We start from the raw sequence: 144,179 nt of genomic DNA, 5'->3' as shown, positions 1-144,179 counted from the left end.
TGTCACATAAGACTCTACTCTCCCTCTCTGTGTGTTGTGGGTACCTGATTGGTTTATCTGAGAATGTTCCACTCAGTAAAGCTGGCATTGTGGAAAGACACAAATGCGTCCAAGTGTTACCTTGGTAGCCACTTTTCTTGCTCACAACAGAGATAATTGCCATAATCTTCATTTGGCAGCTTCTAATAATAACTAACATTTTTGAGCACTTCCTCTATGCTAGGTACTATTTTAATTTTTAAATTCATTCATCGATTTCTGCAATAATTTTTTGAATTATTTATCTCATTTTATAGATCCCTGGAGCACAAAGAGGTAAAAAAAATTTCCACCAGGATTTTGCCACAAAGACATGGTAGAGTGGGTATATGAACCCAGGCAGTCTGTAACAAATCCCATTCAAGTGTTCAAACACTATAATTACCTACAGTGAAGTAAACAGGGCTTCTGGGTACCATAAATTGACTGTATCTCCCCGTGAATTTTATATGTTGAACCCAATGTCCAAGGTGATGGTATTAGCTGGAGGAGCCTTTGAGAGTTATGAGAGTGGAACCTCCATGAATGGAATCAGTGATGTTATAAAATAAAAGAGACCCCATATTGCTCCCTAGCTCCTTCTGCCATGTGAAGTTACAACAAAGAGACAGCCATCTAGGAAGTGGATCTTCACCAGACACCAAATCTGCCTGCACCTTGATCCTGGACTTTCCAGCCTCTAGAATTTTATGAAATAAGTTTCTGCTCTTCATAAACCTCCCAGTTTGTGGTATTTTGTTATAGCAGCTCTAACAGACTAAGACATTGGGTATTATTAGGATCTAAAAACCCTAATAAAGGACAAAGACTAGATTTAAAATATAGCCTCTTGGATTTGCATGCTTTCCTTCACGCTTCCCCTCCCTGATTTAAAGGAGTCACACACACCCACTGCCCCAAATGAACATTCAGCTTTGCCCCTATATGTCTTATGTGAGACTTCTATTTCTGTATCTTAGGCATTGCAAGAACTTATTGGTCATCTTCTCCCTGTACCTGTACAAGTCTAAGATGCTAGTAGAACTTAATGAAAACCGCTACTGTCCTTAGTTTTAAATATAAGAGAAGGCTTGTTAGTGTTCTGGAAAGGGATACCTGGAAGCAAAATTTTATTCCCACTTTTAGTCAGCACTACCTGGCAGACTTTTAGAGTTTAAACTTTGATATTTTCTGCTGATTAGTAGTTATTTGTACTGATTGCCATGTTAGTTCGACTTGGTTGTTAGACACACAGTGTTCCCAGTATTTCCTCATTATGTTATTGGCCCAATTTTTCTTCAAAGCTCAGCTCAAGTCTTATGTCCTCTGTGAAGAGTTAGTGATTTCTCCTTCCCTGAATTTCTTAATGGCATTGTCTGTACCTCTTAGCTGGTGTCTTGTGTAAGCTACATCTAATCAGGCATTATCTATTGTTTTATATTCACGGCCTGTATTAACAAGATTGAGATTAAAGACCTTATTTTATTCTTCATATCTCCTAAAGCCCCTGTACTCTCAGTAGTGGGACTAGTCAAGGAGTGAAATCTAGAACCAGGTAGAGCGGCATCATGGAACTTAGCTACATAGCAGTGTCCAAGAAATAGCCAAGACCCTCTCTCTTCTCAATGCCCACAGGGAAGAGCTGATATTCAAAATATTTAAGCAGAATTGATACTGGCTGCTAAAACTTATCAGTGTCTAATGGCTAAATATTCTCCCTGCCTAAAGGGATATGAGTCATGGCATACTACTTAGGGATATGAACTCTGGAATTAGATGACCTGAATTGAATCATGCCGCTATTTAACCTGAGGGAAATTTTCTTGGCTTCTCTGTACTCAATCTCCTCATCTTTAAAAATAGCATAATAATAGTACTTCCTTCATAAGGTTGTTATGAAGATTAAATATGCTAGGATAAACAACACATTTAAAATTATGCCAAGCACATAAATGATCAGTAATTATTGGTTATTATTGTTCATTTCTCTGGGCTATGGGATCCAGTCTGCATGTAGTTGCAGGACAGATAACTTTTCCCTTTTTCCCTTCTAGTTTCTTTGTCTAGACTAATAATTAAATTGACATAAGACAGATTAAGAAGAGAAAAATAAATTTCATATGTGCAGGAGTCCCAAAAACATGAAACCCAAAGACAGTCAGGCAATTGAGGCTTATATGCCATCCTGAGATAAGAAGAGGGTAACAGCCCAGTGTTACAAAGGGGAGGAAGAGAATTCACAGGAAAATGAGGAGAGCAAACGTTTGGGAAATAAATGTTTGCCATGCCATGCAGATAGGTCTTTCTGATAATATTTTATCTTTGATATCAGTTCTCTCCTGGTACAGACCCTCTATCTAAATTATTTTAGGCAGTGGAGGGGAAGATAAACTACTCTTCCTGAGTCTGTAGGACCTTGATTGTCTTCAGCTCAAAATAATCCACATGCCAAAGTGGTGTATTTTGGAGTCACATATTCTGCCCCCCTCATAATACAGGAAGAGGCACCAGGCAGAGGTGAAACTTGCAATCAGATTGTCTATTACTTGGCCACTATTGAAGCAAAACCCCTTCCAGACAGTAAAAGAGGGACATATTCCCAGGCACAGGAATGAGGCTAAGAGATCTAAGCATAGAATCATCTCACTCTGAGGTTTCATCCAGATACAGTGGATGCTGGGCTTACAGTCACAAAATTTACTGGCGAATCCCCCCACGGTGAGGATGCAACATATGGCAAAGTAACACAGCTAAGGTAGGGGAAAAGATGCTGATCTACAACATGATGGTCACTGGTGTCTACAGCTAAGCAGAGCTGGAGAAAAAAGGATCTTCCTGAGTTCCCTAAAAAATCTGAGTGCTCAAGAGGATAGTGTTGTTAATGATAATGATATGGAAAGAATCATTTAGCTACTTGTCTCATTAAAACATTTTCTTGAAGGATTACTACGACCTAGGCACTGTGCCTATACGATGGGAATTTAATAGAGAACAAGACAAACACGGTCTAGCAGGTCCAAGTAAATTCTGTACTTTATCCCAAATTTATCATCCTTAAAAATTGACAACCTGGAAAAGTAAATGTTCTTTACTTTGATAGGGAGCTGCTAGCTTCCACAAATTTCTTTGGCTTGTAGCCTATAAATCAGGGTGAAAAATATTTAGATTATAAATTTCACAATCTTACCCCAAAACTCTCAACCCTCAGGCAGCATCTAACATTTAACACTTCTAAATTCAAAGTATAAAGAAGCTTTAAAAAAAAAAAATTATAAAAAAACCCTCTTACTCCTTGCTCCTGCAGAGTGGTACTAATGTAGGGCAGATGTGATGAGAAAGTTTGAATAGAAATATTCATCTTAGCACATTTTATTTTTTCCCTTAGAACGCTAACTGCATACTGAGTCCTTTCTTTTCTCTAGAGTGAGTGCTAAAAGGTTTTAGAAAATAAACATGCTGTGCCCAGGAGAGGAAAGCTTTGTTCTTCTCTTTGGCTTCTCTTTGTCATTTTTTGGTGAGAAATCATGCTTTTTAATAATGTGGTCGAGGAGGGAGCCTATATTCTGCCTCTGCAGACTGTAGTTTTACAAATGGAGCCAGAGGGGTCAGAGACAAAGCAGAGGAAGGACTCCAGAGCTTCAGGCTAGCAGTGCCGTCAAGAGCCAGCACAACACCCACCATTTCAATTTCATGAAATTGAATTTGCCCACAGTGATAGATGCTCTGGAAATAGAGAAGCCCAGATCAACACTGCTACACACACACACACACACACACACACACACACACACACACACACACACACTTTGTTCTTAACCCTTTAACTGGTCAGAGGGTGAAAGACATACACCTAATTGAAAATTGTTTTTCTTCCTCTGGCCTCCTAATGAGCTGATCATCTCTCTCACTTGAAAGAGTAAATGTCATCATTTTCACAGCATCAGGTAACAAAGGGCATCCCAGCAGGTGTGTGGTAGCTCAGCATGAAACACAGTTGGTATTAGGTTCAAGAAGATGAAACTAAGAAAAAGAGTTTCATCTCCAGCTTTAATCAGTGGCTCTCTGTAGCACCCAGGTCAGCAGGCAGTCTGCATTCTATACTTGCTTTTTCTCCCATGTGAAGGCAAAAGGAAAGTGGTAATGAGAGAACCAAGGCAGCCTGCAGGTTGTCAGTGACCCAGCCGTTCTGAGACTGTTGCTTCCCTTTATTGCCTGCCCAACACGAAAGTGCTTTGCTTTTTCTAATCCTAACTCTATATGAGCTTCCCTAGAGTTGAGCCCTGACAACGGATGTGCTGACATTTTTAAAACCCAATCGAAGCCCTGAGCAAAACAGTTGCTCCAGAAATGTTAACTCATAATCATAAGAATGGAGAATGGAAACATGAGAAAACCCAAGCTCACAATATCCCAATTGTATTTATACATTCATTCAAACAAACCTTTGAACGTTAAATATCTACTGAGGGATTACTATGGGACAGACATTGGTAGTCTTCACAAAAGTGAGTGGAAAACAGACATAGTTCCTGCCCCATGGAGCTTATATTTGAACAGGGGAGACAAAATAAATCAGATGAGGGTAATCTTGCAATAGCAATCAGTGCTAATGAGGAGAAAGTTTAAGGTGCCATAAGGAGGAATTTTAGAAGAACTTGATCTAGACAGTTGACTGAGATCTTAAGGGTAAAGAGGAATTACAAGGAGTGGAAGATGGAAGGAAGTCAAAAGTGCATTTCCAACAGAGAAAATGGCATAGACAAATTCCCGAGGTGGGAAGCAATACCTTAAGAACTGACGGCAGACCTGAGTGGTTGGACTGCTGAGAGCCATAGGGACATGGTATGAGATGAGGCTGAAAGGGCTTTGTATTCCATGTTAAGGATGTGAGACTCAATCCAGGAAACAATGGAAAACCACTGAAGATTGTTTCATGAGAGTGAAGGGGAAAATGTTTTGCATTTCAGGGGGCTCTCTCTTGCTGCGGTGAGACTAGATTGTAGGCATCCAAGTTTTTGAAGTTGTCGTTGATGTAAGAAACATCCAAACATGGATAATTTTTGTAAGAATTTATCTGAGCTAAACTGATGACACATGCTGGGGAGCAAGATCTCAAATGTTCAGAACATAGTTTAACATGTTTTTTAAAGCATTTGAAATTAAGGAGGAGACTAAAGAAGATAACACGAGGGGGAGAGAAAGCAAAAGGGATTGTATTACAAGATTAAGTGCTGAAGTGTGGTTATGCCTTGAGGGGTATTGTTTTGCATCTCAAAGGTGTGTTAGCCTAGTTGCACAAAAACAATGGACAGGGCTGGCTTAAAAACTCTTCACTAAAGAGGTTACATGCCTGGGGAGTGATTATCCACTATGATTATTGCAAGATTACCCTCATCTGATTTATTTTGTCTCCCTGTTCAAATGTAAGCTCCATGGGGCAGGAACTATGTCTGTTTTCCACTCACTTTTGTGAAGACTACCAGTGTCTGTCCCATAGTAATCCCTCAATAGATATTTAACTTTCAAAGATTTGTTTGAATGCCTTGTTAGAAATTTATAATCAGGTCACCCTGTGAGGTTACTTTCCATAGAACCCCTTTTTTGTCCACAGAGTCTAGGCAAAATGGATAGTGGCTTGGGCTAGTGCTAATAGTAGAGGTGGAAAAAAGTAATAGAGCCTCGCTGTATTTAAGAAATAATTGGTATATTATTTGGGTTATTCACAACTTGAATCAGATCATCATTTTTCACTCATTTATTCATTAATTTGTTAAATATTTCTTAAATTCCTGCTATGTGCTAGACTATGGAAGAATAAGTACAATGAATAAAAATGTAGTTCTAATTGGAAACTATTGCAAGGGTCCATTTAGCAAAGCAGCCAAGAGCATGGGCTTTGGAATCAAATGGACTGGTTTGAAATCTGACCATGCTTCTTACCAGTTATGTCACCTTGGGCAAGTCAAAGACTCTGAGCCACTTTTATAAATGAACATAAATGCTACCTACCTCACAGAATTGTCTTGAGGATGAAACGAGATGACACATGTTAAATTAATAAGATAATTACATTTAGAAAGTTTTCAATAATGGCAGCTATTTTCCTAGTTCATCGAACGATTGAAATATCAAAGATACATTAAACTTGGTTTGTTTGCAAATGCAGTGCTTATTATAGGATTCACGGTTATAAGATGGATACTTGGAAACATTCAATCAGAACAACAAGAAAAAAGAATCCAAAAAGATGAGGCTAGTTTAAGGGGCCTCTGGGATAATATCAAGCATACCAACATTCACATCATAAGGGTACAAAAAGAAGAAGAGAAAAAGCAAAAAATTGAAAATGTATTTGAAGAAATAATGATAGAAAACTTCCTTAAGTATTTCCTGGTGAAGGAAGTAAACATACAAGCCCAGGAAGTGCAGAGAGTCCCAAATAAGATGAACCCAAAGAGGCCTACACCAAGACACATAATTAAAAGGCTACAGGTTAAAGACAAAGAGAGAATCTTAAAAGCAGCAAGAGAAAAGCAATTCATTACCTACAAGGGGGCAGTCCGCTGATTTCTCAACGGAAACTTTGCAAGCCAGAAGGGATTGGCACAAAATATCAAAGTGATAAAAAGCAAGGAACTACAACCAAGATTACTCTACCCAGCAAGGCTGTCTTTTAGAACTGAAGGACAAATTAAGAGCTTCCCAGACAAGAAAAAGCGAAGAGTTCATCAACACCAAACCAGTATTACAAGAAATGTTAGAGGGACTTCTTTAAGAAGAAAAAGGGGAAAAAAGATCAAAAATATGAATAATAAATGGCAATAACTACATATCTACCAATGATTACCTTAAATGTAAATGGATTAAATGCTCCAATCAAAAGATAGAGTGGCTGAATGGATAAGAAAACAAGACCCTTACATATGCTGCCTAAGATCTGAAGACTTACTTCAGATCCAAAGAAACACAGACTGAAAATAAAGAGATGGAAAAAAGTATTTCATGAAAATGGAAACAAACAAACAAAAGCTGGAGTAGCAATACTTATACCAGATGAAATAAACTTTAAAACAAAAGCTATAACAAGAGACAAAGAAGGACCCAGCGATCCCACTTCTGGGTATTTATCTGAAGAAACCCAAATGCTACTTCGAAGGGACATTGCATCCATATGTTCATTGCAGCATTATTACAATAGCCAAGATATGGAGGCAACCTGGGTGTCCATCAATGTATGAATAGATAAAGAGGTTGTACACATATACAATGGAATATTACTCCACCATAAAAAAAAAAAATGAATGGGTCTTGCCATCTGCAGCAACATGGATGGTCCTGTGCTGAATGAAATAGGACAGAAAAAAAAGATACCATATGATTTCACTTACATGTGGAATCTAAAGAACAAAATAAACAAACAGAAACAAACTTATAGATACAGAGAACATTTTGGTGATATGCCCATACCATCAAAGGAAAATGAGTAAACAGTCTTTAAACTGTAATTCATAGAAACAAAGAATGAATTATAAAATGAATTCCCTGAACACTCATTGCTTTTTTGTTTTTGCTTTTTCTGTCTTGGTCATTTTCTCTGTCCTTCTCTAATAAACATTCTTTTTGACTCAAACCTTGGCTTGCGCTTGAATTCTTTCCTGTGCTCAGTCAAGGTATCACACAGGGCCACTCGGGGGAATTTGCCCTGTCCTGCATCATTTCCATTTGGTAAACTAATTTGCATCACCCCCAGTTTATTCCAATTAGTGACTACAATACCATCTGCCTTATTCCTGTTCGATTCTCACTTCCATTGGAAGTGTGCATATGAGAGTAAATTTCCACCTTTGCTATCATGTAAGTCTTGGAACTAAAACAGTTTGGTTTTTTCAATAAAGAGTGCTTTTGCAGCCCAAGGTATATATTTAGTGAAGACCATTTTAGAGGCTGGAGGTACAAGGAAGATTTAATATTTGTTAAGAATCTACTATTGGCCAGCCATTTACCTACATATATCATTTAATCCCTCAATTAATGTCTACATAGTTGTTTTTACAATTATCGCTATTTTTTAAAAGATGAAATTGGAACTCAAAAAGATTAAGTGACTAAAGTGATCCCACTGCAAATAACTGACAGAACAGAGCTTACCTCCACACTCTGCTGGAGTCCAAAGCCCATCCTCTTTCCACTGTCTCCAGGAAATAGAAGTACCCTCAAATGTAAATTCCACACAAGCCCATTCTAGCAGATACTTCAGAGAGCTTCACTCTTTCTCATTGTTCCTTGAGATAAGGAGGCAGCCTGAACTGTCTTGACCTGTAAAACACTTGAATTTAAATACAAAGGGTTGAGGGGTTTGGTGCTTTGGGAAAGGCCAGATGTCAGAAGCAACAAGGAACTTAACACAGACTGAGTGCTTAGTTACAATTTATTTGTTAAATAAGACATGAAATGGTATAGATGCCGCTTTGTTCTTTTCTTTCTCCTCATTCCCACCAGGTAGCCCCTCATTGGGATGAAGAATGAACCCAGAATATCACTTCTGGATGGGAGTCTGGGGTTCGGGTCCTGGTTTCCTGGCTCACACTTAGAGCCCCGTGCAGAGCTTCAGATCAATTCTAGCCAAGACAATTTGCTTACATGCAAAACCCAGAGCTGCATGAACTTCTATGATTGTGTGTGTGTGTGTGTATGTGGTAGGGGGTGAGGTGGATCATAATTAAGATTAGGAGGTATCGTTAAAGTGGAAATTCTCCAGTTTCAAGGAAGAGGTATCTCCAGGCGCCATCTCCTAGGGAGAGCAGTAACTCAATTACAGGGAGGTAATATCCCCGGGCGCCAGCCCCAGGGAGAAGCGCAACATTCTAAGGAAAAGATGATAAAACTGTCTATTAGGCCCTGTTTGCTGGGAGTTCCCCTGAATACATTTATCTGTGTACAAAGAGTTAACGACTAACTTCTGCTTCTTGTAATCTGTTCATGCAAAGATGTAGTAAAAAACCTTATAAGCAGCCTGCTCAGGAAGCTCGGAGCTGATCTCTTCTAACCCTGCATGGTAGAGAGTCAGTCGCCGGCCAGCTAATAAAGGCTCATAATTAATCTTAATTGGCTCCGTGGGTCTCAGAATCATTCGCACCACAATAGTATGAGAAAGGGACTTCCTTCATGACTCTGCTTTTGGCAGAATGAGGAGCCTTCTGCTTTAGATTGTCTCCATTGGCTAAACAGCTGAGTTGAACTGACCTTAAAAACAGGACCTCAACGTCCTTGAGAAGGAAATAGGAGCCCAGAAGACATGTTCACCCTTCTCGGTTTAATTCAAGGTCTTTGTACTTCCAGCTAGAATTAAGTGGGTTATAGGAGGGGTTTCAGAGGTAAGAAGCCACCTTCCTAAGGTTGGGAAGGCTATAAAGGTGGATCTGAATTTCTGAGTGAGCTGAGGTTAAAGGCTCAAGGTAGAGAAGCCTGAGCTTCTCCTCAGTGACATTTGTCCCATCTTTTCAGCAGGCAATCCTTCAAAAGGACAGTCAGAAGATCTAAACTTACCAGCCCAATCCCTCCTTCCTAATAAAATAGTCTGTGTGCCTTGTCTTTTCTGACTTTGAGCACAGATTAAGGTTGAAGTCTGGAGGGTTAAACTTTGCACAAGTAATTTAAAAATCCTTGGGCCTGGGGTCAAATGCAAGTCATTTTTTATCTTCATTATGTGCACATAATGAGACAATAAAATTCATTGAAAAGATGGGGTAAGGGAGCTAAAGATGAAGACTCTAATTGAGAAATGACATAACAAGAGACAAAACTTTAGCAAACATGCAAACAAGACAGTGATAGATATTTTCTGGGTACTAAACGCCTTTAGGAACTAGACCCTTAAGATTATTATTGGAAGCAGCCAGTTGTAAAATAATTGGATGTGTGCAATATATGGCATCAGGAGTATATGTTCTCAATATTTAAATGAAAAAAAGAAAACGAGTAGATATACTTTTTCTCTAAATTTTTCACTGATAAACTCAAGGGAAGGGGAGGGTGTCATCCCTTGTATACTTTTGTACATATTCAGCAAACATATTTTAGACCAGTAAAATAAGACAAATTATTTATCCAATGGTTTAGATTAGAAAGAAAACTACAGCAGGAGAAACTGAGAAAGTTATATAGTTATAGAATTGAACATCTGACATTTTTTCCCCCCATTTGGCAAGTACCTAAGTAATAAATGAGCAAAGTGATAGGAAATTCAGCATGGCAACATTTTCAACATTTACATTCCATTAAAATTACTTTGGCTGTTTTTTAACCTAATAATGATGGAATTTTTCAAACATTTACAAAAACGGAGAGAATACTATCATGAAATTTGAAGTATCTAATAGTTTCCACAAATCTCAACCTTTTGCCATTATTATTTGATTAATACTTAAACTCCAACAACACACGTACATACATACACACAAATTATTTTTTTCTTTTGCTGGACTATATTAAAGCAAATCCCAGATACTGCATTATTTCTCTTTAAATATCCCACTGTATATGGCTGGTAGATGAGGCCTTTTACTTTCACATAACCACATTACCATTATCGCACCCAATAAAATTTTTTTCAATTCCTTAGTATCATGCAATTTCAACCTATGTTTGATTTTCTGATAATCTAAAAAAAAAAAAAAAAAAAATTGAATGAATTGAAAAAAATAAATAACTTTTAATTGAAGTTTCATACATTGAATTTTATTTAGGCTTCTTAGGTCTCTTAATATATGGCAGTTCTTCCTCCTTCTTTGTTTTCATATTATATATATGTTGAAGGAAAAAAGTCATTAGTTTTGTGGAATTTCCCACATTTTGTATTTGGTTGAGTGTATCTTCATGGAATCATTTGATATCTTCCTCTATGCCCTGTAATTCTTGCTTATTTGAGGTTAAATCTAGAGCAGATGTCAAAAGATTGTGTAGCCTATGGGCCAGCTGCCTGTTTTTGTAAATAACTTTTTTTGAAACACAGCTATGCTCATTTATTTATGTATTTCCTATGACTGCTACAACAGTAGAGTTGAAGAGTTATGACAAAGAGATCATATTGACAGTAAGAATGAAAATATTTACTATTTGGCTCATCAAGAAAAAAATACCAACTCCCAACCTAGAGGCTTGAATAAATTCAATGAATTCTCTGAATTCCAAACATATTCTTTCATGCCCCGTATTACTAGTAAGTACCACACTATAAACAGGTTCTACTATGTCAACCAATAGAGTAACTCCTTTATTTTCTGGATGGTTATGTGCATGAGGAGCTCAAAGTGGCCAGGTGGCAGTCACAGCATCCAGTTCAGGAAGCGATGCAGAGGGACACCCTGAAAGAGGCAGTCCCAGCCTATGGGAATCAGGACCTCTAACACAGTAGAACTTAAGATTGTGAGCACAGAAAGCACAGACACCCTGAGTCACTGGGAGCAATATGGTCAAAACTAATTCCATCTTTGCTTCCTGGATCAATCTACCGAAGCTATTGAGGGCAGAGCACCATATTAGCCATTGACTTTTTAGCACATCCTGGATGACAATGCACCACTCCTGACTGGTACTGTCCCAGGGATAATGCTTTAGTTAAGCCTTCAAAAGCCCATGCCATTACTGTTAGGACATCTGCTTCTTAGTGCTAGAGTAAATAGTACAATAGTTGAAATGTGGTCGTGTACCCATTGTTGCACTTTCTTTTCAGTGATTTGGTCCCTTAGTCTGAAGCAATATTGTATCAGATATTACATCAGATCTCATATTGAATGGTCATGATTTCCACAAGCCTTCAGATGGTAGTGCTGACAGAGACACTGCAGACGATGAAGCCATATCCATAATTGAAGCACATATCAATAGTTGTAAGAACAAATTGCTTCCCCTTCCATGTTTGAAGGTGTCTGATGTAAATACTTCACCAGGTAGACAGCTGGTGAGGACCAGGGCAGTCATGCAGAGCTCTGGGCTCAGAAGGGCCCTCATTGGTTTGATGTTCTGCTGTGCTATCTTGAAATTCTCAATATTTCCTGAACTTGAAGCCCCGCATTTTTTATTTTGCACTGAGCCTCGCAAATTATGTAGCCAGATCTATGGTTGGTTTTGGAGAGAAGTCTATGCAGTCGGTCCCAAAAATATTGCCTATTTCTATAAAAATGGCTCAAATGTTCATGATCTCATTGTATAAACACTGACATGGCTGAGGACAGAAGCTGGCTTGACATCCACAAGCTAAATCATTCCATCCTCCTGTTAGTTTCAGGACTCTTCTGGTAGTTATTGACACCTGGATGGAACCAGTTATGTCTCCATGTCTGTATAAGGTCCTCTAGTATCCAAACTCACCTTTATCCCATGGTGACCTTTGCTGCCAAGGGATACCAGTAGCGACCACATCAATTCATCAGAGTTTCTAATAACTTTGAAACTCAACAAGGAAGAAGTCAAGGTATGTTCCCTTTGTTTCTGGGAAATTCAATGAACCCCTACTGATCTCCTCCCTGGAGAATGGGCATGTGCCTTTTGAAGGGCAGCTATTACTAAGTTTCAATAACTCCTGTTATGCCTCCCCCAAGGCAAAGGGTACCAGCTTTCCTAATATTTACATAAGCAAGAGAGACTACCCAATCACCCAAGTGACTCTTCCCAAAGCAATATATGCTCCTAAGGATGTCTTTCATCTATATCCCTAGACACATTAGAACTGGAAGCCTTAAAATGGCAATTTTCCTTGCTGGGGGTAAAAAAAAAAAAAAAAAAAAGCTCTCACCTGGAAGCAGTCCACTACAAGATGATAAAGGATATAATAAGACATGTTAGGCTATTTGTCCTTTATTCTAAAGGTAGAATTGGAACTTAGGGATTTTAATTAGAAGAAAGACTCTGATTATGTTCTTATTTGGAGGAAATATTATTCTAAGTGTTATGTGGGAATTGAACTTTAAAATAGCATAATTGGAAACTGAGATACCTGTAAAGAGATTGTTGAAAGTAATAGTAGGACAGACTAGTGACAGAAATGGTAGAAATAAGTAAAGTGAGTGAAGGTAGTTAATCTATAGGACTTATTTGTATATGGAACAAGAAGAAGAAGCAGGGGTCAAAATAGACACCCAGATTTTTTACTTGGACAACTACACAAACTGCAGAGTAGCTACTCACACTGAACTCCAGAGTTAGCTACTCCAGAGTTATCTATTCACACTGAAGAGGAATTTGCACTTACAAAGTTAATCTCCTCTTTGTTCTGCTTCTGTGGATGTGCTTACTACATAGCCAAAGGCCAGAGTGATCTCGAGATCAACTGAAGACACACTCTCTCCTATGATTGTTTTGTCTCGATAACAGACCTATTACCTAAATTCCTAAATCACGTACTCTGTAACTGCCCATAGCCCATGCTAACTGTAATAGTGCAGATATAAAAGCAAAATTGTCCCTGAGCTCGAGGCCCAGATCTTCAGAGCGCTAGCTCTTCTGGGACCACCAGCGTAATAAACCTGAGTTCTCCAACTCTCTGAGTGGCACTTGGTTTCTCACTAGTCTTGTTTTGCAACATTTCTGCAACATTTCTGGAGTCCCCAGCGAGATTCCAACCACGCCGGCAATTTGAGCTGCCAGACCCGTGGCTCAGCCAGGCCGGAGAGAAGGGGCTCTGAGACGAACGAGGAGGGGCATCACCTGATGGTATTCCAGGTTCTCTTTCGGACCGGCACCCCAACTCCCAAGACAGCTGAGCTCCCGATCAGACTCATAGGAGGGATGGACCAACTCACAAGGTATGGCTACAGGATAAGGTAAGGCCCCCGGTCTCAGCCCCCTCGTCAGGTCCCGTCTCCAGACAGAAAAGGAGCTTGATCACCTCCTAGTCTTCAGTTAGAAGATACAAGTTAGGGTCTTCCCAGCAGGAGAAGACATCAGGGTCTTCCCAGTGGGGGAAGACATAGGTCAAGGCCTTCCAAAAGAGGGGAGGCAATGTTTTAACCTGGTGTGTGAATGAGTGAGTGAATGGGCGGCCTGGCCCACTTGACTCGGTCAAGTACGAATTTGTGGCTCCACGGCTGGGCACCCTTAATGTCCTCTAAAGGCTACGGAGTCCAAGTGGGCTCATCTGCAGCACTGTAGTGTACAGCATACAGACTAGGGCAGCATTGGATTAGTGTCCGAAAGTAAGTTACAAAGTTGAGTCTGCTACAGCCAAGTGTCACCTAAGCTCCTTTGGGACACAGCCAGATGAGCACCTGAGTCGTCTCCTCTCTGGAGGAGGCACCCACACTTGTTTGTCTTTGCATCACTGACACAGGGTGGAATACATGGGTGAGGGGGGGATTAATTACTGATTCGGCTTAAGAATTGTCTATCTCAAAACAGCCTGTTTGACATAGGAGCCCTCTCTCCAATTATTTTCTTGAAATTTTAATGTCTATTTTCCCCCTCCATTAGAAAGCTCCCTAAGGCAAATATGGGGGCGGGGGGGAGGTTCCTCTAAGCCAACTGTCTCAAATTGTATGTTGAAAAAAAAATTTTTTTTAAAGCTTCTCAGGGGATTACGGAGTCAGTTGACCTCAGGAAAACTTCATACTCTTTGTGAGCTTGAGTGATCTGACCAACATGGGAAAGAACAAGGAAGAGCCAGCAAAAGACATCCAATTTATTTTAGCCACCTGCTGTACAATCATTGAAAAGGACCGCAATCTAACAGCGGCCCATCAGGAGGCAGATGAGGCCTTTGCCAGGAACCCCTAAGGCCATGCCCCTGGAATAGAGGTAGTACCTTTAGCTGATCCTGATTGGAATTATAATACCCAAGAGGCATGGCTAAATGCACCAAATTCTAGAGGCCTTTGGGGTGGCGGGGGGGGGGGGTGGGGGTAGGGGTGGGGTGGCGGGGTTAGAGATGGGGAGAAGGAATACAAAAGTTGTGAACTATGAGAAGCTTAGAACCATTACTCAAGAAAAAGATGAGACCCCGGCCAGCTTTTTAGCCAGCTGGAAGAATCCTTTAGGATGTATACTAATGTAGACCGCATTTCCCTTGCAGGGTTAGCTTTGTTAGGCCAGCATACTATATATGGCCTTCATGCTCTATAACACTTGAGATCTTGACAAGAGAAAAAGAGAACAGAATAAGAAAAAAAAAGACAAGACAAGCCAGGATTATGGCTGTCACAATTGGCCAGGCCCTTGGTTCCTGACAAGTGTTCCTTAAGAGACCGAGGAATAAGGAGACATTGAGTTCTTGCTTCAAATGCAAGAAAGTAGGACTCTGGGCAAAGGGCTGTACCTAAAAGCCCCTGAACCCCTGCCACACATGCAAAGAAACTGGTACTAATCCCTGGCATTGGAGAGTTGACTGTCCATACTCCCAGAGAGGAGGGCAGCCAGCCAAAACACCCTAGTAGCCCAGGACTAGGAACTATGTGACTGAAGAGGCCCCTGTCCAGGAATGTGGTCACCACTACCGAGGAACCTCAAGTAACTCTGGATGCAATGTGTAAGCAAATTCAGTTTCTTTTAGATACAGGGGCAACCTATTCTGTTCTTCCTGAATTTGCAGGAAAAACCTCACAAACTATAATTATCATAGGAGTAGAAGAGGAAGGCAAGGTCAATCATTTTACTCCACCACTGACCTGACAATGTGAAGATCAGATATTTCAGCAGGAGTTTTTAATAGTTCCAAGCTGCCCCACACCCTTGTTAGGACAGGAGATTTTAACTAAATTAAGAGCCATATTACAACTCAGGTGTAGACCCCCACCCCCCACCCCCCGCTCCCGACTTCAAGAATCAGCTAATATACCAGAAAACATTAACCAACAAGTTAATTCAGTTGTTTGGTATAATGGCAAGCCCAGGCAAGCCAGGACTGCTGTGCCAGTAAAAGTTCAGCTTCTCTGCTCCTTCACCAAGACCTAGACTTATTAGCTTGCCCAATGATAGGAGTGCCTTCCCAGAGATCTCAATAATCAGGAATTTTCTCCCCCTCACCCTTGGACTCTGAGGGGGAAACGAGTTCTCTAGGGACCCCATATATTTCATTGCTCTCTGAGGAAACTAGAAATGCACCCTCAGGGAAGTTACAAATACTGATGATGGGGAAATATGAGTATATGCATGACCTCTGATCTACATTTGTCTGTGTTATATGTAATACGGTGGTTCAGATAAAATTCTAATTCTGATTGAAAGGAAAATGTTTTTGGTAACAGAAAGTGTCAAGTATGGAGATTTATTTTGAAGATAATTGAAGGAAAGATGTTTGTCTTAAAGTCGGTTATTTCTGAATGAATGGGAAGAGGCAAACTGAAGGAATGAGAAAAGTGGTAGAAGGTTTGTGAAGAAAAATCCCGAGAGAAATTTTATGTGATTAAGCTAAACAAGATTGGAAATTTAAATGCCAAAAGTAAGCTAATGCAAAATTAGAATTGCATTTTAATATTTCTTAGACTATTAGGCTGCTACTGATGTTATAGAAAAGTTTTCTGAGTAGAAAACAAGGATTCCGCACTTCATCAAAATAATTTCTATGTTTTATGTTGCCTTGACCAGTTTTTTGAGACTTTTAGAGAATATACTAACATTGGCCCAAAGTCTGAGGGCCAGACACTCCTGGCTATACATTTAAAAACTTGATCTGTGCCCAACATTCAAAGGAAGCTCCAAAAGTTGGGGCCTAGATCCAAACCCCACAGGCTGCCTTGGTGCCCAGAGGTCTTTAAGGTGTCCAATAACTGGGACAGGGCAGAGAAGGAAGCAGAGTACAAAAAGGTGCAAATTTTAGCTGTAAGTAGAGTACCTAATGAAACCTTGCAGGCCTCAATCTCAGTTGGCCATGATTGGCATCATCAGGCCTGGGGCATCTTGCAAGCTCCAGTCCTAGAGAAATACAACATGATCACAACAGTGGAGGCTCAGGTCACCCTTAACATGGCTGGAAGAAAAAAACTGAATTTTTACTAGATACTAGAGTTACCTACTCTGTCCTGACCCATCCAGTGGGCCTCTCTCCAATGCTAATTATACAGTGACAGGAATAGTCAGCCTAATATAATTTACTCTTCCCATTGTGAGACCAGGACTAGCAATGAAGTTCTCTACCACATATCGGGACCAGGGGCCAGTGCGGAAAGCACTTCATCTGGAAAACTGAGTCACAGCCAAAAAGGGGGGCAGTCCTTTGCCCACCACACAAAGCGCATTTGTGGGGAACCTAAGGCTAAACCATTCATAGGCAACCCACCTCTATGTCAGGGTTTCCTACTAGCAGAGCAACTACCTCCCCTCAATCTGTTGAAAGTCAGCCCTTGACGCAAACAGAAAGGGCCCCACCCAAAACTCAAGAAGGATAAAGCTATGTTTTCTTCAAAAGTTTCTACTATAACACCAGCAGAAAAATGTGTAACATTTACTAAGGGCACTAACTATGTTTTAACATCTTAAATAATATGACCTTGAACTGCAGTTCCACTATTTCTGTAAGGTATGAAAATGTGCGCATGTTAAATTACTCGCTGGATGGTCTCTTATTAATAGAAGATAGTACTAGGGGACCTTGTTCCTTGGGAAGACTAACTGTATTTGTGCCTCAAAAGTCTCCAATTAGGCACTGCAGGCAACTCATCCTTGACCCCAGCTGTAATAGTGACCTACACTTATTTAGTCCAGCCGAAGATACTGCTTTTTTTTTATTTATTGTACCAGCTATGACTATTGCCCTAAATATAGAAGGCAATAGAATAGCCTGCTCCATGGCTTAAATGCAACTTCTCAGGCCATCCATGCCATGAGAGAAGAATTAGGACAGGTCAGGGAAGCTATCCTTGAAAACAGGACCGCTATAGACAACCTATTACTCAGATATAACCATGGATGTGAAGAAATTAAAGGACTATGTTGTTTTAACCTCTCTGACAACTCATTGAAGAAAAAGTGAAACAAATTCATGAAGTTGTGTCCCATATTGAACAGAGGACAGGAATTTTCGGTCTTGATCACTCCCCCTCACTTTCTGGTTGCCCAGTCTCTCTGCAGTAAGAGAAGCATTTCTTATTTTCATTTTGTTTATCTTTGTAGGAATTATCTCTTGTTGCTGCATCCAATGCACTCCTGCCTCTAGGTTCATTGCCAGTTGGATACCTAGATCAAAACCGAAACCGAAGGGAAGAATTTTCTTACATAGCAAAGCAATCAATTTTATCTTAAGCTGGTCTCATATGAGACTGATCAAAAGAAGGAGGACATAACACAGGACATTGCCTGTAAAATTCTTAATCTTTTAGCAGGAAATGATATGGGTTATCTCTTGCAGAGTTCTTGATTTTTTAGTAAACCTAGTTAAGTTTTCTTCTCTCCTTTCTTTGGGAAAAAGACTCTCTCCCCCAAATCCAGATAATGACCCTGAAACTAGTAACTCAGGTCCTCCAGCTTTTGATAAAGAACATCAGACCATCATGTGGGAATGGCCCTAAGCCAGGCAGGGTCCTTAGAGTCTGAGAGGGGAAGGAACTTTAGGTCAAAGGTTTTGTATTCTTTAAGAAGTATATTAACCAACCCTGGTTTCTTTTACTCGCTTAAGAGGCAGATCAATAATAGAAATTAATGGATATATGATTTAAATAACCAGTTCGTATCTTCTTTTCCTTGTCTAGGGACCAAGGCAGCACTTCAGCAAGAAACCCAAGACTCCACCCTGATTAAGGCAGAAAGGGAAAGAGCTCCATGAAACCCCAGTTGGCAGGGACTACGACCCTTCTCAGCAGGAAGCAGATACGGAAAAAGAGACCTCCTATCCCTCAACATCCATACTAATAATAAGGGGTTCCTGGCTCTTAGAAAGAGTTAGGCAGGAAAATTAGAGGGTTTCTGGGTCTGCCTGCAAAGACACTTTAGTCATTATATCCTAGAAGGGGTACACTCTAACAATTAAATGGGTCATGGGGGTCCTGGTCCAGAGTATGGAGTTGGGGATCCTGGCTTCTCCCACTTACCGATCCTCTCCTCATGCTCTTCATAGCTCTCTTATTTGGTCCCTGTATCTTGAACTGTCTCCTTATGCCTAGAATCCATGAAGTTACAGATGGTTGTGACATCCTGACCACCTTTATACCAACCTCTAGGCCAGGAAAATCAAGAGGTTGATGCCTTAGAAGACTTTAAAGGGCATCAAAAGGGGGAAATGAAGAGGAATTTGCACTCAAAAAGCTAATCCCCTCTTTGTTCTGCTTCTGTGGATGTGCTTACTGCATAGCCAAAGGCCAGAGTGATCTCGAGATCAACTGAAGACACACTCTCTCCTACAATTGTTTTGTCTCGATAACAGACCTATTACCTAAATTCCTAAATCACGTGCTCTGTAACTGCCCATAGCCCATGCTAACTGTAACAGCGCAGATATAAAAGCCAAATTGTCCCTGAGCTCAGGGCCCAGATCCTCAGAGCGATAACTCTCTGGGACCGCCAACATAATAAACCTGAGTTCTCCAACTCTCCAAGTGGTGCTTGGTTTCTCACCAGTCTTGTTTCACATCATTTCTGCAACAACACTAGGAACACACAGAGGAAGAAAGACTGGTGGTAGAAATGGACAATCATCTCAGTTTTAAATGGCTGTGTTTAATGCAGATCAAGAGAGCCTTCTAACCACACTCTAGATTGAAACAAGGTCTCCTTCCATCACAATACAAGCTGTCTAGTGTTAATTAGAGTTGCATTCAAATGGAAGGCCCAGAGAGCAGTTGGATAAATGGATCTGCAAACTAAAGAGAAATGTCTGGGCTGAAAACAGGAATCTTTGCCTGATGAAGACATGAATCTTCATCAGAAGACAGATAACTGAAGCTATGGGAATGGATTTGCTATTCCAGCAAAAGCTATAGATTGAAGAAACAAAAGGACCACCATCAGGGCCTTAAGTAACATCAGAAGAGGCTGGGAAAAAGTGACCAGAGAGGTGGGTGCTGTGGGGAGACCATGAGAGTATAACGTTACAGAAGCCCAGGTGACATAATGTTTAAAGGAAGGAAAAGTTGTCAACTGAGTCAAATGATGCCAAATGCTGCAAAAAGGAGTCCGTCTTCTGCACAAGTGCTTTCAAAGACTCATCTTTCCCTACAGAGATATAGATATTCAATAGCATGATGCAACAGTTAGGGTCTGCTCAGGGAGAATACACATTAATTTTTTTAGAGAGGATATTTTATGCCAGGAATTGGTTATGCAAGTGTTGGAAGTTTGAAAGAGCAAAGGGAAGCCTAGCAATAATCCAGAGACTAAGAACTGCAGGAGGCAAACCACGGCTCCTAGAAATGAGGAACCTAAAGGGAAAAGGTGGTGTTTCTAGAGCCGAAGAGCTTAGAGGAGAAGTTCTGAAGGCCTGGAATTCAGACTTCTGGGAAGAAACTTTGAAAGCTGTTACTCAAAGCACTGTAGAAGGAGAATAATCCAGCAAAGGCTTAATTGATTATCAAGTGATTTTAAGGCCCACCTGGTGAAGGACCATGGCATGGCTGATTCATTGACTGCCAAAGGAGTTGCCACCCAGCTGCTGCTGGCAACCAAGGAGTCCGGAAAGGCTGGAGCCAGCTATCTATGACTCCTGGGAAACGTGGACAGGAACAGGATGACAGGAAGGAAGTCAACCTTCTTCCTCTCTCACTCCAGCCTCTTTCCAGTGCCTCCCAATGGAAACTCTAACGGGACAACAACTGACGGGAAAAAAAAAAATACTGAGAAATGCAATCACAGATTGCATCACAGCTCACGTATGAAAGAGTTGGTTTGTTGCTGAGCGATAACAGGTTTTTAAAAACCAGCCCTCACAACACGTAAGATCTTGTACAATCTGCATCCACAAAAACAATATGGCCTGAGCTGCGAAATCCCGCTTTACTATTTGCCAGCTATGCAAACATCTGCAAGTTCCATGCCTCTAAGCCTCTATTTCCTCTTTTATAAAATGAGAATTTGAAAGTACGTGTCTCCTATTGCACTGCATATACGAACCTGAAAAAAATATCATGTTCTACAAAAGCATACACTAAAAAGAAAAGAACCAAAGGGAAAAATAAAATTCAGCAAATCTCTCGAAAGCTGTGAAGCTTTGCAAACAGAGCACTAATAAAAACAATAGTTATAATCTCAGGAGATAACTCCAGACCATCCACGCAGGCTATTCAGCATAGTTGAAGACTGCTTCAGGGGATATTTTCAAAACATAAAATTATAGAGTGGAGACGTTATGTGTAGGAGCCAAGAAAATGCAGATAGAAGTGAAGCTCTGAGCCAGGAGCTATAGCAAGTGTAGACGGAGAGAGGGACGTGTACCTGCCATGAGCCACAGCCCATGCAAGGGTGGGCTTGCTCTCATTTTTAATTTTCTTAAAATAGAACATGTTTAATTTTCTTAAAAATAGAACAGCCTAAAACATAGTTGGGCTGAGGGCTTTCTCATTTCCTGTTGAAAGTTCTAATTTTACTCCTGTTCTTCTAATTCTTCTTGCGTAGGAAAAAACTGTGTTTGAATCAACCAACTTCATCTTACAGAAATCCTTCCCCTATTTTCCAATCATGTATGAGTTAACTGATGTTATAAAGACACATATTGTAGCAGAACAAACTATACCAATATCATAGCGTTTTGTAAAAGGTAAATAGGAAAGCCCATGAAAAGTGTTGAACAGGATACCATGCCTGTAGGAAGTTATCAACGTTTGTGCTGCTGTTCTTATGCCCCCAGCATCACTTGCAAGGCCTTTCTCTCATGCAACCTAAGCTCCAGTGGTTCTAAACTACTCGTAGTGGTATTTGCCATGTATTCTTGCAATTCCGTGCATCTGCATGGCTGTTACCTCTGTCTGAAATGTTCACCAACCCCCTAGCCCCCATCTCCACTCATTACTAATCTGCCATTAGCCTGATACTCTCTGGTTTAGACTCCTGGAGAGCTCTGGGCATCCCTCTAGAGCATTTATTACGCTGTTGGCTATCTCTCCAACAAGACCTGCAGCTGCCGGAGGGCAAGCACTGTCTCACTAGTCTGTACAGCCTAAGTGTCAGTGATAGTGCCTGAAACGTAACAGTCAAATTTGGCAGCTGACTCGGTTACAAAGAGGGGAGTAGTAGACCATACACCTGGGGTTGGATTATGTAGAGGCTCATATGCCCCACTATGGAATTCAGATTTTATTTGTTCAATGCTGGGTAACTTGTCAATGTTTTTTGGCAGAATAGTCAAAACTGGCCCTCAGATGGATGAAAGCAGCATCTCTAAGTCAGATGGGCTGAACAAGGGCAGACTGGGAGCAGGAAGCCTTGGGAAGCTAGAAGCAATGGGATGAAACAAGGAAACTTCAGTGGAAAGAAGGCAGAGACATCCTGGAGACAGAACTGTCAGGATTGGGCAACTATCTAAATAGTGGGAAGAGTAAAAAGTAACTCCCAGATTTTATGCTTAGGTTTCTGGAAAGATAATGGTCCTGTTTTCAAAAAGAGGAGGAGGAAAATAAAGAGTTTATGGGAGCAGGAGAAGTTGATTTCACTCATGTGGTATTTCATTTGCTAAAGGAGGGGAAGAGAAACCTACAGTTTAGCTCCACTAGCTCAAGTTAAACTGTATAGGTTAATAAGTCTTAAACTTTTACATTCACAAACCTCTCCAGGGACCAAAAAAAAAAAAAAGTCCTCTGGTCCTCTCCTTCTCTCCCTTGACTTAATACTGAACAAATAATGTCTCTTTCTAGCCACTTACTTGCAATCATTTCATGTGGCAATGGAAAGAGAGGTTGCAACAATTATGGTGAGCAGGGTGGGCTAGGGACAGAAGTGGTGGCAGGAGATCATGCGTGAAGCAGAAATGAAAACATGGGAACTCGAGGCCAATGCTAGATCTCTGGACTCCAGCATCAGCAGCATGTCATCCAGCAAAGCTAGTGATGGCGTTAGAGAAACCAAATAACTCTGACTTCTGTCTTCAAAGTGCCAATGTGAGTGAGCTGCAATAATGAAATACACCTGCCATTTTCTGCTTTCACGTCTCCTGCCTGAGAGACCCACATCCATCCCACCCACAACAAAAAAAGTCACGGGTACCCAGGGACTTTTTAATTAAGAAATATTTTTTAATTCAAAAAATATTATATCAGTGATAAATGTTCACTGTAGGAAAAAAAAAACTAGAAAATGCGATAAGGGAAAACAATGATCTCATCACCCTCAGATGATGTACTATTGATATTTGGCCTTTAAGAAAAAATTTAAATTCTTTGTATATGTGCGAAAAATGCAATTCCATGTTACTTCTTAATACTTTCCCCAGAGTTTGAGTAGAAAAAATAATGGGCAGTCTTCTAAAGTGCTTAGTGGGTGGTTTCCAGTCCACTGCACAATTTGGAGTCTGAGTTCCCTGCTGACCTCAACAACCCACCTAGCTATCTAGAGCCTTAGCATAACCAGGTCAGCTGCCTGCAGACCCCCTAATGGCACACAAAACCCAAATAAAGGGGCTTTCTCTTGCGTAAGTCCATGAGCTGATTTTTTTCCGCCCCGGGAGACCTAAAGGCTAGCGAGGAAAACGCAAATCCTTGGGACTATTTCAGACTCTAAGTGTACTCCAACTGGGAGGACTGCAAAGGCCAACCAGTTCCTGGGTTGGGCGTACGGATAGCTCTGGTGAACGGAGAAGAAGGAAGAATTCCTATTTGTAAAACGCGACTACCCCAGTAGGTACTGCTTGGGCCCTCCAGAAGAACCATCTATTTCCTTAATACCAAAGTTTCGGAGGACCCAGGGGAAAGGCTTCTGCCTGCATCCTGTTCGAAAGTTGGAACTTCAGACTTTGAGGCAAAGGTCGTTCACTCAAAACACACGAAAAAATGGAAGCAAGCCAAGAGGCTCGAAACAAGCTCCTTGAGAACAACTGTAGGTGACGCTATAGTCACTCTGCAGAGCTGAGCTGGGGAAGTCGGCGGAGCTCAGATTATGTGAAGCTTCCTTCTGCATTCCCAAGGATGACCAGCAGGTGGCAGAAGAGCACAATGTAAATTAGGAATACTGTTGGCAGAATCTGGGAAGGAAGTTGAAACCATCAAACGTTTTGGGGGTTGTTGTTTTGATACTTTTTTTTATTTCACTTTATAGATAACGTAATGAGTCTTACCCCAGTCGACTAGCTCATGATTATTTCTTAACGCTTTCGAAATTTGGAATCTAGGAATACTGTGTCCTCACTCACTGCCATTCCATTTTTATACTCCAAGCTAGATCTTTCCTATGAGAAGCACTCTATTTGACAAGCTGGTTTTGATGTTTATAGGCCTTTAGGCCTGTACTCTTTTCTTTACTCGGCCTCTACTACTTCTGAGTTGCTGGAAAAGTGGATAAGCCCCCGTTTTCTCACTAGAGGTACTAACCATTATCAGGATTAAAATGAAAACATTGAGTTAAATCACCAGCACAACACTGACCACATAGGAAGTCCTCAATAAATGGCAATTATCTTGCCCCATCCAAAACAACATAAAGGTGAAGTGAGTAAAGAGATAATCTATTATAGCAAGGGGTGTCGTTTCAAATAGTTTAAAAGAGCTAGAGAAAATTATTTTCAAACCAGAATTTTCCTCGTTAACTTATTTGTAAGTATCCTATGCAGCACAAGTAATATCAACACTTCTTGTCTTTAACATTTCAAAGTGATTTTGTTCAATGGCGTTCAATAAAAATTTACCAAAGCCCTACTAGGTACCCGGTACTATCACAGACACTAGAGGTACAAATATGAGTAAGACATTTAATTTGTTAATGTTTCCTTGAAGATTTTGTGTCTGTATGTCTGTGGTTTTCTTTCTTGTAATGTCTCTGTCTGGTTTTGGTACTGGGGCATTTTTAGACTTGTAAAATGGATTAGGAAATATTTTATCCTCCTTTTTTTTTTTTAATTCTGGAAGAGGTTGTGCAAAATTGGCATTCTTTCTTTCTTTAAAGCTTTGTAAAATTCACCACTGAAAGTATCTGAGCTTATCACTTTCTTTGTCGGAAGATTTTTAGCAAATTCAATTTCTTTAATAGATATAGAACTAGTCAGGTTAACTATTTCTTTTTGGCTAGGCTTTAGTAGTTTGTTTCTTTCAAGGACTTGGTGAAATTTATGTGAGTTGAAGTCTCCAAATTTTGATTGAGTTGTGCCACTCTAAGCTATTGAACAGAGAGCATGATGGGCAGAAAATAACACCTAGGGAAAGACTGATTTTGGAAAGCACCTGGCTTAAGATATGGTGAGGAGCTCAATGCACTGAGATGCACCTGGCTTAAGAGGAGCTCAATGCACTGAGATTATGATTAGGCTTCTGGCATTTCACTATGTATTTATTTAGGGAAAAAAATGGATTTGCTTTGTTTCAGGTATCGTTCTAGGCACAAGGTATAAAACTGAAAAAAACAATTTCATAGTCTCTTGAAGCTTATATTTCAGAAATATACAGACAATAAAAAAGTAAGCAAAATAAATATTAATGTAACTTTTGTTAGAAAATGATTTTATTTCAAAAAGGAAGACTTGAAAAAAGGCACGATTTGAGATATTTTGGTTTGGGATGGTCTCTCTGAGATGATGAAGTCAACTTGAGCTGAGAACTGTGTGAAAAGAGGCAGCGACTCATGCAAAAATGGAGAACAGCATTTCAAGTTGACAGATACTAAGTGAGAACCAGGCTGTCACATTCTGATAGTCAGATTCTAATATGTTCTTATCCAGCTTAATTTATTTGACCTCTTCACAAGGATTTTGGTGGGTCTCCCTTATTTATGGGTTTCTTTATCTTCCTTCTCTTTTTAGGAGGAGCAAGAAAATAGTAACACAGCCCGTTTTAACATTTATATATTACTGCAGTGCCATGTTGGAAGAAATGTAACGTTTTTATTGCTACAAAACACTAAACTTACTTGTGAATCTCCACTTCTTTTCTGATGAGAGGAGACCAAGAATTCTCTTTGCCTTTCTTTGTCCATCCTCCCCTCTTTTACATGCTTCTCTTTGCTTCTGAAGACTAACCTGTATGTACTGCATCGACAGAGTTCCAGGCCCTCTTTGTCTGTTGGGTTTGAATAATTGAAGCTTTGGGAGGAAACTAAAGGAAGGGGAGGGAAGTAACATTGAGGTAGTTATGTACTAGGCTTTCTCCCTGTCAGGACCTGAAAGGTCTCCAGCTTTCTACATCCCGCAACTGAAGCTTACTGCTCCTCTCAAAGTGGCTGACTCTTTCTTTCATTATGTTCTCTAGTGGGAGCTCTGTCCCTCATATTTTGGGGCCTACAGGTGGTATAGTTTGGCTGTTACTTTCCTGACCTCATTTTGAAAAAGGAATCCAAAGTCTTAGAGAAATAGGTAAGTTGGAATGGGTCTATTATGTGCAACCTGCTCAGCCATCTCTTGTCAGACACCTTCCTTAGAGGACCAGAGGATACTCTCTTCACCAATTAAGAAATGTCTTCATGAAGGGGCATGTGCATTATTGAAGGGCTCTGTGGTGACCATCCTCTGAGACTGGAAATGACCATGCAGTATGATACAAACAGAATTGGGTTTCTAACTTCAATGGGAAAAATAAGATAGTGGCATGGTAGAGGCCAGGTGATGGCACTTAAGAATCATCAGTAAGTTGGCACAAATATCATTGTAAGCCACCAGAAGTTCATTGGAATGTTTAAAGTAAGCTTAAACCAACAAAAAAAAAAAAAAAAAGGGAAGAAGATAGCTAGGAAAATTGAGAACAAATGAATGAAGATTAAAGCATGACAATCTTGGTCTTGTCCATCGAATTTGGGGAAAAAAACTATATTTCATGCAGTCATCTATTTGGTTTAGGTAGAAGCTGTCACCTTCTGGGAGACCACCAATTTCTAGAAGATCCCTAAGAATCTTCAGCTTGAAATCTGGTAGGAGCACCATGATTATAGCTCTCAGGATTTTAATGGTGACAGTTAGCTCTACAACCGTCCTGAGCGGTGTTGCAGCTCCACGGGCTTCCAGTTGGCCTTTCTCACCATAATAGCTCTCACTCTTTGGGTCAGAGAACAAATGTGGTGATTCTGACAGTTACAAAGAAAGTTTATTCCCCCAATATAATCTGGGACTAAGAAAAGAAACTCAAGATAAATCTGAGGCTCAGGCCAAGACTCCATCTATCACCTGTGGAATAGTGGTGTTTCTGATCTATAAGAATCAGTGTAAATTCAGAGCCAGCATCTAATAACCCGTGGAAGAGCTATATATTTCCTGGTCCTCAGTGTGAATTGACTGGATAAATGGCTGCAGTTGCTCTCAACTGAGGGTCTTTAGTTCCGCAAACTGAATTAAGTTCTAGGAACTTGCTAAAAAGCTCTGAATCTCTATTATGTGTCCTCATGTCTTCTCAGCAAACCTCAAATTTCTCTTCCGATATATGTCAAGCAACACCTTACTAGGCTGCCCATCTATTCCATTTCAAGAGACTCTGTGATCAATTAGTCAATAGCCATCACCTCAGATCCCTGTGGGTAAACTAATCTGGCATTTCTGTGTTCCTATCAAGTTAGAAGGTCTGATATCACAGAAGAGATAAGAATGTTCCTTGATGAAAGATCTGAGAGTGAGCCCAGTCATGGGCTGGAGCATGAGAAATATATGAGTATTATTAGAGAGAACCACCATTTGAGTTTGTTGGTTTCAAGGGAGAGGTTGTGAATTTGTGGTAAGGTTTAAGGATACATTGCAGTTGCCTATATCAACCAAAAATTTGCAAGGTTATCCTTTGATATAGAAATTTCTCCTTGTGAGTTGGTCAACATTTTTATTATCATTTAATACACTCAGTTTACTCACATACTTTCTTATTTATCTGCTGAAGAATAAATCTTGTATCTCACTCTGTTGTTCTGGGTTTCATTTATTTCTTATCAATAACACTTAGGGGTTCTTTTAGCAAAGGTCCATCAGTGGTAAACTCTAAGTGCACTGTTATTTTCTCTCATGACTTTACAGATATTATTCTATCCTGATTTTCACTCTTGCTTTTGAGAAGTCTTGAGTTTGATCTTAATTGTAGATTGTTATTTTTTTTTCTGGTTTCTGTTAATATCTTTTTTCTTTGCATTCATAGTTTGGAAGTTTCATCATATGTCTGTGTATAGATTTAGTTTTATTCACAATTTGAGCTTATGATTCCTGAATCTTAACATACATGTTTTTCATTAATTTTGGGTTAACATTTCATGTCTGTAAGGAATTTTTATTTTAGAAAAATAATTTCCTCAAATGTAATGTTTTAGAGTCATATATTTTTCTGACTTTAGGTACATAAGTTTCTGGTGACGGTAGGGTACTATGGCTGATCTGCATCTCTTATACCACCAGATACTCAGCATAAATCTCTTCCTTCCTTCCAAGCCTGATTTTTCTCTCTAAATATTTTCCCTCTTTTCTGCTATGCTATACTCCCCACAGTCATAACATCTCTATTAATTTTCTTATTCTTCAGCACTCTTGGCCTCCACATCTGCTGAGCTATTGAATCCAGCTATAAATCTCAGCTGGAGTGGTTTCTCTGCCCAGTCTTCATGACCCAAGCATGCAGGAGAGAGAGCCTTGTACCAAACAAGGCTAGGCACATATTGCCAAAGTTGGTGAAAGGGGATTTGAAGGAATTCAAATCAATTTGCAACAAGAACTCTAATGGGGCTGTTGCCCTGGAAAAAATAATGAACATTTCTCACTTCAAGTGCCCTCTGCTGAAGGTCAAACACCTCTCAGCTCCGAAAAAATACCACCTCCTGTGTACCTTTTATCCACTCCACCAAGATTTCATTTCCTTTCAGCATTTTCCCCTTTAAATGGTCTCATTTGTTAGATATGAATCAACCCTTCCTCTGATGTGTTGGCAATAACTTTATGAAGTGTAAGCGATAAATGGACCTGGGTCAATTGTATCCATGGGGAAAGTATAAAGAGATTACAGTAGGTAGCAGACTAAGATGGTTTGCAATGATTCCTGCCCCCTGGCCTCCATGCCTTTGTAAATTCTCCTCCCCTGAATGTTGGTAGGGCCTGTACTTTGCTTTTAATCAACATAATATGGCAAAAGCAAAGGAATTTTTAAGATGTAATTAAAGTCTCCAATCAGTTGACTTTAAATTAATCAAAAGACAGATTTTCCTGGATGGGTCTCACCTAATCAAGAGAGCTCTTTACAGCAGAATCTGGTCGTGAACAACCCAAAGTAGTAGAATATCCCTCTCTCCCTACTGGCTTTGAAGAAACAAGCTGCCATGAATTCTATAGCTGAGAGGAAATAAATTCTGTAAACAGTCATATGAGCTTGGAAGAAGACCTCGAAACTCAGAAAAAACAGCAGCCAAATTACTGCCTTGCTTGCAGCTTTGTGAAACCCTGAGTGGAAGACTCAGCAAAGCCATTCCTGCTGACCTAGGAAAACTACGAAATAATAAAATATGTTGTTTTAAGCTACTAAATTTGTGATGATTGTTACACAGCAATAAAAATTAATACACAGGCCCTTAGTTCATACCATATAAAAAACTAAAATAAAACAAAAGACTAATTCTATATGTATTGTAAAAATAAATAAAAGAATATATTTATAATCCTGGGGTAGGTTAAAAATTTTTTAACAGGACTCAAAAAACTTCTAACCATAAAGAAAAATAAGAATTATGCATTTCTGCTCATCAAAAGATTTCATTAAGAGAATAGAAAAGCAAGCTACAGAGTGTAAAATATGTTTGCAATTTGTATGTCTGACAAAGCACTCATATCTAGAATAAAGAATTTTTACAAGTCAATTGAAAACAAAAGCAAACAACAAAGTAGAAAAAAATAGGCAAAAGATTTAATCAAGTACATTTTTTAAATGGCTATCTGAATGACAGAAACATATGTGAAAAACTACTTAATTTCATTTCTCATCAGAGAAATGCAAAACAATGGTCTTCCATGCTAATACACATTCACTCAGATATCTGAAATAAACAGACAATTGCCATCATCTAGTGAGATATCACAGAGGCCTGGACTAGAATGGTGATACAGGGGGCTGAAAACTGTGGATAGGTTTAGGAGACGCTCAGGAGATGGAAGTAGTAAGATGCAGTGATGTATCGGATGTGATAAGTAAGCAAGATGGTGGAGTCAAACTCCCTGGCCAAGGGCCATACCTTTGCTGCCAAGAGTTTAAAGATCCTGCAGTAGAAAGCTGCTCATCTGGCCTCCATGGGGATTTAAGAGGAGTCTGGTGCAGTTGCTCGGATACTGTCATCTATTGTTGCAGCTGACTCTCACTAATGAGGCCTGCATCCTCATTTAAGTGATTTTGTTAATGACTGTATATTTCTTAGAGCTTTGAGATCACCTGGATCTAGGTTGAAGGTGAATTTCCCAAAAGACCATTTGCATTTGCTTCTGTGATGTACCTTAAAGGATCAACCAATTTTGGACTCTTAAAACTAACTATTCCACTTACATTTTTCTGAACCACACAAGTAGTATGAATTCTGGCCCAAAATCCATGCAGATGAAAATCTTAGGATACAAATCTGAGTAGATGCGAAACTGAGGGTAGAAATTCTCAAAGAATGACCTTCTTCATTTTATTTTTTTAACTCAGGACAGAGCAATGGCTGAGATAAGGACATAAGCCCTGCCATTTTCCTCTGCTGGGCACAATTTTATTGTGCTCACTTCTGAGGGCCTCGACTTACCGTAAGGTCTCCCCATTCCTTTTCTCCCTATGTATTGCCCTCTCAAAACTAGGCTGTAGGTCATGGACATAAGATGACTCCAATGTTAGCATACTTCTCTGGAATTTCCTTATTGTCCCTTCAATGCAGCAATGCATTAAATTTTTTTTTTTTTTAATTTAGCATTGTTTTGAAATATGCTGTATTGGGAGAGATTTCTCTGGATATCTGGTTTACTACGTTGCTGGATAAAGAAAGCTTTTATGTTATTTTTGAGGAAATACATATATAAAAATAATAATTATTTGCTACTAGGGAGTTATTTTCAAGTGATAAAATAGAATTAAAGCAATAGCTTGGTGTTTTTTAAAGTACACCATGACTTCCAGATGTTTTATACCTGAACAAATTTGGAAGTGACTGGTACATTAAAGGGATAAAAGTGACAGTGACAATTATTACTAGGAGGGCTAGTCCTTTATAACATGACCATACATTTTATTGTCAAAACTGGAACACTTATAAGAGTGAAAGAGGTCATTATATATACATAAAGGAAGACTTGGCCAGATACAGTCAGGTAAATAATCACCCTATTTATAATCCTATATCTAAAGATAAAGTTTAGAGTACCTACCAAATTTCTATTCACTAGAATCAAAGGTGGATTCTGGGAAGAATTTAATATTACAAATATATATGAATTATTTGTCTTTATTATTTAGAAGACACAAGTAATATTTTCCTTGCCAAATTTTTAAATCGATGGATAATCTTGAGCAACTAAATACTATAATGATGACATTTTTCATTACTTTTATCTTAACTCTAATGAAAATGCCAGCAGAATTTTTTTTTACAAAAACTTAATTAAGCTAACATTGCAAACATTGGAAAGAATAATGATGAGGTGCAATGAGCAGGGTTAAGAAATCTAGCTCTCCAGATATTAAAACATTTTGAGTAGCTGGTGGTAATTAATAAACTTAGTACTGGAAGAAAACAGATTGAATGATGAAAAAAAAAAAAAAAAAGAACAGAGAGCCCAGATATAAACACAAATATACTTGAACATTAGTGATAAATGTGACATTTTATGTGAATGGGGAAAAAATTGTTTTCCCAGAATCAACTTGTGTTGGGGTACCTTATTGGCCACTTGAAAAAAATAAAAGCTAGATCATTATTTCATTCCTTTTGCCAAAATTAATTCTGAATAAATTAAAATGTTAACTCCAAAATAACAGCATAAAATACCAGAAAAAATAGTTATCAATAAAGTATTCGAATTTGCTATATTTTTCTAAACATGATGCAAAACCAAGAGGGAATGAAGGAAAAGTTAAAAATTTTAGGAATGTAAGATTTAGGAATGTAAAATGTATAAATGGCAATAATACTACAAAGTCAAATTTTAAGTCAAAACAGCAACAAATGTTTAAATATATTAGAGAAAAGGAATTGATTTTTAATATAAAAAGAATTCTTGTATACTTCCAGTCTTAGTCATGACAGAAACGTTTTTATCAGATTTATTCTTTTATAAACAACTATAAAATTGGACAAAACCTATAACACAACTGCTTTCTGGCATTAGAACAGAAGTTAGCACAGGGAGATAAAAGAAGGACACACATGAAGTGAGCCCCATATTTACCATGGTTTTCTCCCTGGAGTTATTCTCTAAGCATAAGGAAGTGAGGCCCAAGAAGAGAGAGGCAATGTCCCTGGGAGTGTCAGGGTTTGAGTGATAACACAGTTGGTATTTAAAGGGCAAAAGTTTCAAAAGAAGTGTGCTCTTGAAAAGAATTTCCAAAAATCCACACAAGGTTTTCCTTGGGTCCTTGGCCAAATGTTAAGCTGCATATCCACTGGGTAAAACTCTAGTATCCATAGTAGAAAAAAAACTGCTTGAGAATTAAGAGCTAATTAATGTTAAGAGCACAATACTGAGAAAAGTTTAAAGTTCTAGCCAGAATGGAAAAATATTGGACACCTCCCAGGAGATTTAGTCGTAACCCAGAAAGGTCATGGCTAGGTGTAATAGTAAAGACTATACCCAAGGACTGAGAAAAAACTAAAATATACCTTCCTCAAGTAGCCTAAAACACATCTGGATGCATTTAGTGAATACAGCAGTTAAAGATATCATTGTGCCACCAATCAATTTATCATTCTAGACTTTATCTTATACTTAGTTACAAATACTATGTTTTGATTTGGGCCTTTTCTTTCCTATAATATATCTAAAACATTCTTTCCTGAGAAATCATGAGAGATTTAATTTTTGTTAGAGAAATAGACCTATTGATGGTTTGTGAGAACATAAATTCATGCAAGAAAGACAAGGATGAGTAAAAAAAAAAAAAAAAAAGCAGCCTGGAACAAAGCTTGAATAGGATCAAAGTGATCCAACAGTAATTTAAAATCCTGCTCTGTAAAGTCAGCCCCTGCACAACAGCTCTGCCACTGTAGTCACAGACAGTCCTCACAACCAATGAGCCTCTACAACACATTATTCATAATATCCAGCATATAAACAAAAATTACTAGATATGTGAGAAAAAAACAAACAGGAAATCAAGAGCTAAATTAATTAATACAAGCAGACACAGACATAATTCATATATTGAAATTAAGGAACAAGCATGTTAAAATAATTATAATTAACATGTTAAAGGAAATATAAGAAAGTGTGGATGAAGTAGAGGAAAAGTATAGCATTTCAAGAAACAATTAAAAGCTATTTTAAAAAATGAAAAGGACAAGAACTCATTGGATAGTTTTAACCATAGACTGTTCATAGCAATGACATAATTGGTGACCTCAAAAAAAGATCAAGAAAAAATAACTATAACTAAGCATAGAGACAAAAAATATTGAGAAAAATAGACATGTGGATCTAGGCCCAAATAACTAATGTGTGAATTCAAGAGTCTAAGAAGGGGAAGATAAATAAAATGGGACAAAACTGAAATGTAAAGAAATAATGGCTAAGAATTTTTTTAACTCTAATGAAACCTATCACTCACTGATAGAAGAAGCTCAATGAGACCAATCTGGATAAGTAAAAAGAAAATCACACTTAGACATATAATAGTCACACTGCTAAAAAGGAAAGGTAAAGAGAAAAATTTCAAAAGCAAACAAATAAAAATGGACAAAATACCTAAAGGGAAACAACAATTAAAATTATGGCTAACTTCTCAACTGTAACTATGGAAGCCAAAAGAAAATAAAGTGACAATTTGAAATAAATAAAAACTGCCAAATTTGAATTCTATAGTCAGCAAAAATAGCTATCAAATTTGAAAGTAAAATGAAACAAAGCCTGAGAGAATTTGTCACAGTCGATCCATATCTAAAGTAAGTTCTTGAGGATGAAGGGAAACTATCCCAGATGGAAGCACTAAGATGCAAGAAAGAATAAACAGCATTACAAAAGGCAAACTTGAAAGACTATTTACTATTTAAAGTGACAATGTAACAATGCTTTATATATTTAAGAAATACACAGACATAAGATACATAGCAAAAATAACAAGAATGGCAGGAGAGAGATTGTCACCTAAAATCATTACATACTATAGAAAGGCAAACAAAAACCACAAGAAACCATTATATAACCATTAGAATGGCTAAAATTCAAAAGGCTGACAATATCAATGTTGATTAGGATATGGCACATGAAGCAACAGAATTATTCTGAGTTACTAATGACATATAAATTAGTTCAATCATTACTCAGCAGTATCTATTAAAGCTAAACCAGAACCCATCCAATGATTCAGCAATTTTACTCTTAGGTAGGTATTCAGAGAGAAATGTGTGAAAATTCATTAAGCTATACACTGATAGCTTGTATACTTTACGGTACATAGTTATGTCTCAATTAAGAAAACTAAGATTACATATATAAAAAAATAATTATAAGAAATCAATAAAATTAGTTTCCAGTCAAGATGGCAGAGTAGAAAACTCTGTGCTTGCATCCTCTCATGACCACATCAAAATTATAACTAAACTACAGAACAACCATCATTGAGAATTGCCTGAAGTCTAGCTGAACAGAAGTCCTACAACTAAGGACATACAGAAAAAGCCACCTAGAGACTGGTAGGAGGGGTAGAGACAGAATAGCCTGGTCCTACGTTCACCTGTGCCAGTTAAAAATTGGGAGGAATATCTCAGCTGCAGAGGTCCCTGCCAAGAAGTGAGGGGTCTCATTCCAATACCAGGCTCCCCAGCCCAGGGATCCAGTGCTAGGAAGAAAAGTCCCCACAACTTCTGGCTGTGGAAACCAGCTGAAATTGTGGCTGAATGAAATGGAGGGCAGCTGGAGTTCCAGGCATTCCTCTTAAAGAGCTCATGCATAGACTTACCTGCTGAGAGACTCACTTGATCTGAGCTCCAGCACTGGGGCAGCAGCACAAAAGGCATCGGGAACCAACAGGGAGGAAGTGAATTGTCTGGCTTCAGGGCAAGGACTGGAAGAGCAACTTTCACCCAGACAGAAGTGCTGGCAGAAGCCTTTGTTGAGCCCTCCCCTGACCCAGCATGCAGACACAACCTGGCTAATACCATTGGCCTCACCTTGGTAACATCCTGAGGCCCTGCCTCACTCAATTGTTAGACCCACCCACTCCACTTCTAGTGGCTTTCCAAACAAATGGCCTGTCTTGGCTCATGTTGTGAACTTTCCTAAAAATCTCTGAAAGGTTCAAAAACCCCAAACAAGCAGTATCTGGCCTTGAAATGCCCTGTACCTCTTGCTAAGCAGCCCCAAGCACAGCACTAGCAGCGGCCAGCCTCAGTTCCCAGCTCAGCCTCTCCCAGTTACCTCAAAGCCCAACACAGGTGAAAAACATCTACAGATTACTTTGTGTTTCATGCCAAGTAGCCCCAGACAGAGCACAGATGGCAGCTGAACTTGGCCTGCAGTGTGACCCCCTCACAGGAGGCCCTGGGGAGAACACACCTGGCAGCTGGTTTCTGACTATGCCGAAGAATCACCCAGCCGCCTCCACAGATAACACACCCAAAGGGCAGACTCGACATGCACCAGAGCCCTGCTAAAGTGAATCCTGTTCTATAGGGCCAGCCCCTGCACAATAGTTCCTCCACCATAGTCACAGCCAGTCCTCATAACAAATGAGACTAAGGATCAATTCCTCCCATTGAGTGCAACCAAGGCTCAACTACAACGAGAAGGCACACACAACCCACACAAGAGACATACTTTCAGCACCCGTGTCAAGTGACCCTAGAGACCATCACTGGGCCCCACAGGACACCTAGTACAGAAGACCGCTCTACGAAGACTAGGAGACATAGAAGCTTTACCTAATACACAGAAACAAACGTGAGGAGGCAGCCAAAATGGGGAAGACAAGGAAACATGTCTAAAATGAAAAAAACAGAACAAAGCTCCAGTAAAAGAACTAAACAAAATGGAGACAATCTACTAGATGCAGAGTTTACAACAATGAGATGCTCAACGATCTCAGTGAGAAGTTCAAAAAAGAGATGGAAAACATAAAAATATAGATAGGAAACAAAGAAATAGTCATACATGAAGAACACAATAACTGAAATGAAGACTACCTTACAGGGAATTAAAAGTAGATTAGATGAAGTAGAGGATCGAATGAATGATTTGGAAGATGAAGTAGCAGAAAACACCCAATCAGAACAGCAACGAGAAAAAAAGAATCCAAAAAATGAGGATATTTTAAGAGGTCTCTGGGATAACATTAAGTATGCAAACATTCGCATCATTGGGGTGCCAGAAGGAGAAGAGGGAGAGCAAAGGATTGAAAACCTATTTGAAGAAATTATGATGGAAAACTTCTCCAACCTGGTGAAGGATATAGACATACAAGCCCGAGAAAAGCAGAGTGCAAAACGAGATGAATCCAAAGAGGCCTACACCAAGATACATTATAATTAAAAATGCCAAAGGTAAAAAGTAAAAGTCCAGGACCAGATGGCTTCACCAGTGAATTCTACCAACATTCAAAGATTTAATACCTATTCTCCTCAAACTCTTCCAAAAAATTGAAGAGGAGGCAATACTTCCCGACACATTCTATGAGACCAATATTACTCTGATACCAAAACCTGGTAAAGATAACAAAAAAAGAAAACTACAGACCAATATCTCTCATGAACAGAGATGCAAAAATCCTAAATAAGATACTAGCAAACCAAATACAGAAACATATTAAAAAGATAATACACCACGATCAAGTGGGCTTCATCCTGGGGCACAGGGATGGTTCAACATATGCAAATCGATTAATGTGATACATCACATAAACAAATCAAAAAATAAGAATCATATGATCATATCAATAGATGCTGAACAAGCTTTCGGCAAGATACAGCATCCATTTATGATCAAAACACTTCACAAAATCAGTATAGAAGGAAAGTACCTTAACATAATAAAGGCCATCTATGACAAACCCTCAGCCAACATTATACTTAATGGTGAAAAACTAAAAGCCTTCCCTCTAAGATCAGGAAAAAGGCAAAGCTGTCCATGATCGCCACTGCTATTCAATATAACATTGGAGGTCCTAGCAAGTCCAATTAGGCAAGAGAAAGATATAAAAGGAATCCAAATAGAAACAAAAAAGTCAAACTGTCACTATTTGCAGATGACATGATTCTCTATGTAGAAAACCTTAAAGATTCCACAAAAACACTCCTAGAAACAATAAGCAAACACAGTAAAGTCTCTGGATACAAAATCAATGTTCAGAAATCCATATGCTAATAATGAAGCATCAGAAAAAGAAGTGAAAAAAATAATTCCTTTTGCAATTGCAACAAAAAGAATAAAATACCTAGGAATAAATTTAACGAAACATGTGAAGGACCTATGTAATGAAAACTACAAGACCTTATTAAAAGAAATTGAAGATAGAAAGAAATGGAAAGATATTCCATGTTTTTGGATTGGAAGAATCAACATAGTTAAAATGACCATATTACCTAAAGGAAGGCCACCTGCAAAAGAATGAAACTAGACTGTAGTCTATTACGACACACCAAAATTAACTCAGAATGGATTAAGATCCTAAATAAGACCTGAAACAATAAAATGCATAGAAGAAAACATAGGAACTAAACTGAAGGACCTTGGTCTTAAAGAGGATTTTATGAATTTGACCTCAAAGGCAAGGGAAGTAAAAGTAAAATAAATAAATGGGACTACATCGAACAAAAAAAGCTTCTGCTCAGCAAAAGAAATCATCGACAAGGTAAAGAGACAGCCATCTCAATGGGAAAATATATTTGCAAGCAATGCCTCCGATAAGGGCTTAATATCTAAAATATACAAAGAACTCATTTGCCTCAAAAACAACAAAAAAACAAACTATTCAATAAAAATATGGGCAAAGGACCTGAACAGACACTTCTTAAAGACATACGAATGGCCTACAAACATATGAAAAGATGCTCAACCTCACTAGCTATTAGGGAAATGAAAATCAAAACCACAATGAGATACCATCTCATACCTGTTAGAATAGCTACAATCAACAGAACAAGTAATAACAAATGTTGGAGAGGATGAGGAGAAAAAGGAACCCTCATACAATGCTGGTGAGACTGCAAATTGGTACAACCACTATGGAAAACAATATGCAGTTTCCTCAAAAAACTAAGAATTGATTTATCTTATGATCCAGCAATCTCACTACTGGGTATTTACCCCAAAGACTTGAAAACCCATATCCAAAAAGATATTTGCACACTGATGTTCATAGCAGCATTATTCATAGTGGCCAGGACATGGAAGCAACTGTAGTGTCCTACGATAGATGATTGGCTAAAGAAGTTGTGGCACATATATACAGTGGAATATTACTCAGCCATAAGAAGAGATTAAATACTGCCATTTGCGACAACATGGATGAACCTCAAGATAATCATGCTAAGTGAAATAAGCCAGACTGAAAAAGTTGAAAATCACATGATATCACTTATATGTGGGACATAACCTAAAATCAACAAATGAACAGAGACAAACAGAGACTTAGGGACATGGACAATGGACTAGTGGTTACCAGAGGGTAGGGGGTGGGGAGAAAGGGAGAGGTAGACGGGGTAAAGGGGATCAATATAGAAGGGTAGGGGGAGAGTGAAGTGGGTAAAGGGGATCAAATATATGATAGCTGAAGGAAACTGGACTTTGGGTGGTAATCACACAATAGAATATATAGATGTCAAACTATAATGTACCTGAAAATTACATAATTGTATTAACCAATGTTACCCTAATAAACTTAAAAAAAATTTTTTTAATGCCAAAAGTTAAAGACAAAGAGAGAGAATCTTAAAAGCCACAAGAGAAAAGCAATTTGTTACCTACAAGGGAGCTCTCAACTGATTTCTCAACGGAAACTTTGCAAGCCTGAAGGGATTGGCACAAAATATTCAAAGTGATGAAAAGCAAGGACCTACAACCAATATTACTCTACCCCGCAAGGTAGAATTGAAGGACAAATAAAGAGCTTCCTAGACAAGAAAAAGCTAAAGGAGTTCAACAACACCTAACTAATATTACAAGAAATGTTAGAGAGACTTCTTTAAGAAGAAAAAGGGGTGAAAAAGATAAAAAATATGAAGAATAAATGGCAATAATATCTACCAAAGATTACCTTCACAGAGATTAAATGCTCCAATCAAAAGACATAGAGTAGCTGAATGGCTAAGAAAATGAGACTCTTACATATGCTGCCTACAAGAAACTCACTACAGATTGAAAGACACACAGACTGAAAGTAAAGGATGGAAAAAGGTATTTCATGAAAAAAAGAAACAAACAAACAAAATCAGGAGTAGCAATACTTATACCAGATGAAATAAACTTTAAAACAAAGGCTATAATAAGAGACGAAGAGGGACCTAGTAATACCACTTCTGGGTATTTATCCGAAAAAAAACAACAACAAAACGTTACTTTGAACATCACATCCATATGTTCATTGCAGCATTATTTATAATAGACAAGATACGGAGGCAACCTGGTTGTCTGTCAATAGATAAATGAATAAAGAGGTGGTACATATATGCAATGGAATATTATTTAGCCATAACAAAGAATGAAATCTTGCTGTGTGCAAGCCAATGGGTAGACTTAGAGGCTATTGTGCTGAGTGGAGGAAGTCAGACAGAGAAAGACAAATATCATATGATTTCACTTACATGTGGAATCTAAAGAACAAAATAAACAAACAAACATAACAGAAACAAACTCATAGATACAGAGAACATTTCGATGGTTGCCAGATAGGAGAGGGTTGAGGGAAAGGTGAAAATGTGAAGGGATTAAGAAGGACAAATTGGTAATTACAAAATAGTCATGGGGATGTAAAGTATGGCAAAAGGAATATAGTCAATAATATTGTAATAACTACTTATGGTGTCAGATGTGGACTAGATTTATTGGAGTGATCATTTCATAAGTTATATAAATGTCTAATTACTATGTTGTACATCTGAAATATAATATTGTATGTTAAATTTAATTGAAAAATAAAAAATATTAAACATGAAAACTATAAATCAATAAAATTATAATAACTCAGTAGAAAATTAAGCAAGGAATATGAAGGTAGAGACAAAAAATTGGCTTATAAGCATGAAACTATGCTCAAATTTATTCATTAAGTTAAAATTAAAATAGCAAAAAGATATTTCAGACAATTAGAGTTAGTTTCTTACACTTGCAACCAAGAGTCCTGATAAGTATATTTGCAAAAGTAAGCCAAGACATAATTATCTATGAGCATGTTCACTTCAGTATTGCCCATAATAGTGAAAGATTGAAACAACTTAAATATTCACCAATTGTGAACTGTTTACATAAATCATTGTATTTTAATACAATGCAACCTTTAAAAATAATGAGTTTATATGGAAGTATCACCAAGATACATCGAGGGAAAGGAGTAATTTTATAACAGCACGTGGAATATGATCCCAACTACATTTTTAAAAAGATATGTGGTATATTAATACCAAAGGTTATTTTGGGGAATAAGAACTAAGGATTGGGAATGGAGGGAGAGTTACACTTTTTATTTTATATTTCTCTGTACCATTTGAAATCTTTCTAGTGTGTATTTATTTACATTTTAAAATTAAAGAAGCAAGAAAGAGAACAGTTTTGAATAGTCGCCCAAGTAGTGTTTAAAAACTCAAATTGCTAGAAACCCAAGTGACAAAACAAACGTTCACAAATCACTGTAAATCAAGATTTCTTAAGAAACTAAAGAATCAAACTAAAAAGCTCTTGATGTGCAAAATGAGCAATTTTTCACCACAAGTAGCTATAATCCAGCAAGAATTTGTGTGGAGTGATGTGTTGAGTAGAGTACCAGAGAGTAAGAATGAAGGGAGATACTTGGATCTAAAATGCTTTCAAATCCCTTCCAAAGGCAAAGTACTATGTTTGTAAAAATTTTGAAGACACAAAGGCTAACAATGGATAAAACTTTCATATTAACTATTTACATGAACTACAAGGATTACCTCTTTATATGTTCAAATCTTTGCTGAAAGTAGTAATCATACAGTAGATAAAATAATCCTAAAATAACTTAAATTCCTAATAATTTTATTTGGAGTTTCCATATCTCAAAATTCCGACATGGCTATGACTCATAACTATAAAAATGAAAATATTAACAATCATAATTATACTTTGACTTTAGGGAAATAAAAGAAAATTAGAATGATTAAATTTTATAGAACAATTAGTGATGCATATTTTAGCACTTAACATTTGTAATGTTTATTAACATACCAATTGTGACTACAGAGAAAGTTTTAACTGCATGCCAAATACATAATGACAAGTTTTAAAAGTACAACACCTACCATATAGGTATTTTGCTATAAAATTAAATATCTTCCAAGTTCTTTCTCAACTCTAGGTTTTTTGAATATTTTATTTAAAAATATCCTGTCAATGATCCTCACAAAACTGAATTCAATGCCATACATCTTAAGCATAATTCATCTTGAAAAATAGACATTTCAGCAGCTTTTCAAAATAAAAATTGATTGATAAACTTTGTATAAAAATAACTTCTCTATAAAAACCCATGAAAACCATTTTCTGATGTTCATACAAATACATGTAACACTATCACAGTTCCAGTACAGACCTTTGTATTCTAAGTTGCTCTTCCAATATTATGAACAGGTACAGGAGTGCTTTACTGTTTTAAACTAGTTGTTCAAGAAAAAGTAAAACTACTGACTTATCTAGTTTCCTTTTATCAATAGTTCTTCACATTTTTTGTTGGTAACTAATGTTTAATTATTTTGTCAAATGCAGCTTCTTTTAATCATAGTAGAGTGGACAATTTTAATTTTGTGTTTTAAAAATTGTGAATGTGTTTTCTCAATGGAAACTTTGAAGAGTTTATAACTAGCAAGATGACGCTTGAAAGAGGAAAAGTGAAACAAATTTCTTTTTAAAAACAACAAGAAATAATTTGGAGAGAGGTCTTTTTTTCATCCACGTCTAGGTGACATATGGTTGCAGTATGTCATGTTGCATTTAGCACAAATGAGCACCATAGACACTACTCTTACAGCATAATGTGTATATTGTGCCAGCCAAAGTAGCGTTGGAATCTGGTATCCATTTGTGGAGGAAATTTATCTTCCCTTAGCTTTGAGCAGTTAAGATGGATATTCCTAAGGGAATGTGAACATATGTTTGGTATTTGAAAGAAGAAACTTGTTTCATTGGAAAGGGATAAGAGGAGATAGAGGAGCGTCATGGTTAGGGTCAGAAAACCTTATTCTAGGTCCAGGATCACACACTGGTTTGGGAATTTCATCCATGTCTTTTTATTACTTGAGAATAGGTTTAAAAATAACATCTGTTCCTATTCCTCTTGTCAGTATGTAGCTCATCTCTAAATGAGAATATAGTTGAACAGGAGACCCCTACTTTTCTTGCTAAGTGTACTTCGATTTTTTTCATCTTTGTTCTTGCGGGTTTTAACCTAGGAAATCTATAATCTCATTAACCCTTAAAAATGATTTGTCTTCAAATTAAGTTTAAAACCATAGTTCAAATTATTAATTTCTGAATTTCTTTTTCATGAAGTTCACATTTATAGAAACTGATTAGAATTGCAACTTAAGGCCTTTAAATTCAAAATTCCTGATTTATCCCTAAGTTTAAAAGTCTAAACCCATACATAGTTCAGTTCCTTTTCCTTAGATTTTTTTTTACAGAATCTCTAGGAAGAAATGGAGAATATCCAACCACCCTGAAGTATAAAATATTCTAAATTTTACCTAAATTTTTATGAAAATCCACTATTTAATGGCACATAATTTTCATAAAGACCCAATAATACACATTAATATATCAGTGAAATGAACTTTCAAAAGGGAAAATCAGAGCCCTAGAACACAGACAATAAATATAATCTAAATCTATATATACCAGTAAGTCAAACTCTACCACTTCAGCTCTCTCCATGAAAGAAAGTCTTTTAGAATTTCAGTATTTCTTAATTGTTTTTGTTTTGGAACTGAAGTTGCACCGGGATGGTACTAATAATCTCAGGTTAATGTGCTGTCACTAAATCCTTTAACTCAGACCTGCATCACCCCAGTGGTCCTGGGTCTCCTGAATGCACCATAGTGTACACATAGCGTGGCGAAACCTTGGGCTGACTGGAACATCTATTGGTTTCTCTACCATGTTGTTCTGGGGCCCAGGCCACAGGCAAAAGCTGTATCTCAGTGTACATGCTCAGTATTTAGTCGCTAATTACATGCAGAGTGGGACAAAATGTAATTTTCTATCTCTTCTATAATGTACCTTCAATTAAATGTTGATGAGCAATATTAAAAATGGTTAACGTTTCCAAAACTTCCATATATGTTATTTCTTTCTGCTTCTTAATCTGTAAACCACTTAAAAATCAGTGAAAAAATTATTTTCTTAATTTTGTTTGTGTAGAACTAAGGCTTTCATACCACACTAATTATTCTGTGAGTTGATATGGGCCCTCAGTCTTTCTGTTGTAAGAGTTTAATCAACAGAATCCTCTCTCAGTCTAAGTATGAAACTGGTGATCTTTAGCAACCCATAGGAATATTTTTTGAGAACCAAAGTATTTCTTTTGATGATGTTGATAATATTCAAATTCTTACTTATTGCCATTAAACATCTATCCATGCAGGTTTCTTAATTTACTTTGTTGCCCAATATGCTGTCATTCTGTTTTCTTGCTATATCAAAAGCTGAAATAAACAAAAAACTTTCAAGTCTTTAAAGACAAAAACAACTGTGTAATTCTCACTTAATTTTCATCCAGCATTATATTTCCACTTAACAAATTTTATTTGATTGCACATCAGTTTTTGTGTTTTTGTTTAACAAATGGCAATGTAAGGAAGGTATAGGTTAAAAACATGACTACCACTGAAAATATCTGGGTTTAAATTCCAGTTCCATCCTCCACTAATCCTGCAACTTTGGGCAAATTACTTAATCTCCTAATCTTTAAAGGGAGTGTAATAGTAGTACTTGTCTCATACAATTATTTTAATAATTGAATTAAAGTATGGAAAATATTAAAACAGTAGCTGGTTTACATAGAGAGAGAATGCTAAATGAGAAAAAAAATAGTGTACCTGCAAGTGGGAATGGGGAAAGACAATGATTCCAGAGTGGCATACAGTAACATTTAGCAACCAACTATATCAGAAAGTGTCTATGTCGACATCTTTTATAGAGAAGAGTTAAGAGACAGACATTGCTCGTGTTGTCATCAAAATACTGGTTGTAGGTATTGCCATTCTAATAAGTGGTGTCATTCTATGGTACATATCTTAGATTTGACACAGAAAGATTGGTTTACTTGTCAATCTTCACGACTATATCCCCTAGACCAAGGCTAGATCCTCTATCTGCGACATTTAGTGGCGTACCTTACACAGTAAGTGCTCAAGGCAAGTTTGTTAAATTGAAAAATCTTCAAATCACAGTCTGGCAGCACAAAATACAAGTGCATCACATACTTTTAAAATGCACAAGGATGCCTATTAGGTAGAAATATATGCATTGTATGTGTGTGTAATTTAGTGCAAAACAAAGACAACTCATAGCCTTGAAACAACAGTAATAATTCACAAGTGTCGGTTTGAAATCTTTCAGATATAGGTGTAATTCAGAAGATTAGGTCTTTCTGCACAGGTGTAATGTTCACAAAAGATATTTGTTAAGCTTATTTCTAACTAGAAACAAGTCACTGGAGACCTTTCCACTGTCGCTAGTTAATAGAATCATTGGAAGAGTCAGTCTACATTGCTAGGCTCATGACGGCTTTCTCACATTTTTTGTGTGTATATTACTGAGTGAAGACAAACAGATAACCATTAATTTTAGAATTTAAAATTTCAAATTTGACTCAGACCATTTTCTTTTCTCTCTCTTATCCACATCTATAATGGAACATATTACACTTTTTATGACTCATTATAACATAATCTGAGATGTTTCTTGATTAAAATTAGACTGTTAGATCACACATCTTATTTTCCATTATCTTCTGAGTTTGAGTGGAACAAGTCTGAAACTGAGGCATGTAAGATATAAAAGTCTTTTGACCAGAGGTTCCTACATTGAAGTTATTTTCTATAAGGTGTGAGCAACTGTCCTGGAGGATTCTGAGGTCAGTAAATAAACAGTGGGTGGGAAATGGGCATAACACCCTTGATTCATCAGTCAAAAACACAGCACTTTCTCTTTTTTTGATTGAGGTGACCCCTAAATAATAGACAGTTTTTTCATCATTATTTTCTTCAAGAAAATTTCCCTCAAGTTTCAAAAGTTTATCCAATCCTTCTGAGAATGTAAGGTGTGGTGAAATTATATTGGAATGCTGATCTGATAACATAAAAAGTGCCTGTGTTTCTAACTCCCATGAGCTATTTGAGAAAGAATCCTTTGATAGAAAATTTTTGTCAGAGAAGCATTTGCTCACTGAGCTATTTATAAGCCCTTGCTCTTCATCAGTTTCACCTGATTTAGAGTTGCTGAGCAGGGTGGCATATTTAACAGAGGGCTGTCTCCTGCTTTCATTCTCACAGGTTACCTTGGTGCTCTCAGCCTCAGAGAAGTTAGCACTATTGCATTCGTCATTAATACAAATAGAACTTTTTTCAAGATCTGGAGTTGTGAAAAGTAGAGAGACCATAGCTGTTGGCACCTTCTCATCTTTATTTTTCCATGATGTATCAACACTGATATCTTCTGAAATGGTTTCAGGCTCCAAAAGAAGAGGGCCAAATGTCACTGATTCTGTATGCTTGATAAAAAGATGCTCAAATGTTTCTGGCTAAAAGAAAAGATACATTTTAATGGTCAATTGTATTAATTTTTTTTTTTTTTTTTTTTTTTTTTTTGGTTCACTGTGACATGCTTGAAGAGATGGAAGTGTGAAAGGTTAATGGTAAAGGACATAGGTCAACCACAAATTAACTATTTTGGACTGAAACAGATATTTCAAAAATCATAAAGGAGAAGCACTATAAGCAATATAAGTCAGACAGAAAAAGTTGAGAACCATATGATTTCACTCATATATGGGATATAAGACTGAAAGCAAAAAACAAACAAGACAAACAAAAACTCATAGACACAACAGTTTAGTGGTTACCAGAGGGAAAGGGGGAGGGCAGGAGGTAAATTAGGGGTAAGGGGGTCAAATATATGGTGACAGAAGATTTGATTTTGGGCGATGAAAACACAATGCAGTATACAGATGATGTATTATTGAATTGTGCACTTGAAACCTATATAATTTTATAAACCAATGTCACTTCAATAAATATAATAAAAGAAAATATCACACATACAAAAAGGGGATGAGACTGATTTAGGTTTGAGTCCTTCTACTTCTATGGCCATGGGCAAGTACATTAATCTCTCCATCTTTTAGTTTCTTCATTTGTAAAAATGTGTTAAATACTTACTTCATGGAATTGTGATGAGGGATTAATTAAATAGTGTCTGAAAGTGCTTAGTTCTCAACAAAGATTGACTATTATAATTAGAAAATGCTATTTGCTGAAGAATTCCTAATATTTTATAGCAAATTAGATCTCCACAAACTAAAACTTTAAACCTCAAATAAAAGAACTAAATTGACACAAATTAAATGAGCAAAACCTGTCCAAAGATAGTTAAAATAATGATATAAGATATGATGCAAAGGTAAAATATTTGTGACCGACTATTAAAAACTTATACTGAGAATCTGTTGAAGACTATAGGAAAACAAGAACTAAGAATGCCTACTGTTGAAAACAATGAAAGTGAAAGAGATGATCACAGACTTTTAAATTACCATTCCTTATAAATAACTTCATATAAAAATACATACTATGGGACACGTGGAATGAAGACAAAGACACAAAATAAATGCACATTATATTTTTTATAAGAATAGTGGTTACAGTGCAACAAAAAATCCTGCCAAGCAGCTGCAAATCAAGAATCTATGCAAAACGCTCAACTCGTATAATGTAAACATACTGAAAAAATAAATGCAAAGTAAAGAATACTGTGGACACATCACGTTGAAAAATTAACAATTAAATGAAGCACTATAGAAAAATGTGTTCAATTTGTGTATCATACATATAATTGAACTTTTAAAAATTATTATTTTTAAACTAATAAAGTGAATTCAGATTTATTGCCTGAAATAACAATATTCTCAGTTATTCTTCCTAATGCAAATAAATTCCATATAAAAACATAATTCATTTAGCATAGTTTTGAACTCTTAAATGAAATATGGTGATTATAATATTAAAGGAATAAATATACCAAACACTAAATATAATAATGGAAGAATTATACAGATGATAAAATACTGCATGATGACAATACCATGTTAACATAACCTTTTCTGTCATTCTATAAACATAATATATGAAAATAAATCTGTTCCTATGCCTAGTTTCTTTCTGACAGAAGTCGATAGCATGCAAACTCACCTATGTTTTTCAAATGATGTATTTGGCATATTTCATGCCCTCTAAAACTTCATAAGTGGTAACTAATTATTGACACCAAAAAATTTACATGTCTTCAAATGCATTCAGATGGAAGATTTTATAATAATTACTAGAAATCACATACCCATATATTATTGAAGTATATTTTATAAATGAGTCACAAACCTTTATTAAAAGTATGCTCACTAAAAAATCACTTCAATTACTATATGTGTCTAATTTTTTCAGATTTTAGAACAGTCTGAGAACACATTAAATATGTACTTAACTAGTAGGAATTAAAGAACGTCTTCCTAAATTCACACTTTAAAGAATGTCTTCCTAAATTCACACTTAGATTTTACATTCCAGTGACATCTATTAAAAGTTAACAAAGGAGGAAAAGAATACATTTCTCCTGATTTTTAGTGTTATTTTTAAAAATTCAAATAAAACTGTGAGTGAACTCTAAATGCAAATGATCCATATAAAGCCTAAATTTGAATGTTATTTGGGTTCATCAAGCAGAAGCTTTGGCTTTGAATGTGAGTAATGGTTTTGAATGAGAGACAGCATGCTAAGTTCATAGAAACAGCAGGTAATCTTTTTCAGGGAGAAAAGTCTTGTCCTCAGCATGAAATATTTGTAAAAGCTCCAAGGAATCTCCCTTTTTGCATCACTGCCTACTTCCTTGTTTGCCAGAAGCTTTTGGAGGTTCAGTGTAAATAAATTAAATTTAGGCAAGAATTTCACAAGGAAGCTGAATGGGAGGCTAATGTGTTTTCTGACCTGGTCAATCTGACCTAGATATGTCAGGTCATCCAGATATGAACTGTAACTTCCACTAGCCTGTGACCAGCACAAACTATAACTCCTAGCTTTTTCTGAAATGAAATAGAAGTCAGCACTTGAGCCAATTTTGAGGCACTGAAAATGGAAATTTCCAGATTGACCAAAGTTAGCATACATAAAAGCTACAAGAGATTTAAAAGAATGCCCATTTGGGTCAGTTTATAGACAGAAATGTTTATAAGAGAAAATAAAATGAAAAATTTTGGACATAATAAATATTAAACTAAATAGTTTACTGAATTCTGCAATTAGAGTCATCGTATTTGCAAAGCTATGTGTCAGAAGTTGTAGTTTTCACCTAGTTACAGCATTGTTTACTATATATTTGATGATATCTAATAGATATGTGGTAAAAACAAGTCATAATTTTTAATTTTTTATGACCAAATGATAAATCAAAAGCCAGATATCATGAATATTACTTTTTAAACTTTAGAAGACCTGAAAAGTAATCATACATCCAAACTGAATTGCACTCAGACCCATATCTTGACCCCAAATTTACCCATCTCTTTTTAGTTATAAATCAACATAATCCATCATATTATAGTTCTCAAAAGTTCAACTAAAGTTTTTTTTTAAATTTTCTCCCCTTCTTCAAAATGTAAAAATCTTCTAATACACTATGGAATGTTGGGACGTTGGTACACTGGGTTCATCATGATTAGACTTCAAAGAATTCCGTTCTCTGTTTAGATAAAATAAAACAAAATAAGAAAGCAAAATAAAAAATTTCTCAGAAAACAAAAGATAAAAGATTTCAAAACATTGTGTCATATATGGAGTTCTAGACTATAAATTCTTGTTATATTATAATAATGCATCTTTTTAAGAAAGGGTAAAATTTTGAACTAAGTTGGCCTCTTCTACTTTCTTAATGCATGTCTTAATATTATACTCTAAAGACAGTCTTAATTACCCCAGGAAAGGAAAAACTATAGAGAAATAACAGAATAAGTAAAAGGAGACAAAAATAAAGAGCTGGAAAAATAAAAAAAGAGTGTGGGAGAACAGTAATATTAGATGGTTTGGAACAAGAAAAAGTAAAAGATCTAACCAATATACTGTAAACTTGAAACTAATAATAAAATAAATTTTTTTAAAAAAAGTAAAAGAGTAGAGCTGTGAAAACAAAAAATTTAATAAACTGAAAAAAGAGCTAAAATAGTAAAGAAGAATAGAATCACAGAATGATTCTCATTGTTTTTAATCTAGAAAAAGAGATCTAAGAAATCATCTGCTATAACTATTCAACTACATACACAGCTCTATGCAACTATTCAACTATATATACAGCTATATACATCTTATTCAACTACCTATACCACAGCTATATACAACTATTCAACTACATATATAACTACATACAACTGTTTGACTATAGTTATATACAACTACTGCACTAAACATATAGCAGCTATATACAACTATTCAACTATATACACGACTATATACAACTATTCAACTTAATATACAGCAGCAATATATAACTATTCAACTACATATACAACTATATACAACTATTCCAAAACAAAAAAAAAAAGAAAGAGAGAAAGAAATTATCTGGTTCATGTCTCTTCCTTTTTTTTAGACAAACAACAGACTCTTAAAGTTACACAGCTAATTAGAGCAGAATGAGAACCCTGACTTAATTTTTTTTTCCAGTCCAACACTATAACATAGTGAAAGAAGAAAAGATATCCCAAACACAAATAGGCAAGAGAACATATCCTTTGTTTTGCTTTTTCTACTTGCTTTGATAGATTTGAGCTGAATAATTCAAACTCTCTTCTGGTTCCTTAAAATTCAAGGGCATATGCATAAATATTAAGAAGAACAAGAAAATAAACAAAACTGAAGTCATGTTTTAAGGAACTGAAACATACACTTCTAAACCCAGTCATGTGCACTTCTAAATTAGACTTTCTAACTCAGAACTGCACCAGCTCTTCCACACTCCTGCAAGTCCATTCTAGGAACATCAGAACGCTCTGCTACAGACCTGTAAGAATAGTGTTCTTTCCAGGAGTTGTTGAGCTTCTTTGGAGTCCTAGGGCAAGGTAAAGAATCTAGGATAGTCTTTGAATCACTAGGAAAAATCCATTTTGTTTGAGCTTTAATATTCCTAAATTGTTAAATGGAGCATACTTGTGTGAAAATTGACATAATTTAGACAACAAAGGAGCACAGTTAGATTTTTTAAAAACAATACAGACAATTTGAAATTAGAGGAAGAAAATCATAGATTAGGCAAAAATGTTAAAGAAAGGGGTTAAAAATGATTAAAGTATTTTAAAAACTGTGAAATTTGTTAGAAGAAAAGCAAAGCTATTGAATTATTACAATATATTCTCCTACAACAAAAATCCAATCTTTAAGATTCTGATTTTTATTTTTATTTTTTTTAAGATTTGGATTTTTAAAGTATCAAGAAAAATGGTAGAGGAGTAATCTGATTGAACGTATATGTTTTTCTTTCATCTCTGTAGAAACTCTGTTACAATGAAAGTACATGAATAAAGCAAAATATATCCACAACAAAGAAGATAATCTGAGCAGACTAAGAGGGACTAAGATTTAGAATTCATTTCTAAAGGATGGAAAATAACTGAATGGCTGTAGACCAAAGAAGATGAGCAAAGAAAGCTACAGCTCCAGTGGACTGTAGCTGAAGAGAAAGCCAGCTTGCCAGATTGAATACAGTAGAGATGGTGGGTGAAGAGATGGCAGGTAGAAACACAGGAATAAATGAGAGCTGAGGCTAAATGAGAGCTGAGGCTGAAAAATGGAAACTCTGCATATGAAATGGGGCTCTTCTACCCCTCTGCTGCACCTGGAAGAGCTTTCATATTCAAACTACCTTACACACCCAAATTAATGTATTTTAAAAGCAACTAAGGAGCTATCTGGGGAGGAGGGAGCAGCCGTGGGGTATTAGTGTCTATGAGTACATCTTCCCTCATCCAGCCAGAACCCTGTCTACCCACCCAGGGCAACAATCCCTGCCTATATGCATTGGGCTCCCAGTCAGCCTGTGCACTGTTTTATTCTTAAATATGAAAGGAAAACAAAGGATTACTACCAGATATTGGGGAAAAGTCTGAATTAAAGAAAAAGAAAGGCCAAGATAAACAAGAGGAAAACATGATCCTAGCAGACACAAAGAATACAGGGAATAGAAGAAAAGAGAATTTTTTAAAACAAACAGACAATGATCCTCCAATTGGTATTTCTAGTAAGATTTAAGAAAACATTGCATGTATAAAATCAGAACAGAACACCCTGTAAAAGAATACTTGGAAATTTACAAATATAATAGTAAATAAAAGTTCAACAGAACCACTGAAAGAATAGGTTATGGGAAGGTCTCAATTTTAAAACAAAAAGACAAAGAACAGAGACGTGATCGTGAAATATAAAAGATCCATGCAGAGGGTCCAAAAGCTAATGAATACAGGTTCTAGAGAAAACCAAAGAAACAAGAGGAGAAAAAATTATCAAAGAAATAACATAATTTCTTAGAGTTGACAGAAGACATAGACTTGGAAGTGTCTTCAAATGGGGTCAAGATATGGGTCTGAGTCGAATTCACTGAAATTTTTTTGTTTTCTTTTGTTTTAGAATTGGATATACCACAATTTACCTATCCATTCATCATCTGAGGGACATTTGAGTTGTTTCCACATTTTGACTATTATGAATAATACTGCTATGAACATTCATGTACAAGTTTTCTGTGTGGTTTCACTTCTATTGGATATATACATAGGAGTGGAAGTGTTGGGTCATGTGGTAATTCAATGTTTAACTGCTGAACTGCCAGACTACTTTCCAAAAGGTCTGTACCATTTTATATTGCCACATGCAGTGTATGAAAGTTCCAATTTCTCCACTAACACTTATTATCTGTCTTTTATTATAGCCTTTCTATCTAATGTAAAGTGGTATCTTGTGTTTATTTATTTTACCTAATGGCTAATAATATTAAGCATACTTTTTCCATTTGCTTATTGGATATTGGAGAAATGTCTATTCAGATCCACTGCTCATTTTTTATTGCATTAAAATATACATAACATAAAATTTACCATTTCAATTACATTTAAGTGTACAATTTGTGGCACTAAGTATATTAAGCAATTAATTGTCAATATGGAATTGATGGCAAGAGTATCAATTTGAGTCAGAAGGACCTGGGTGTGAACCAAGGTTTTTATATATACAGGTTGGATGATCCAGATAAGCTACTGAACCACTCTGAGCCTCAGTTTTGTCATCAGAAAATATAAGGCTATTAGGCCTATGACAGAAAAAAAGTAATATGAATATGAAAACACAGAGCTGTTAGTTAATTTGCCTCATACTCTTTAGTAATAATACATGATTCATACTGTATTATTTTTCCCTAAAAAAGTAAATTTTATTTAGATTAAAGTAGTGAGATGTAATATATATACTGAATTTTAGAAGTTTATCATTAGTAAGATCCTTGAAATTATATTCTTTTCCAGTCTTCAAATATTCCTGCTATATTCCAAAAACTGATTTATTCCTAGTTGTGTTATCTGTGCACTTGTTAAGCCCTAGTAATAAACTAAGCATCTTGAGGGTTAGTTATGCTTAAAGAATATCTTATAAGATTATCAAGTATAATATTTGCAGCAGTTTAAAATAATCAGTCTTATAAATAAGGGCATTCACATCCACTATAAGTACCTTAAAAACTTTTCACACTTCTTTAGTTTACCAGGACCTGAAAAAAATTGGTGATATTTTAGTCTGTTTGTATGTAATGTCTGTTAGATGACCTGCTGTGGCACAATGCTGATCTACAGGAGGCGTATGTGACACAGTGAGGTAGCGGCTAGTCTACAAACATTCACTGATTCGATCGACATCCACCAAATGGTTCTTTTGTGTCAGGCATTTTCTGGAAAAGGTAAAGATCATTTGGTGCAGGTTCAAAGAGCATTTTCCTGAAGTGGACCCAATCATATCCTTGTCCTGGTAAACACCTGGATACCATTTTCACAGTGGTTCATGGGGAAATTTTCAGAGCTTAACATGTTGAAGAGAAAAGTGTTTTAGCTTCTTTTAAACAGACAGTAAGATGGTTATCCCTTGCATGAATATGTACTTATACAGTGAAGCTTTAATTTTTTATTTAGATATTTAGATATTTTTGACCAAAAAACTCTCATATGAGAAAAATCCTCACATTTAAAAAGAAATACCTCTTTCTAACTCTTTGTCTTCTATTCTCCCCAGCTGCAGCTTGTGAATGTGCTGAGGTCCTTCCTACCACATAGCTTGGTATTTATGTGCAAGTGTCCTTACCTGGGCTCTGCCCCTCCACTGCAAAACCTTGTCAAAGTCTATACATCTTCTAGACTTTAGCTCCAATGTTGCTTCCCCAGCATGATTTACAATAATCAAGACATGAAACAAGCTAAGTGTCCATCAACAGATGACTGGATAAAGAAATTGTGGTATATACGTACAATGGAATATTATTCAGCCATAAAAAGGAGGAAATGCTGCCATTTGTGACAACATGAATGAACTTTGAGGGTATAATGCTAAGTGAAATAAGTCAGACAGAGAAAGACAAATACTGTATGATCTCTCTTACATGTGGAATCTAAAAAAATATCGAACTCGGAAAAAAAGATCAGATTTGTGTAGAGTAGGGAGAAAGGAAATTAGACTCAGTTGGTCAAAAGGCACAAACTTCCACTTACAAGATAAATAAGTACTACGGATGTAAATACAACATGGTGACTATAGTTAACACTGCTGTATGATATATATAAAAGTTGTTAAGAGAGTAAATCCTAAGAGCTCGCACCATAAGAAAAAACTTTTTTGTTTTCTTTCTTATACCAACATGAGATGATAGCTGTTAAAACTTATTACAGTAATTATTTGCCAATATATGTAAGTTAAATCATTATGATGTACACCTTAAACTTATAGCATGCTGTATGTCAATTATATCTCAATAAAACTGAGGAAAAAAATGTTTTCCTATCTTTACCTGCTTGCCTCCAACTCACACACTAAGCTCTTAGCACACTGGGCTTCTTTCTTTCACTACATGTAGTTTAAAATTATAATATCATTTCCATTATAAATATATTAGTGATTATCTTTCCCAGTGTGAATGGAACTAATAATTATAAATATATTAGTGATTATCTTTCCCAGTGTGAATGGAAAAAATAGGAGTTCCTATTTTTCTGATCATTATAACCCCAGGGCCTAGCACAGCAACTGGCATAGGATAGGTATTCAATAAATAGTCCTTGAATGAAGTGAATTAATGAATAAATTTAAAAATGAATATTCTGCTTTCAAATCAGCCACCCCTCTATGATGACTTCGCTGTCTTATTTCCTCTATGGTAAGAAGAATCTCTAAAAAATTGGTTTTCCCAGAGCCTAGCAGCAGCCTAGACTTACATATAAATACTCGCTATGTGCTTGTTGAACAACTGAATGAATGACGAATAAATATATGCTTGAAATACTGCTATAACTCCCAAAAATGTTATATTCATAATGGAAGAGAAAAGAGAGGAATAAATATTTTACCAACTGAAAAAAATCAGCAGCTCTGTTTTAATGAAAGGAGACTCCATGGCTTATAGTGAGTAAAGTGATAGCCGAGGAGTATCGAGGCATTGGGCTGGTTAGACTAAGGCAGAGGAAGTTTCTGTAAAGGGAATAATTATATGCTAAACTAAATTGCTGCCTGGTCTGAAGATAGGGAAGTATCCCTTCTGCTGAAAGATTACAATTTAATCTTTTGCATTGTTTCATCTATAATATTATATATTTGTTCATTTATTCATTGATAAGCTGTAGATCAGTGTTTTTCTAACTGTAAATCATAGGCCATTAGTATGTGAAATCAATTTAGTGGGTTGCAACAAGTATTTTTAAAAACTGAAACAGAATTTTGAAAATAGAGGGCACCGCAAATAATAAAACTGTTTTGAGCATCTTTTGTTTCAGTTCTGTATAGTTACATCTATGCATGTACTAGGTGCAAGGTCAAATGTATTTCTCACTGTGAGTCATTGTAAAAAAAAAATATTGAAAGCCGCTGCTAGAACAGTTACTAGTAAAACAGGCTCCAAAGTCAGACAAATTAATCAGCTAATTCTGGTTCTAAATCAAGTTACCTAACTACTATAATCTTCAGTTTTCTATAAAATGGAGATAATGATACTTATTCCACAGGGAAACTGAAAGAATAATAACTAATAATATTTACTGAGACTTTATACTATGTTACAAGTACCATCTGCTTTAATCTCCCAAACAACTCTATGAGGTAAGTTCTATTTACCTTCTTTTATAGGAGAGGAAACTAAAACACTGAGAATTGAAGTAAAATATTAATAAATATAAGAGTATATATCTCAAGGATTGGCACATAAATCAGCAAAAATTATAATGACGCATTACCAACAATTCTTTAATGAAATCCTACATTAATAGCTGACTTTAATGCCTTGCCTATAGCAGGAGGAGTTCAACAAATATTTGTGATGGGTAAAATATAGCCCTTGAACTCAGAACACTGTTCACAATAAATTAAACAATAAGTCCGGGGAACTTAGCAAGGGGGAGAAATTCTTCTGAACTACCTTTGTTAAAGGAGGGTTTGGGGAAAGAAGAGCCTAGGGAAAGATCTTTGCTGATGTGGAAGGATCTGTAGAGGTAGAAGGGAATAGTAAAGGCATGATCGAGGCCTAGGGACAGAAAAAAATTGGAAAGTTGGAAAGTTGACATTGTAGAGAGAAGTGATTGAGTACTAGTTTAAAGGAACTGTACTTTATCTCGTAGCTAAAAGGAAACCACTAAAGACTTTTAACAGTGACTCATACAAAGATGCAATTACTGAGACTGCATAATAACCTCCATATGATTATTGTTTAAACTATCATGTAGCTATTTGACACGAAAACTAAATCCCTATTTCCCCAGTTTTATGGGTGGAAAAACCAATCTTGCTTCAAATTTTGAGAGTTCATAAAACGTTTGCTAACCTCGAGAATTTTCTGAGAAATTATACTATAGACATAAGTACAAATTATTTTATTATAGTGGACAAATTATTTCATTAAGTACTTTAGCTTGAAAAGAACTGTTTGCATAAGTGTAAATTTGATTATGATTTTTCAAATTGTGGTGTTTGAGGATAGGATTATTTATATCAGTTTTGAATTGATTTAAATAATTATGGAGATAATTATTGATACTAAAATTAAGTATTGATTCCAGCCTTTTGCCTAAGGACAATCAATTTATACCAAAAAATAATATCCAAATAGCTGTTCTCCATCAGATTTAACCGCTAATATTCTAATATTTGTTTTATTCTGCACTGTGACAGAAAAGATATGTATGTATATTATTAACTTTCATGTGATAGGCTACCTATTAAATTTTGTTTTCCCTGGTTTCAAATCCTTACATCCTGCTACTCTTAAATAAATAGTAGATTAGTTAGACTCATATTAAAATGAATTGACTAGAATAAGAACTTTTAAACCTTAAGAATGTTTAAAGCTCTAGAAGGCATATGGCATCTAAAATGCAATCTTATATATTTTGGGTTAAGAAAATTGAAAGGGGAACCTTCTGAAAATTAAGTCCTTGTGCCCAGGAACAATTCTTGGGGTTTGGAACATCTTCCCAAAACAGCTTTTTCATTCTAGAAAGGATAAATAAGGTATTAGAATTAGAGAAAAACATTCATATTGAAAATGTTAACAGTTAATGAATGTATAAACTAGAAACGAATCCATCAGAGCTATGCCTCAATAGGGTCAGATTCATTTTCAAATGCTATCACATGAAGATCTCTACCAACAAGCTGTCTAGACATGTCAATAATCATTATAATAATAAAAATAGCCAACACTTATTGAAAGTTGTGTGCCAGGCACTGTGCATAGGTTTTTCTCAGAGAAAATAAAATATTAAAAACAGTCATCATGCGAGTTTCAGAAATAATTCCACTCAATATGGCCCCATCAGCTCAGTTGACTGATAAATTCTAAAATCTACTCTCGCTTTTTTTTGCTAGAAAACAAATGTTTCTGTAGAGACTCATCATTTGTGAGATAAATTCACTGGTCTGGACCTCTAAGCACAGAGTAATGTGGCACGCACAGAACCACAAGAAATTTGAGGCCATTTGCCAAACCAGACACACTGGAGCACCACAAAGCAGAATACCTACTAATCATACGTGAACTGACTGCTCCAGGTAAATTTTCACCACTAAAATCCTCGACCCAAACTGTACAACTCTGAAAGCCATTTCTGCCCCCTCCACGAATATACCGCCTGAAATTTCCTGCTACAGGCTTGCTATTTCCTGAATATTTATACACAGAAAAATGAATTTCTTCCATGAGGTTCATGTTGTGCAAGCAAAATGGAATTTGGTTTTCTAATATCAGACCTTATATGCTCTGGTTTCTCTTCAGATTGTATAAATCTTTTGCCTTTAACTAATAACAGACCTTTTCTTTTTATGCCATCTTAATTATACAAAAAATATTTAGAATACTTTAATGTTTCTGATTTCTATTTTAAACTGAAGTTTAAATATGCTGAAAATTCTTAATGACTACAGTACCTTTGATGTGACATTAACAATGTTCCAAGCAACAAGATTGAGGAGGAAATAATTATTGGCACAATTATATATAGACCTGCATCATTCTGGTGTTTTCCAATATCATCTGAAAAAAATATATGATTCAGAAGCTTGAGGAAATAATATCTTTCTGTACCAAAAATTTCAAGACTTTCTGATTTCATCACAAGTCTATATTACCTCTAAAACATAAAAATAAAAAAGAAGATAAAAGTATAGTAGTGATCACATTAACAAAACAATTATTTTTTTTTCAGAATTACGCTTATTGTAATCTAGCAAAACATATTTTCAAAACTACTTATTTGCCAAATCTCTCTATCTGATCATTTCTAGGTTGCATGAGTCAAAGTGCCAATTGAAGTTGTTATAATGACTGTCTCAGCATCTGCTCTGCAGAAGACCACCTACAACATCAGCCAGTCTCTATCTTGTTCACTCCAGACACATTGACCTCCCTGCTGTCTCTTGAACCACCAAGCATGCTCACTCGTCAGGGCCTTTGCACATGTTATATCCCTTTGCTGAAATGCTCTTCCCTTTTGTACTTGTGGGGCTTTACTCAAATACCACCCGCACAGAGAAATGAGCCAATTTTGGCCATCTTAACTAAAGCACCACATTTTAAATGTATTCCTTCATCTTACTTTTCTTTTGCTTCATGGCACTTATTTCTACCTGACATGATTTGTTTATTATCTGTCACTCCCATTACAGTACTGGAGGTTAAGCTCTGTAAAGGCAGAGACTAATGTTCATTGTTCAAAAAGATATTTACTTTAAAAGACCAATTAAAATTTATGAACTTACAAACATATGCCCCCAAACATATTGTTTGGGAAAAGTGCATTTATATTAATTGTACAAAAAATTAATACTTTCCTAATTAATTTTTATGAAGATGTATTTTATTATATAGCTGTGTATATCCATTTATTTTATTTCATCAACTTTTTACCCAATTTGAGACTGAAAATTTTACTTACCAATATAAAAATTCAATCCCATGACTGATTATTCTCCTTCTTACTACCACCATGGAGCCATGTGCCCTTCCCACATTGCCCCGTGACATCTACATACGACTCTAGACTCCTCCATGATTCCATTAGAAGAATAATAAGGTGGCAACATTGTTACTAAATAGAAAGCCACACAGCTGTATTAAAAAAAATAAAAGTTAAAATTTTTACCTCGGGTAAAACTATTGATTATCTTCGGTTTCCCCACTCCTTCCATAAATATTGGGTGAAGACTGAACTGATACTTCTCAATGGGGATAAAATAATCTGAGGAGAAAAACATATTAAAGGGTCATTTCTACTGAGTTAATACAAATGAGTGAAATCCATGTAAAAAAATTTAAGTGACCATACTATATTTCCAAACATAGAAATTACTTGTTATGTACGGATGTAAACTGATGATTAAGAAAGTTTCAAAAACAACCTAAGCACTCTAAATTCTCCTAGTAATGACAATGATTTTACAAATAATTTTTTAAATCTTACTCAAAGATAAAAGATAACAATCTTTCAAAGGTATGTTCCGGTGATAGCCACTTTGTTCAAGTTCAGGGTATATGAATTGTTTTGTTTATCTGTCCAGGACAATATGCTTTACCTCCTCTCCTATATCCCCCAAACCAGCAATATTCCCTTTACATAGGAATTTAGCTTACTTAGTTTCCCCTTTCAAGGGAGCTGGGAGACTAGAGTCTCGTGAAATCCTATACAAAGTAGATGGGGGGTAAGGACCAGGGATCTCCTTGCAATATCCAGGAGTCTAGATTCTTGGAGGATGACCATCTCTATAACAAAGCTCAAAATGAATCTATGAATAATCTTTTTTACAAATGCTACTAATATATAATATTCCACAAGGCATAAATCTCTTAGAAACCTAAATGCTATACCACATGGTTTTAAGAAAAGCACAGAGAGTAACAACCTGGACAACAGTGGTAATGAAATGAATTTAGTTCTCTATTAATAATTTGTTTCTATTTACCTTAATGCTAAATTCTAGGTCTTTAAGTACTCAGGATGACATTGTATAATAAGATCATGGCAATCCTCAGCTTCTTTATACTTAAACCTTACCCAGACTTGGAGATGATGTGTGGTGCACTTAAACTTTGTACTTTAATCTCCTCCTGGGGTAACTGGTCTACTTTTGGGAGTTTACACTGGCCTATGTCCCTAGGTCCTGGATCCTTAGACCTTCAGCCTGGTACTCTCACTCACTGCTAGTGGAATTATAAATTGGCACATAATTTAAGAAAACAACTTGGCAGAAGATAGCAAAAGCTATTACAAAGTGATTTAAAGAAAAAAGTAAAGCTGGAAGTGATGTAAATATTTTCAAATAAATAATTTAAGTAGATTTTGGAATACAATGCTATGTGATCATTTAAAATAATGGTTAAAGGGATTGGGGAAAATAGAAACATGCTTGTGATATATCAAAGGAACAAATCAGAAGAAAAATGGTAGATAATATAATATGATGACAACTGTAAAACATTTAAATGAAAAAGGATCAAATGAAATAGAATTAAATGTTTGTGGTAAGGTGATAAAATTACATGTATTAAGATGGTAATATCATCTATATTTTTGAAGTATTAATTAACTGGCTTATTAATTTAATTAATCATTTATACTATCGTACTAATCCATAAGAGAAACTTATTAAAGTACAGTAAACTTACCATGGACATAATACTTCTTAACAGAGGAAGGGATTCTAAGCCATTTAATTTCATTGTCTTCATTAAGAATTTTCCACTCAAGAATAAAATACATCAGATTGTAATCACTGGGTGATAACGTCCAGGAAAGAATCACACAACTGCTGTTTAAAGGATAAGCACTGAGTGACTGCACAATATTTACTGAGGGGAAAAGAAGAAAATTTATTTTTAAAATCAAAATTAATAAAAATCCCCTAATATCCCTGAAGAATATATAACTACTAGAAAAAGGGAGAAGGAAGAGAAGGCAGACATTTACACAGAGATACAATACATGACGATTATTGTTTTATTATAAGAGTCACATAAGCAGAGAAATATAGAAATATATGCTATTGAGGAAAAACAAGAGTCTACCAAACATATAAAAAAGTGATTTGGGGGTATAGTAAAAAAGGTGTTCTCCACTGGAATACTATACAAGCTTATTGATCATCTTAATTCCCTCCAAACTTTTTTCTCCTGTTGGGCCAAAAGGTCTAAGTATTAGATTTAGTAGAAAATTCTCACTTATTATAATACCATTTCAACCATGTTCTACTACATGAAAATCCAAGGACTGTATGACAAAATTAGAGTGCAGTTTAGTTTTTTATTTTTCAGACAAAATAAATAAATAAATAAAGCGGAAAGAGAGACTTCTAGATTCAGAGAATCACAGGCTTCTTAGAAGACCACTTAGAATGGAAGGAGTTTGCAAATATCAAAGGGAGCAGTAGTTTCCTAGCCTGTACCTTTTCTTACCTTTGCTCATAGGCCATGAGAATGTTAAATTAAAGTTTGCAAAAGAGGCACCAATTGAATTGACGGCCAGAACTGTAACAGTATGTGCTTGCTCTGTCCACAGGAAAGTGAATTTAGTGTGATTTCCTACATCTTCTGACCATGTTCCATTTCGGGAAGTATGATGTTTTACCATGTATCTTCTCACACTGCACAATGAGTCATTTTTCATCAGGGGCTGTAATAAACATAGAAATTGATTAGTTTGAGGGCTACAGTGCTTTTTATACCAACGAAGTTCATGGAGCTCTTATTACATATTTCCCATTGGGAGGCAGGGGTCAGACCAGAGCAAGCATTGCCTATTTCCAGGCTGAGGTATGGGGAGTGGGTTAAGGGTAGGGTCCACCTCTGACCAGAGGCTTGGGTGGGTATGGACCACAGGAAACTTATTATCCTCATTCTGGTTTTTTTCTTAAGATTCAGAGAATAAATCACTGAAAGATAATGAAGTATGGATACAAACAGATAGCTTTTCTATCAAGAAGTTTCACATTAATTCTAAAAAAAAAAAAAAAAAAAGATTGCCAGGCAGTTGAGAGTTTTCTCATCTAAAAAAAAGAAAAAAAAAAACAAAACCTTCTGATTTTATAAAAAGAAAGCTGAAAAGATGTTAATCATCACATATATTAATCCCAATAAGTTGTCATTCATTTTCCCTTCCCCTGATATGCTGCCACTTCAGGTAACAGAGGCTATTAGGACAGTTTATATGGCGCTCAGAATTTTCATCCTATAGTTTAAAAAAATCATACCAGGTCACTGGAAATTTCAGTGGAAAATACTTATTTAGTTCAATTCTACAGAATATACTACTTCACCCATCACCTTCACCTGTTTCAGGTAAGAATAAGTGCTGCCAGCCCTTGTAAACCTAAAGAAAGTTTGACTCCATACAATAGACTAGAACAGTGCTTCTCAACTTCTTTTTTTAATTTTTGTCATTGAGATTCCTATCTGTCAGAAATATCAGAGAAAAAATAAACATAAATGAACACATAGACATGTATATCTAGAGGTTTTCGAATAATCTCGATAAATGGGGAATGAGATTTTTACAGCCACTGCAAGAAAAAAGGGTCTGAAAAGTAAAACATATTTTACATTTTGTTTTTAAAAATCTATGTCAGTTTCTAAACAGATATTCACTTTTGTAGCCATCAATTAAAAATAATGACAAACTTGCTTACTTTTTGGTACTACAAAGGTACTCTAGGCTCATCTTGTATATTTTCTGCCCCAGCCCTATAACTAGCCATTTTTCAAGGAACCTTAGTTCTTTTTATTGGAGTATGGTATTAGGAACAAATCTGGGCATGCTCCTTACTGCTGGAGTGCTGTTATACCAAGGCTTTCTTGGTTTACAAAGCAAGGAAGTCTATGTGTGTATGCTAAGCCCTGTATTATACATATCTATAAATATTTCTAAATGAATCCATATTAAGCTAAACAGGAGTTTCTACTGGTGTCTCCAATGCTAATCCATTACCACATGGCTCATTCTGGTCTTTTCCCCCTTATTTTCTATAACTAGTTCAACAGAGAGAAACCTAGGTCCCACCACCCACATCCACCTCCTTAATTAGTCAATCCCAGTTTATGCGTATAGTGGTATAAAAACTGTTGACCCCCATTCCATACTAAATAAGTTTATCAGCTAGAACCTGGTACACATATACTGTTTCCTTTGGCTTTAGTTTTAAGAATCCACTCATTTACAAAGTTACTTAGGCCTACACCTTTTTCTCTCACCTCCTTCAGTGAGGTTTTTTGTATTCTTGTAATATAGTTAGACATTCTTTTGTCACAGTCTAGATTCCGTTCCAGAATCTTCCAACCTCCTAAATGATTTATTTCTAATTTGCATCCAGTAGGGTTTCTTCTTTGTGTTATAAAGTTCTGTGGGTTTTGGCAAATGCATAGTGCTATGTACTCACCATGATAATATTATAAAGAACAGTTTTACCAACATAAAAAAATCCCCTGTGCTTCACTTATTCAAACTTTTTCCCCTCAGCCGAACTCCTAAAAAACACTGATCTATCATCTCTACAGTTATGCCTTTTCTAGAATGTCATATAAATGGAATCATTATGTAGCCCTTTCGCATGGGCTTCTAGCACTAAGCTACATGCATGTAGGATCCAACCTGTCTTTCTGTGGTTTTAGATCACTGTCTTTCTGTGGTTTTAGATCACTGTCTTTCTGTGGTTTTAGATCACTGTCTTTCTGTGGTTTTAGATCACTGATTTTTTATCACTGAATGACATTCCATTGTATGGAAGTACCACAGTTTGTCTATCCACTCAGCTATAGAAGAACATCTTGGTTGCTTCCCCTTTAGGGGGATTATGAATAAAGCTGCTATGAGCATGTATGTGCAAATCTTCATGCGGACACAAGTTTTCAAATCAGTTTGATAAATATCTAATAGTATAATACTGAATCATATGATAAGACTGTTCTTAACTTTGTAAGAAGCTACCAAACTATCTTCCAAAGTAGCTGTACCATTTTGCAGTTCCACCAGCAAAAAATAAAAGTTCCTGTTGCTTTGCATCCTTGTCAGCAATTTTTTTCATTTTTGTGGATTTTCGCCATTTTAAGAAGTATGTGGTAGCATCTCATTGTTGTTTAAATTTATAATTCCCTAATGAAAAAATGATGTTTGCTATGGACCGAATGTTTGTGTCTCTCCACAATTCTAACAAAACAAACAAACAAAACAATCCATTCACTTGGGATAGAAGTCAATTCATTTGGAAGAGAGAATGCTTTGAAAATTGCTAGGCTGAATATCCATTGTTTATGGAAATAACCACTGTTTATATGCCATCATACAAAAAGAATATCTCTTGTTTTAAATGCCCTTGAGATATGTAGGGAAGGCCACATTTGCTTTGTTTAGGATTAAATATAAATAGAATTTTTGGACTTGAAGGAACACTAGATATCATCTAGAACAACCCAACATTTTTACAGATGAGGAAACTGAGATACAAAGAGTCTCAGTGACTTTGCCAAAACAGAACTGACAGAACTATAACATGTTAACCTGAGAATAGAATTAAAGTCTCCCATTGTGCTGGTGCTTTCTCCACTATGGATCTTAGCTCTCTGCGATCACGTTTCAAAATTTAAATGAAATATGAGATTTCAGAGTCTAAAAATGACAGGATTGTGAACAATGAAGTGAATCTTTTAAGAGTATAAAGGCAAATTTTAAGAATAACATAAAAAGCAGTAATACCTTCCAAAGTAAAGTGACATTTCTCTCTTTTTTAGTGGTGTCTTCATCAATTATTCTCCAAACTTCAGGTCCTCTGACAGGAACTGCAAAATGACAAGGAGCCTACATTGTACCCGTGTTCTTGGGAGGAGTGTTTTTCAGTCATATTTGAAACTGCACACTTATGCAGTTTAAAACACATTTACAAAATCTCTACAGACCATTTATATCCATGACAACTGTGTAAGCTGGAATACTCCAATTACTCCAATATCCCAGTCCATCCAGCCTCTTACAGCGCACCTGAGCAGCATAGACTGCACACAGGTCTGGCACAGGGAGGCTGGCGGATTTTGACTTGGCGTCATATACCTCATACATCTGTAAAATAAATCAAAGCATTAGATTGACCATTACTAACATACATGTAGCTAAAGAGCCCTGAAGTGCATTTTATTTTAAACCTTAACACTATTTCAAAATTAAGAAGGAATTGACTTTGCGTCTTCTGGCTTTGGAAATACTCATTTTAGGCTTAAATTGTGCATCCTTTCAAACTAAGGATTGTCTTAGTCCTCTTATTTCCTTCTCATGACAAGCTTTGGACTGGTTCACTTGCAACCTCACTTCCCAATCACTCTCTTAACCCTATTACTAATTTTTGTCCACTAATCTTCTATTCATAAAAACTTTAAAGAATTTTAAGCCAGTGGTAGTTTAATAGGGCCTGCTATAATGAATCTCTGATATTCAGTCTCCCAAATAACCAGGTAAACAGTCACATTCATTTCAGTTGAAATCATTATGATCTAATGATGTGGTTAGGGTTCCTGATAGCTCTAGGTCTTTGAAGGTTGCCATCAGAAAACTGACATGGCAAGTCATCACATGCACACTTGCCACTGGTATGTTTCTGGTCTTTTAATAAAAGTAGCTTCTTCCAAAATGTGTTCCATTGAACATATGTGTACTAACGAATATTATTAGATGTTAGAGGAAAAAGGGTCCTTAGTAAATGAGTATGAGAAAGACAAGATGAAATAAAGTTACAAATGTTTCTTTAGTGCAGGACCTCTCCAAACCTTTAATGTGTAATATACTGTGACCCTAAACTAGGGACATACAGGGATGTAAGGTTTCCTAAACTTATTTAGCCACGTGATCATTTCCCAAAGAACATTTTGGGGGACCAATGTTTTATAAAACTCACTTTGGAAAATGCTGGATTGTAGGAAACTTCATTCCTTGAAAGGGTTAAATTTAGAGCAATCTATTTAAGAAAAGTAGCTACGGAATACAGGAATATGTATTTTTATGCCAAAAAAATAAATCTTATGTAATAAAATTCTTAAATGTTTTAAGAAAAACATTTAATGAAGCAAGTTAAAGAAATTTCTAGGTAAAAGGTACCTTCCATTGTACTTTGTTTCTACTTAAACCATAACGAATCTGGAACTGAAGATTATTCTCTGGAAAAAGTGGCTTTTCCCAAGATATTTTCAATAATCCAAGTTTTACAGTAAATTCTGCTTTGACTCTAGATGGAGGCAGTGGTTTCACTAAAAATTTAAAAAAACAGTATTATACAACAGTAATAATGTTGAAAAAGCATTATTATGATGTTATGATTTTCATACTTTATATTTATAAAGCAATATTTCTCTTTCAAACCTTTTTCATTCTTTGTCTCATTTAATCTCCTACAACTTTATGAGATACATATGAAAGGGATTATCTCTATTTTGCAAGTAGATAAGCTGATTTAAAAAAAATCAATACATGTCACGTCACTGCAAGTTAATAGTAAGACCTGATTAGAAATTGAGCCATTGGCTCCGAATGCAAAAGATACCATATCGAACACATAATAAATATCAATAGCAAACTGTTCTACATAGAGCTTGAACTAAAACAAAAAAACATGCACTGCATTCATTTCCACATGTGTAAGTTTCAAACTCTTCTCCTATTCTTTATTACTAAGTATTTCGAGGCCAAAGTCAGAGCAAAGATTTCATAGTGAAACCATGGGGATATATCAAATTTTCCCAGAGCTCTCTTAATCTTTTGAAATCAAAATATCTTTTATAAAGAGTGTTTAAAATATGATGTTATCATATTTCTCTATTTTCTTTTCTTCACTTCAGTTTAGTTATTTTGAACTCTTTTGCTCCTACGCAGCTTCATAAAGCCTTGGGTTGTTATTCAGATTATGAAAACCATCAGAATACCAAAATTAAACTTTTAGATTAAAAACACCAAATGTTTTCATAAGTACATTGGGAGAAAAACATAAAGTAGTGCATTATTTAGAAAAATATTACTAAATTTAATTCCTAATGACCAAAATAGTTCATCAAATAGTATGTGAAATACTTCTATTGATTAAAAGTTGTTTGATAAATAATTTAAAAACAAAACTGTAAAACTTTCTAAGGCTGATTGTCTTCTCAATTCCTCTATAAACAGGAAAAAAAATTTTTAATCTAATATAATCAGAAAATGGTAAAATACCCTGAATTGACCTAAATCCAAACATACTTATAAAAATGAAGACACACACAACACAGTTTAACATACCCACAGAATCAGGAACGACACATGTGGGGATAGAATCAAGTGAACCCAAAGAGTGATTGATCCTAATCCACATTGTATAGCCAGATAATAGAAAGATTGGGTGAAATATGCATTCATAAAAACCATCTCTCTGCAAATGGCAATCTTTGGGTTCGGATATGGCATGAATAGATGGAACATCAGAACAGTAAAGTCTGCTCCTTGAAAGATATAAAAAATAGTCAATTAACATACATTGATGAAAGCAGTCAGATACTTGAGGATTCTGCTTTGATGTTTAAAAGGCAGAGTTTTGGCTCCATCAGAAAACAGTGTTTTTAAATTCCCAGCTACATTACAATCTTGCCTTTCCACAAAAAAAGACAGTAATCTTTATTAAATATTTCACTAAGTGGGGATGCAAATGATATAAATGACATTGCTCTAACAAGGAGATAATGACCCAGTCAGAGATAGAACCTATAACACTTTGAAAGCTAAGCTAATATTGTACCAAAGTGATACAATTTAAAAGGATAGATCATAATAGTAATGGGACATTCCTGAAATGGGAAGGAAGGTAAATTCCTTACACTTTTGATATGAATTAAATTCCAAGGTAAACAAAACACGGTTGATGATAAATTACAGCTGAATCACAGTGTCCTAATATTTTCTAGTTGAAAGCAATATAATTTTTAAAAAACCAATTCTTGATTCCTATATGAACCATATAGTCAAGTATATCATTTATTTTTCTCAGAGAAAAAAATCAAGAAAATATTTTTTTTATAACTGATTCCCTATCAACATTCCACGTTGGAACATACAAAGCATTTCTCCTCTTCTTTGAAATAGCCCTCTGCCACTATTTGCTCTGAATATGGCATTTCGATGGCCACAATAGTAATTACTGTTTCCTAATTAAGTATAATTCTATCTTCCTCTTTCAGGAAGGAAATCTACAAGTCTACTGTTAAGGTGATATTTCTATGGGAAATTGTTATCTCACCATATTCTCAGAAAAATAAAAGAGCAAAAATAATACATACCTATGATACCTCAACTGCAAAGTACTTCCCACGAGTGATTGGATTGCATTGGTTGACCATCTGCAAGTCATTTTAGTTAAGTAGCCATCAGTTTCACATGATATATTGATATTGACATCTATTTAAAAGACATTAAAATATTAATACAGAGCAAAAAACACCAACCAATTTTAATGAAAATAAAATTTCCTTACATCTTCAATGGAATTCTAACATAGGGTCCATAATAAGAGTTTGCCTTGTGGAACAAAATGAAGAAAATCTCAGCATCCTTACCAATCACATATAATTCAGCATAGCGATGGTGGCACTCATACTCATTGCAGCAGTACACTGCATCATAGGTGAACTTCCCTCGAGGTTTGGTTGCATTCAAATTGGGAAAAGTAACTTTGCTAACATGGTCATCTATAACATTATACTGGCTTTCAGGAATCTTCTCAGCTAAATTCATCCACCAAACAATCTTTTTTGAGGAAACAATTTTGTTTTCATTTTTGTAGATGCAGTGAAAAGAAATGTTGGACCCAACGCTTGTCAGAATTTTAGGTGGATAGTATATGACATCTGTAATGAGGTAAGAAAGGTAGAATATCAGAAGAAGACAGAATGCATCATGTAAGTAATTGACACCATATAAAAAAATTCATAATACATTCAGGATTACATTACCAAAATAAAATGAGTGTTAAGAGATTGCAAAACTGTAATTGCCTGTTTGTGCAGTTAGTGTCCCAAGCATTCCTATTCTCAAATGACTTGAGCTTCCATAAATGTCTTCAGTATTTTCTAAACATAGAGATTTATTTATTATAAAATACGCATTAGTGAGCAATAGTCACTTGCTAACTGATAGGTAGAAAATTAATGAAAACTAAATATAGTCTATTGCACAATAACATGTCTTCCATCAGGCTCTGAGAACCAGTGAAGCTTAGGGCGAGTTCTTAAATCGCTTGTACTACAAAATCCTGGGAGAAAAAAATGGTGATTGCTATTATCTCATTTGGATACGTGTAAATTTCAAGTTAGCGGGTAAAGTAAAGAAATAAGCTTTAAATAAGAAAAATAGTTAGGAAATGTAAAATTAATGTTGCACCGATATACAAAGCAGGTCTGTATATTACCAATCGCAGTATTGTTTTGAGTTGCTTAATGCCAGTTTCCTGTGGTTGAGGACAAGAGAAACCAATATTTTCTAAAATATCATTTTTAATGTCTATATACTATTCCATATTACTTTTTCAGTTTTCTATTGTTAGAAACATAGTTTACCTATATTTCAATTAGAAACAATAAAAGTAAATGTCTGTTAATATAGGAAGAAATTATTTCTGCCAGAGTACATTATAAAATCAGTATATGTCAATTGTGCAATTTAAAGTAACCTATTTTCTACTGATAAAATATGAACATCTGTTCTCATATATAACATCTGGATCACCCCCAAAAACAAAATCAAAAAATCTTTATGGCCTTTTCTTGTTTTCTTAACAGCATGTTGAATTTCAGCGTCTTCATATTTACAATCTATATAAGACACTGGTGTTTTGTATGTCTATGGTTAAACGTAAACAAGAAAAAACTTAATAGCATGAAATTATTGGACAGAAGCCAGTCCATTAGCTTTATAAGCTAGCCTAGGATGGCACTGAAGCCTCATGGGTACATTACATACTGCACCCAAGTACTTAGCACTGACCTGAGAGATCATTAACCTACCTTGAATACGCTCCATCCACATCTCATTACTGAAGTGCTTCGAAAGTCACAGAATAATCCATTTTTTTAAGAGTACAAATGAGCTTTTAAAAATTAAGTTGAAGCTCTTAGTTTTAAAGATAATAAAAACTCAAAGCATTTCACTTCAAAATCTAATGCATATAGTTAAGGCTTAATTGAGAAATAAGATTAAGGTGAAAATATTTTGGCATTATTAAATGCTAAAATATTAGCTCGAAAATAAAAAAGAGTAAAAAGCTGACAATTTATAAAAATATATTAAAATTGATGAGGTAAATGTTGAATATTTAATGTTTTAAATAATATAATTTTATTTTCACATGAGCTACTTAATACAATATTAAATTTTTAAAATAAGAAAACAATAATGATTTTCCTCTCATGGTCAAGTTAGCAATACCTTGCGAGATCTGCATTAATGAACTTTATTAAAAGAGAACATTCTATTGATAAATATTAATGAATTTCTCAAAAGAACATAAATGAAAACATTTTAGATAAAGTTGTTTAAAACGTGTTTCTTTATTATAACTCCAGAATACAAAGTTTTTAATTCTTTGAGCAGATTACCAATTTTTTTTTCAGGGGAAAATATTTTCTCTAATCTGTTATAAGAGCTGCCAAGTATGAAATGTAGAATTGTCTCATATCTATTTATCCTCTTTGGCAGCAACAAACATGCAGTTAATAAAGGTATTACAAGAATTCAGCACTCCTAAAATTGTCTTCAGTATGTAGCATAACGTCAATGAAATATTCTTGGACTTCCTAAGTTCTGGTAAGATCCTGAGTTTTCTTTCAAAAGTCCAAGACCTCCCAATAGCTGTAGAGAAAGAACTTAGCCAATTCATTTTACAAGGATCCATAAAAATTTCTTGATTAGGAATAGTCAGGGCTTCATTAACTGTGCACTTGGTAGGTACAGCTTTAATATCAATAACATCAATGAATAAAAAGTAGTAACTATAAAGGTACTGATAATTAGCATTCTGTTTGCTATGGCAGCAATACAGTAGGTAATCGCTATTAAATAAATAAATAAATAAATGAATGAATAAATGAATAAATAAATAAATAAATAAAATCCAAAGTATTTGAAAATGATAAAGTAGGTGTGCAAATTCATTCTAAATAAATTAACGCCTCAGTCTTACAGAATGTTTCCATTTGGTGGATGCCATTCCAGCACCTATCAGTGAACAATTAAGAAGCTAATAATATTGAATACCTAAAATTAAGGAAAAAATTATTTAAATCCCTTTGCATAAAAAATAGGAAGTACCAAAGTTTAGAAAAAACCTTTTTGCTGTTCCACACCATTCAGGCAACAAGCCTTAAGTGTGGAAATTGTCGCAAAGGTAATTCAGTAAAATGAAACCTTAAAAACCTAAGCAACAGTGAAACCTCGTTTAGCAGGAATCATGAAGGAAATAAGGTGTTCCACTAAAATGCTCTATGTAACTAAGCTTACTGCTTCTTAGCTTTGAGTATCGATTTTCAGTGCCACGGGGAATCTTGCATAATTACACATTACGCACTTAATCGCCTTACTAGTGGTTATAAACGTGAACTTTGGAATTAGATTGCCAGCTCTACTACTTTCTAATTCTGTCAACTTTTACAAGTTACTTAACCACTCTAACTCTCAATTTCTTTGTCTGTAAAAGAGGAATAACAGTACCAATCTCACAGGATTGTTGAAAGGATAGATGATAACGTATGTAAAGTACTTAGAATAGTACCTGAGACACAAGAAGTACCCTATTACTGTCTTCATTATCATCATCATTATTATTATTCAATAGGGAATTATGACCCTAACTATACATTTTATTTGTGATCCAGCATACATCATTGCATCATTACAGTAGATGACATTTTAATGGACAAATGTGATTGCAACTACTAAAGCGTGTAAGCTTTTCTCCCCACTCTCGGTGTCCCTAATATGCTTTCTTTTGGCAAGTTTCTGTCTTTCTCTTAATCATCAACTGTTACCAGTGAATGGTATCTAAGTTATCCAAGTTTGTTACATTAATCAGCTTAACTTTAAAGTCATTGCTAAATCAACAAATTCCACCCTCTGGGACAGTTATTTACTCACTGTCCAGATTTTCTTTTACTTATTTTCATACTTCTCTGTTTGGGATGTCTAAAGCCACGAGAGAAAGCCACTGTGGTGAATGAATAAGTGAAAGGCCAGCTGTTAATGATAATATCATTGGGTATTGTATAAACAAATAAATTAGCAAAGTTTGCTTTTGATGAAACATATCTTTATTAGCTTCATGGACACAAAACACTAAATATTTGCATATGGAAGGGCATATATGTGTGTATATGCCTTATAGTACATATTAATAAATCTGATCACATTATGTACGAAAGCATAAAAATATGATCTAACACTTTAAGAAACCTAGCAAATTTAATCTTACAGATATTGACATAAACTAGGAAGGTAATAGAAGTATAAAAGGGTTTTATTTATGTAAAGTAGAACTAAAAGTATGTCTATCCTAAGGTCTAAAAATGGAAGTTGAATAATCCAAGATAAAATCTTATGTGAAACGTAACACAAACTATTATAGATACTGGATCAAAATTTTCATCTTAATCCAACTGAATATACAACATTGCTAAGAATCACCATTCTAGAAAAGTATAATTTGAATATTAAGATATAATTTGAATATTAGCAAATTTTAAAAACAACGATGAGTCTTTTGGAATTTCACTCTTCAGGGAGGGTAGGTTTTCAGATCTAATTAAGAAGTAAAACGGTAGAGAATAAAGTCAGTGACTTGTGAAAGAGAAACATTTCAGTAGATGGTTAAATAAAGGCTGCCAGCCATAGGCCACTCAGAGTGGGAGTAGGGGCTGCTGCCTTTGTCAAACTGTCAGACTTTCCCTTTCACCAATCACTTCACCCCATCCCACTATAAAGAAACCACCATGGGACATTCTTTGATATTTGATGTTAATTTATTCCTCTCTACATATTTCACAATTAGTCATTAAGACCCCCTAATCAATGATACATAATTGAAGATGGAAGATTTAACCTTCCTTAGAAAAAGAAAATCTCCAAAAGCTGCATTTTCAGCATCATAGTATACACATTATGATACTCAATAATTATTTGGGAATAGATATGAAAAATTCCTATCTTCTAAATCTGTTCACACAAGGTCACCGTACTTTCCCAGTGAGAATTAATTGTTTCCATTGCTTTGCAGTTGTTAAGCTCTTCTCACAATCTTACTTGTTCTAAACAATTAGTTATGGATTATGTCAATCTCTCACCTTCATTAGACTTTGAGATTTTGAATATTGAAATTGTGGATTTATAAACTCTCATTGTGTCTATTATTTCCTGAGTACTTACTAAGGGTAAGGAAGCCACCACAGTAACCATGTTATGTGCATTATTTCATTCTATCCATATAAAAACATCCCTATTTTACAGATAAGGAAACCAAGGCATAAAAAGGTAAGAAACATCCCAAATAAGTGATGGGGCCAGGACTTCATAAGCTTCTGTCAGACTCTGAAGTCAGTGCTCTTAAACTACTCATGCTACTTTCTTTTTGACTAATCACTGCTTTTTAAATAGTAAGTAATCAATAAACAATTTTATTTATTTAAATGTGTTCATGTTTGACAGGGTACTTTTTATCTCCTATATCCATAATCAGCCTGAGTGAATTTGAGTAGGAATAATTTTGCCTGTTTGACAGATCACACAACTAGTCAAAGGACCAGGAAGTGTATTCCTGGGGTAACAGCCTAGCATGTGACAGGGCTAGGACGATTCTAAGGCTCCAGGGCCTCCACGCAAAACACTGCAGCTCAACTTAATGAGGAAGTTGTGAATAAGTCGCAGCTTTTCTGATGTTAAAGGTAAATGTAAAAATATTAAAACTTTTAAAAACAAGTATCTGAAGTTAAATAATTATTTTATTATATAATATGTAATATTCGAATAAAATATTAATATTTGAAATTTACATTAAATAAATATATCTGATCTTTAAAATGTAAGTTAAGGAAACATCAATACAAGCAGTGCTCTAAATCTGTGAATTTGGAACTTTTATATTAATTCTATCTTTTAAATAAGAAAGTAATGAGACACTGCTATGGAGGCACATAAACCTGGGAGCTCTCATACAAGTTTTTATTAACAAAGTTGCTCAAAATTGAAAAAAATTAATATTGTGTTCCTCCTTTCAGTTTAGTGCCACAATATTTAAGATCCTTGCAATATGCCAAAGGCAACTTCAGAAATGTTTCCCTCCTAATAGAAGGTATTATTACAAAACCTACCTTGTGTGGTAAAAATAAGAGGGGTGCTCCAGTCACTCCAGATTCCTGGGCCATCCAGTCTCTTGCCCCTCACCTGAACCTCATATGAAGACCCAGGAAGCACACTGTCTAGTAGCAGAGATGTAGCTGAGACAATTTCATCGGTCTGTTAAATAAATATTCCAAGTCAACATGCAAGCTTTACCAAAACTGATCACAAGTAGGTCTCAATAAATTTTAAAGAATTAAAATGTTACAGAGTAGTTAGCTAGCCACATTGGAATGTTAGCACATTAGTCAAAAACTTTTGTTAAATAGCCCATATAACTCCAAAAAAAATCACAATGACAATCAGCAAATATTTTTAATGGGATGCTAATGGATATTGACCTTTCAAAATGTGGGATGTATAACTATGTTGGTGAGAAGCTTCAAGCCATTGCTGACAACTGTAACACACAGTGTAGAAAGTGATGTGTTGGGTAACTATTAATGTTCAGGAAACTATTAATGTTCCCAGAGGAAAATGTCACAGAGGAGGGCATGAATAATATTAAAAACCTGAGCCTGATGATAAGCTACAGTGAATCAAAATACCATTTTACAAGCTAGAGGGAAAATATCTAACTGCATAAAATAACCACTAGCTAAGAACTGCTTAGCAAATAAATGAAGTTTTCTAAAGATGTATTCCAAAACTACCGAACTCTCCAGGCGCTTAGACTGTAGGGCGTCACATACTGAAAATGGTGAAAAGCATTAGAAATGTATTAAACATTATTGGATCATCTATAGTATTAAAAATCCTATTTTCTCCATTTTACAGATGAGAAAACTGAAGCCCAGAAAAGCCTTGACGCTACTTTTCTCATACACAGTATTAAGGATGCCCATTCCACTCTTAATGAAAATAAACTCTTAAAAAGTTAGGCCACATGCCAGATCCCATCTGATCTCAGAAGCTAAGCAGGATCGGGCCTGGTTAGTACTTGGCTGGGAGACTACCTAGGAATACCAAATGCTGTAGGTGTAAAAAAAAAAAGTTAGGCCAGATCTAAAAACACAGATGTTTGTCTCTAAATTACATAACAATTATTTTTATAAAGTGTCAAACTCCTCAAATGGCTCAGGAGGCTCTTTACAATCTCCTCCTTCTCCTCTCCTACTCCTCTTTGTTTTTTCTTTTTTTAATTGAAGATTTGTTTGTTTGTTGTATAACATTGGTTAATAACATTATTTGGTGTTAAGAAAACTCTACAGCCACATGCAACAGAATGAAACTAGACCACTATCCCCTACCTCTCTTTGATTCATCCACCTCTACTCTTACCCTCCTCCAACTTCCTCCTCTACTCACTCTCCCTGGCCTCCAACTTCTCATTCAGCTTAGGACATCTGAATTATTGTTTTATCTATTTGGAACTCAATTCTCTCAGATATCTATATAACCATCTCCTTCCAATCCTTGCTCAAATGTCACCTTCTCATGAGATCTTCCCCCACTTCCATATAATATGACAACCCACTATCTTCCACCAGCATGGCCAAACTCTTCTTACCCTGTTCTACTATCCCAATATATCCTGGTGAGAACAGAACAGTACTTCACATTTAGTAGGTGCTTAATAAATACTTACAAAAGAATAAAAAAAGATTTGATGCACTTTATAGTATAAAGGCATGCTCTGCATATAAACAAATATATTGAGCAATAAAAAAAGATTAAATGTAAAACCAGAAACCAGAGTAGATCTTTAGGTGAAAAAAAATTGTAATTGTGAATTCAAGTTTCCGTAACTGGACTTCCTGTAGCCGTTTAAGTGTGTGTGTGTGTGTGTGTGTGTGTGTGTGTGTGTGTGTAAATGAAGAGAGAGAGAGAGAGAGAGAGGAAAGGGAAGCAGAGAGAGAGATCAATCTAATATACATAAACTATTTGGAAGAAGAAATTTCCCTGGCACTAAATTCTGGGAGGAATGTATCATGCTCCTCAATACACAAGATGGATCCATATATAAGAGATATTGAGTAATATCAAACAATTTTTTCTAAAACTTTACAGAAGATACAGAAATGCTGTTCATATGGTTGCTTCCTATGCTGATCTTAAATGAAAACCAGCAGTATGATATTAAATGATAACTGATTCTGCTCTACAAGAAACATGCACATTTAGTATGAGGGCACTTTCTATGGGACTTAGATGGGCCTCACATTTACTTTAGTTGCTTCTCAACTTTTCATTTTATTTACTAAAATATACTTACTTTTCTCATACTTGTTGTAGAATTCTCTGAATATTTCACTTGATATTGAAGTTGAAATGGTACCAAAGTTGGGCTGGACCATGAAACCTTTAAATTACCACTGTCTGTGATTTCCATATGCAAACCTAACGGTGGATCAGGCTTCACTTCAGAAAAAAAGAGAACACTTTTAAGTTAAGCAATTTTTATGATAATCACAAAATGAAATCATTAATTGAATTTTCAGCATACCCTGTTCTTTCAACGATTTAAAAGGTGACCCTATTCAAGAGCTAATTACATGACCAAAATATTAGGGCTACTCTTTGTACCTTATCATAGCAAGTTCATTTCCATCTCCTTAAGTGACAAAAACTATAAATCAGTAAATGATATTTTGATAAACATGAATTCCTGTTATTGAAAAAGTCTGTTTAACTTCATTTAACCTAGCATTTACCAAACTTATTTGAAGTCTTCCCCTACTACACCCACCCACTTGTTATTAGTGGATAAAAAGAAAGTATTTTGCAGAGCACTATTTGAAAAATGCATACAGATTTTGTATGCAAATATGCATGTGAATTAATGCAAATTTGCACACACAATTCAGAAAATCACTTAATTTTGAAATACAATAATCCAGGTATACCTACCCAAATAACCCGCAGCATAAATATTTACATATAATAAATACAGGATTAGCAGGTCCTGGCTTGTCATCAAAAATGGGGATGGAGTTTCTCAGCCTGATGGGGTGTTTCTCCTGGCGAAAGATTTCTGAGTTCACATGTATATGCATGTGTTTATGCATGTATATACATTTGTGTATATAAATATGTGTCTATGTGTATAGATTTAAACATATAACAAAACTTTTAAACTATTTGTAGAAGCAATGTAATCATCTTATAATAAAGAATTGATTGGATAAATTTATGGTCCATCCCTATAAGGGAAATCTATGCAGCCATTAAAAATCATATTTGAGAAGAATATTGAAAACGTTTAATATTGTTAGTTTTAAAAGTACGTTAAACAACATCTATACTTGGATTCTTGATTTTTGTTGAAATTAACAAATAAAAAACATGTATAAATATGTGTTAAAAATAGGAAAATGCAAAAACGATAGAAAACAGATTATGCATTTTTCTTCATGCATTTGTATCAAGAAATTTAAGAGTTAATAGCAATTTCTGATGCACATAGTAATAATCATTACATTGAAATATTTACTGATTTGAATTTTATTTTCAAAAAATAAAATGGCACATAAATATTTTTCACATTCTATATTTTCAGAAATTTAGATATAGCTTTTCTCTTCTCCTTCAGTCAAAATTAATAAAGTTTTTGCTTTATGTGACATATTACAAATTTTAGTTACTTTAAAGAAGGGATAGCTAAACACTAAAGTCAATAAACAGCAGATAAAATTCACTGAGTTCCAATGACCAAAAACAATACAAAAACAAAACAAAATCATAAAATGCAAACTACTGTACATTTCCTATCTATATACAAATATGCCTAATATTAGAAATCTAATACTAATTTTTCCCTGGACATCCTACATACACAGTCCCAGGTAGACTCCCATTTACCAACTAGCTTCTTTCAGAGCAATAATCCTCAAAAGAGTTACTCACTCACTCTGCTTTGCATCCCATTCCCTAATCAACCTACTCTGAACATGTCTTCCTCCTCATTGGTCCACAGAAACTGTTCTTATCAAGGTCACTACCCTTTGCCAAATCCAATGTCAATTGTCTGATTTTTTTACCTCACCTCTCAGCAGCATCCCACATAGCTGCTCATTGTGAGAAGAAAAAAAAAGCTTTAATACTTTTTCCACTTGGCTTCCAGACCACCACACTCTTTTATTTCTTATGTCTCTCTGATCATCACCTCAGTCTTTCTCTCACTGAACTCTACATGGGTGATCTATGCAATTACGTAAACGTATATATGCTAGGGACACCTAAATATTCGTCTCCTGTGAACTCTAGGCTCATGCATTCAACTGTCTACTCAAGTTTACTTGGGTTTCTAATAAGCATGTCAGAGATAATGTGTCACACACCTAATCCTCCCCAAAATTTCCCATCTCAGTATCTGGTACCACCATTCACTGGCATGTTGAGGTCCAAGCCTAAGTATTATCCTTGATTTCTCTCTGTCCATCATACTCCACACCCAATCAACTAGAAAGCGCCATCTTCCAAGTAGAGCCTATGTCTGATCATAATTTCACTTCTCCCCTGGTTAAGCCCTAAGCCAGCCGGACAATTCCAACAGCCTCCATTCTGGGCCCTCTACTTCCACTCTTCCAACTATCTTTCCCCCTTCTCCATCAATTTTTTCTTCACTTGCAGAATAAATATTAAATGTGTACAAATACACACACACACACGTGCACACATACACATGATCATATAACTCTCCTGGTTCAAAAACTTCCATTATATCTAGAATAAAAGCTAAACTCTGTAACTATGGCCTGTGATATGATCTGGACACAGATAACTCTGACCACATCTCCAAATACTCTCTTACTTCATTCACTGTAAACACAAGGGCCTTCTCTTGGTTCCTCCAACAACCAAGCTCAAGGGCATGGTGAGTGCTATTCTTCCTGCTTGCAGCACCTTTTACTCTGAATTTTTGCATGATTATCTCTTCTTCATTCAGCTCAAATGCTATATCTACTAAAAGAGGTTTTCTGTGACCTCCATAGTTGAAATAATAACCCCCACCCTTAACACTCTCCATCACACCACTTGTCTTATTTCCTTTAAGGCACTTAGAATTTTTGGACTTTAGCATATATACCCAAATATAGGAAAAAAATTTCCCCAAAATTGTCCCTGAAGAAAGACAGAATTCTTTTAAAGATTTTATAAAGCCTATCATAGTACTTTCTCTTTATTTTAAAAAAAAAAACAAAAAACAATTCAATATTGGTTCCAAATGCTTCTGAAAATCACCTGATAAGATTTTAAAGAGACGATAATGATCTTTTTGTATCCTTTTCTTCCTAAGGTTTAACTTCATGACTGAATTGCCTGGATGTCATTGTAATTATGTTGTGAAGATTATAAATTTACCCCAAGAGGACAAATTATTTCAAAGTCCTAATGTTAAAATATGATGTCATGTGCAAATTCAAAAAGTGCTATACCCCCAGCAACTTAGAAAGACATAAAGGAGAAATTGTGTGGAAAATTGTGTCAGATACCTGAAAACATGGCTCTAGCAATGTCAAAAGCAATGATGCAAAGATGCATATAATGAGTTTATATATAATTACTTCAGGAAATATAAGTGGAAAATAGTAAAAAAAAAAAACCTGTTAAATTATATACCATATGTAATATATAATTTAACATACGTACACAAAACTGAGTAAGTTAAATACTTTAAGTTAACATTTACCCATAGTAGTCACATTTGTAGTTATATATTCAAGTTGATCAAAAAAACTTGGATGAGTTTTGCACTAAAAATATGGGTGTTACCTATTATTTGAGTTTTTCTTGTGATCAGATTTGTATAGCATATTGCCCCTTGTTTACTTTTTTATCTCTGCCCACTATTATTTGTCCCTGCTCATTCGCCACTGTTTCCCCAGCAACTAAATCATGAGCCTCCAAGAAACATTTATTGAAGGAATAAATTCAGGCAAAAAAAAAAAAAAAAAAGCTTCTCATTTTTTCATAAATAGTTATCCGAAATGTGAAAAAGTGATAACCCAAAAATACATATCCATTAGAACAGACCCAGGATTTAAATAAACCAAACTGTTTATAAGACAGAATTTAAGTTGTAATTGCAGAGATAACGATTGCCTTGTTAAATCATTCCAGAAGCTGCTCATAACATACCCCATTTACCATCAGTACATACCCCATTTACCATCCAGCATTGGACAAAGTGAGGTAAGGTAAGCTAGTGACAAATTTTGTAAGTAATCTTTAACCTGTTTGTATAACTGATGTTTAGATCTATGATCTTTCTTATGCACAACTTACCAATATTTATGGGCTGAACGGACATTAGAGGTGACTGAAAAACTACTCCACCATATGTGATTTTCAAATATATAAAAAGAGTATAGTTGAGTTTGGCTTTTGGCACAGGCACATGACATTCACAACATTCACGAACACTGCAGTTGCACTGAACAAGCTGAAAACTGCCTTTCTGGGGGACCAGAGGTGACTCTTCTAACACTTCAGGCCTATATGAAAAAAGAAGAGCTAAATATTAACATAGGAATAAAGGTACTAGATATATTTAAAATGTAGGAGACAAAAATTGAAATTGACATAAGCTATTCTGGACACCCAGCTTAAAAGGTATCTGGCAAAAAAGATACGTTATATCAGGGAAACAAAGATAGGAGTTAAAGCAGGTTAGCCATCAGAAATAATATAAGCAAGAAGATAGTGAAGCAACAGGAAAGTACTAAAAAGAAATAAAAATCGCTGTCCTAAAACCCTATATCCAGAGAAAATATCTTTTAAAATAAACATGAAATGAAGGCTTTTTTCAGAGATACTAAAACTGAAAGAACTCATCACTATGAGACATGCATTATACAAAATGCTAGAGGAAGCCCTTCGGACAAAAAGAAAATGATAGCAGATGGAAGTCTATTTCCACATAAAGAAACGAAATTTATCTAAAACTAAATATTTATTTACTGTTTAAGGAAAAAATAATAAGCATGTAGCGTAAGATTCATAGCACAGGCAGAAGTAAAATGTATGATATTAGCACCGAGCTTGGGAAGGGGAGAGATATGTAAGTGTGCAGTGAAGTGGTGTAATATCACTTAGAGGTATAATATCAGGCTATAAACAGTTAAAGACCTACCTCATAAATTCTAGAACAACCACTAAAATAAAACAAAAAGTTTTAGCTAATAAACTGCAATAATCAAGTCAATGGACTATTAATGTAAAGATATAAAAATAGATTACTGGAACAGAATACAGACTGACACCTATATGGACAACCAATTTTCTACAAAGGTTCAAAAGAAATTTTGTGGAAAAAGGGTAGATTCTTTAATAAATTGTGCTTGAACAATAAGATAGCTATATGCCAGGAAAAAAATACAACTGCCAATCTTTACCTCACACTAGATTCAAAAATTAATTCAGAATGGATCATCAATTTGAATTTAAAACTTAAAGCTATAAGATTTTTAGAAGAGAAATGGGAAAAAATTTTGTGACCTTGGGTTAGGTGCAACACCAAAAGCATGATCTATAAAAGATAAAAGAACAAATTGATAAATTAGACTTTTATCATGATTAAAAACTTGTTTTTCAAATGATACCATGATATATAACAAAAAGATAAGCCATAGATTGATAGAATGTTTGCCAATAATCTATCTGATAAAGCACTTGTATCCAGAAAATATAAAGAATTCTCAAAACTCAATAACACTAAAATAAACAATCCAATTTAAAAAAATAGCCAAAGATTTCAAAAGTCACTTTGCCATAGAAGATATAAGAATGAAAATAAGCATGTGTGTGGCCAAGAAATGGAAACAACCTAAGTGCCCTTCTATAGATGATTGGATAAAGAAGATGTACATGTGTACAATGGAATATTACTCAGCCAAAAAAAAGATGAAATTTGCAACAATATGGATGGATCTTCTTGAGAATATCATGCTAAGCAAAATAAGTCAGGCAGAAAAGTTGAGAACCATATAATTTCATTCATATGTGGGATATAAAACTGAAAGCAGCAAACAAATGAGACAAATGAACAAAGCTCATACAATAGTTTAATGGTTCCCAGAGGGAAAGGGGGGATGTGGGAGGTAGAAAAGGGTAAAGGGGATCAAATATATGGTGGTGGAAGGAAATTTAACTTTTGGTAGTGAACACACAATGCAATGATGTATTATAGAATTTTACACTTGAAACCTATGTAATTTTATTAACCAATGTCACTTCCATAAATTTAATTTTTTAAAAAAGAAACCCAACATCATTAGTCATTCATGAAATGCAAATTAAAACCACAATAAGATACACTATCTACATATTAAATGGCTAAAATTAAAAAGGTTAATCATACCAAGTATTGAAAAAGGATGTGGAAGAATTGGAATTCTAATACAATGCTGATGGGAAAGTAAAATGATAGAGCCTGGGATAACAGTTTCTTAAGTTGTTAAACACATACCTACCACCTTCTACACCCAAGTTTTCATCCAAAAAATAAAAGCATATGTCCTTACAGAGATTCATATACAAACCAGTACAGAGAGTTATAGCACCTTTATTCGTAATATCCAAACACTGTAAACAATTCAAATGTCTATCAATAGATGAATGAGTGAACAAATTGAGGTATATCCATATAGTGGAATGCTACTCAGCAAGTAAAAGGAATGAACTACCAGGAGATACACACAACATGAATGAATCTCAAAATAATCATGCCATGTGAAAGCATGTATGTAAAATTCTAGAAAATACAAAGTAACCTGTGGTGACAGAAAGCAGATCAGACCTTTCCCGAGGACAGTGGGGTGGGGGGCTGGGGTGGTAGCGGCAGGATACAAGTAGAGGCAGAGGGTGAGACTATAAAGGGACAGGAAGAAATTTTGTGATTGATGATATACTCATTTTCTTGATTATGGTGGTAATTTTATGAGTGATTTCATATATCGAAATCTATCAAATTTATACCTTAAATATGTACAGTCTGTTGTGTATTAATTATTTCTCAATAAAGTTATTTACAAAAGAAAAAAAGAAAATCCAGGAAAAGAAATTTAAGCAATATTTTGTCAATCACTGTACCTACAACTGAATGAGTTAATCTTAAAAAATAATGGAAATTAGCTGGGTAAAGTTACCTAACTCGAGGCATGAAGAAAAATAGCATGCAACCAAGACACAGAGAGTTGTTATTCCTGCTTTATTAGTTTTGTTTTATTTTAACCTGCTCAGTCCCCTAAGTCTAAGCCGTACTGTAAATGAGAAGACTTTGGGGTGGGAGTTGAGGTTGGGGAAGGAGTATCATCAATGCCTCAACTTCCTATCTTGCTTGAGCTACCCCCATTCTGTCCATAAACTGCTACTGCCTTCTATCCAAACCACTCCATGCTTTTAAAAGAACTTAGGAATAGGGAGAGAGTATTAATATTTAGGCGTGATCACTGCCTTTAGAAATCTTGTAGTCCTTTGGGGAGAAAAAACTGTAAGTGATAAACATACTAATTAAAAATTCATTGTGTAGGAAGTGTTGTTTTAGAAATTGTGCTAACTAGCCTATATGTGAACATTCAGATATAAACACAACGTGAAATAAATGAACCCTAATCTTTCCACACACATCCCCTAGTACTAAATGTTTTGAATTACAATACATTTTTATAACTTCTCATAGGCTTTAGTGTTAATTTAGTCCTCAAAAATCCATCAGGAAATGACATTTACAGACCTTTTTTTTTCTTTTTTTTTTTCCCAAACGCCTACAGCCCTGCTTAGCTTCGGAGATCAAACAAGATCAAGCACATTCAGGGTGGCATGGCTGTAGACTACAGACCTTTTAATGTGCAAAGCAGTCTGCTAAGCTCTGTGTAAGGGATAATATTGTTGTAAAAAGCATACTAGATGAATGCTGAGACTTAAAGTTAAGTTTTTCTGTTTGCTTATGAGCTATAAGACCATAGACATATTAGGGCATTTTGTGAGCGTTGGTTTCCTTAATCAGGAAATCAGAGAAAATGCCTGCACCATCTTTCTCCACAAGGCTGTTGTGAATATCAAAGACAATTACATAAAAGTATTTTTCCCGTCACATATTTTTTTAATCAGAGGTAGAATAACTTAGCACTTTCCATTTTATCTAGATCTTTAAACAAAGCCAATAAAATGCAATTTCAAACAATATCATGCCTTGCCTCTTATGTGTTTTTCAAATATTAAAATAAAAGCTTTTATCAAAAGGATAGAAAAAAATTGAATAAATTGTGGTATTTTTATGTCAGATGCTTTTACTGAAGAACTCTCAATTTTAAGGCAAAAAATAGAACTGAACAGAAAAAAAGATATATTCTCCACAAATATTTTTTAAAGGATATGAAATTCTAGTGATATTATTTCTTTTTTAAACAAAAAAAAATATTTGCAATTACACTGTTTCAATTTAGATAGCCTTACCAATACTATCCTTTCTAAATGCAGTGGATAATTATAGAATAGTTCTGATTACCAATTCGATTAACACTTCACTGTTGTGTATTCTATTTAATCCATCTTCATTTTTTTATTTCAATATACACCAAGAAAATAAAATATATAGCATATATTCATAATAACTACATATAATGACTACATATAATATATATTACATAATTCATAATTTGTTTTTTTAATGCATTTCCATTCAGAAATTTCCCAAACCACCACAACAGATAACCCCATGAAACTCTTAGAATCAATCTAAAACTTATTTTCAGATGTTCTAAGCAGGAGTCAGGAAACTATAGCCCATAAGCCATATATACCTGTTTTGGTACAGCCTGTGAGCTGAGAATAGTTTCTTATACTTTCAAATGGTTTTTGAAAAGAAAACAAAAAAGGAAGAATGCTCTGTGATACATGGAAATTACATGAAATTCAAATTTTAGCATTCATAATTATACTCATGCTTATTCATTTACATATTAACTATGGCTACAAGGTTATGACAGAGAAAATATGGCCTGCAAAATCTAAAATATTTACTACCTGGCCCTGTAAGAAAAAATGTTTCAGTCCCAGCTATAGGCAAAAATATTTTGTACTCCCTACTGGTGGGTACTTGATGCACAAAAGACACAAAAATATAGAAACCACATTAAACATATCATCAAATTTCATTATATAATATATTTACAATATATATGAAACACCTTGAGGAGCATTATTTAATAGAATTTTTCAAACCACCTTAAGAGGGAACTAATATCACCTACTTTATTGTTAAGAAATTGAGGTTCAGTGAGAAGGTAGACCCGAAACTCATCTAAAGTCTTGCGCTTTCATGTTCAGTGCTCATTTCATTACATCCAAAATGCCTTATTATCACAAGATAAATTTCACTGTCATCACTGTCATTTTATTTAGGGGATTAATGAAAACAGTAGTGGCCACAACTAAAGAATCCTTTATCTGAGTCTTGTTACTATATCTATAAATCGGAACATTAGAAAATTATAGAATTATTTCAAATAATTTTTTCCTTGAGGAAAACATTAGATATTTCATATTTATGAGAGCAGAAGTTTTTCCAAGTTTGTGTGAAACCTGGAATACACCAGTCTTGTTACTTGCCAAAGTCAATACGAGGACTTCTTTTACCTTCTAAAAGACTTTTAAAAGTTTTAAATATTTATGAACATCAAATAATACTCTAAAAAATTGATGATTTTAAATTATAAGGATTAAAATGATCAAAATTTTAAAATAAGAGATACATTGGCTTAAGATAACCAAAACTTAAAAATTTCTGAAATTCTTGAAAAATTTTTATGCAGTAAAATATAATATGGCTTGCTGACACACACACACACACACACACACACACACTCAGTGCTGCTATTTATTTAATCTCTCTATATATGTGAGTAAACTTTACTTTAAAGTAAAAATAGTAAACAAAACATTTGTCAAATAAATTTTAAATTTGGCTTCTTCACAAATTTCACTATTTGGTCAATTTTTATATTCAGAAGTTAGAACTATATGTAGTTAGTATTGAAATTTCATTTTTGATATACACAGTGGTTTATTAAAAGCACATTTATCTTCTGATATTTGGTCAAATTACTTGTTCTCAGAAAATTTTCCTATGAATGTATTTAAACTTCTCTAAGCAGAGATTTATACTAAATTATTATAGGAATAACAACAAATGGGTGCCCAAGTTTCTGATTGTGACATAAACCAAGAGCAAAACGTAGTGGACAAACCAATTAACAGCAATTAGAAAATTTAGTATAGCTTTGTATATTATTTAATCAAGTCACTTATTTTAAATCTCAGACCGGTAATCCATATGTTACCCAAAATATCTACTGTGCCAATCCCAAATAATTTCAAAGACCAGTGTTCCAGACTAGTTTTATCATGAGAATTACCTGAAGCCTTGTTTTAAAATAGATTTCTAGACCTTCCATGAAGAATTCAGTAGGTCTGGGAATCTGTTTTTAATAAGTGTCATCAATCAGTGGTTCTCAAAGTCTAGTCCCCAAACCAGTAACATCACCATCTCCTGGAACTTGACAGAAATGCAAATTACCAGCTCCACCCCAGATCTCGAGAATCAGATCCAGGTGAGAAGTACTGACCTAGGTAAATTTTATCAAGGAGACAAGTTTAAGAGGCATTTTATAAAATACAACGTATTCTCAGATGTAATATACTACCACACAAATAGAAAACCAACAGACATGAGGGAAAGAAGAAAAAATGGGGGAAAAGAGGAATGAAGCGAAAACAAATGGACCTTAATGTAAATCAAGTTAACAATATAACCACATGGAGCAGAAGGGGAGGAAATCCTAATTAACTCTGGAACATAGTATTTTGACCATGTAACCTTTAGCTTTAACAAAAGACAAAATAAGTCTAAACAAACATTATACTCTAGTTAATATATTTGTTTTTCACAGTGGTATGGGTTAGCAATTTCAAAACCATGTGTATTCTAGGACTGAGCAAATAGGTGATATATTGGAGGAAAGAGAAGCCAGGTTTCTCACTTCTGAGGAAGGAGGAGAGGGGAGCGGAGGGGAGAGAACTGAGGAAAGAAGGAAGGAAAGAAAAGAAAAAAGGGAGGCTACAATAGATCCTGTGCTTTTGGACTAGAATGGGAGATATTAGTACGAACACATGCTTTTAATATATGTATATACAGAGAGATTTAGATATAAAGATTTATGTATATTACATATATACATCATACTTGTATGGCATATGTACATATGTTTAACCTGCTCTGTGGCTGAGAGGGCATGGAAATAATGCAACCCAAGTAATAACTAGCATCTAGCTCCCAGATGCTACTTTGCAAATATTATTCTTCAATAAAAAGGAATCAGGGCTCCTTGGACAAATTGCTGATTCCAGTGTTATAGCAGAAGTATAAAATCAACCTGAAACATCTTGCAGTGCTAGAAAATAAAAAAGCCTAAAAAAAAAAAAAAAGATGGAACCCATCGAAAAAGGGATAAAGCGTCCAGCCTAAGACAATTTCTCACTGTTGATTGAGTAGTTTAGAAGACTGTAGCTGTAATCCTAGCCCATAAAATAAAATAGAATCCATGAGCAGGCCAGTGGAAGGAAGGAAGGAAGGAAGGAAAAGGAAAAAGGAAGGAAGGAAAGGAAGGAAGGAAGGAGGGAAAAGGAAGGAAGGAAGGAAGGAAGGGAAGGAAGAAGGAAGGAAGGGAGGGAGGGGAAGAAGGAGGGAGGAAGGAACGGAGGAGGAGGAGGAGGAGGAGAAGGGGAGGAGGAGGAAGGAAGGAGGGAGGGAGAGAAAGAAAGAGAAGGAAAGGAGGAAAGAAGGAAGGAGGGAAAGAGAATGAAAAGTGTACTTCTCACAGACCTTAGCACTGTGACCTGCACACACTAAATGCTTCTTGATTGAATAACACTATTCTTAAAATGTACCAATTAATATTGAGCACTTTTGTTTACTTTACAAGTAATGCATTTTCAGTCTCTAAAAATTTCAGTTGTTTATATCATCAATTTCTCTCCTCATCATATTCATGTTTTCCTTTATATCCTTGAACATGTGGAGATTAATTAATAATAACTGTCCCTGTCTGCAATTTCTAACATCTCTGTCATTTCTGGGATTGTTTCTATTGACTGATTTTCCTTTTTCTCCTGGTTATGGGTTACATTTATTTTCCTGTTCCTTCATATATGTAGTATCTTTTATTGGATGCCAGACATTGTGAATATTACATTTTTGAGTGCTAGATTGTATTGTTTTCCTTTGAAGAATGGTAAACTTTTTTCTGGTAGTCAGTTAAGTAACAGGCACCAGTTTGAGCCTTTTTAAGCTTCTTTTTTAAGTTCTTTTGGGGATAGTATAATATAGCCTTGACTCTAGGGCTAATTTGGCCCCACTTGTAAAGTATGGTTATTATGGGGTTTCCACTGAATGTTTTTGATATTTAACAAGGTCTCTCCAATCTGCTTGTTGGAGACTTTTATTCCTGGCCCTGTGTGACTTCTGGGAATTGTTTAGCTTACAGCTCCTGTTAATTGTTCTCTTCCTAGAAGTTTTTCTTACCCAACATCATACATAGATTGGTATTCAGCCAGAGTCCAGGAAATGCCCTTAATAATTTCTGTGTACTTCACTGCTTCAATTACTCTGCCCCAGGCATTCAAGCCCCCTTATACTCTCTGAACCTTTATCTATATCTCCTTGATTCAGCAATATTTCTGGCATCTGCTTGAGTTCTCCAACCTTGTGCCATGTTTTGGAAATCACCTCTAGTCCTGAAAGCCTGAGTAACGGAGGACTCATTTTATTCTTTCCATCAGGAATCGCATCTCTGTTCTGTCATTGCCCAATATCTGAAAATAGATGCTTCCTACATTGTATCAAGTTTTCCAATTGTTTACGACAGAAGAGCAGTCTCAGACCTTATTATTCCCCCATGGCCGGAAGTCACTTTTGTTGACTTTTTATATTAACTTCTGAAGATATGATGTATTCACACAGTCTAAAACTTAATTTTCTTTAAAAAGAGAGTAGTAAAATGGGGTGGTTACTTGATGAAACGTGTGATCAAGGAAATCTACATTTTAAATGGGAGTTATTATGGAATGTCTATCAGCTGAGAGAAAATCTTAAGGATGCAGGAAAGAAAAAGGATCATTACAAGAACAGTCTGAGTAGGCAACAGGGGATGAGACAACACCCATGAGAAAGAGTTCACTTTAGACTGGAACACAAAGACTTCATCCAAACTAAAGAAGAAAAGGAAACTGCATGGCATTGACACAAGCAGACTGGTAGATTTTGGTGAGAAAAGTAAGCATAAGAAGACCTCCCCCAGCTCCTTTTCTCTTGGTGAAAATCAAAAGCAAGGTCATCAGCAGTTCTCTCTGGCTCTCTCTAAAGGAAGCTCACTGCAATGTTGTAAGATGCCCTATAAGGAAATCCGCATGGCAAGGAACTGAAGGAGGCCTCTGGTTGTTGCCAAGAGGAACAGACATCCTCAGTCTGATGACCTATGAGGAACAGAAGCCCAGGAACTTAGCTTGGAAACAGATTCTCCTGAAGTTGAACCTTGAAATAACTACAGACCTAGCTGACATCTTCATTGCAACCTTGTGCCAGACCTTGAGACAGATGTCCCCAGCTAAGCTATACCTGGATTCCTGACCCACAGAAACTGAGAGGTGATAAATGTTTGTTGTTTTAAGCCACTAAACACTGTGTAATTTATTATATACCATAAATAACCAAGGCACATATTGGTACCTGGAAGTGGGATGCTGCCATAATAAATACCTGAATATGTGAAAGTGGCTTCAGAACCAGACAATGGACAGAGGCTAGAAGGATTTAGAGACGCACAATAGAGAAAGCCTAAATTGCCTTGAACAGATTGTTAGTAGAATCTGGATTTTAAGGACACTGCCAATGAGGGAACAAAAGGAAGTGAGGAACATGTTATTAGAAACTGGAGGAAAGGGGATCTTTCTTATGTAGTGGCAGAAAGCTAATTAACACATCCACAGTTACTGGACAGCATAGGCTGTGCCTACTGAAGTGGGTGATCTACTTCAAAAGATTTCCCTGCAGGTGTAGAAGTTGTTTTTTGGTTTCTTCTTGCTGCAAAAAGAGAGACATACCTTGAGGAAAGGGCTATTAAATAAAGGAACCAGGACTTAAGAGCTGTGAAAGGCCCAGCCTTTCAAATGGCAAAGGATGTTAAAATTTAAAAATGGCTTCTACCACCTTTTGCCTGCCAATACTTGGTGTAAAGAAGCATCTTTCATCTCCACTTTATACAACTTTGGATGCTACTACCAAAGGTACTGCCACTGAAGTGAACATGAGTGATTGGGCCTTGTGACATCAGGAGGCAAGGTTATTTGGGGAAAATATGCCCAGGTTACCAACAATCCTGAAAATGATGGATGTATATATAAATGCAGTCTTACTGGTCTGACAGGTGTTTCATACAAGAAACTCCTTATAATTATTGAAGACTACACACCAATCAGGAAAACACCTTTACTATGATGTTTCTGAGTACTTCCAAACAGGTTACATGTCTGTCATCATTAAGAGAACTATTTATTTTATTGTAAAGAACATTAAAATGGCCCAGCTGTACAAAAAAGAAAAGAAAAAGGCTTCTAAGCCAAGATTAAAGAGAAAGCAGAGAAGAGCTTATCTCTAAGAGCTCTGTGGGCTTTTATCTAATGGAGTGAACTTCAATAAGATACACGGGAGGCCGTGTGATCTTGGAGAATTACAGCAGAAACACTGATAGCTTATACTTAAAGGATACAAAATGAAATAAAGCCATTGGACTCCCAAAATTGCACTGACCAGAAGTATGTTGAGAAAACTATTCAGCTGCAGAGATGTGCACCCTTTCATGACAAAGGGAGCGTGATGCAGAGGGCAGAACCAGGTGCCCAGAGGGAAAAGCCAAGAAACATGGAGAATTACTCTTGAGGTTGAGGTAATAGAAAAAGTAAGCCTAACATGAGAGAGAGCGGGAGAGGTGGCCAAAGAGTGAGATTCTAGAAACTGAGATTATAGAAACATGCTATCGGTAATGACAACAAGGTCTAGAGTATGTCCATGAGCATGGGTGAACTAGGTAGAGTGAAAAGAAAAAAAAAGAATAGTGAAAATAAACATTCAAGAAATTGATCATCCATGCGGATATTGAAATCACCAAGAATGTTGATAAGAGACAAAGTAAACTAGGCATTACCAGTTACAAAAATCCAGACTCCCTAGATGACCCTGGCTTATTCATCTGCATTGATTTCTCATCATTCCCCACCTTCCCAACCCATTCACACAACTTTTCAAGTCCTCAAATGTCTGTATGTGACTACAGGCCTTTGCAAATGCTCTTTACTCTATCTGGCTCATCGTTCTGTGCCCCTCATAATCTAGGCAGATACTTCTAGTATATGATCCACAAGCCCCTGTGTTTATTATATCACAGTATTTTCAAACTCTGTTGTTCTGTTCTTTGTCTTTACCATGAGATCCAGGAGGGCAAGGGCTGAGTCTCAGTCATTTACCATTGTTCCCCACACTCGACTCAGTGCCTGGTATACACAGTAGGTACCTCATGAAGGAAAACGAGGATTTCTTTCTTAGGTCTAAGATGAAAAGTCTAAAGCAGTTCCAAAACAGTGCATTTCTATGGTCTCTCCTTTGGGTCCTCTGACAAACAATATCAGAGCCCAAATAATGCTTCCTTTTAAGGGACATATTTATAGGGCTTTAAATCCCTTATAAACATTAGAGCTTAGCTCCTTTTAAAAAATATAATTATTTACAAATGAAAGCATTTGATCAATTTCTCTTGGGAATTTCCTAATGTCCAGAGAAGGTGATTTTGATTAAAAACTTTTCTATAGCAACCACCATTATAGATTTCTCGCCCCTGGAGGTCTCATTAGTTATACTGGCCAGCTCTTCATCCTCATCTGGACTCTTATTCAAATTACTGGGAGACATATTGCCCAAAGATATGCACAAAAATAGAATTCAAGGCAGAAATAGCATGTGACAATTGGTAAAATATACGTGTTAACCAAATTAACCAAATCATACCAAGGATAGAAAAATTAATGTGAGGGTGGGGGGAAGAGATTATTTCTCAAATTGCATGCACTTATGACAGGTTTTCCTGTAATAATATTCTTAGAAACCCAAGTTCAAAAATAAAAACAGGTCAAAAGAATCTGCTAAATTCATCATATTAAACAAGTTCAAAAATCTAGTTAATTTATCATAATTTTCTCATTTTTCTGGGTCCTACCATTTAGGTGAATAGACTAATGAATACTCAGCTGACTAAAGTTAAAAGTTTTGTTCCGCTGTGGCTAAGGCACTGTGCCATTCTGTAATGCTCTGATATAGTCATATAGCATACCTTTTTCAGAAAGTGCAGACTTCAAGACATAACTACAGTCTATACACAATAAAACTGAAATCCTTAACAAATGGTCATAGAGCTTTAAAATTGAGCAGATTGCCCTAGCCTGCTGATAATATTTGAAATTCCCTCAAATAGGCATCCATTGAGTTTTTGATCACCATCCAAACTATTTAGATCATGGCAGGAATGTACTACATTGCAAAGGAATTCGTTTCTCTGAGCTAAAATCTATTTCATTCAATAAAGCAGGAAACTTTCTGCCCCAAACTTCAAATATTTCTTCATCTACCACAGTAATTCCTTTTTTCTCTCAATAGAAGTTGAGGTGAACTTCCGTCAGTTTAAGACCAACCCTCTATCTGTGCTCTTTTTCTGGAACTTGCCTATTCAACTATCCCCTCTCTAACACATATCTTCAATAGGTCCTCGTCTATCACATTTTCAACTATTCTCTCCATACTGGGTCATTTTCCATAGACTAGAACCAAGCTCATTCTTCCCCATCCTTTAAATGTCCACCCTTGACCCTGCATTACCTGGATTCCTCTACTTTCCCTGCTTTACAACCTCAGCTAAGCTTTCTGGACCGCTAGAGATTTATAATTCAGTCACTTCTGGTTGTAGGCATTTATCTAGATTTCCTGGCTACCCAGCATTTGAATAGGAAATCTATCATTTTGTAATGCTGAAACACTGGCAGCTAGGGCACATCGCACCAATCAGATACTCCCACTTGGGATGCTGGCCTTAATGAGAATTGCACAAAGAAGCAGGGAGTAGCAGGGGCTTCTAGATTCATCAGTGGTGGCATCTATTGATGAGCCTTCAGATGTGGAAATTATGATCACAGAGACATTCAATGTCCAGATGTTACAGCAATAGCACCCTATCTGGGCTACCACCAGGGTTCAACATAAGTTATAAATATTAACTACAGCCTGTTAATGAGTACAAAAATGAAGATGATGTCAGTTAAGTACATTTTCTTCCTTTTTTTGTATATATTAACTATATTTTGTATATGTAATAAACAAAATATTTGCATATATTAACGTTTTTATTTGTATATATTAACTAATTTCCTCTCAATCGCCTCCTCCTTATTAATTTCCTTAAGAATTCTTGGTGGCATTAATTTTACAATTTAGTATTTAGTTTCTAGAATACTCTTTCAGGTGTGGCTATGTGCCAACTGTAAGGAACTATATTAATATTGGCCAGATCAGTATCGGAAATGTTGCCCAGAAGTGGATACAATAACTGGTACATAGCATCTCCTCATTTTGGTATCTCCTTTTGTTCAAAGTATAGTTGCATCTTATTAAGTAAAAGCATGAAGCTATAGGGAAGTCATAGTTCAAGTATGTATAAAAGGTATGTATGGATGCTAAGTAGCCGACAGGGTGAATTATGCTGGTGATTAAGTTCTTGTCCCTCACCTTTGAGAGACGTGCTGTACTGGAACTCTGCAAACCTCCTGAATTCCTGTTAAATTCTACCTATAAGGGGCACTAGAAGACTATGAGGCTGATGGAGGAACAAGGGAGTTGATCCTAAATGTTTGTTTTGTTTTGTTTTTGCTTTTATATTAGTTTCAGGCGTACAGCATAGTGGTCAAACATTTATATAATTTACGAAGTTATCCCCCTGATTACTCTAGTACTGACTTGGCCTTATACATAGCCATTACAGTATTAGATTCTAAATGTTTTGCTTCCTATTCATCACTGTAGCAAAGGCTCTTCTCCTGGATAGCTATAGTTGGTTGCAGTACCCAGGGTCTTTTTGGTTTTCTTCCCACATTCTCAGAACCAAACACAGTATGCCTCCTCAGATCCCACAACCCAAGGCCTCTGGCATCCCCTCCTCAAATACATACATTCCAGCTCTGCAGAGTTGCTCCATCAAGTACCTGAAAAACCAGTACCAACTCTCCAGAAGTCACCTCTTCAGGATCCTCCCTCAAGCTTCCCTTTGTCCTGGCTCTCTTTCCACTCTCTGAACCAGCTCTGGCCAGTCTCCATTACTTCCACATTGTCAAATTAATAGATATTATTCAGACCTTATTATATCTTTCTGTTCTAACAAAATTAACCACTCACTAGGCCCACCTTTAGACAATATTATTTTTTTATCAACAATTTTTGGCTCATTAATATATTTCTGGAGGGTAAACTGACAAAATGTTTTAGAACGCATTTTAGCAATATTGATTCAACAAAAAATTTTTAAGCATTTGTGGGAATATTTCCTATGAGTTAATATTTAGAGTTAGGAATGCTATTAAGCATATTAAGTGTTGTGTGTGTACATTTAGTAAATGGTAGAACTAGGTAGTCTGACTCTAAATTTTCCAGCTAATGCTGATCTACTTCTTAATACCACCCGCCCACATATTTTAGCTCTTATTCATCCCTAAAGATACAACTCAGCTACCTTCTTCCTTAGGAAAACTTTGCACCTCTCTTCTCTTTCCATCTCTACTAGATATCCCCATCTAAGGCTTCCTCGCCAATCTTGTGCACCCATAGCTTAATATGCCTACCAAATACATATCAGTAACCACTAAAACTGCAACTCTGTACATACCTGTCCCAGCCACTACCCTGTGAGCACTTCAAGGGCAGAAATCAAAACTATTATTTTTTTGACGGTTTAAAATTTCTTTTTAAATTGTTTTTATTATGGTAAAATAGACATAACAAAATTTACTGTTTTCAGTGTATAGTTCAGTGACTTTAAATACATTCACATCGTTGGGTACTCATCATTCAACTTCAGAACTTTTTTCATCTTCTCAGAATGAAACTCTGTACACGTTTAAGAATTTCCCATTAGCCCTACCCCTAGTCCCTGGCAACCACCATTCTGCTTTCTGTCTCTATTCATCTTTATACGGAAAGTTTCTAGCACATCATCTCATAATGGTATGATCTAACTAACTGAAGGAGGTGAGTATCTTTCTCCTTAAGCATCAGATAAAAGAACAAATGAGAAAGAATTTTAAAGAGTTAAAATTCACATAGAAATGGTATACATTAACACTGGAGTTATTAAAAAACTTGAATGCTGTACTAGTTGTTAGAATTATAATTGTATGGCTATTTGAAACCACCATCTTGGCTCTCTATCCAGTACAAATAAATATTAAGCATCTATATTTTTAAGATAATAAAAAATCAAATATGAGGAAAAAAATCTACCTGAAAGAGAAATAGAAAACAAATTTTCCCCTCCTCACTCAAATATCTAAGACCCCTGAATTGAGTTCACATTTTTTTGGAATATATGCCCAGTCATATTTGTAATGTCTTGCTACCTGAAGCAACAGGAGGAGAAAAGAGGAAATCTAATGGAAAAGAAGATTGTATAAATATATATATATATATGTGTGTATATATATATATTTATACAATCTTCTTTTTTATATATATACATATATATATACATATATATGTATAAACGACCTCCTAGAAATTTACAGAGATATCAAAGGAAACATAAGGATAAGAGAGGTTTCACAACACACTTCTGTATATGAAAGTTCTTGCATTAAAAAAAAAATGTGTCATAGAAATGCCCAAATTAATTTATTTGGTACTTACAGAACATATAAAAGATGGACCTTAAGGTCATAATTCTTGACAGAATTCTTAAATAATGATTCCATGTAACAGATGAATAATTTCAAGTCCTCTTTCATCCAGCACTGTATGTTCCAGTTTGCCCCTGAATTAAAAATAAGCTACATTAAATCTAAAAAACATTCTGAACAACTCAGTGAAAGAGAAGAGCTAAATTAAATTTACCAGTGTTCTGATATAACTTCCATTGCCCATTCTAATAGAAAAAAACAGGTTCTACCTAGTGGTATGTGTTTGCCCAAGTCATTCAGTCCCTTTGGCCTTCAGTTTCCTTTTTTGTACAGTATGAGAATGTGATTCAATTATTGCTTCTCAAACTTTTTTATCCTGAACCACTTAAGCAGGACAAATCTTCAAAACTCATGCAGCTCAGTTCTTGCTCATTTTTCAAGAAAAAAGAGAATATTAAATATCAAAGAATAAGCAGATTTGGAGCCGTATTTATATGTCTACTTGAACAATAAAGGCACCATTAGAAATATGATGTATGTCTTAAATTCTTATTATTGTAATTTTACACAGCTCTAAATATAACTGATAAAAGTTTATTTTACTGCACACTGAAAAACTGACCTGATAACAAGAGATAAACTATTGGTGATTTGTAATTTAGAAAGCTAAGAATAGCAACAACTGAAAAGCATGAGTAACCTCAGACAAGACTAAAACTATCTTAAGGCAACACTAACATATTTCTCCAAACCTGAAGGATTTCTAGCTAGGAAGGCTTTTGCAGCACTCTGGAGCACTATGAAGTAAACAGCCTACTTGGCAGAATAATAAATGAAAATCCTCAGTAACCACCACTTAAACTAGTAATTTTAGTTATAAAAACTTAAACTCACTTAGAAGTAACTAGTTATTAACCTTTATTAAGGGAGTGCTACAGGCATCTAGTGGTAGAAGCCAGGGATGCTGCTAAATATCCTACAATGCACAGAACCATCCTCTCCCCCCACAACCAAGAATTATCTAGCCCAAAATGTCAATAGTGCTGAGGTTGAGAAATTCTGATTAACCCTACATAGGAGTGCTATATAATGTGTGCCTTTATTCTCCTACCATGGGTCTCTTTATATTGCCAAGTCAATTGAGTCTGCTCTATTAGCTCTTCCAGAAGGCTTGGAAATAATTTTGGTGTTTAGATTGAAGATTCAGCATTATTAACTACACTAGTTACATTCAGTATGCATTATATTTAAACAACAGAAACCCCTGATTTAAAGTATATATTGGTTACACAGTGATTCTTTGCTTGAACAAATATTATTCACAAATGCTTTAAAATTTAACTAATTTAGCAGTGGAATACTTTAAATATTTTATCTAGTTAAAAAATAAGGTGTGCTTTTTCTATTTTAAAGCAAGTTTAGAAGACCACAAGAAATGTATTTATAGGTAAAAAGAGTTCTTTTATTACATTTTTATTTTATTTTGGGGGATATAAAATAATTTGGGCCTTATTCATTTGGCCACATGAATGATATAAAATAATTTTATGTGTTAAGAATCCCATCCATAAGATATGTCTTTTATACAGGTTTCAGAGAACGAAAACTTGTTCAATACAGTTAAATAACAGCTAAATCTTGGAACATTAAAATACCTACCTATTTGTTGAAAAACTAAAGAATTTACTGTTGAAACAAATGCCTTCTCGTCAATGTTGTCTGCATGTACAGAGCAGTTTTTATCTTGTTCACTCCAAAAGCAACAAGGGAAAGTTGTTTTGAATGATAAGTTAGAAAAGTAGGTACCACTTGAATTAAATTTAGCTTCGACAACTGCCTCATAATGTCCATTCAAATTTGAAGTATTCTTTGAGATTCCAGCAGGCAAGAGGAAGTCATATGTTGTATTTGGTGGCATGCAAAACAATTTAAATCTCCAGGGAGTAATTGGATATGCCAAGTTAAACGCCGTTATCACATAAATAAATTCTGTTAGGACATTCAAAAGACACATAAAAAAACGATTTATCATTTTGACCAAAACATAAATAAAAAGTACCTAAGATTAAACCATGCAGCACTCAGTAGTAATTATTTAACTTTTCAAGTGTTCGCTCGGCGCCTAATGCACAGCTTTGCACTTCCACTGTACACCGCATTGTACTTGAGAGGGTGTGTTTATTTATAGAGATAACTTCACTCTCTAGCATCTCTTTTTGGACATTTATGTTTCCTTTTCCTCATGAATCTAAGATATTTATGTTGTTATGAAAGGAAATTATAGCTAAATATTTCAATTGCCTTTTCTAAAAAAATATTCTAATGAACTCTAGCACAAATTAGAAATATCTGGATGTGCAATTACATAAACAAATATTAAAGTGCTGTTTTAATATTTCTTACATAGAACAATATCAAAATGTTAACAATACTTTCACTGAGAACTTTTAGAAAGGGTTTGTTTTCAAAGTCAGGACAGCTGGATGATCTCCTGACTCTGCTCATAATCCTCCAGATATATGACATCACATAAGACATGCCCTTAATACACTCTTAAAGAATTGATGAAGCGACATACTTACAGGAGACTTCTATTGCCGATTAAAGATAATTATCATGTTTTAGACATATAAAAATTAAGAACAATTACATAATCCTGTGCAAAAAATCCTCAAAAGTGATACTTGTTTTTTAATAACTAATTGTTTGAAAACAAAATAAATAATTATCTCTTTGACAAGTTATCCAAATAATCCAACAGTTGTATTACTTCCTATATAAACTAGTAGAGAATCAAAATTCTGAGAATTTTGTATGGGTTTATATGGAATAAATATTTGAAAGATTAAGGTTAATATAAAATTATAAGAAAATAAAAAAAATTTTAATCAATTCACAACTTTAAATTATAAAAATAATACGTGTAAAATATTTAAATAATATATAAATAATGACCATTAACAGTTTGGTTTCTAAACCTTTCTATAATATAAATTAAGATAAATAAGTATCCTATGCAAAAATTAAGGCAAAAAATGATTAACATGGCTGATATTATTTTGACCACAGTGATAACAATTAGCTACCATAACATCACCAGAAGTAAATCTTCATTGCAATTGTGTTCCTTTGTAGTTAAGTCTTTCTAACACATTTCCAAAATCAGACTATCTCAATGAAAAGAGAAAAAGTTATTTCTTCAGTTTTACAAAACCATGAATATGTTATGATACTAATTAAAAGTATTATATTTTCTAGCTGCACATGGAAGATTCAGTTGGCTGAACTAAAATTAACTTAAATTTCTCAAAGAAGTATTTGAAATTTAAAATGTAATAATGAACATGATCGACATGGCAACTATTGAATCAGTTTAATTAAAAGATGATTCTATTCTGTTTACATTCCTTTGCAAATAATATTTCTTTCCCTCCAAATGAACCCTAAACAGTAAGGAGTCCAGAATTTGCATCTGAAAACATGTTATCATGGTAACAATATCCCAGGAACTTTTCTGATTCATAAAACTAATCGAACCACAAACCACTTGGACAGCTAATGTGAACATTTAAGTAGAGCCTAATAAAAATTAAGTAATGTAACAGAGAATGCTTGTTATTACTTTTTGATAGTGGCAGAGGTTTTGTTTTGTTTTATTTTAAAATGGTAGCATTAGAGTTATGCTGGGTATTTTCTGTAAATATAGAGATGGCTAAAACAAGAATGAACAGTATATACAATAAGGAAGACTTGTAGAGAAGCTAATAAGAGCACCGTTAGAGTCATGTAGCCAAGGAGATGCTCAGAACTAGTTGAACACACAAGTAATGTTTACTAGAAAAAAAAAAAAGGTTTTTATTAAAGATAGCCTTACTTTAATTTCAAAAACTTGAAACAATCGAAATTAGATGATTTCTTTTTTAATCAAAATAAAACTAGAATGCCATAAACAAGTATGAATAGTACGCTCAAAAGTCATCAGTAATGTATGACTAATTTCAAAGAGAAACTTGCTATGGTTCAGGGCAGTTAAAATCACAAGATATTAAAAGAACATCTGTAAGCTTTCTCTTGAGAATATTCCTACAAGAGAAAGACTAGTATACATTTAATTCTGAAAGTATTCTGGTGTTGTTCAAGATGGAAATTTCCAATAATTTTATAACAATAATCCTTTATAACATGATATTTGTTATTGTTTACCGGAGTTATAATGAAAAATAGCATTTCAAGTGGCATCTGCCTTCCATATGGGAATAAACCCATCATTTTGTGTCACAGTCATTTATTTTAATTATTACCAAGTAAATTGTGCCTTGATACACAGAATTAAGTTTCGACTATCATCTTTTAACAGAGTGAAATGCTAGATTTCTCTGACACCATCTTGTTCAAGCCTGCATTGTTTCCATGGCCTTCAGGCTAATAGTTCCTGCTTTGTTTTGCATATAAACATACTAATTATTAGAGGAATTCTGCTTGCAGCTTGAGTTTTACAAAAACAGCTCTTTCCACTTTCCCTTCCCTTGATTTAAAAAAAAAAAAAAATTCCTAACTCAACTTTCTTAAGATGAATTTGAAGATTAGACTTCCCTTCTCAGTGGGTGCCTTCTCTTATCAATAAACCTTTCTTTACTCCAAACTCTCACTTTTTGAGTTTTGGCCTTTCAAAGCATGGGACAGACACATAGACTTTGGACTGATAACAATCTGATGTATATACATTTGTAATTTAATAATGCTATGTTTGCTAAATAAAATTAAAACATTTAAGTATCATTGTATCTTGTTTCTAAGTATGTATAAGGGTGTTAATGTGTATATATAAATTATATGCACTGTAAAAGAAAACAAAATTAAAAAGCAAATGATGGGCAGAGAGAAAAATTTGCAAAACATCATAAATTGTTAGGGTCCCTGATGGTTAACCTTATGAGTTAACTTGTGGAGGCCCACAGGGTAATCAGAGATTTGGTCAAATATTAGTCTGAGTGTGTCTGTGAGGATGTTTCTGGATTAATACAATTTGAATCAGTAGACTAAGTAAAGCAGATTGCCCTCCCTTATGCAAATTTGCCTCTCTAATCAATTGAAGACCTGAAAAGAACAAAAACGCTGAGTTAAAAGGAACTCCTACTGCCTGACTGACATCAGTCTTTTCCCTCCTTTGGCCTCAAACTGACATCAATCTTCTTGAGTCTCAAGCCTGACAGTGTTCAGAATAGAATTTATACCATCGGCTCTCCTGTGTTTTCAGTTTACCAAATCCAGACCTTGGGACTTCTCATCCTCCATATAATAAATCTTTTTATAATAAATCTTTTCCTAAATATATATATATAAAGATAGATAGATATCCTATTGGTTCTGTTTCTGTGGAGAACCCTGACAAATACTACAAAGCTAAATATCTATTACATTTTGGAAAATTTTAAAATCATTTAAGACTGATAAAATCCAACAAGAAAACGGTCAAAGTATATGGATTAGAAAATCACATAAGAAATATAAATAGTCAATAAACAGTACTAGACCTCATAAATAATCAAATAAATAAAACTAAAGGAGATGCCATCTTTTGCTTATCTGACAGCAAAAAAATAAAAGAATGATAATATGAACCTTTGGCAGAAATGCAGTGGAATAGCATGCATATACTCATGTTCAGATGGCAAATGGTACAAAGCTCTGTGGAAAAGATTTCATAGTATCTATCAAATTAAAAAATGTACACACTATTCAACATAAAAAATCCCTCTGTAGGAATTAATCTACAGAAATATTCTTCCAAATATAGAAAGATATATGTATATGGATTTTAATGCAGCGTCATTTGTTACAGAAATAGAAATGTCTATCAATGGGGAATTGGTCAAATATATTAATAATTTAAGGTACATTCATACAGTTCATTGTCATGCAACCATTAAACAAATAAATACATCAGTAAATACTGAAAAAAGCTGTCATGATAAATTGAAAAGCTGTCATGATAAATTGTTAAGTGGAAAAAGAAAAATGAAGAATATGTATAGACCAATTCTATTTTTGCAACTATAGATATGAATTGTGTGTGTGTGTGTGTGTGTGTGTGTGCGCAGTGTGTGTGTGTGTATGAGTGTGTGTGTGTTATAGTTCTGGAAGGGCACACGTTAGTTTCTTTCCAAGAGTTGTCAATGGTGTTTATTTTCACACTGTTTTCAGAGTGTTAGGAAGAGTTTTCAGTTTCAAACATATACTTTTGTTCAGTGAGCATGAACATGAGAATTCCTAACTGGAAACAGAGGAAATTCTGTTAGCCAATAAAGGGAATAGCATTCCAAAGACAAAGTCTCTACCTTATATATGGACATTTAAAAGGCAAATAACTTACCCCAATGTAACAAAGCCACACAGAATTTTTTACAAGTCATCTTACTTCAGGGAAGTACACCTGAAAAACAATAAATCTAAAACACAGATTTAAACACACAGAGAAAAACACACATACCCACCCCCCCCAAAAAACACCCAGAAACCTGACATATATACAAGCTATCTGTGAAAAACATAAAAGGATTATAAATAAGTCTTCAAATTTTAAATATCTATAATACTCTAGATCAATATCAGAGAAGTATCTTACATTAAAGTACAACTATAAGTTTATTCCTGTGCACATGCTATTTTACATAATTAAAGCAAGCCACATACTTATATATTACATAATCAAAAAATTGCCTTTATCTTTCCTATGATTCTACAAAGCCAAGTGGTTATAACGTAGTAATGATCATATATTTATTTCCAAAAAAGAGGAGAAAATTTCCCAATATGCTTTTGGAAACCTACTGTTTATTTGCAGATGAGGTTATATTCACACTGGAGAGTTACCAGAGTAATTCAAGGAAAGCTGGATGGCTGAATATATCCAAATGATAGAGTGACTTCAGAGACAAGCTTTCCCACGAATTCTACTCAATTTGAATCACATCATGAATAAAATTATTTGTACTAGTATGTCATGAATTAGAATGCTAGTATTATTTTAATATATCAGGCTTATATTTGTAATAACACATAAAGACTTTTGATATTCCAAATTTTTTTATCTAAAATTAGGGATTCAGTTCACTATGTGTAAATTAATATGAGGTTAAAAGCCCTGAATCAGGTGTCAGGAGTTTTGGGTGTCAATCTAGGTTCTTTCACTAATCATCTGTAAGACATGGAACGTCAATACTCTAGACCCCAGGTTCCTCATCTACAAATCAGACTGGTGGACTGATGGTCTCTACAATCCCTTTCGGAGCTGCCCATAATCATGGGAGATTTTATTTAAAAATATTAGTCACATCTTCACCACAAAGAATATTATTAAATATTAAGTGAGAAACATGTCTCATAAGACATATCTGTGAATTTGATACCATGTGATTAGCAAACAAAAATATATTTCTTTAGTTCACAACTCAATGACTCATAGGAAGAAAATGAATGTGTATAAACATTGTGCAGTCTGGTAAATTTGTTTTTCAGACTACCAGTTTTTCAGCAAAATTTGGGTTCTTTATACATCGACATCATAATGTTTCTTTAGGATTTCTAAAAATTGGTTCAGTTTAGAATCCTCATTAGCTAATCAGATGAAATGTGTGCAAATTCTTCCTAGTTTCTTATGCTACCTGTTTCTGATATAAATTTTTCTCATAAAATAAACACAAAAGCAAGTTTCATACTTAGGATGTGTCATACATACAACATATTGCTAGACTAAGCATTTTAAATGAACTGACTAGTAACTAGTCATTTAGTCCAATAATTGATTTGACTCACTTTTTAAGTTAACTGAATATTATATGCTGAGTTAAGTGACAAAATAGATGAGTGATTTTTTTCTTACATCAGACAACCATTCTTCTATTTAATGTTCCATGAAAAACATAAACTATTCTTAAGGCTTGAAATTCCACAGTCAGGTTTTGCTCTTATACAACAAAGAACCAATCACAAGTATGAAAAGGGCATAGACGCAACCTTGAAGAGAGTGTGAAAGGTGGAACCTTCCATAGACTAAAAGAGATAATACCATATGCATTCTAAATTGCACCAGAAAGGACTCTAAGGAGGTTTACAAAAACACAAATAATACAGAAAAAAGGTGACAGAAAATTTTAAACTGTGAGGAAAAAAATTTGCAAAGTAGAAAATAATGGTAAGGTGACCAAAATAGTCTAATATACAAAACAGCATTAATTCAAATACACTTCTTAAGGGCGAGTTATTAATTTGCTTTAAGCTTTATCACAGTGAAATTGTTCAATTATAAATTCAGAGTACTTAAAACCAACTCTTTAAGGAAAATGTACAAATAATCCTAACATTAAGAATGGAAAGAAATTTTGCCTAATTTTTTAACAGGTAACATCCTCATGAACATCCTGACAGTAGTAGGATTTCAAGAGAATTTCAAAATTCAATAATTTCTCACCCCCACAATTACCAATACCCCTTTCTAAGCCACCATGATCTCTTCCCTTGAAGATCAAAAGAGCCTCCTAACTGGTCTTCCTGCTGCAGTACTCACTCCTCAATTCAATCTATTCTGAATGCAGCCGTGAGAGTAGTCTTGTTAACACATAGGTCAGATCATGTCTCTCCTTCCCAAAACATGGCAGCACTCTTCTTTTCACTCAGAGTAAAAGTCCAAGTCCTGTTCAGCACTACAAGGTCCTAGACCACTGTTCCCCCTCTGACCTCATCAACCACTGTTCTCCGCTACGCTCAAGTCACCTTCTCAGAGGAGCCTTCCCTGACCAGCCTATCTAAAATTTTAACACCGTCCCCACCTAAACATGTCATATCTGCTGTTTTGCTTAATTTGTTTCTCGTTATTACTCAACACTAATGTGAATATGACCTGTTAATTTTCTTGTTTATTATCTCTCTCTACTAGAATGAAAACACCAGACCAAAGGATTTTTTGACTATTTCCTTTTCATCATTATATCCTTCACACATAGTAGGTACTCTATATATATTAACTGAATGCATGAGTGAATGGCAAGATATGACTCCTTCTTGGATTATTCTTAAAAATAGGCTGGTGGCATCACACCAAGACAAAATTGAATAAAAGCGATCTTTAAAAGAGGCTTTCCAATATCATCCAGGTTCAGCTCCTTGAGAATTTGGCTTAATACCAGAGAGAATTTCAGAATGGTTGTTCTAACCATTTTTGGATATGGACCTTGTTGAGAATTTGGTGAGAGCAATGTACCAACTGCCAGGAGGAGGCACATATACCCAAAATTAGGGTTATAATTTCAAAGGGTTAACCAACTCTCTGAAATTTACCCAAAACTCTCAGATTAAGAACTCCTGGCATAGATAAATAAATGGAGTGCTCATTCTTCAGGCAATCCTCCACAAGTATAGCTCCATGAATTGAGCCATTGATGGACAACAAGTTGAAGAGTTTGAGATAATACCGTCTAACATTCCTCTGGAATGTAGTCATTCTATGTTGATAGTTAAAAAGAGTGTCTTGTTGGAAATACTTGAAGAAATCTTTATAAAGTATACAAAGACTCATCCATAGTCTGATCTAAATGATGCATCCATGATACCTGGTGGTGCAGGCAATAATTCAATTTGTATTATCACACCAAACACCATGTATTAAACACATCACTGACTTTTTAGTTATTACTATAAACTTTAAACAAAAGGAAAATAAAAATCTATATTCTACTAAATTATATTATGGATTTTCAGAAGAAAATCAGACTGTTTAACTTCTATCATAGAGAATTCTTTGTGTTATTTTTATATATAAAATTCTACTTAAATATGGAACAGAATAGTCTCAATCAGTGTTTGAATGAGTGATTGGAGAAAGAAAATTATTTACAACTTGCTCCAATGATCTCAAAAAGTCTCTAGGTTTGTAGAAAAGTTTATGAGTAAGAAAAGCCAGTCTGACAATTCTGTTGCCTTGATGGATGAACTCAATAAACTCCATCTGCCACTAATTTTTGCTTTTACCTTCTGCTGGGTAAGCTATCTATCTTTCACTTAAACAATAACATTTAACCATTTTATTTAAATATAAATTAAAAATATTATTTCTTCAAGAGTCAAAAATTTAACAAAATAAATATAGTCTGGTCTACTTCTAGTAACCTTGTCATATAAAGTATGCTTAATTTTATGTCTTCATTTAGGATAGAAATTAGTCATGTTATTTCCATCAAGTAACTGTTAAAGATTTAAATTATTTTTGAAATTTAAAAAATATATCATCCTCATCATCCTGACATAAGCATTTTTCACTTTGAGACATAATTTCAAGTATTTTAATTCATGATATGACTCTAATTGTGTGAACTTGTCACAAATAAACTCCTTGAAAATGCAGAGGGTTAAGCTATGATTAATAGACATAGCTGACATAAAGTTAACAAAATTGAGTCAGAATAGGCACCTTACTTACAAAGTAACTTAAAAATCTGTACATAAATCAATTCATTTAAATATTAACTGAATATTTGGTAAAGTGTAAGTTACCACACAAGGTGCTAGACATATATATAAAAATTAACAAGAAATCATAATTTACTTTAAGAAGTAAAGAATCAAAATAAACAATCATACTTGCGATTGTTTATTTTATGACTTTTTAACATGTCAAAATACTATAATGCCAATACGAATAAAGTTACTTTGGGACTTCAGATTCAAGATGGCAACCTGAACAAGTAAATTAACTTTCTCTTCCTCCTTCATTTAGAATTACAGTAAAGTAAATCATTTCAACCCACTAGAACAGAGAGAATGAAAGGGTTGACAAGCAGCAAAAAGATTTAAACAAACTTCTGAAAGATGAAGCAAAGATTAATGAAGTAAAATGAAATAACTATCTAGGATATTTGGGGAAGGAACTTTCATCAATGAGGAAACAAATCTACTTGGCAAAACCCTGGAGAGGTTCTGAATCGTACAGGGCAGAAAGGTGATGATGTGTGGCTAAAAGAAGAGGACATTTTTGACTCTGTATGTAATATCTGACTTCTTCATCCTCTTACAGACACATCACGACGGCCAAATCTAGTTCCCTCTAACTGGCAGGGGAGTGATTTACAAACAAATGAAAATAACTTTAGTTAAAGTAGAAAAAGAATTTATTAAAAGTACGTCACAGAATCTCAGCAACAGACAGAGAACCTGACTAATAAAACACATAGCTGAGAAACACACCCAAAATCCCATGCAGACTTTTCTAGAAAAGACATCCTGCCACCCCACCAAGACACTACATTAGTATAGGCTTGGCACCAATGTGGTAAAGACCTTATATCTGCCATATAAGGGGATGGGCCTTCAGTGTAAATGGCAGCTCCTCACTAAGTACTTGAAATGAAGCCTATCGGTTGGCAAACACCGCTCATGTGCACAGAATTCACGTTCTTCCTATTTCTTCACTAATAGCCTTGCTGTCTAGAGACATTAAGACATAAAGCAAGTCTTCAGTATAAGAGAAAATCTTGTAACAAGAAAGACAAAAGAAAACTTATCATAGCAGATACAGAGATAAATCAAAGAAAAAATGTTCATAGTATCCTCAGAGACATTTCAGAAGACTTCGCATTTATAAATTCAAAGACTGTTCTAACAAAGGAATAATCAGAGGAATAAAGAGCTTTGGAAAATTAAATGCATAGTTGTAAATATTTTTTTCAATGGAAAGTTTAAAAAAAACATTTGCATAATTAATTCCTGCCCAAAGTAGGGGCAGGACGCAACAGAGAAAAGATGCTTATAAAAAAGTTCTATACTCAACCAACAGTATTTCCAGAAAAGGAGAAAAAAAAATAATCAATAAAATTTTATGAGAAAATTTCCGACAGAGCTAAGAAGAGACACAAGTCTTCAAACTGGTGGGGGGAGAGGGGGAACTATCAAGTTCTAAAAAGAAAAAAATTCAATCTATTCCTAAATATATCATTAAAAAATTGCAGAACAAAGAAGATAGGAAGTTTCCTGAGAAGAAAACACCACTAAAGGAATTGAGAAACAGAATGGAAACAAGTGTTTCAGAACACTGAAAACTAGAGGACAATCCAGTAATTCCTGATGGAAAATTACTTACAGTTTAAAATTCTATTAGCCAAACAAGTATCAAAGAAAAACAAATGTAATTTCAATGACTTAGAAAATTTATATCCTATGAATCTTTCTGAGAAGTACCTTTGTGAGTTATTCCAGCAAAAGAGGAGTAAACCAAGAAAGAAGAAAACATGAATTCAGGAAAGCATGACTACAGCTCAGTTGATGGCTCTATGGACTTGAGAATGACCAGCACAGATAACAGCTGGAATACAGATGGAGGAAATGGCTAGGAGGAAGGTAGGAATGGAGTCAGCATGGTACATAATATAATTCTGAAGCTGCAGAAGATAAAACAAAACCCAGAATAACACAAGAGAAAAAGGAAGTTATAGTTCAAAATTGAAGCCACTAGTCCAAATCTGAATATGAGTTCAGTGGTCTTCAAAAGAAATTAGATTCCAAAAAAAAAAAGAGAAAGTAAAAAAATGAAAATTAAGACTATAAAGAAGGCCCACATATCTTCTCTCAATAATAAAAAATAAAATTAATTGAAAAAGCTTTACAAAAGTCCTGTCCTAAATATGAACCAAAATAAAATACAGCATAATTTTGAGCAAATGCTAAAGAATCCATTGTTTAACAACTAAAAAATCATTTATTTACAACACACCCCAATTTATTGATTTTTCAACTTTTTGGCTCAATCAATAGACAAAAATGAAAGATTTAATTACTTACAATACAAAACATAAAATATTATCAATAACCTCCACTGTATAGGTGTCAAAATTTGGGTTGTATAACTATGTAAGGAGAAATAGTGAGAAAGCAAAGGGTGAAATATACCAACCTCATGAGCAGGGAGTCAAGAGAAACTAGTGAATGGAACAAGAAATAGTGGTGGGAATTACAAATGTAACCAATAAAAGAGCTCAGAAAATTAATGTAATTATATTTGGAGGAGGAAAGAGAAGGTGAAACTAGTAGGCTAAATTCTCTTCTACCATGATATCTGTTTAAAATTGTTGAGGAGGGGAGGGGAGAAAACTGAAAGAAGAAAAAGCAGTCAGTAAAAGGATATTATTTAGCCCTAGAGAGGTAGCCACGGATTTAAGAACCGAAACCAGAAATGATTCGTTAGTTGTTCCCAAGGTCAGGACTGACACAGCGAGGACAGTATGTCAGAGGACTACTGTTTTTTATTACAGTAAGTTTTTGTAACCATGTGCATGATTTATTTTCATGCAAAATTATTATTCAGTGTTTTTAATTAAAATGCTATGAGATTTCAGGAAAAAAAATAGCTACTAATAAAATCCTAGGGAACAACAAAATGTTCACAGAAGTAAAATTTTAGTTGAATTCTAAGAAATACCAAGGAAGAGAGTATTTCTTCCATTTTAAGATTCACAATATTTTAACACCTGACATCAGGATCTTTGTGAAAATCATTGTCATCATACAATCACTGTTGGCCTGGTAGCAGCTGCTATCCAGTTGTCATTGATTGCATACATACAAACTGGACACTTTCCTCATGACAGACTGTACAATTTTAACCCATCAATATTTTGGTTAACAAACTATTAAATACTTTTAAAAACCATTTGATAAAACAATATGAGCCCTGAGTGTTGTCCAGAAACCTTATGTTGATCTCTTATGGTAAGATCAATAAACACCAGAATAAAATTTGCAAAATGGTCCAACTTAGGTAGGAGAAGATCTCAGCAACAATAGAGAAACATTTTTTTATGAAGTGCTATGTCAAAATATTCTCAATAACCCAGAGTAGGATATTTTTGGGAAATATTGACATCAACAGCACCGACTTGAAAAGTGATTCAAGAAAAACCAGATTCTGAATAGGAAAAAGAATTCCTTAACCAATTTCTTTGATTTATACTTTCATTATAAGAGTAATGAGTTAAACAAAAATCTTTATTTAAATAATTCTTAAAAAGCTCTCTCTGTGAGTATAAAATAAAAATTCTAAAGGATGAGAAAGCATTGCATAATAGTTAAATAGGCAGAATTTTTCTTTCTTAACAGTACAAAAATGATGGTTTATCTTAAAAATCCATGATGTCTGGGTTTAAAGAATCACAACTACCTAGAAGGAGTGATATTTAGAAATCAGAGAGATTACTTCTAGCTTAGGGGAATCATAATTCTAGTTTAGAGGAGTAAAGATTTAACTTCCACTTTGAAGAATGAGGAAGATATGAAGCATTTTGCAAGTATTACAAAAGAGATTCCCACAGAATTTATGGTCAGTAAAAACCAAGATCAGCCCAAGGATACCAATAAAGACAAAAAGAACTCCTACGTGAGAACAGATTTGCAAATTTAAAATCAAAAGACCAAGAAGCCACTTGCCCCGATGACTGCGTTTTATAGAAAGAACATTTTTATATTGTTTGTTCTGTCTGAAAATTTTTTTTCCTCCAAATCAAACCTGTGACTAGCAGTGTCATTGCAAGATACCCAAGTCACTAGGGAAATACCCAGCTACTACCTAGGTAGGTCTAATATGATAAGTATGTCATAATTCTAAGAGATAACATCTTAATAATATAACAGCAACTACAATTGTTGGGAGCTTATAATGTGTGTGTCAGTATGCTTTCTGTTTATAATGTGTGTGTCAGTATGCTTTCTGTGTACATGCGTGTGTTTATCTATGTGTTTATACTTAATTTTCTCTTTCATCTCTTAAACACTGACCAGTTTGGTTCAGAAATTTTGTTGGTGCATACAGAAATCTAATTGTCCTATTATCTCATGTTTACAGTTTCTTAATTTTCATAGATTTAGACACCCAAATAACAGCTGCTAGTTAAAGTAAAATGAGAAAATATAATTCTGAGAAAATCTAAATTGTCCTATGCCTTCGCAAAACAGATATTTAGTAACAGCTGTTCTTAAACATGAGTCCACATTTTTAAAGCCTATTATAATACCATTATAGAAGCTCCTGAGAATCTCTATTTGGCTCAAACCTTTAGCTTTTTATTTAATACAAACAGATAAAAGTTATATGTTCCCATAAACTTTATAGAAATTATTGGCCCAGGAGCAGAGCCCCACCACCACCTACCTTCTCTTCCTTCCTCTTTCCCTTTTTTCACTCACTATTATACACACATGTATACACACTTGTAAGTCTGTACTGTTTCTGGATTTTTCCCCACTAATGGGCAAAGACTTTAAAATTGATATTAATATCACCACGCCCCTTTAGAGTCTCCAGTTAGGTCATTTTCATTTGCTAGTCCATAGTACTCTAGTTTGATTTAAAGAGACCTATAGGGTACCACAGATTGTTTTCAAATAGTTCCCAAAAGCATGACTCTCTTCTTCAAGATCATCCACAGTCCACCAGGCAATGACTCCCCACAGCTCTGTTCTTTCCTCAGCAAATATCCATACTATGCTAAGCAGAGAAACAACTGTAACTCAGCTGTGTGGATTACCTAACCATTTCAACGGCCAGGCAAATACTCTCCCACACTAACTGGAAGTAGACTGTATTCACTTTTGGGAAGACTTTATTTGGTTCCAAAAAATTGTATAATCGAGAAGACTCTAGCCTACTAATTTTAAGAAAGAATAAGTAACTTTGACTTTTATTTGGTGAGAATCAATATCTCCCAAAATTTCACATAGCTTACTTTAAACATATTAAATGTTTTCAATTCTAAAAAAGATTTTAAACTTCCAAGTTCATGCCACTTAAATTTGACAATGATTTTTTACTACATATCCAGCATTTCTGTGTCTGATATTTCTTTAAAATACTAAAATTCACTAGAAAAATGTTATAATGACATTAATCACATCTTTGAGCTTGGTGTGTCCATAATGTAGATTCAAGGGTTACAAAAATAGATATATTTAGTTTTCATGTTGAAGCCTACAGGAAGTATGAGGATAATCATAACTTATAACTATGGAAAAAAGTTTGTTATATATATAAATATGTATGTTAAAATAATATCCCCTCCCCACCAATAAAACCCTACAGAAGCAGAAACATAATTCAAGAGAGTCACTCTGTGGCAGCCTGACCCTGTCTGGCCATTTCCTGCTAGAACAAGTTCGTTCCTGGCTGCCCTTCCCCCACCTCAAGGACTCTCCGGCTAACATCAGATTTTTCATAGCTTGCCAACCAATTAATGTTCTTCTTTATATCTGAAGCTGTGTAGGAATGACAAGGCTATATAAAACCCCCCAGGTCTCCAATCCACACAGGCAACAAACGTTGGCTAGCACCTGGCAGGCGCTGTGGGGAAATCATTTGCAGGCAGACCTCTGCTGCCTACAAGATCTGTAATACTGCATGGAGAAATCGCAAGGGTCTGTGGGACCCAGAGAGTAGTTGGTCTCACTGTGATCTGTGACTACAGTGGGAACATGTGGGCACAGAAGTTGCAGCAAAACTGAGGTTGTATTGGCCTGATGGCCCTTGCCTCCCTGAGATCCTGCTTCACCCAAGCCACGAAGTACCTGCAGCCCATTGACAGACAACCTCCCCCGCCCTGCTTTTCTCTGGAGTTGCACATTCTGCGCAGGCAACAGACCTCAGCTATCGCAGTGAGCGCATTTTGGGGGAAACAGTTGTAGGCAGACTACTGCTGCCTATACGAGCTGCAATATCTCTTGAAGGAATTGCAGGGGACTGTTGGACTGCCCCAAACAGCAGATTGTCTCCATGTGATCTGTGACTTCTGCAGAACCATGCAGACACAGAAATGGCAGAAAACTGAGGCCACTGGCCTAATGGTCCTTGACTCCCTGAGATCCTGCCCCATCCAATACACAAAGTGCCCGCTGCACTTTAACAGGCAGCTGCCCCTGCCCTGGGGTGGTGTATTCTGCACAGTCAATAGATCTCAGCCAGCGAAATGAGCAAAGTTCAGAGAATACTGTGACGAGAAGATCACTGCTGCCAGCACGAGACACAGTATCGCTTGGGCAGATCTCAGAGGTTTTGTGGTATCTGACTTTGTTGAAGCCCACAGTCCCACAGCTGGCAGCAAATCTGGTGCTGTGTAGGCCCAGTGGTCCCATGCCTCACTGAGACAACACCACAGCTCATCCACAAATTATCTGTGGCAAGCCTGCTTTCAGGCAACCCAGTTCCATCCTATGCTTTCCTTGAATTCAACAGCAAACGACAGCACTTAGTTCGTGCCACCCATGCAAAACTCATTCATCTGGGAGAAGCATTCGATGTCAGGCCACAATTTCATGCCCGCGAACTTCAGTAATTCTTAAATAGAGCTTGGGTGTTTGCAGGCCGGAGGTAGGCAGCAGCTGACCTTGCTATGATTGGAAACTTGTACAGGGAGACACAGAGACAGTGCTGGTATGTAAACTGACAATGCAGTGACAGGGGGAAATTTACTCAATAGACCCAGGAGCCTCCCGGGGTCCCTGCACCACCCGACATGCATATCGCCCGGAGGCTCTTCCAATTTCAGAGACTTACGGCCAACTGATAGTCAGTGTCAGGCCATGAGGAGCACTGATCCCTCTGCTAAACTGCCCTAGGTCAGGGATAGAAGATAACTGACCACTGCCTACAGTGTTGTCTCTTCCACTTACTTAAAATTCCAGCCTAGGCAACAGCCATCCGAGGATCACTCTGTAGCTCCCACCAGGTAGCCCTGAGCAATCAAAGGCAGCAGCTGACCTTGATATACTGGGGACCTCCTCCCAAGGGACCACAAAAACAATGCACCTGGAGGCCGGCACGAGACCACAACAGAGCAACTCCTGACTAGTCCCATGAGCAGTACACACAAAGAGTGGTCTCAACAAGTACACAAGCCTGCTAGGGAAAATCCCACTCAGTGGAGTCAGCTCCCACACAGCAACTCTTACCCTATGGATGCAGCTAATTCCCACAATTAGTCAGCCTGAGTGTTAATCCCATCCACTGATGTACAAACACCAACAAATGCTTAGCTACAACAGAAGATCATACACGATCCACACAAAGATCACGTCCAGAGCCCCCTGCACAGGGGATCAGGGAGAGTGCGCCACTAGGCCACATAGGACATCTTCCAAATAAGGCCATCTGGCCAAGGCTGAGAGATGAAACAAATATTCCTAACACATAGAAATGAATACAGAGAGGCTAATAAAAGGAGAAAACAAAGAAACATGCCTTAAATGAAACAACAGGAGAAAATTCCAGAAAATAAGCTAAATGAAATGGAGGCAAGCAACCTATCAGAGACAAAGTGCAAAATAATGCTTAGAATGCTCAATGAACTTAGGGGGAGAGTGGATGAGCACAAAGAGAACCTCAACATAATAATAGTAAGCATAAAAAAAAGGACATAGAAACCATAAAAACAGAACCAGATGGAAATGAAGAATACAATAACTGAAATAAAGAAGGATTCAACAGTAGTTTGGATGAAGCAGAAGACCAAATCAACAAACTAGAAGACAAGGTAGCAGAATACACCCAATCAGAACAACAAAAAGAAAAAAAAAATTTTTAAATGAGGATAGTTTAAGAGACCTCTGGGACAACATGAAGAATAACAATATCTGAATCATAGGAGTACCCGAAGGAGAAGTGAGAGAGCAAGAGACTGAGAATCTATTTGAAGAAATAATGACAGAAAACTTCCCTAACCTGGCAAAGGATTTATACTTACAAGTTCAGGAAGCACAAAGAGTCCCAAACAAGAGGAATTCAAACAGATCAACACCAAGATACATCATAATTAAAAAGCCAAAGGTCAAAGACAAAGAGAGAATCTTAAAAGCAGCAAGAGAAAGGCAGCTAGTTACTTACAAGTGTTCCTCCATAAGAATGTCTGCAGGCATTCTTTGCAGGCAAAAGGGACTGGCAAGAAGTATTCAAAGTTAAGAAAAAAAGAGTATCTACAACCACAAACACTCTACCCACCAAGGCTTTCGATTAAAATGGAAGGTGAGATAAAGAGTTTTCCAGACAGGGAAAAGCTTAAGGAATTCATCACCAACAACCAGTATTATAAGAAATGCTAAAGGAACTACTGTAAAAAAAAGGAAGGCGTAAAAAAGGAAAAAATAAATACAAATAATAGAGTGGCAATAACTATGTACCTATCAGTAAATGTAAATGGATTAAATGCTCCAATCAAAAGACACTGGGTAGCCAAATAGATAAGAAAACAAAACCCATGCATATGCTGTCTACAAGAGGCCCGCTTCAGATTAAATAACACTCACAGAATGAAAGTAAAGGAATGGAAAAAGATATTTCATGCAAATGAAAAAAAAAATGAAAATTAAAAAAATCCAGGGTAGCAATATTTATATCAGATAAAATAGACTTTAAAACAAATGCTATAATAAGAGACAAAGAAGGGCATTACATCGTGATAAAGGGATCAATAAATCAAGAGGACTTAACCCTAGAAAATGTATATACGCATCCAGCACATGAATACCTACATGTATAAAGTAATTATTGACCGACATAAAAGGAGAGATCAACGGTAATACACTCTTAATAGGAGACTTTGACACCCCATTGACACCAATGGACAGATCTTCCAGACAAAAAAATCAACAAGGAAACAATGGGCCTAAATGACATATTAGATCAGATACAATCGCCCAAGACTGAATCAAGAAGAAACAGAACATCAGAATCAACCAATCACCACTAATGAAATCAAATCAGTAATCAAAAACCTCTCAAAAAACAAAAGTCCTGGACCAGATGACTTTATAAGAGAATTTCACCAAATTTTCAAAGAAGAATTAATAGATATTTTTAGAGCATTTTACCCCAAAGAAGCAAAATATACATTCTTCTCAAGTGCACATGGAACATTTTCCAGGATAGACTACATGTTAGGACACAAAACAAGTCTCAAAAAATTTAAGAAGACTGAAATCGTATCAACCATCTTCTCTGATCACAATTGTATGAAACTAGAAATCAACAAGAAAAAAAACTGGAAAATACACAAAAATAATGAATGAGTTATTAATGAGATCAAAGAAAAAAACAAAAGATATCTAGAGACAAATGAAAATGAAAACACAACTCAAAAATCTATGGAACACAGCAAAAGCAGTCCTAAGAGGAAAATTCATAGCAATACATGCCTACCTCAAGAAACAAGAAAAAGCTCAAATAAAAAATCTAACTTTACACTTAACTAGAAAAAAAAAAACAGCAAACAAAGCCCAAAGTGACTAGAAGGAAGGAAATAATAAAGATCAGAGCAGAAATAAACGAAATAGAGTCTAGAAAAACAACACAAAAGATTAATGAAACCAAGAGCTGGTTCTCTGAAAGGATAAACAAAATTGACAAAACCTTAACCAGACTTATCAAAGGAAAAAGAGAGAGGACTCAAACAAATGAAATCAGAAATGACAGGAGAAATAACTATGGATTCCATAGAAATACAGAGGATCATAAGAAAACACTACGAGCAATTACACACCAACAAATTGGGCAATCTGGAAGAAATGGATACACTCCTAGAAACATACAATCGCCCAAGACTGAATCAAGAAGAAACGGAACATCAGAATCAACCGATTACCACTAATGAAATTGAATCAGTAATCAAAAACCTCTCAAAAAACAAAAGTCCCGGACCAGATGACTTTGTAGGAGAATTTCACCAAATATTCAAAGAAGAATTAACATCTATTCTTCTTAAACTATTCCAAAAAATTCAAGAAGAGTTTCAGAAGCCTCCCTGATTCCTTTTAGGAGGCCACCATTATCTTAATTCCAGACAAAGACATTACAAAACAAGAAAACTATAGGCCAATATCTCTTATGAACATTGATGCAAAAATTCTCAACAAAATATTAGCAAACCAAATTCAGCAATACATTAAAAATATCATATATCATGATCAAGTTGGATTTATTCCTGGGATGCAAGGTTGGTTCAATATCCATAAATCAATTAATGTGATACACCATATTGACAAATCAAAAGATAAAAATCATATGATCATATCAATAGATTCAGAAAAGCTTTCGATGAAATCCAGCATCCATTTATGGTAAAAACTCTAGCAAAGTGGGAATACTGGGAACATACTTCAACATAATAAAGGCCATATATGAAAAACCTACAGCTAACATCATATTCAATGGAGAAAGGATAAAAGTGTTTTCCTTTAGATTGAGAACTAGACGAGGATGCCCTCTTTCACCACTCCTCTTCAACACTGTATTGGAAGTCTTAGCCACAGCAATAAGACAAGAAAGAGAAATAAAAGGTATCCGAATTGGAAAAGAAGAAGTAAAACTCTCGTCATCTGCCGATGATATGATACTATATATAGAGAACTCTAAATATTCCACCAAAAACTGTTAGAACTGATCGATGAATCCAGTAAAGTAGCAGGTTACAAAATTAATATTCAGAAGTCAGTGGCATTTTTATACAGCAGCGATGAACTTTTGGAAAGAGAAATTAAGAAAACAACCGCATTTATGATTGCATCAAAAACCTGAGAATCAAATTAACCAAGAAGGTAAAGGACCTGTTTTCAGAAAATTATTAGTCATTGAAAAAAGAAATTGAAGAAGATACAAATAAACGGAAGCATATACCGTGCTCATGGACAGGAAAAATCAAAATCATTAACATGGCCATACTACCCAAAGGAATCTACAGATTCGATGCAATCTCTATCAAAATACCAATGGCATTTTTCAGAGACCTAGAACAAATCATCCTAAAATTTATACGGAACCATAAAAGAACCTGAATAGCCACAGCAATCCTGAGAAAGAACAGAGTTGGAGGTATCATACTGCCTGATATCAAACTATACTACAAGGCTACAGTAATGAAAACAGCAAGATATTGGCATAAAAACAGATACACTGATCAATGAAACAGAATAGAGAGCCTAGAAATAAATCCACACCTATATGCTCACTTAATGTATGGCAAAGGAGGCAAGAATAAATAATGGGGTAAAGACAGTCTCTTCAGCAAATGGTGCTGGGAGAATTGGACAGATACATGCAAAGAAAAGAAACTGGACTACTTTCTTACACCATATACAAGAATAGATTCAAAGTGGATTAAAGACTTAAATGTAAGACATGAAACCATAATACTTCTAGAAGAAAACATAGGTAATAAACTCTCTGATATTGCTAACAGTTATTTCTTTTCAGATATATCTCCTTGGACAAGGGAAATAAAAGAAAAAAAAATAAACAAATGGGACTACATCAAACTAAAAAGTTTTTGTACAGCAAAGGAAACCATCAACAAAACAAAAAGATAACTGACTGAATGGGAGAAGACATTCACTTATGATACATCTGATAAAAGGTTAATATCCAAAACATATAAAGAACTCATACAACTCAACAGAAAAACACTCCAATTAAAAAATGAGCAGGAGATCTGAAAAGATATTTCTCCCAAGAGAAAATACAGATGGCCAATAGACATATGAAAAGATATTCAAGGTCGCTAATCATCAGAGAAATGCAAATTAAAACTACAATGAGATATCACCTCATATCTGTGAGAATGGCTTATCATTAATAAATCAAAGAACAACAAGTGCTGGTGAGGATATGGAGAAAAGGGAACTCTCATACACTGTTAGTGGGATTGCAAATTGGTACAACCACTATGGAAAACAGTCTGGAGATTTCTCAAAAAATTAAAAATGTATATATCTTTTGACTCAGCAATTTCACTTCTGGGTACTTATTCAAAGAAAACCAAAACAATAATTCATAAGGATCTATGCACCCCTATGTTCATGGTGGCACAATTTACAATTGCACTTCTGGGTACTTATTCAAAGAAAACCAAAACAATAATTTGTAAAGATCTATGCACCCCTATGTTCATGGAAGCACAATTTACAATAGCCAAGATATGGAAGCAATCTAAATGGCCATCAGCAGACAAGTGGATAAAAAATTTATGGCTCACATATACAATGGAATATTACTCAGCCATTAAAAAAAATGAAATCCTACCATTTGCAATGACATTGACAGACCTAGAGGTTATTATGCTGGCTGAAATAAGTCAGATGAAGAAAGATAAATACTGTATAATTTCACTTATATGTGGAATCTAAGAAACAGAAAGAACTAATCAAAAACAGACTAACAAATATAGAGGACAATCCAGTGACAGGTAAAAGGGAGGGGGGTTGGGGGGCTGGGAGAATGTGGTGAAGGGTTAAAGAAGTACAAATTAGTAGCTGATAGATGGTCACAGGGATGGGGAGCATGGTATAGGGAATGCAGTTAGCATAAAGGTAATGGCTAGGTGGAGAGCCAGAAGAGAGAAGGAGCAATTAGGGGGATCGCTTTATAAACTATATAAATGTCTAACCAATATACTGTATACTTGAAAGTAATAATAAAATTAAATTTAAAAACAATGGAATGACATAAAATTAGCTTTGAGGCCCAGGGCTACCTTGATAGCAGTGTGGAAGATGGCTTGGAGTGTGTGTATGAAATGTCAAGTCTGGCACTTAGTAAATAGGGAACTTCTTAACAATGAAAGCTGTGTTAGTTTTCGTGCTTCGGTAATCCCTGTCCTACTAAACACAAGATTGCTTTAAGATTAAGAATATATACTGACACATTCGCTTAAAGAAAGTTCTAGTGAATCACAGAAAGCCTAGTGTTCTTTTTTCATATTAGTCAAACAAAAAACCAAATCATTACAAATGTATTTCCTTTTCTAGCATATAAAACAATTATGTTCCTTTGTGGGGAGTGAGAGGGAAGACCTTAGATCATACAGACAAAGGAGTACTTAGAGGGAAATTAAAATTCAGAAACAATATTTCACCAAAAGACTGAAAATTAATTTAAGAAGTTACAATAGAACAGCAAAAGGGAAATATTGAAAAAGTAAAATGGAGGAAATAATAAAGATAAGAGTTGAAAGTAATAAAATAGAAAACAAACATACAAAAGTAAGAATCAACAAACATAAAATTAGTGTTTTAAAAGATAAGTAAAATTAATAAAATTGTGATGAGATTGAAAGAAATAAGGCACAAATAATCAATATCAGCAATGAAAGTGGGACATAAATACAGAATTAATTAAACTAACTTTATGCCAATTAATTTTGAAATTTTAGATGAAATGGATAAACTCTAAGAAAATATAATTTACCAAAGCTAACTCAAAAGAAAAAGAGAAAGGAAGCAAGGAAGCAAGGAAACTGAATGTTCCTATAACCAAGTAAAAACTTATTCCATGGTTAAAAATATATGTATATATGGTTTCAGTGAAGATTTTTAAAATGGAACAAATAATTTTAAACCAGCAAAAACTCTTCTAGAGACTAGAAAAAGTCAACACTTGACAGGTCAAATTTATAGTTAATATAACCTTAATATCAAAATATAAGAAGAATAATTTGAAAAAGAAAGACTATAGCCAATCTTATACATAAATATAGACTTTTTAAAATCTTTGACAATATATTAGCAAATGGAATTCTGCAATGTTGAAAAGCTCATATAGCATGAGCAGGGCTGTCATCGTGAAGGTTGTGGGGCACAGGACTACTATGATTTAATATTTTAAAAATCAGTAAATTTACCCTACTAATAAATGGAAGGAGGAAAAACATCTGATTAGTAACTACAAAAACATTTGATACCAGTCAACATCTATTCATGACAAAAAAAAAACGATTTGCAAGCTAGAAATAGAAAGAATTTATTAAATCTGTAAAAGGGTATCTACCAAAACCCAAAGCAAGCATCATTCTCAATGGTGAAACTCCCACTGTCAGCATTTCAAATCAATATCATGCTTAAGGTCCTGGTCAATGCAGTAAGGGAAAAAGGAAAATGTTTAAAGTTTATAAAGGAAGAAACAACTGTCATTATTCATAAATGAGAAGAAAAGTAGAAAATCTAAAAGTATCTATAGGTAAGTTATTTGACTTAGTTATAAAACTCAGCAAGATTGTTGGCAAAAAATATAAAATATAAAATTAAGTGTTTTAAATACTTCCCAACTTATTCTGAGGCCAGTTTTAGTGATATCAAAATCAGACAAAGATATCACAATAAAACTACAGACCAACATCTCTTATGAATATAAATGCAAAAATACTAGCAAACCATATCTAACAATGCATAAAATATGATTTATCTAAGGAATGCAAGTTTAGTTTAAAATATGAAAACCAATCAATGTATCAATCAATAAATCATAATAAAAGTCATGATCATCTCAATAGAAAAAGCATTTGACAAACTTCAACACCATTTAATGATAAAAACGTTCAACAAACTAGGAATAGATGAGAACTTTAACCTGATAACAGCTATATATGAATAACCCACAGCTAAGATCATATGTAATGATGAAAGACTGGATGCTTCCTGCTAAGATCAGAAACAAGACAAACATATTCACTTTCACTTCTTATTCAACACTGAACTAGAGATTCTATCCAGGGCAATTAGGCAAGAAAAAGAAATAAAAGTTGTCTAGTTTGGAAAGAAAACAGTAAAATTATCTCTGTTCTCAGATGATATGATCTTGTATATAGAAAACATTAAGGAAGTCACAAAAAATGTTACACCCAATAAATAAGTTTGGCAAGTTTGTAGGATATAAGATAATACTCAAAAATCTGTATTTCTATACACTGGCAATGAATAATCAGAAAATAATTTTTTTAATTTCATTTCATTCGTATCAGAAAGAATAAAATACTTAGTAATAAGCTCAACAAAATAAATGCAAGATTTTTATATCGAATACCATAAATTATTGAAAGAAATTAAAGAATACTTATATAAATGGGAAAACATCCCATGTTCAAGGATTGAAATATTTGATTTCATTAAGATGATAATACTCCCCAAATTAATCTCATATTTAATGCAATCCTTCAAAATTCTAGCTACATTTTGTGCAGAACTTGACAAACTGACTCTAAAATTCATAAGGATACATAAGAAAATAGCCAAAACAATATTGAAAAAGAAAGTTGGAAGACTCACAGTTCCGATTTTAAAACTTGCTTCAAAGCTACAGTAATCAAGATAGTGCAGTACTTGTATAAGGACAGAAATATAAATCGATGGATTAGATTTGAGATTCCAGAAATAAATCTTTACATTTTTCTCAATTGATTTTTGACGAGATACCTAGATATGAGGAAAGAATGGTCTTCAACAAATGGTGCTGGGACAAGTAGATATCCACATGCAAAACCTAATTAAAAGCTAAAACTATAAAATTCTTATTAGTAAAACACAGAAGTACAGGCATATTTCAGAAATATAGTGGGTTTGGTTCCAGACCACTGCAATAAAATGAGTCCTATGAATTTTTTGGCTTCCCGGTGTATATAAAAGTTATGTTTACACTGCACTGTAGTCTAAGTATGCAATACTACTTTAAAAAAAATGTACATACTTTAATAAAAAGTACTTCATTGCTAAAAAATGCTAACCATCATCTGAGCCTTCAGCAAGACATAATCCTTTTTGTTGGTCTTATCTTCAATTTGTAAAAAATTCAATATCTGCAAAGCACAATAAAGTGAGGTACAATAAAATAAAGTATGCCTATATAAATATTCTTGATTTTGGATTAGGTAATAGTTTCTTAGATATGACACCAAAAGTAAGTACAACAAAACAGATAAATTGGACTTCCTTAAAATTAAAAACTTTGGAGCATCAAAGGACACCATCAAAAAAGTAAAAAAAGTAACCCACAGAATGGGTGAAAATATTTGCAAATCTATATCATACAAAAGATTTTTATCTGTATATAAAGAACTCTTACAACACGATAAAAAAAAAACTCAATTTAAAAAATGAGCAAAGAACATGTCTCTAAAAAAGATATACGATGGTCAATAAGCACATGAAAAGATGCTTAACGTTATTAGTCATGAGGAAATGCAAATCAAAACCATAATGCAATACAATGTTACATCCACTAGGACAGCTATAATCAAAAGCACAAACAATAACAAGTGTTAACAAAAATGTGGAGAAGGAAAAACCCTTGTACTTTGCTGGTGGAAATGTAAAATAATGAAAGCTGCTTTGGAAAACAGTTTGGCAGATTTTAAAACGTTAAACATAAATATGACTAAGCAATTCCACTCCTACATATATACCCGAGAGATACATACATTCGCACAAAAACTTGTTCACAAACATTAGTAGCAGCATTATTTATAATAGCCAAAAAGCAGAAACTACCCAAATGTCCATCAACTAATGAAAGAATAAACAAATCTCCTTTGTTTAGTGGTATATCCATCTAGGGATATATTATTTGGCCATAAAAAGAAATGAAGTACTGATCCATGTTACAGCAGAGAAACAAAGAGAAGAGGGAGTGAGGTGACCCAATTATCCATAATCAGAATCAATAAACAATAAAGATATTATACTCATACCATTAAATATATCCAGCAATGAAAATGAACAAATAATAGCCACTATTAGCAACAATATTCAATCAACAAAAAAATTACTGAGCACCTCTTATGTACTAGGCACTATTTCAGGTACTAAGGATACAATAGTGAGCAAAACAGGAAAAAAATCTGCTTTTAATGGGTTTACATTCTATTAGAAATGAGACAAAAAAAGTGATAAGTCAAATAGTATTTTACAACTCCTTTTGTTTTTTACACAAATAATTTTATAATTATTTATTTATGGGTGGTGATATTGGTTTCATCTGCATTTATAGTAGAAATTATGTCTTTTGAAAGTATACTTAATTTTTGAAAAGGGTTATCTAGGGTTTAGTATATGTTTAAATTCATGAGTATATTAAATAGGTACTAAATCATTAAGTAGGTATAAAGTTGAAAACTAAAATAATGACTACAATTGAATTACTGAAATGGGACATAACCAGATGTACCACATGTGAATCCAGGGTGGGACCTATTGTGGAAACAAAGGAGATTTAAACATGGGCAAGTAGTAGACCATACTTCAGATTAACAAATTTGACAATGTTACGGTAACTGTTCAGGAAAATAATCTTATTTTCTTAGATGTGCACACATGTATTTAGAGTAGAAGATCACATTGTCGAATTTGCTTTAAAATAATTGTTTTTTAAAAAGTGTGCTAAGAGTGGGGGAATAAAGATTTTCCTCTATTTTTAGTCTTCTGGAAATAAGCAGCGTGTCTCCAAACTTTGTTTGTACTTGGGTGCTGGAATGTGTCTGAACCTCAGGAAGGACCCTCTTCATGAAGCAGCTCAGATAGCCTCACTGGTTGGGCTGTGCCCGCTTAATTTAAAATACTGACTAGTATCTCAATCATTGGATGTTCCCACACTCCATTTAATCACTGAATTATTGATAGGTTTCTGGGTTTCCATTTTATTGGATTGTTCCAATGATTTTTTTTTTTTTTTTACATATTCCTGAACTTTAAATGACTAAGGTAAGAAATCATTAGTATTTCAAAAGGTGGTAACTACTATGAAGAAAAGCAAAGTAAAGGCAAAGAGAAAGAGTATATTGCAAGGTAAGAAGATATTCCATTTTAAATACAATAATAAGGGTAGGCCTCCTTGAAAAGGAGACAACTGAACAAAGACTTAAAGGAAATGATAGTTACAGAGTAAGCCATGTGAATATCTAGGGGAAGAGCACTCCAAGCAGAGGAAGTTAAAGTGCAAAGACAGTCTCCGATATAGTCAAGGAATAGCAAAGAGACCAGTGTGGCTAGAACTGAGTGAGAAAAACAGTAGGAAATGAGATCATACAGGTAAAGGTCGGGGGGAGATCAGGTAGGGCCTTGTAGGTCATCCTGAGGACTTTGGTTCTTACTCTATATGAACTAGAAAGTCAATGGGGGAGTTAGGAATAGAAAAGTGACATGATCCAACATGTGTTGTAAAACAAAAGCTCTAATCACAATTTCGATAATGGATTAGGGAAAGCAAAGGATAAAAAGCATGGAGACCAGTTAGGCATTCTTTGCGATAATCCATGCGAAGTATTATGGCAGCTCAGACCAAAGTGGCAGCTGTGGAGGTGATCAGAAGTAATTCTGTTCTGATTTTACATTGAAGATAGAGCAAAAAGGATCTCCTGACACATAACATCTGAGGTATGAGGGAATGGGAGAAATCAAAGATGACTCCAAGGTTTTGGACCTAAGCTACTTGAAGGATGGAGATGGGGAAGACTGCAAACAGAGTAGACTTTGGCGAGATAAAGACTTCATTTGAAGTACATTGAACTGAAGATGTTTACTAGACATTTAAATAGAAATGCTGAGTAGGCAGCTGGATACAGAGGTCTAAAGTTCAGGGAGAGAAATCAAGGCTTGAGCTATCATTTTGTAGTCATCAGTCTACAATTATAGAGACCGTGGGGAAAAAATACATTGCATGAAATCATCAAAGAGTATAGAGAAAAAAAAGAATTCCCAAGGACTAAACTCTAAGACATTCTAAGGTAAAAACTCTGAAAGAAGAGGAGCAATTGGCAAAGTAGATAGAAAGGAGTGGCGAGTGAAAGAAGAACATCAAGAGTACATAGTGTCCTGGAAGCCAATAAGGAATTACTACGAGGAGCAGTGGGTGATGATCATGACAATGTACCAAAAGGTGAAATAAGATCAACACTGACAACTGACGATTAGATTTAGGGAAAGTAATTTCATTGGGGACCATGACAGGAGTAGTTCTGGCTGAGTATTGAAAACAAAAGATTGATAGGAATGGGTTTAAGAGAGAATGTGAAGAGATAAATTTGAGATAGGGAATATAGACAACTTTTTCAAAAAGTTTTCACTTTAAAAGGGAACAAAGTAATGGCTTAATCTTACAAATACGTTAAGCAAAATAATCTATAAAATAATGCCTCCTATATTTGTATAAAATTTAAACAAAAACAGATTAAACTAAATTCGTGATCAGGAAGGAGTAAGCAAGAGGTTTCAGCGTATTAGCAATATTCTTTTTCTTACATGAATATTGGGGTATTTGCTATATAATTATCCATTATAATGATTTATTACATTATTTCTCAACCAGTATACTTATTATGTATACTTCCCCCTATAAATGTTATAGTTGTTAATTTTTTTAAATAAGATCATATGTGTGAAAAGACAACAGAAAATGTCACTATAGTCACAAAAGTTTTAAAAAAGTATTTGAAAAGGAATATTCCTAATGATAAGCAGATCAAACCTGAATTAAAACTCCAAAAGGTTATATGTACTAGGTTGGGACAGTAGGTGAACGTTTGTGCCTTTCCGATTTAATTAAAAGCAGAATTTGAAATCACATAAAATCTTAAGAATTAGAGCAGACTATAGCTCTGTCTTCACTTTTAGCTCCACAGAATATGGGATTTTTTTTTTTAGTACTATATGTATATTTGGCTCTCAGCATGAAAATGCTGTACAGTATCTGCCTAGATAATTCATTTTTTTCTGGATATTTTAGTTTTATTTCCAAGACTCCCTAAGATATTATACTTTGCAAACACAAACCATTTGGTTATATAATAGTGTTCTAAGTGTGAAGACATGACCGTTTTTCTTGGTAAATTTGTGAGAGTAAAGTCTCCACATTACAAAAGAGGAATAGAGCTACTGGCAACCACGATGACGCTTCTAAGCCATGAATGAGTTGACTATAAACCTTGAGCAGTCAGATCCATCCACTGTTTTCAGTTGTCTTCCAATAAGCAATGAGAAGCCGGGTATTTAAATTCTACTACTTTGTGTTCATTCAACTACCATTTTGCTGAAATCTTTGAGCATCTGTTTCAAAGGAGATGATCATCTACTTCACCAGAGGATATGAAGGAAGACAGATGCCTGAATGATTAGTGACACTTCTAGCCCCAAAGCCAACAAGCACTGAAACTAAGTTAAAATGTGTTCATTAAAAAGTATTCAAATCCATTCCACTCTCTCAAACTGCATACAAAGCTCATGCTGGTAGAAACATACTACTTTAGATCAAAACTACCCAAAAGAGCCAGAACACTTTTAAACCTATCCTAATAACTTATGACTAAATCTCAAATAATTCTGAATTACAAGTAATAACAAAAGCTATACTAACATTCTCTATCTGCTTAAGCCAACAGTTGTTTGTTTTTTATTAAAAGGCAATGAAAGGTTAGATGACACTTTATAGTACCCATTTCTCATAAAACTTGTGTGTATGTCAATTCCTAATTTCTGGTTTATCTGTTTAGTTAACCTCTGCTATTTTCTGGGATTCATTCCAAGACAACTAAAATACATTACTAAAATTGGCATCTCTGCTCCTGAGCATAATTTCAGAGAGGCTCTGAAGTGGTCTGAAACCATTTTTTTAATATTCTGCACACAACTTTATGCTAAAAAGTAACAACCACTGTTCAAGAGCAGTAACTGGTTTTAAAAGGTGCAATTTTTGTTTTCCTCCAAAACAATTCTTACGTCCTCTGAATGTACAATAAGAGAATAAGTATGATGCTAAAGCCATACATTTTTGTTGCAGTGCTGCAAATACTAACTTAAAGTTGAACATGATTCTTTAAGGTAGACTGAGAGATGATCTAAACATTTACATATAAACAAAATATTTCTAAACCCTTTTATGAGTGCTTTACTCTTTGGTTTTTGATTGGCACATCCTAAAAGCACAACTCATAAATGCATATAAAACAAAATGCCAAGACTAATATAGATTTTTTATGTCATTAAATTATGCATCTAGTAAAGTCTGTAACATGTTAACGAGTTAAAGAATTATAAATTTTTAAGTTGAGAAATATCTTAGATATTATTAAAAGGCCCTCAGAATCTTTACTCAACCCTCTAATTTGATAGATGAGGAAACTGAGGCCCAGAGAAGTTAAACGAACCGCATCATGACAGATAAATGGCAGTCACACCAAAATTCTGACTACGAGCCCAAAGCTTTCAAAGAGTACTTGTTTCTAGATAGTTTAATACTTATGGGAAGAAAAGTTAACAGAGGACACTCCAAAACCCCTCAATATAAGGAACTCTTTCAGGCAAAAGCTTGTGTCATCTTCTGTTTGCAAATACAAGTCCTAGAAATAGCACCCACAACAACCATTTTTCTTAGCCTCATAATACCTGGGGTTTCGAAAACGATTCCTTGGTAGCGTCTCTTTTTCTCGCTCCTACAAATTCCTTTAAATAAGTTAAGTGTTTTGGTTGGGACTAGGTTTTATTTGGATTTGTTTTTAATTTTCTTGAGATTAAGAGAGGGTGGTAAACAGAGGTACAGGTCTACAACACATTTTTTTCTTTTATTATCCAAACCAATAAATCCTTCCTCCCGGCCCCAGGGCTTACTGGTTTACTTCGTAGCAGTGCCTTCAGTTTCCGAAGCGGGACGGAGACCTAGAAAAGAAGTTGGCGAGGTGGCACGCAGGCAGGTGAGCGCCCGGGCTGGGCGGGCTGCCCTCAGCCACGTGATCCGACACCCCTCGCCCCGGGAACCTCCCGACTGTCAGCCCCGCGGAAGCCCAGAGCTTCACCGCACCCCTCTGGCTGCCCGGCGAGCGCCGCCCCCGAACTCCCGGTCCCCAAGTGGCCTGCGGGCTCCGTGTGGGTCATGCTCACCCCAGTGCCCCGCTCCTCCAGGTGCCCAGAGTGGGAAGAGGTGGCCTTAAGGGGTGTAGAAGAGAGAAGCGAGTCCCACCTCGTTGCTGGGGTCCGATCCAGAAGGAAGGCGGAGATGGCGGCGGCACCGGGGCTGGGACACCTGCGTCGCTGGTGCTCGGCCGGCGTGGTCTCTGCGGTGGGGTGGCTCCAAACTTCTCGCCGGAGGTGCCCGGCAAACTCTCAGGAGAGGAGGGCAGCTGAGTGTGTGGGGAGGAGGGGCTGAGGGGGAGCGCGTGGGATGGGGAGAAGGGAGGGACAGCCTGGTGGCCGCACACACGCCCCGCGCTCTGCGTGACAGCTCTGGGGCGGGTGAACAGACCCGGAGCAGCGAGGGCGGCGCGCAGGTGACCGCGGGGGCAGCGGCTGGGAACACCACTACGCGGCTATGGACCTGGAGGAGGAGGGAGCTCGGGACGAAGACCCCTTACCCGCCTACTCCGGAGGCCAAGAGCAGAGACGAACCCAGCAGGAAGGGGGCGCCGCTACTTCAACCAGAAGTCAGCTACTGCGTACCCCCACCCAGTGGTTCTAAGACTGCATCAGGCTGAGGTTACCCCTGTTCCTGCCACCTCCAGACTTCCAGGCCTCTGTTCTGTCAGGTGTGGAAAATGCTGTTACAAAGATTGCAATGATTGGGAGGCGTGGGAAAGGAAAGCGAATGGAAAAGACCAGAAGCAATGAGGTAGTGAGTTTCCTGTCATCAGGGATGTTTCGGCCAAGCATTTTGGTCATACTTGTCAGGAAGGCTGAAGAGGCCACTCACGCATCAAGTGAGGGGTTGGACTAAATGACCACTTACCTTTCAGTCTTCAAATTTAATGGCTTTTGACGTAGCGAAAAAAGAAAAAAGCATCCTTGAACAGTCTGATTCCAGCCCCAAAGGAAATAGACGTTTTCTTGCTCTCCACTCACTATGTTCACTCGTGCATGCATTTATTAATACGTTTTTATTGAGGACCTACTGTGTGCCAGACATTATACTAGGTGCAGGTATTATGTTCCTTGAACTTGGAGTTGTAACAGACAGGCAAGTATTCATATAACTACCAATTGTGATGGGTGACATGAAAGAAACAGGGCGAAGAAGAATGAATAAAGGGAAGGGAACATATTCTAGACTGCGTGGATGGTTAAAAGGTCTCTAGAAATGAACTTGCCTAACACCTTCATAGGAAGAGGCATCAGAAGCACAGAGAAAACGTAGCTCAGAGATAGGGAGGGCCATAAGCGAAGTCTCCTGGCTCCCTGGTGGAGCCACTTTGCCAACTTATGAGGCTTTGTAAATGAAACTTTTCTCCTATAGGAATATCCTCCCAGGAACATTATCACTTTTCTGAATAGCATTTAGATCTCCTGACCACTTGTTGAAGCCACTTTATTCAGAAATTTCATATTTGTGCACTGAATGGACTTTCTGGGGCATCTGTGGTAGGCAAAAATAACTGAGAAACACTAACCTTTAGGTTTTCATCAAACCTCAAAAAACAGACCAAATGTCTCCATTGGGTGGAGACAAGAATTGGAGTAGAGATACTCCCCCAAATTACTGACTTCCCTCAAATTATTGTGAAATAAAACAACACAGCAGAATCCTTAATTAGGTAATTGGTATAAACTAGCATATTAGTTTCCCAGGGCTGTCTTAATAATGACCACAAACTTAATGCTTAACACAACTGAAATTTATTCTCTCGCTATTTTGGAGGCTGTAAATCCAAACTCAAGGTGTCATCCGGTCTGTACTCCCTCCCAACGCCCTAGGGGAGAATCTTTCCTTGCCTCATCTGACTTCCAAAAGCTCCAGGAATTCATTCACTTATGGTTGCATCACTCCAATTTCTGCCTACATCTTTACATGGCCTTCTCCTCTATGTCTGTGTTTTCTTCTCTTTTGTCTTTTATAAGGACACTTGTCATTGAATTTAGGGACCACCCAGATAATCCAGGATGATCACAACTAGAGATCTTTACTTAATTACATCTGCAAAGACCCAAAAAAGGCCCCATTCACAGGTTCTGGGTTTTAGGATGCAGATATATTTTGGGGGGAAAGCCATCATTCAGCCTAAAGCCAGTAAACTAATAGGGATCAAAATCATTGTCTACTGTATTAGGGTGTCATTCCTATCATTGTTATAATAACATCATTATTATAAATTGCATTGATAATAAGTATAATTGTTTCATTGTGAACTACTAAAAATAAGTATTATTAAATTTGGGCATTATGAGGAATAACTGCCATAAGGAAAAGCATTAGAGGCCCAAGCCTTCAATTGATGTTTGAATCACAGGCAATACTTGAAGGACAAGTATGACTCCTTGAAGCTACCATTGTTAAATTAACACAGAAATACGCCCTACTCCCATCCATGGATTTCTGATAACATGATCCAATATTGAATGTATGCTAGGCACCAGACTTTCTAGGCTACGTGACACCTTTGAATCTCATTCCCTCTGGAATAAGATCTGCTGTGTATCTGAAGCCCGATAAAGAGTTGTCAAATAAGTAGATGAGTAAAAATAAATCATTATCAATTAACCAGGCAATTATTAACACATTGAAAAACTTCTCTATAAGAAGAAGAAGTATTTATTAGAGCAAAAGAGATTAATTCCATGACTCATTCGCTATTTTCTTGAGTGAGGAAAAACTCACTAAAAGAAAATCTTTGATTTAAAAAAGAAAATAATGAGATCATCCATCTTCTTTAAAAAAAAAAAAGTCAATATTATGCCTATTAACACAGATACAGATCCTGCTGGGAACAATCGATCATGACGGAAGTTGCAGTTACTTAAAATGAATAAAATATTTTGTCAAAGTATTTTTGTTGTTAGTTTCAAAAAACATAAACCTTATTTAACTATTAATTTCATAATATTGATACAGCACTTCTTAAAACGCTTTACAAACAATGATTTTACTGACTATACTTCCCCTGGTTCACCTCTTCCTTCTTTGATTTTCCTTCTCTCTCTTCCACTCTTTAAATATTTTAAAAATAAACCAATATGTTAGTAACTACCAAACTGAGTCTCATTTATTAACTTATTGGATCATGGGCCTATCCTTTAATCAGTTGTGATAGCCAATCAATTGGAATATGATGACTATCCAGGTGTGAGTCACCTGTGCACTCCAGGAAAACGAAATGGGAGGAGAGTTGATCTCACCCTAACCAAATAACTTAGAGCAGGGGAAAAGTGGTACCTCAAAGTAACATTAGGGTGCTCTAACTGAAGGGAAAGTGAGTAAAAAAAGTACAGATATACATTACAGTAGATACTCAAAAAGATTTGTTGGAATATTGTTTAATTAAAACAGCCCTTCGCCCTGTCAATGGCGTTCTAAATGTTTTCTGGAAAGTCTTTTAAAATGAAATGATATTTATAACTATCAATTATATGTCTAATTACTACACAAATTTAAAAAATTTAGATTTGTGAAGGACTTTGCAAAATACTTTTATATGCATCAGAGGCCATATTGCTGAGTTTTCATGCACACCTATTATGAGACCTTGAATAAGTTCCTTACTCTCTTTCTGCCTCAATTTCCTTTTAGGTAAAATGGAAATAATAATAATAACCCCTCTGAAACATCATAAAAAGTAATGAGGTAATGCCTTTAAAATAGTGCTCATTATCTAGTACTCTATTATGTTTACTTATTATTGTCTCATTTACATCTTCACAATATCTCTGGAAACCATTTGGGTAGTCATACTTTGATCATTTGTTGTTCCTTTAATAGATAATCAGTAACTATTACATATCAGGCACAATTACCAAGATAAATGGCATGGGTCCTTTCTACCCATGAGGTGTCAAGTGAGGATAGAGGAGAAAAGGCACAGTACCCTAGGGGACTGTAGATAGTATAGCTAGAACCCAGAGTGTGTTCAGAGAAGTATACCTGGAAAATACATAGAAGTCTATTAGGAAGAACTTTGAAGGTCATGTGGATTTTGACAAGTTATATAGTAAAAATGTTACCTACTATTCACAGTGGAGTTGATTCACCATTCACAGAGCATGAACAATTTTTTCTCTCCAAGAGTATTGATTGTTTTACTTACTTTGCCTGCATCTGTTCTCCATGTAATTAATTAATTAATTATATCTTATTTTCAAGACAGTTGGGGTGAATCAGTAAGTCTGAAACAAGAAAATTAACTGTAGACTGTTATTTAAACATACGTCCAAAGGCTTTGACTTTTACCAGTTAAGTAGCCAAAGAGCCACTAAGTAATTTGACAGCTTATGATGTATATGCCCTGCTGTGACATCCAGATTGGTTGTGTATGAATTCTTTAAGTCTGAGGCCTTTAGTATAGAGGTAGTCAGCAAAGTTTCCTTGTCGTTGACCAGCCTTATATGCTATATCCCATTAGTAATGTCAAAAAGGTAGGGAATAAACTGATAGAGGCAAAAAGTCATTACTATTAGCATCTAAAAACTATGGGAGATTGTCCAAATGTTAAAATTTCACAAGAGTTATTTGAGACTATTTGGTTATCATGAACCTAAAATGCACCACTAAGCTTGGTCTTTATTTTGTGACTTCTGTGTTGCTACAATTGCCCTAATTTATTATTTTCATTGGAAGGGAAAAAGAATGACGGAATAGAAAAAATAGAATCTCAGAATGTGATGAGGCTTCATGAAATGGATACAAAAGCATTCGGATCAAACAGTACAAGAGTCATATTTGCAAACTTAAAAGATGCTATGTCAAAAAATAATTCAATACCATTAATTACAATAAATATTCAAGTATATTCTTGGATTTGAGTAAATGCCATCTTATATTTAATTGTACTGAATTGTATTAGTTGTATAAAGAATATACTGTTTAATAAAGTAATGGATTCTGAAACCAAAGTAAACATTAGAAGAGAAAGCCTTTCATATAAGGTGTTTAAGATTTGAAGTCACTTGACATGTCATTTGCAGATAATTAGCAGGCCAACTTATTTGTGTAAATGGTAGCTAGTACCACTGTCTACACCAGAAATATATTTATCAATGGGAAGTTTAGAGCAGATATGTAAAAGCTGATTTAATGAAAGCCTAAAATCAATTTTCTACATTAAAAACAAACAGTACCCCTAAAACATATTTCATTGTTCAATTTAGCAATTCAAAGTACTTAAAAAGCAATGAAAGGAAATTAAAGAACGAGTAAAGAAAATCTGAGTTTCCAGCTATTTAAGAAACAGGATAATTACTATCAACTAGGATGTTTGGTTATCTTAAGTGCTAGCAATTTTTTCCTTAAATGAATGACATTCAAAATTCTTCTTACTAAAATACTACCTCCAGATCCAAAATTTGATCCAAATTAACCAGGAGACATAGTTCCTATAATACTTATTATATAATATTTTTATTCATATAATTGCTCCATACATCTTTTTTGAGTGAATGAAGTATTTTACAAAAGAAAGACAAAGGGAACAAATATATATGTACGACAAATGAACATTTCACTGTCAAGTTATAAATGATTTAAAAAAATACTAACAACAAGGAAGTTTAGACATTAAAATATTTCAGGAAATTCTTACGCACTTCTAAGAAGTTCTTAAAAATATTCTTGGTGTACAGAAAGAAAAATAAAAACATATCTACCATTTATCTTAAAAAGGGATGTTTAGAAAACAGTTAAATGAATACTTACTTACGCACAAATGGGCAGATCATTCCTTTGAGGAATTTTATAGTTCCTTTGTAACATTCTTAAGGTACGGCCTTGATCATTTATGCTGCTACTCGAAAATATCTATGTTTCTCCACTGCCTAAAGAATAAAGTTTAAATTGGGCTGGCACTCAAATTCATTCTCAGTGTATTGTCTGAGAGTTACTTTACCAGTGTTTTCTTCCACTGCAAAGGACAACTTGCAGTTACCTAAACACACTTTTGCTTTTCACTTCTTGCTTTCGTTCAACAGTGTTCAGCATTCTATTTGATCCTGAATGGTCTTCCTCCATTCCACAACATCTCTCCCTCAAACATCGCCCATAACCATCATCTGATGGGGAGGATCCAAGCCAATATGCCAAGATACAACTAAATTGACCCTTCTTTGTAATCTGCCATATTAGAGCTATGCTATTTATGGGTTATGATCACTTGGAAATTTATTTTGTAACCATTTTATCATAATATGCTTTCTGATTTATCTAATGGTTAGTTGTGCATATATCTATATAAATGCCCTGAGAGTAAAAGTTGTGTTTTATCAACTTTTTTTTATCCCCTAAAGTATTTATCACAATATTTTGAATGTAGACATTGCTCAGTTAATATGCATTGGACTGAAGTATAAAAGGCAAATCTTGTAGTTTTCCATTTGTATAATTAAAAAGAACAAAAACAAAAATACTTTATGTTATAAATAATTACAATGATTATTTACCTATAGTACTGTTTAAAATTCACATGTCAAAAAGAGATTTTTCACTGTTTGAGAAAAGCATCCTAAGAACTGTTTAGAATGGGATTTTGACCATGCTAAACTTTTGACTTCCCCAGGCTGCTGTTCCTCCTGAGTCCTGCATGTGATTGCAGCCACCAGCCTGCTGTTCCTCCTGAGTCCTGCATGTGATTGCAGCCACCAGTCTCCATCTCTGCTCCCTTTTCACGGGCTAGCTGCCATCCAGATTGGCACATGTCAATCACTTCATCCTGGCTATTCCTGACAGAGATTTTGCACAATCGAAAGCCCAGGGGGCCATTGTCAGAAACCAAGGGCTTCAGTCTACTCCTGAATAATCCCCTCTTAAACGCAAGTTTTCTGTGTCTGTCAGTTGAGCCATTAAATGGGTAGAGTTTTACAACCCCATAAATTTATAACTTAAGTCATTGGTCTATCTCCATTTCAATTAATGGGTTTAATGGTAATTTTTAAGTGTACAAAATAGAAAAAGGAAATAAAACGTGTCCATGTAAAAAAAAAGAGAGAGAGATTTTTATTCTAAATTTCCATAGAATATATATTATAGGAATTCTATATGCAATCTTGATTGATTTTTAAAAACATATATACACACAGGAAAAAAACATAAGAAATACACTAAAATGTTGACAGGGGCTATCTTTGGATTGGGGGATAGTAGATGAGTTTGTTTAGTCATTCATTTGTAGCTTTCCAAGTTATCTACAATGATCATATGTTACTTTTATAGTCAGAAATAAAAGAGTTATTTAAAAAGATCAAGGTAAGATCATGAGTTCTTTGGAAAATATTCCTGGAAACTAAAGCAATTCTGATACACCATAAGGCCTGGGGCAGCCCAGTTCCTATTGGAGGCTGCTCACTAGTGACCTGCCCCAACTTGCAATTCATTTAGGCTCTTGATCTGTTGGACATCTTTTCTTGTCTCTTAGAACACTACTGGCATGAATACAGGAGACATGTATTGTTCTGACTGCCTAAAAAGCTGTTTAACAGCAATGAAACTCACAGCAGCTATTTAAACTGAGACTGTAAAGCTGTTTAGAGTTGAAAGGCAAGTCAATTAAATTGTTTGTTTACAGAAAAGTCTGCTTTAAATAAACAGTTGGCTGGAATTGTTTCAGAATTATGCAGCTAAATGAAGTTTTCATAGAAATGCATTTCAGATTTAAGTCCCTATGGATCTTAAAGGAAAGTAGCCAATATTTCTGATAATCCTGATGATTGGTACACACATATTCTAAACCAATTTTCACATAGCACAAAGCACTTTGTTCTCTGCAGGAGTATAATGGGATTTGAGTGCAAAAAGCATCGGGCCTATTCACTGGCCCATAAGCAAAGTTTCATAGTTAATGTGCTACAAAGTTTACAAATTAACAATGAAAGGCTAAATGTTTTGGGGGGTTAATTTTTTTTTTCTGGAGACCAGTTTCTAGTTCTAAACTAATGGCTAATGAAAGACATAGTCAATATCTTGTTAATTATTTTAGGTACTTGCCTTGATCATATCAATGTGACATTAAGGAGACCTTTATTAGTAATGGTCTTACTAGATAGATACACGATTCAAACGTATTGTGAGGGATACCACTATTTTCTCAGCCAGCTCCCCTTGTCTTCTTCTGGTCCAAGTATTTCCTTTTGGCAGAGAAATTGCTCCTCCTTCGACTCTAAGCAAGCACATGAATCTAGTGAGGGCTGCCAGTTATAGTATCCTGGCTTCAGAGGTCATATAGCATGTGGTCCAAGCTGGATCTATCATAGTGTCTCACACTTCTGGTTCTGTAAATGGTCAATGGAGTGAGAACATGAATAGAAGAAAGCCAATAAAGATTGTTCTTGGAGACTTTTCAAACAAGAAATGTGATGGGGCTGGGGACCAAGGAGCAGAAGGCAAAGTAGTAAAGAACTATTTCTCCTCCGATGGTGAATATATGTGGTTGTGAGCTGCCGCTGTCAGCTGCCAGCTTCTCTGCCATATGAAAGAACACAGTCTGAAGTAGAAAACAGAATTTGAATTTCAAGCCATATAAGCAGGTGTTCAAAAAGCACGACAATTTTTTTATGCAGCTAAACTTAATTTCTTCAATGAAATTCTGTTATACCAATAGATAGAAACTAAACCTCAATGAATTCAGGTCCATGTTTCTTTCCTTAAGTTCACTTCTAACTTCTAAGCAGGAAACAATGGGATGAAAATGTAGGCAGGGCCCAGAATAAGCAAAGTTTCTGACCCTCGGTCATCTGTCGAATTTGTCATCTGACTCCTCATCCTGTCTGTTTTTCAGGTGTTGATCTACATGGGTCCATGCCAAAGGTCACTTCAGGATCAATGACTCTCCTTGCTTGCCCCTGATTCTTTTCTGAAATGCACCAGCGATATTCTCCAAACACCACTCTGGGCTATAGGCAACTTGGTGAGGTTTTCCAAGGCCCAGAATCATATCTGTGATACTCTCAGGAATTATTCTACTGTTTCTACATTTTACTGAGTCAAGTTGGAACTCCATAAGGCTGCTTCGGATTTGATTACCTTTATCACACACCTATTCAAATGAAGTGTCCCATGCTACCCGAAATTACTGAGAATACTGGGGTCTTTTCTCCACTTCTAGTTTTATCTAGGATAAGGGGCGATGGTTCTTTCTACTCTGTGGTTCTCTCAGCATTTGGATTCCTCTCAGACTTTGTTGTTGCTCCCCCATAGGGTTCAGTCCTCAAATATAAACTTCATAGTTTACTTCAAAATTTTTGTTTCAATTATAGATTGGTTATATAGTAGTCCCTCCTTATCTGTGGGGATACATTCTAAGATCTCCAGTGGATGCCTGAAACCGTGGATAGTACTGAACCAAACCCTATATATAATATGTTTTTTCCTACACATGATAAAGTTTAATTTATAAATTAGTCACAGTAAGAGATTAACAACAACTAATAATAAACTGAAACAATTATAACAATATGCTGAAAAAAAAGTTATATGAATGTGGTCCCTCTCTCTCTCGTTATATGAATGTGGTCCCTCTCTCGCTCTTGCTCTCAAAACATCTTATTTTACTATACTCACTCTTCTTCTTGTGATCATGTGAGATAATACAATGAAGTATATGAGATGAGATGAAGTGAAATGAATGACGTTGGCATTGTGACATATAGCTTTAGGCTACTATACAGGTTACTTGAACACAAGCACTGTGATATCATGACAGACCATCCGATAACCACAATTACTACTAAGTGCCTAATGGTTGGGTAGCAGATACAGCGTGGACATGCTGGATAAAGGGATGACTGTTGAGAGCTGAGCTAACTTGGCGAGCTCTGAGACGAGTGGCACTAAACTATTTTAAGCACTCAGTATTTTCAAAGAAGGGAGCTTGATAGCGAAGCAGAGAGTTCTGAGTTGTGAGAACTTCATTGTTTTGCAGGATGAGTAATTTGGCTGACCTTGGGTCTTGACTGCTGTTTTCTCATTGCAATGCTATAAGTAGTGTGTTCTAAATAAACTCGGGGCTGCAGTATTTACTGTACGCCCTCCCGACTCTATCTCTTGTCTCTGTCTTTTCTTTAATCCTCACTCCCCCTCTCAGGTACTGTTCACCTCAGCCGGTTGGCTCCGGCAGATGACTCATGTTCAGGCAGGACAGAGAGGGATGGCACAAGATTTCATCATGCTACTCAGAACCATGGGCACTTTAGAAGTTATGAATTGCTTATTTCTGGAATTGTCCATTTAATATTTTTGGACCACAGTTGACCATGGGTAACCAAAGTGGCAGAAAGCAAAACAGCAGAGAAGGGGGACTACTGTGCTTGATATTATGAAATATATTCAATTTAAAACACCAATAAATACAAATGCCCACTGTTGCTCAGCGATGCAGTCATCTACTGGGTGCAGGGCCTCTTTTTCAGTGGTAAACCAACTTAGCTCTCTTTGCTTCCCTCTGAGCTTTCTTCTTTTCCCCCTAACTTAAGATGGCTCTGTTAGTCTTTAGAGCCTGAATTCACTTCTAGTCTGTTTTTGAGACTCAAAACACAGTCTGCTATAAAATCTCCTTTTCTGGCAATAGACAAAAAAATGCTTATGAATGGAAGCAGGTTATAGGGTAAATAAATGAAAGTACTGGGGAAAAACATAGCAGGTAATATGCCAAAATATTCCTCCACAGGGTCGTGGTCCTAGGCTCTGAGTCTGTCCTAGAATGCCTGCTCTGCCTTCCTGAAGCTTAGTTGATCAACAACTCTTCCTTTAATTCTGTAAGCTACCTCAGGATCTTTTCTTAATTTCCTGTTTACTTAAACTATTTCAAGCCACATATATCTAGCTCAACCTAATAGCTTAGCCAAAAAGGAAAATCTTTATTTCATGGAATCAGGAAGATTTAAATAGCCAAATAACAGGAAGAACAGACATGCAGCTGGCCTTCGAGAACCCAAAAAGCACCAATAACCTCTCCATCTCTTATCTCTGCTTCTTGACATAAGTGGGTTTTATTCCAATTACTAACTCTCTTCAGATGGTAGAATACATGGCTATGACCATTTTCAGGTTTTCCATCAATTGGCTTCCACCACCAGATAAAGGAGTAAATAATCGGTGTTTAAAGTTTCTTATTAATTTGTTTCAATAATAGAAATATAAAGAGAAAGAAAATTCTCAAGTTCACCGATTCTTCTTCCACGTTATGTGGACAATAGCTTGTTTCTGGATAACAACTGTGTAAAAAAAATTCCTTTCTGCTCAGGGAATAAGCTATTTGGCCCTTCTAAATTTCTTTTTCAAAAACATATAAAGGAAAGAATAAATTTTAAAAGATTGTTTTGTGTATTTTCTTAAGCTGAATACATAGCAGGGAAAGTCATTAGAATAAAAACAAAATATGTCTTAAATAGATGAAAACTAAAAACCAATCATGTGTTAATGCCTTTGCAAAATTAAATGTGATGTGACACAACAAAGAAAGATATTATATTTCCAACAAAGAAGAATTTTAAAGTCAAGGAGATTGAAACACGGTAAGTATGCTTACTTACTTACTGAGGAATTGGTTTAAATTAGCTTCTGTAATTATTTATAATAAAAATACTTAGAATAGTACAAATATGAAAATTTGTGGATCTGTGAACATGGAAATTCTAAGTCACTATCATCAAACATCCACACTTTATAGATGAGACCTTTTAAATGCTAAAACTTCAGATGCCTTCTTGTCCTCTTCCTCTATCCTTTCCCCCATCAGATCTCCAGCGAAATGTAATACTGAAAGGTGCAAAAAAACAACCACTTCAATTTTTATAGTTCCTTCCATTTTCCCCTGATACTACTTCTCTCTTTACTAGGAATAGGACAATAAGTTAAGTAAACAACTAAATCCTAGTAACTTGAGAGTCTGCCATGACAACTTTTACATTGGCAACTTTCACAAAATTTGTAAGATTCTTGTGGTAAAACGAAATATAGCTGAATTCCCTTAATGCCTCAAAGTCAACTATTCATTTAGATCAATAGTTCCCAGACTCTGAATTTCAAAACTGAAATTTTAAAAATGTGTGGTGAATCAGCATAGATTTGCCAACTTTTCTTTTGCCAAGTAAGAATTTAAGAAAAATAATGTTCTCTAATTTCAGCATCATTTCACAAAATAGAGGACATTTTTAAAGCCAAAGAAGTAGGCAGGACATTATCTCAGGTTATAAAAAAAAGGGAGGAGAGTGTCATGATTCTCGAGAACAGAGAGTAGATAACTAACTATACACTGATTGTAACAGTTGGAATTCTGACAGGGAACAGACGGCACTCTCAGGGGTTAAACTAAAAATATTTCAGTGAAGAGACTATTTATGGAGAGAGGTACAGGCAAAATTTTTAGTAATCCATCAGGGGAAGGTGTGTTACCAGAGACTAGCCACAGCAGGAAGCCATTACTTCTCCTGGGCCGGAAGAGGTGAGGAAAGGGTATAGTGTTCCCAGAGCCAAGTGAAAGCTGCAGTTGACAGGAGTTGGAGTTGGGACAAATGCAGCCACTGCCAGATCCATGATGAGGAAAGGGAATAGCAGAGCTGAAAACACCATATCTAACTCTTCCATCCTGCTTGAACCCAACTGGAAATCAGAGAGTAAGCAGGGCAGAGTGCTACAGTCCATGGAGTCAGCCTCCTGGAGCACAGCACAGGTCAAACACGGGTGAAGAATGGATCCAAGATGGGGTTCTACTGAAGCACATTGATATACTCTGGTGAGGGTGACTGGGACCAAAGGAAAGGGTGCACATGTGAATGTCTTTTTTTTTTTTTCATTTCAATTGTAGGAAAATTACAAGAGAAATTTTATTTTATTTTAAGGTATAATATTGCTCATAATTATATGCTTGATATATTTGTCAGTGGCTCAATAGCCAACAGTGTAACATCAAGTGGTGCTCAAATGGGTAACTTGTCCAGTACTTTATTTTTATCACATTAATTATTAAAAATTCGGCTTCTCATAGGTATAAAATAGAAGCAACACTCAACAATTTTTTTGGTTTGGAACATTTTGAGTGAAGTGTGGAACAACCTTCATGCTTCAGAGACTTCTCCTACCCCAGAGGTTCTCAAATTTTGCTGTACATTTATATCATATGAGATCTTTTAAAAAATAATGATGCCTACTTCTCACTCTAGACATTCTGATTTAATGAATATGGGGTGAAACTTGGCATAGACATTTTTTAATAAAGCTTTTATTTTAGTAGTTTTAAAATTAAAGAAAAGTTGTAAAGATAGCAGCGTTCCCATATAGCACATACCCAGTCTCCCCTGCCATTAACATCTTACATTAGTATGGTGCATTGGTCACAATCAGTGAACCAACATCAACACATAATTTTTAACTGAAGTCCATACTTTATTCATATTTCATTGGCTTTTACCTTATATCTTTTTCCTGTTCCAGGATCCCATACAGAATACCACATTACATTTAGTCAACATGTCTCCTTAGGCTCTTCTTGGCTGTGATAATTTCTCAGATTTTTCCCATTTTTGATGACCTTAACCGTAGGAGTACTGGTCAGGTACATCTCTCAACTGGGTCCATCTAATGTTTTTCTCATGATCGGTCCAGGGTTATTGTTATGTGGAAAGGAAGAGCACAGAGTTAAAGTGCTATTCTCATAGCATCATATTATACTATTTACATACTATCAACATGATGTCACTATAATGTTAAGCTCAATCTCCTGGCTGAGATAGCGTTTATCAGTTTTCTCCCCTGTAAAGTTTTTTCTCCTTTCCAAGCTATACTCTTTGGAAGGAAGTCACTACGTGCAGTCCACATTAAAGAGTGGGGAGTTATGCTCCACTTCCTTGAGAATGAGGATTTACACAAATTATTTGGATTTCTTCTGTATGGGAGATTTATCTATTCTCCCAAAATTGTTTACTTACTCAGTCATTTATTTATATCATTATGGCATTAGTTATATTTATTTTATATATTTATTTTATATTCTGGATTATAATCCAATGCAACTTTATTTTGTTGCTCAAATGGTTCCATCATTGGCCATTAGGACCTCCTTCTACTGGCTATTATCTCCTCTGACATGCCCCATCATTGTATTTTTTTTTTTTTTTTTTAGCGCTTTCATACTTTCTAGCACTCTGAGATGCTCCAGGCTCATCTTGTAAGTTTTTTGTTTAACCAGTCATTTCTCCAAAGATTCCTGGTTCCTTTTACTGGAGAACAGTATTAGAAACAAATATGTGGGTGCTAGATGTATCTTTACTTCTAAGCCCTTTCTGTACACAGATCAAATATATATTTGCATATCTTTATGTGCAAATACATATGTGTGTGCATATAACTAATGCCTATATATACACATAGCAACAAATATTTCCATATGTAAACACCTGCTGTAAGCATGAGTTCCTACTGAAGTCATTAACCCTAATCCATAACCACAGGGATCATGCCTGCCTCCTCCTCTTGCTTACCTATAAGCTCTCACTTCAATAGTGAGAAACCTGGCTCCCACTATACGACATTTATTTACTTAATTGTTTAATTCCAGTATACATGTATTGTGGTTACAGAATTGTCAATCCACTCCCCCATGGAAGAATTTACCAACTAGAATACAGTGTTTACGTACAATT

General features: G+C 35.4%; 1 protein-coding gene across 7 annotated transcripts; it reads right to left on the bottom strand.

The window, feature by feature from the left end:
• Positions 1-45,314: 45,314 nt before the first annotated feature.
• Positions 45,315-130,130, bottom strand: LEPR (leptin receptor). Of its 7 annotated transcripts, none has more exons than XM_039838502.1 (22): positions 129,989-130,130; positions 129,519-129,757; positions 129,249-129,296; positions 103,186-103,261; positions 98,472-98,801; positions 96,823-96,946; positions 81,060-81,268; positions 77,047-77,192; positions 74,804-74,948; positions 69,008-69,298; positions 68,732-68,849; positions 67,701-67,900; positions 66,531-66,679; positions 65,342-65,501; positions 65,142-65,224; positions 61,853-62,069; positions 61,067-61,249; positions 59,547-59,642; positions 58,333-58,438; positions 57,324-57,399; positions 50,678-50,725; positions 47,240-49,363 (listed from the first exon to the last, which is right to left on the bottom strand). In XM_039838502.1, the coding sequence occupies exons 4-22, from the start codon at positions 103,223-103,225 to the stop codon at positions 49,340-49,342; spliced, it is 2,745 nt and encodes a 914-aa protein (XP_039694436.1). In that variant the 5' UTR covers positions 103,226-103,261; positions 129,249-129,296; positions 129,519-129,757; positions 129,989-130,130; the 3' UTR covers positions 47,240-49,339. The 7 variants fall into 7 exon arrangements, with proteins under 7 accessions (XP_039694438.1, XP_039694436.1, XP_039694434.1 ...); XM_039838500.1 differs by having other exon boundaries at positions 103,186-103,245; XM_039838499.1 differs by having other exon boundaries at positions 103,186-103,245; positions 129,569-129,757.
• Between the last annotated feature and the right edge of the window lie 14,049 nt (positions 130,131-144,179).

Source organism: Pteropus medius, unplaced genomic scaffold, assembly GCF_902729225.1.
Source record: "Pteropus medius unplaced genomic scaffold, Ma_sr-lr_union100, whole genome shotgun sequence".
Classification (NCBI taxonomy): Eukaryota; Metazoa; Chordata; class Mammalia; order Chiroptera; family Pteropodidae; genus Pteropus; species Pteropus medius.
This window is presented reverse-complemented; position numbering and strand designations above follow the sequence as displayed.

Coding starts and splice junctions, on each gene's coding strand:
- LEPR (XM_039838504.1), bottom strand. CDS start 103,225: ATGACTTGTAAAAAATTCTGTGTGGCTTTGTTACATTGGG. Junction 77,193..81,059: donor CGTTCAGCCCATAAATATTG/GTAAGTTGTGCA, acceptor TTTTTTCTGAAG/TGAAGCCTGATCCACCGTTA. Junction 46,158..57,323: donor AAGGACTTAATTTTCAGAAG/GTTCCCCTTTCA, acceptor CTTTTCTTTTAG/CCAGAAACATTTGAGCATCT.